Consider the following 125312-nt stretch of genomic DNA (forward strand, 5'->3'; position numbering starts at 1 on the left):
ATAGAGAGTAATGGAGCTTCCAGCACCGACCTCCACCCGCACTCCACATAGGGGGATGTTACACTGCACTGTTATGTGTTATGATCTGATGACCTTGGAGCCGCATGCATCTTTCTCTGGAGTAGGTGGTAACTGTACTGACTGCAAATCCTGAACTAACACCGCAACTAGAAGTAGCTGTGGGGTGTGCCTAACAAACCCTAGACACCTCAACACAGCCGGAGGACTAAATACCCCTATAGATGGAAATAGGAAATCTATCTTGCCTCAGAGCAGAACCCCAAAGGATAGGCAGCCCCCCACGAATATTGACTGTGAGTAGGAGAGGAAAGACACACGTAGGCAGAAAACAGGATTTAGCAAAAGAGGCCACTCTAGCTAGATAGGAAAGGATAGGACAGAATACTAAGCGGTCAGTATTAAAATCCTTCCAAAAATATCCACAGCAGATAATACAAAAAATTCCAACATCTAACTAAAGACGTGGAACGTCTATCTGCAACTCCTGAGAATCCAACTAGACTGAGAAAATACTGACACAATCTAAGCTGGACAAGAAAAAACAAATGAATAGCACTGAAATATCAAGCACACAGAATGTGTGCCACAGAAACAAAACCAGACACTTATCTTTGCTGATTTGACAGCAAGGCAGGAGGAACCAGACAGAGATCCAACACCTCCCAAAAACCAGGGACAACTGGCCAGGACTAATGAATCCTGCACACCTAAATACCCTAGTCAGAGCTGTAATCAGCAGATACACCTGACCAGGACTGCAACCCAGGGACAACTGCATTACCACCTACAACCACCGGAGGGAGCCCAAAAGCAGAATTCACAACAGTACCCCTTCCCCCTTGAGGAGAGGTCACCGAACCCTCACCAGAGCCCTCAGGCCGATCAGGACGAGCCAGATGAAAGGCACGAACCAAATCAGCAGCATGGACATCAGAGGCAAAAACCCAAGAATTATCCTCCTGGCCATAACCCTTCCATTTGACAAGGTACTGAAGCCTCCGCCTCGAAAAACGTGGATCCAAAATCTTCTCAACCACATAATCCAACTTCCCATCAACCAACACAGGGGCCGGAGGATCAACAAAGGGAACAACGGGCACCACATATTTCCGCAATGAAGATCTATGGAAGACATTATGGAGAGCAAAAGAGGCCGGAAGCGCCAATTGAAAAGACACCGGATTAATAATCCCAGAAATCCTATAAGGACCAATAAACCGAGGCTTAAACTTAGGAGAAGAAACCTTCATAGGAACACGACGGGAAGACAACCTGACCAGATCCCCAACCCGAAGCCGGGAACCAACACACTGACAACGGTTAGCAAAACGTTGAGCCTCCTCCTGAGACAACACCAAATTGTCCACCACATGAGCCCAAATCTGCTGCAACCTGTCAACCACAGAATCCACACCAGGACAGTCAGAAGGCTCAACCTGCCCAGAAGAAAAACGAGGATGAAAACCAAAATTACAAAAGAAAGGCGAAACCAAAGTAGCCGAACTAGCCCGATTATTAAGGGCAAACTCGGCCAATGGCAAGAAGGCCACCCAATCATCCTGATCAGCAGACACAAAGCATCTCAAATAAGTCTCCAAAGTCTGATTAGTTTGCTCGGTCTGACCATTTGTCTGAGGATGATACGCAGAATAAAAAGACAAATCAATGCCCATCCTAGCACAAAAGGCCCGCCAAAACCTAGAAACAAACTGGGAACCTGTTAAGTAGGCAATCCAGTGACACAGTGTGCCAGCAATCAGAGCACATACAGTGATCTGACAATACCCAAAAACAATAGAACGAGCTCTGAGACGTGGAATCTCTGTAGACCGCAATACCTGAACCTATCCTAAACACAACTAAAGGCAGCTGTGGATTGCGCCTGACACTACCTATGCAACTCGGCACAGCCTGAGAAACTGACTAGCCTGAAGATAGAAATACAAGCCTGACTTGCCTCAGAGAAATACCCCAAAGGAAAAGGCAGCACCCCACATATAATGACTGTTAGCAAGATGAAAAGACAAAACGTAGGGATGAAATAGATTCAGCAAAGTGAGGCCCGATATTCTAGATAGAGCGAGGATAGCAAAGAGAACTTTGCAGTCTACAAAAAACCCTAAAGCAAAAAACCACGCAAAGGGGGCAAAAAGACCCACCGTGCCGAACTAACGGCACGGCGGTACACCCTTTGCGTCTCAGAGCTTCCAGCAAAACGAATAGACAAGCTGGACAGAAAAAATAGCAACAAAAGCAAAGAAGCACTTATCTAAGCAGAGCAGCAGGCCACAGGAAAGATCCAGAAGCTCAGATCCAACACTGGAACATTGACAAGGAGCAAGGAAGACAGCATCAGGTGGAGTTAAATAACAAAGCAGCCAACGAGCTCACCAGAACACCTGAGGGAGGAAGCTCAGAAGCCGCAGTACCACTTGTGACCACAGGAGTGAATTCAGCCACAGAATTCACAACAGGAACCTCTGTCGGACACAATATTCTCCGGAATACCATGCAAACGAACCACATGCTGAAAGAACAACGGAACTAAATCTGAAGACGAAGGCAATTTAGGTAAAGGCACCAAATGAACCATCTTAGAGAACTGTTCACAAACAACCCAGATAACCGACATCCTCTGGGAAACCGGAAGATCAGAAATAAAATCCATAGAAATATGCGTCCAGGGCCTCTCAGGGAACGGCAATGGCAAAAGCAACCCACTAGCACGGGAACAACAAGGCTTGGCCCGTGCACAAGTCCCACAGGACTGCACAAAAGAACGCACATCACGTGACAAAGAAGGCCACCAAAAGGACCTACCAACCAAGTTTCTGGTACCAAAAATACCAGGATGACCAGCCAACACAGAACAGTGAACCTCAGAAATCACTCTACTAGTCCATCTGTCAGGAACAAACAGTTTCCCCACTGGACACCGGTCAGGTCTGTCAGCTTGAAATTCCTGAAGAACCAGTCGTAAATCAGGGGAAATGGCAGAAAGGACCACCCCTTCTTTCAGAATGCCGACCGGTTCAAGGACCTCAGGAGAGTCAGGCAAAAAACTCCTAGAGAGGGCATCAGCCTTAATATTCTTAGAACCCGGAAGATACGAGACCACGAAATCAAAACGGGAAAAAAACAAGGACCATCGAGCATGTGTAGGATTCAACCGTTTGGCAGACTCGAGGTAAATCAGATTCTTATGATCGGTCAAGACCACAATACGGTGCTTAGCTCCCTCAAGCCAATGTCGCCACTCCTCAAACGCCCACTTCATAGCCAACAACTCCCGATTGCCGACATCATAATTGCGTTCAGCAGGCAAAAACTTACGGGAAAAGAAGGCACACGGTTTCATCAAGGAACCAACAGGATCCCTCTGAGACAAAACGGCCCCTGCCCCAATCTTAGAAGCATCAATCTCAACCTGAAACGGAAGAGAAACATCCGGTTGGCGCAACACCGGAGCAGAAGTAAATCGGCGTTTAAGCTCCTGAAAGGCAGAGACAGCCGCAGAGGACCAATTCGCCACATCAGCGCCTTTCTTCGTCAAATCGGTCAAAGGTTTTACCACGCTGGAAAAGTTAGCAATGAAACGCGATAAAAATTTGCAAAACACAAAAATTTCCGAAGGCTCTTCACGGATGTGGGCTGATTCCAATCATGAATGGCCTGAACCTTAACCGGATCCATCTCCATAGATGAGGGAGAAAAAATGAAGCCCAAAAAAGAAACCTTCTGCACCCCAAAGAGACACTTAGACCCCTTCACAAACAAAGCATTGTCACGAAGGATCTGAAATACCATCCTGACCTGTTCCACATGAGACTCCCAATCATCGGAAAATATCAAAATATCGTCCAAATATACAATCAAGAATTTATCAATATAAGTCCGGAAGATATCATGCATGAAGGACTGAAAAACAGATGGAGCATTAGTGAGCCCGAATGGCATCACAAGGTATTCAAAATGGCCTTCGGGCGTATTAAACGCAGTTTTCCATTCATCACCCTGCTTAATACGAACAAGATTATATGCCCCCAGAAAGTCAATCTTCGTAAACCAACTAGCCCCCTTAATCCTAGCAAACAAATCGGAAAGCAAAGGTAAAGGATATTGAAACTTGACCGTGATCTTATTCAAGAGGCAATAATCAATACAGGGTCTCAAGGAGCCATCTGTTATGTTTGCTAATGAAAGGTGTTATGAAGGCAATCCAGAGACACAGTGTGCCTAGCGATCCGAGCGCACACAGTGATCTGACAAATACCCAAAAACAAAAGAACGAGCTCTGAGACGTGGAAACTCTGTAGACTGCAACCTGATCCTATCCTAAGCACAACTAAAAGCGGCTGTGGATTGCGCCTAGCAACTACCTATGCAACTCGGCACAGCCTAAGAAACTAGCTAGCCTGAAGATAGAAAAATAGGCCTGACTTGCCCCCAGAGAAATACCCCAAAGGAAAAGGCAGCCCCCCACATATAATGACTGTGAGTAAGATGAAAAGACAAAACGTAGGGATGAAATAGATTCAGCAAAGTGGGGCCCGATAATCTTAGACAGAGCGAGGATAGTAAAGCGAACTTTGCAGTCTACAAAAAACCCTAAAGCAAAAACCACGCAAAGGGGGCAAAAAAGACCCACCGTGCCGAACTAACGGCACGGCGGTACACCCTTTGCTTCTCAGAGCTACCAGCAAAACAAAAGACAAGCTGGACAGAAAAAAAGCAACAAAATAGCAAAAAAGCACTTAGCTATACAGAGCAGTAGGTCACAGGAACAATCAGGAGAAGCTCAGATCCAACACTGGAACATTGACAAGGAGCAGGGATAGCAGCAACAGGCGGAGTTAAGTAACGAAGCAGTTAACGAGCTCACCAGAACACCTGAGGAAGGAAGCTCAGAAGCTGCAGTACCACTTGTGACCACAGGAGTGAATTCAGCCACAGAATTCACAACAGTACCCCCCCCTTGAGGAGGGGTCACCGAACCCTCACCAGAGCCCCCAGGCCGACCAGGATGAGCCACATGAAAGGCACGAACAAGATCGGAAGCATGAACATCAGAGGCAAAAACCCAGGAATTATCTTCCTGAGCATAACCCTTCCATTTAACCAGATACTGGAGTTTCCGTCTAGAAACACGAGAATCCAAAATCTTCTCCACAATATACTCCAATTCCCCCTCCACCAAAACCGGGGCAGGAGGCTCAACAGATGGAACCATAGGTGCCACGTATCTCCGCAACAACGACCTATGGAATACATTATGTATGGAAAAGGAGTCTGGGAGGGTCAAACGAAAAGACACAGGATTGAGAACCTCAGAAATCCTATACGGACCAATAAAACGAGGTTTAAATTTAGGAGAGGAAACCTTCATAGGAATATGACGAGAAGATAACCAAACCAGATCCCCAACACGAAGTCGGGGACCCACACGGCGTCTGCGATTAGCGAAAAGTTGAGCCTTTTCCTGGGACAAGGTCAAATTGTCCACTACCTGAGTCCAGATCTGCTGCAACCTGTCCACCACAGAATCCACACCAGGACAGTCCGAAGACTCAACCTGTCCTGAAGAGAAATGAGGATGGAACCCAGAATTGCAAAAAAATGGAGAAACCAAGGTAGCCGAGCTGGCCCGATTATTAAGGGCGAACTCAGCCAACGGCAAAAAGGACACCCAATCATCCTGGTCAGCAGAAACAAAACATCTCAGATATGTTTCCAAGGTCTGATTGGTTCGTTCGGTCTGGCCATTAGTCTGAGGATGGAAAGCCGAGGAAAAGGATAGGTCAATGCCCATCCTACCACAAAAGGCTCGCCAAAACCTTGAAACAAACTGGGAACCTCTGTCAGAAACAATATTCTCAGGAATGCCATGCAACCGAACCACATGCTGAAAGAACAAAGGTACCAAATCAGAGGAGGAAGGCAATTTAGCCAAGGGCACCAGATGGACCATTTTAGAAAAGCGATCACAGACCACCCAAATGACTGACATCTTTTGAGAAACGGGAAGGTCAGAAATGAAATCCATCGAAATATGTGTCCAAGGCCTCTTTGGGACCGGCAAGGGCAAAAGCAACCCACTGGCACGAGAACAGCAGGGCTTAGCCCTAGCACAAATCCCACAGGACTGCACAAAAGTACGTACATCCCGTGACAGAGATGGCCACCAGAAGGATCTAGCCACTAACTCTCTGGTACCAAAGATTCCAGGATGACCAGCCAACACCGAACAATGAAGTTCAGAGATAAGTTTATTAGTCCACCTATCAGGGACGAACAGTTTCTCCGCTGGACAACGATCAGGTTTATTCGCCTGAAATTTTTGCAGCACCCGCCGCAAATCAGGGGAGATGGCAGACACAATGACTCCTTCCTTGAGGATACCCGCTGGCTCAGATAAACCCGGAGAGTCGGGCACAAAACTCCTAGACAGAGCATCCGCCTTCACATTTTTAGAGCCCGGAAGGTACGAAATCACAAAGTCGAAGCGGGCAAAAAATAACGACCAACGGGCCTGTCTAGGATTCAAGCGCTTGGCAGACTCGAGATAAGTCAAGTTCTTATGATCAGTCAATACCACCACGCGGTGCTTGGCTCCTTCAAGCCAATGGCGCCATTCCTCGAATGCCCACTTCATGGCCAGCAACTCTCGGTTGCCCACATCATAATTACGCTCAGCGGGCGAAAACTTCCTGGAAAAGAAAGCACATGGTTTCATCACTGAGCAATCAGAACCTCTCTGTGACAAAACCGCCCCTGCTCCAATCTCAGAAGCATCAACCTCGACCTGGAACGGAAGAGAAACATCTGGCTGACACAACACAGGGGCAGAACAAAAACGACGCTTCAACTCCTGAAAAGCTTCCACAGCAGCAGAAGACCAATTAACCAAATCAGCACCCTTCTTGGTCAAATCGGTCAATGGTTTGGCAATGCTAGAAAAATTACAGATGAAGCGACGATAAAAATTAGCAAAGCCCAGGAACTTTTGCAGACTTTTCAGAGATGTCGGCTGAATCCAATCCTGGATGGCTTGGACCTTAACTGGATCCATCTCGATAGTAGAAGGGGTAAAGATGAACCCCAAAAATGAAACTTTCTGCACACCGAAGAGACACTTTGATCCCTTCACAAACAAAGAATTAGCACGCAGGACCTGAAAAACCATTCTGACCTGCTTCACATGAGACTCCCAATCATCTGAGAAGATCAAAATGTCATCCAAGTAAACAATCAGGAATTTATCCAGATACTCACGAAAGATGTCATGCATAAAAGACTGAAACACAGATGGAGCATTGGCAAGTCCGAACGGCATCACTAGATACTCAAAATGACCCTCGGGCGTATTGAATGCAGTTTTCCATTCATCTCCTTGCCTGATTCTCACCAGATTATACGCACCACGAAGATCTATCTTAGTGAACCAACTAGCCCCCTTAATCCGAGCAAACAAGTCAGATAACAATGGCAAGGGATACTGAAGTTTAACAGTGATTTTATTAAGAAGGCGGTAATCAATACACGGTCTCAGCGAACCATCCTTTTTGGCTACAAAGAAGAACCCTGCTCCCAGTGGTGATGATGATGGGCGAATATGTCCCTTCTCCAGGGATTCCTTCACATAACTGCGCATAGCGGCGTGTTCGGGCACGGATAAATTAAATAATCGACCTTTAGGGAATTTACTACCAGGAATCAAATTGATAGCACAATCACAATCCCTATGCGGAGGTAGGGCATCGGACTTGGGCTCTTCAAATACATCCTGATAATCAGACAAGAACTCTGGGACCTCAGAAGGGGTGGATGACGAAATCGACAAAAATGGAACATCACCATGTACCCCCTGACAACCCCAGCTGGATACCGACATGGAATTCCAATCCAATACTGGATTATGGGTTTGTAGCCATGGCAACCCCAACACGACCACATCATGCAGATTATGTAGCACCAGAAAGCGAATAACTTCCTGATGTGCAGGAGCCATGCACATGGTCAGCTGGGCCCAGTACTGAGGTTTATTCTTGGCCAAAGGTGTAGCATCAATTCCTCTCAATGGAATAGGACACCGCAAAGGCTCCAAGAAAAACCCACAACGTTTAGCATAATCCAAATCCATCAGATTCAGGGCAGCGCCTGAATCCACAAACGCCATGACAGAAAACGACGACAAAGAGCATATCAGGGTAATGGACAGAAGGAATTTGGACTGTACAGTACCAATGACGGCAGACCTAGCGGACCGCTTAGTGCGCTTAGGACAATCAGAAATAGCATGAGTGGAATCACCACAGTAGAAACACAGCCCATTCAGACGTCTGTATTCCTGCCGTTCAACTCTGGTCATAGTCCTATCGCACTGCATAGGCTCAGGTTTAACCTCAGGCAATACCGCCAAATGGTGCACAGATTTACGCTCGCGCAAGCGTCGACCGATTTGAATGGCCAAAGACAAAGACTCATTCAAACCAGCAGGCATAGGAAATCCCACCATGACATCCTTAAGAGCCTCAGAGAGACCCTTTCTGAACAAAGCTGCCAGCGCAGATTCATTCCACTGAGTGAGTACTGACCATTTCCTAAATTTCTGACAATATACTTCTATATCATCCTGACCCTGGCACAAAGCCAGCAAATTTTTCTCAGCCTGATCCACTGAATTAGGCTCATCGTACAGTAATCCGAGCGCCAGGAAAAACGCATCGACATTACTCAATGCAGGGTCTCCTGGCGCAAGAGAAAATGCCCAATCTTGAGGGTCGCCGCGCAAAAAAGAAATAATAATCAAAACCTGTTGAATAGGATTACCAGAAGAATGAGGTTTCAAGGCCAGAAATAGCTTACAATTATTTTTGAAACTCAGAAACTTAGTTCTATCTCCAAAAAACAAATCAGGAATAGGAATTCTTGGTTCTAACATAGATTTCCGATCAATAGCATCTTGAATCTTTTGTACATTTATAACGAGATTATCCATTGAAGAGCACAGACCCTGAATATCCATGTACACACCTGTGTCCAGAATCACCCAAATGTCTAGGGGAAAAAAAAAAATGAACACAGAGCAGAAAAAAAAAAAAATGATGTCAGAACTTTTTCTTTCCCTCTATTGAGAATCATTAGTTTGGCTCCTTGTACTGTTATGTTTGCTAATGAAAGGTGTTATGAAGGCAATCCAGAGACACAGTGTGCCTAGCGATCCGAGCGCACACAGTGATCTGACAAATACCCAAAAACAAAAGAACGAGCTCTGAGACGTGGAAACTCTGTAGACTGCAACCTAATCCTAATCTAAGCACAACTAAAAGCGGCTGTGGATTGCGCCTAGCAACTACCTATGCAACTCGGCACAGCCTAAGAAACTAGCTAGCCTGAAGATAGAAAAATAGGCCTGACTTGCCCCCAGAGAAATACCCCAAAGGAAAAGGCAGCCCCCCACATATAATGACTGTGAGTAAGATGAAAAGACAAAACGTAGGGATGAAATAGATTCAGCAAAGTGGGGCCCGATAATCTTAGACAGAGCGAGGATAGTAAAGCGAACTTTGCAGTCTACAAAAAACCCTAAAGCAAAAACCACGCAAAGGGGGCAAAAAAGACCCACCGTGCCGAACTAACGGCACGGCGGTACACCCTTTGCTTCTCAGAGCTACCAGCAAAACAAAAGACAAGCTGGACAGAAAAAAAGCAACAAAATAGCAAAAAGCACTTAGCTATACAGAGCAGTAGGTCACAGGAACAATCAGGAGAAGCTCAGATCCAACACTGGAACATTGACAAGGAGCAGGGATAGCAGCATCAGGCGGAGTTAAGTAACGAAGCAGTTAACGAGCTCACCAGAACACCTGAGGAAGGAAGCTCAGAAGCTGCAGTACCACTTGTGACCACAGGAGTGAATTCAGCCACAGAATTCACAACAGCCATCCTTCTTAGCAACAAAAAAAAATCCCGCTCCCAATGGTGAAGAAGATGGCCGAATATGCCCTTTCTCCAAAGACTCCATAACATAACTCCGCATGGCGGTATGTTCAGGCACAGACAGGTTGAAAATTAGACCCTTAGGAAACTTACAGCCTGGAATCAAATCAATCGCACAATCATAGTCCCTGTGCGGTGGAAGGGAACTGGACTTGGGCTCATCGAATACATCCTGAAAATCAGACAAAAACTCTGGAATTTCAGAAGAGGAAGAAGAGGAGATTGACATCAAAGGAACATCATTATGATCCCCCTGACAACCCCAACTAGTCACAGACATGGACTTCCAATCCAACACAGGATTATGTACCTGCAACCACGAAAACCCAGCACGATAGCATCATGCAAATTATGCAACACCAGAAATCGACAATCTTCCTGATGGGCTGGCGCCATCTGTGTCCAAAACTGGGGCTTATTTTTAGCCAAAGGTGTAGCATCAATGCCCCTTAAAGGAATAGGGTTCTGCAAAGGCTGCAACGGAAAACCACAACGCCTGCAAACTCAAAGTCCATTAAGTTCAAGGCGGCGCCTGAATCCACAAACGCCATGACAGAAAATGATGACAATGAGCAGATCAAGGACACAGATAACAGAAATTTAGGTTGTACAGTACTGATGGTAAATGAACTAGCGATCCTCTTTGTCCGCTTAGGGCAGACTGAAATTACATGAGAAGCGTCGCCACAATAATAACACAACCTATTCTGACGTCTGAATCCTTGTCGTTCCGTTCTAGACAGAATCCTATCACACTGCATTGGCTCAGGAATCTGCACTGAGGACAACGCCACAGCGAGCACAGTTCTGCGCTCCCGCAAGCGCCGGTCAATCTGAATGGCCAGAGACATAGAATCACTCAGACCGAAAGGCGTGGGAAACCCCACCATAACATCTTTAACGGATTCAGAAAGACCCTTTCTGAAAATTGCCGCAAAAGCATCATCATTCCATTTAGTCAACACAGACCATTTTCTAAATTTCTGACAATACAATTCTGCCGCCTCTTGACCCTGAGACAGGGCCAACAAGGTCTTCTCCGCTTGATCCACAGAATTCGGTTCATCATATAATAATCCTAAAGCCTGAAAAAAGGAGTCTACATTAAGAAAGGCCGGATTCCCAGATTCCAGGGAAAATGCCCAATCCTGTGGATCGCCACGCAACAGGGAGATGACGATTTTCACCTGCTGAATGGAATCACCAGAGGATCGAGGTCTCAGAGCAAAAAACAGTTTACAGTTGTTTTTAAAACTCAAAAATTTGGACCTGTCACCAAAGAACAAATCAGGAGTAGGAATCTTTGGCTCTAAAACAGGAGTCTGAACAATATAATCAGAAATACCCTGTACCCTAGCAGCAAGCTGGTCTACACGAGAAGCTAATTCCTGAACATCCATGCTAGCACAAGACTCCTCAGCCACCCAGAGAAAAAGAGGGAAGAGAAGATAAAGCAGACTGCAAAAAAAAATGGCTCAACACCTTACTTCCCTTCTTCTGAGATGCATTTAACTTATTATTGGCCAGTTGTACTGTTTTGATCCGGTGACCTTGGAGCCGCATGAATCTTTCTCTGGAGTAGGTGGTAACTGTACTGACCACAAATCTTGAACTAACACGCAACTAGAAGTAGCCGTGGGGTGTGCCTATCAAACCCTAAAAACCTCGACACAGCCGGAGGACTAAATACCCCTATAGATGGAAATAGGAAATCTATCTTGCCTCAGAGCAGAACCCCAAAGGATAGGCAGCCCCCCACGAATATTGACTGTGAGTAGGAGAGGAAAGACACACGGAGGCAGAAAACAGGATTTAGCAAAAGAGGCCACTCTAGCTAGATAGGAAAGGATAGGACAGAATACTAAGCGGTCAGTGTTGTGATAGGCAATTCAGTAACACAATGTACATAGCGATCAGAGCACATACAGTGATCTGACAATAACCCAAAATAATAGAACGAGCTCTGAGACGTGGGAACTCTGCAGACCGCAATCCCTAATCCTCTCCAAACAACACTAGAGGCAGCCGTGGATTGCGCCTAACTCTGCCTATGCAACTCGGCACGGCCTGAGAAACTAACTAGCCTGAAGATAGAAAATAAGCCTACCTTGCCTCAGAGAAATACCCCAAAGGAAAAGGCAGCCCCCCACATATAATGACTGTGAGTAAGATGAAAAGACAAACGTAGGGATGAAATAGATTCAGCAAAGTGAGGCCCGACTTTCTTAACAGAGCGAGGATACGAAAGATAACTTTGCGGTCTACACAAAACCCTAAAGAAAACCACGCAAAGGGGGCAAAAAGACCCTCCGTACCGAACTAACGGCACGGAGGTACACCCTTTGCGTCTCAGAGCTTCCAGCAAAACAATTAGACAAGCTGGACAGAAAAAATAGCAAACAAATAGCAAAGAAGCACTTAGCTATGCAGAGCTGCAGGCCACAGGAATGATCCAGGGAAAAACAAGTCCAACACTGGAACATTGACAGGAAGCCAGGATCAAAGCATCAGGTGGAGTTAAGTAGAGAAGCACCCAACGACCTCACCAGATCACCTGAGGGAGGAAACTCAGAAGCCGCAGTACCATTTTCCTCCACAAACGGAAGCTCCCAGAGAGAATCAGCCGAAGTACCACTTGTGACCACAGGAGGGAGCTCTGCCACAGAATTCACAACAGTACCCCCCCCTTGAGGAGGGGTCACCGAACCCTCACCAGAGCCCCCAGGCCGACCAGGATGAGCCACATGAAAGGCACGAACAAGATCGGGAGCATGGACATCAGAGGCAAAAACCCAGGAATTATCTTCCTGAGCACAACCCTTCCATTTAACCAGATACTGGAGTTTCCGTCTTGAAACACGAGAATCCAAAATCTTCTCCACAATATACTCCAACTCCCCCTCCACCAAAACCGGGGCAGGAGGGTCAACAGATGGAACCATAGGTGCCACGTATCTCCACAACAATGACCTATGGAATACGTTATGTATGGAAAAAGAATCTGGAAGGGTCATATGAAAAGACACAGGATTAAGAACCTCAGAAATCCTATACGGACCAATGAAACGAGGTTTAAACTTAGGAGAGGACACCTTCATAGGAATATGACGAGAAGATAACCAAACCAGATCCCCAACACGAAGTCGGGGACCCACACGGCGTCTGCGATTAGCGAAACGTTGAGCCTTCTCCTGGGACAAGGTCAAATTGTCCACTACATGAGTCCAAATCTGCTGCAACCTGTCCACCACAGTATCCACACCAGGACAGTCCGAAGACTCAACCTGTCCTGAAGAGAAACGAGGATGGAACCCAGAATTGCAGAAAAATGGCGAAACCAAGGTAGCCGAGCTGGCCCGATTATTAAGGGCGAACTCAGCCAAAGGCAAAAAGGACACCAAGTCATCCTGATCGGCAGAAACAAAGCATCTCAGATATGTTTCCAAGGTCTGATTGGTTCGTTCGGTCTGGCCATTAGTCTGAGGATGGAAAGCCGAGGAAAAAGACAAGTCAATGCCCATCCTACCACAAAAGGCTCGCCAAAACCTCGAAACAAACTGGGAACCTCTGTCAGAAACGATATTCTCTGGAATGCCATGTAAACGAACCACATGCTGGAAGAACAATGGCACCAAATCAGAGGAGGAAGGCAATTTAGACAAGGGTACCAGATGGACCATCTTAGAAAAGCGATCACAGACCACCCAAATGACTGACATCTTTTGAGAAACGGGAAGATCTGAAATAAAATCCATAGAGATATGTGTCCAAGGCCTCTTCAGGACCGGCAAGGGCAAAAGCAACCCACTGGCACGAGAACAGCAGGGCTTATCCCGAGCACAAATCCCACAGGACTGCACAAAAGTACGCACATCCGGCGACAGAGATGGCCACCAAAAGGATCTAGCCACTAACTCTCTAGTACCAAAGATTCCAGGATGACCAGCCAACACCGAACAATGAACCTCAGAGATAACTTTATTCGTCCACCTATCAGGGACAAACAGTTTCTCCGCAGGACAACGATCAGGTTTATTAGCCTGAAATTTTTGCAGCACCCGCCGCAAATCAGAGGAGATGGCAGACACAATTACTCCTTCCTTGAGGATACCCGCCGGCTCAGACAAACCCGGAGAGTCGGGCACAAAACTCCTAGACAGAGCATCCGCCTTCACATTTTTAGAGCCCGGAAGGTACGAAATCACAAAGTCAAAACGGGCAAAAAACAGCGACCAACGAGCCTGTCTAGGATTCAACCGCTTAGCAGACTCGAGATAAGTCAAGTTCTTATGATCAGTCAATACCACCACGCGATGCTTAGCTCCTTCAAGCCAATGACGCCACTCCTCGAATGCCCACTTCATGGCCAGCAACTCTCGGTTGCCCACATCATAATTTCGTTCAGCAGGCGAAAACTTCCTGGAAAAAAAAGCGCATGGTTTCATCACTGAGTAATCAGAACCTCTCTGCGACAAAACAGCCCCTGCTCCAATCTCAGAAGCATCAACCTCGACCTGGAACGGAAGAGAAACATCTGGTTGACACAACACAGGGGCAGAAGAAAAACGACGCTTCAACTCCTGAAAAGCCTCCACAGCAGCAGAAGACCAATTGACCACATCAGCACCCTTCTTGGTCAAATCGGTCAATGGTTTGGCAATACTAGAAAAATTGCAGATGAAGCGACGATAAAAATTAGCAAAGCCCAGGAACTTTTGCAGACTTTTCAGAGATGTCGGCTGAGTCCAATCATGGATGGCTTGGACCTTAACAGGATCCATCTCGATAGCAGAAGGGGAAAAGATGAACCCCAAAAATGAAACCTTCTGCACACCAAAGAGACACTTTGATCCCTTCACAAACAAAGAATTAGCACGCAGGACCTGAAAAACCGTTCTAACCTGCTTCACATGAGACTCCCAATCATCCGAGAAGATCAAAATGTCATCCAAGTACACAATCAGGAATTTATCCAGGTACTCTCGGAAGATGTCATGCATAAAGGACTGAAACACTGATGGAGCATTGGCAAGTCCGAATGGCATCACTAGATACTCAAAATGACCCTCGGGCGTATTAAATGCAGTTTTCCATTCATCGCCTCGCCTGATTCGCACCAGATTATACGCACCACGAAGATCTATCTTGGTGAACCAACTAGCCCCCTTAATCCGAGCAAACAAATCAGATAACAATGGCAAGGGGTACTGAAATTTAACCGTGATCTTATTAAGAAGGCGGTAATCTATACAAGGTCTCAGCGAACCATCCTTCTTGGCTACAAAAAAGAACCCTGCTCCTAATGGCGACGATGACGGGCGAATATGCCCCTTCTCCAGGGATTCCTTCACATAACTGCGCATAGCGGTGTGATCAGGCACGGATAAATTAAACAGTCGACCTTTAGGGAATTTACTACCAGGAATCAAATTGATAGCACAATCACAATCCCTATGCGGAGGTAGGGTATCGGACTTGGGCTCATCAAATACATCCCGGTAATCAGACAAGAACTCTGGAACCTCAGAAGGGGTGGATGACGAAATTGACAGAAATGGAACATCACCATGTACCCCCTGACAACCCCAGCTGGACACCGACATGGATTTCCAATCCAATACTGGATTATGGGCTTGTAGCCATGGCAACCCCAACACGACCACATCATGCAGATTATGCAACACCAGAAAGCGAATAACCTCCTGATGTGCAGGAGCCATGCACATGGTCAGCTGGGCCCAGTATTGAGGCTTATTCTTGGCCAAAGGCGTAGCATCAATTCCTCTCAATGGAATAGGACACTGCAAGGACTCCAAGAAAAACCCACAATGCTTAGCATATTGCAAGTCCATCAAATTCAGGGCAGCGCCTGAATCCACAAACGCCATGACAGAATACGATGACAAAGAGCAGATCAAGGTAACGGACAGAAGAAATTTTGACTGTACTGTACCAATGGTGGCAGACCTAGCGAAGCGCTTAGTGCGCTTAGGACAATCAGAGATAGCATGAGTGGAATCACCACAGTAGAAACACAGCCCATTCAGACGTCTGTGTTCTTGCCGTTCAACTCTGGTCAAAGTCCTATCGCACTGCATAGGCTCAGGTTTAAGCTCAGGTAATACCGCCAAATGGTGCACAGATTTACGCTCACGCAAGCGTCGACCGATCTGAATGGCCAAAGACATAGACTCATTCAAACCAGCAAGCATAGGAAATCCCACCATGACATCCTTAAGGGCTTCAGAGAGACCCTTTCTGAATATTGCTGCCAGCGCAGATTCATTCCATTGAGTGAGCACAGACCACTTTCTAAATTTCTGACAATATACCTCTATCTCATCCTGAGCCTGACAAAGAGCCAGCAAATTTTTTTCTGCCTGATCCACTGAATTAGGCTCATCGTACAGCAATCCAAGCGCCAGGAAAAACGCATCGATATTACTTAATGCAGGATCTCCTGACGCAAGAGAAAATGCCCAGTCCTGAGGGTCGCCACGCAAAAAAGAAATGACGATCCTAACCTGTTGAACTGGGTCACCAGAGGAGCGAGGTTTCAAAGCCAGAAATAGTTTACAATCATTTTTGAAACTCAGAAATTTAGTTCTATCTCCAAAAAACAAATCTGGAATAGGAATTCTCGGTTCTAACAAAGAATTCTGAACCACAACATCTTGAATATTTTGAACTCTTGCCATGAGCTGATCCACACATGAAGACAGACCTTTAATGTCCATTGCTACACCTGTGTCCTGAACCACCCAAATGTCTAGGGGAAAAAAAAGGCAAAACACAGTGCAACGAAAAAAAAATGGTCTCAGAACTTCTTTTTTCCCTCTATTGAGAATCATTAGCACTTTGGGCTTCCTGTACTGTTGTGATAGGCAATTCAGTATCACAATGGACATAGCGGTCAGAGCACATACAGTGATCTGACAATAACCCAAAATAATAGAACGAGCTCTGAGACGTGGGAACTCTGCAGACCGCAATCCCTAATCCTCTCCAAACAACACTAGAGGCAGCCGTGGATTGCGCCTAACTCTGCCTATGCAACTCGGCACAGCCTGAGAAACTAACTAGCCTGAAGATAGAAAATAAGCCTACCTTGCCTCAGAGAAATACCCCAAAGGAAAAGGCAGCCCCCCACATATAATGACTGTGAGTAAGATGAAAAGACAAACGTAGGGATGAAATAGATTCAGCAAAGTGAGGCCCGACTTTCTTAACAGAGCGAGGATAGGAAAGATAACTTTGCGGTCTACACAAAACCCTAAAGAAAACCACGCAAAGGGGGCAAAAAGACCCTCCGTACCGAACTAACGGCACGGAGGTACACCCTTTGCGTCTCAGAGCTTCCAGGAAAACAATTAGACAAGCTGGACAGAAAAAATAGCAAACAAATAGCAAAGAAGCACTTAGCTATGCAGAGCAGCAGGCCATAGGAATGATCCAGGGAAAAACAAGTCCAACGCTGGAACATTGACAGGAAGCCAGGATCAAAGCATCAGGTGGAGTTAAGTAGAGAAGCACCCAACGACCTCACCAGATCACCTGAGGGAGGAAACTCAGAAGCCGCAGTACCACTTTCCTCCACAAACGGAAGCTCCCAGAGAGAATCAGCCGAAGTACCACTTGTGACCACAGGAGGGAGGTCTGCCACAGAATTCACAACAGGTCAGTATTAAAATCCTTCCAAAAATATCCACAGCAGATAATACAAAAAATTCCAACATCTAACTACAGACGTGGATCGTCTATCTGCAACTCCTGAGAATCCAACTAGACTGAGAAAATACTGACACAATCTAAGCTGGACAAGAAAAAACAAATGAATAGCACTGAAATATCAAGCCTGTGTGCCACAGAAAAAAAACCAGACACTTATCTTTGCTGATTTGGCAGCAAGGCAGGAGGAACCAGACAGAGATCCAACACCTCCCAAAAACCAGGGACAACTGGCAAGGACTAATGAATCCTGCACACCTAAATACCCTAGTCAGAGCTGTAATCAGCAGATACACCTGACCAGGACTGCAACCCAGGGACAACTGCATTACCACCTATAACCACCGGAGGGAGCCCAAAAGCAGAATTCACAACAGTACCCCCCCTCCTTGAGGAGAGGTCACCGAACCCTCACCAGAGCCCTCAGGCCGATCAGGACGAGCCAGATGAAAGGCGCGAACCAAATCAGCAGCATGGACATCAGAGGCAAAAACCCAAGAATTATCCTCCTGGCCATAACCCTTCCATTTGACAAGGTACTGAAGCCTCCGCTGTTGTGAATTCTGTGGCAGAGCTCCCTCCTGTGGTCACAAGTGGTACTTCGGCTGATTCTCTCTGTGAGCTTCCGTTGGTGGAGGAAAGTGGTACTGCGGCTTCTGAGTTTCCTTCCTCAGGTGATGTGGTGAAGTCGTTAGGTGCTGCTCTATTTAACTCCACCTAGTGCTTTGATCCTGGCCTCCAGTCAATGTTCTAGTATTGGACCTGTTTCCTCCTGGATCGTTCCTGTGGCCTGCTGCTCTGCAAAGCTAAGTTCCGCTTTGCTATTTTGTTTGCTGTTTTTTTCTGTCCAGCTTGTCTATTTGTTTTTTCCTGCTTGCTGGAAGCTCTGGGACGCAGAGAGTGTACCTCCGTGTCGTTAGTTCGGTACGGAGGGTCTTTTTGCCCCCTTTGCGTGGTTTTTGTAGGGTTTTGTGTTGACCGCAAAGTTACCTTTCCTATCCTCGCTCTGTTCAGAAAGTCGGGCCTCACTTTGCTAAATCTATTTCATCTCTACGTTTGTCTTTTCATCTTAACTCACAGTCATTATATGTGGGGGCTGCCTTTTCCTTTGGGATATTTCTCTGAGGCAAGGTAGGCTTATTTTCTATCTTCAGGCTAGCTAGTTTCTCAGGCTGTGCCGAGTTGCATAGGGAGCGTTAGGCGCAATCCACGGCTGCCTCTAGTGTGGTTGGAGAGGATTAGGGATTGCGGTCAGCAGAGTTCCCACATCTCAGAGCTCGTTCAATGTTTTTGGGTTATTGTCAGGTCACTGTATGTGCTCTGACCTCTATGTCCATTGTGGTACTGAATTACTTTATCATAACACTCCGCCTCGAAAAACCTGGATCCAAAATCTTCTCAACCACATACTCCAACTCCCCATCAACCAACACAGGTGCCGGAGGATCAACAGAGGGAACAACGGGCACCACATATTTCCGCAATGAAGATCTATGGAAGACATTATGGAGAGCAAAAGAGGCCGGAAGCGCCAATCGAAAAGACACCGGATTAATAATCCCAGAAATCCTATAAGGACCAATAAACCGAGGCTTAAACTTAGGAGAAGAAACTTTCATAGGAACATGACGGGAAGACAACCAGACCAGATCCCCAACCCGAAGCCGGGAACCAACACACTGACGACAGTTAGCAAAACGTTGAGCCTCCTCCTGAGACAACACCAAATTGTCCACCACATGAGCCCAAATCTGCTGCAACCTGTCAACCACAGAATCCACACCAGGACAGTCAGAAGGCTCAACCTGCCCAGAAGAAAAACGAGGATGAAAACCAAAATTACAAAAGAAAGGCGAAACCAAAGTAGCCGAACTAGCCCGATTATTAAGGGCAAACTCGGCCAATGGCAAGAAGGCCACCCAATCATCCTGATCAGCAGACACAAAGCATCTCAAATAAGTCTCCAAAGTCTGATTAGTTCGCTCGGTCTGACCATTTGTCTGAGGATGATACGCAGAAGAAAAAGACAAATCAATGCCCATCCTAGCACAAAAGGCCCGCCAAAACCTAGAAACAAACTGGGAACCTCTGTCGGACACAATATTCTCCGGAATACCATGCAAACGAACCACATGCTGAAAAAACAACGGAACTAAATCTGAAGACGAAGGCAATTTAGGTAAAGGCACCAAATGAACCATCTTAGAGAACTGATCACAAACAACCCAGATAACCGACATCCTCTGGGAAACCGGAAGATCAGAAATAAAATCCATAGAAATATGCGTCCAGGGCCTCTCAGGGACCGGCAATGGCAAAAGCAACCCACTAGCACGGGAACAACAAGGCTTGGCCCGCGCACAAGTCCCACAGGACTGCACAAAAGAATGCACATCACGTGACAAAGAAGGCCACCAGAAGGACCTACCAACCAAGTTTCTGGTACCAAAAATACCAGGATGACCAGCCAACACAGAACAGTGAACCTCAGAAATCACTCTACTAGTCCATCTGTCAGGAACAAACAGTTTCCCCACTGGACAGCAGTCAGGTCTGTCAGCTTGAAATTCCTGAAGAACCCGTCGTAAATCAAGGGAAATGGCAGAAAGGACCACCCCTTCTTTCAGAATGCCTACCGGTTCAAGGACCTCAGGAGAGTCAGGCAAAAAACTCCTAGAGAGGGCATCAGCCTTAATATTCTTAGAACCTGGAAGATACGAGACCACGAAATCAAAACGGGAAAAAAATAAGGACCATCGAGCCTGTCTAGGATTCAGCCGTTTGGTATACTCGAGGTAAATCAGATTCTTATGATCGGTCAAGACCACAATACGGTGCTTAGCTCCCTCAAGCCAATGTCGCCACTCCTCAAACGCCCACTTCATAGCCAACAACTCCCGATTGCCGACATCATAATTGCGTTCAGCAGGCAAAAACTTACGGGAAAAGAAGGCACACGGTTTCATCAAGGAACCAACAGGATCCCTCTGAGACAAAACGGCCCCTGCCCCAATCTCAGAAGCATCAATCTCAACCTGAAACGGAAGAGAAACATCCGGTTGGCGCAACACCGGAGCAGAAGTAAATCGGCGTTTAAGCTCCTGAAAGGCAGAGACAGCCGCAGAGGACCAATTCGCCACATCAGCGCCTTTCTTCGTCAAATCGGTCAAAGGTTTAACCACGCTGGAAAAGTTAGCAATGAAGCGCGATAAAAATTTGCAAAACACAAAAATTTCTGAAGGCTCTTCACGGATGTGGGCTGAATCCAATCATGAATGGCCTGAACCTTAACCGGATCCATCTCCATAGATGAGGGAGAAAAAATGAAGCCCAAAAAAGAAACCTTCTGCACCCCAAAGAGACACTTAGACCCCTTCACAAACAAAGCATTGTCACGAAGGATCTGAAATACCATCCTGACCTGTTCCACATGAGACTCCCAATCATCGGAAAATATCAAAATATCGTCCAAATATACAATCAAGAATTTATCAATATAAGTCCGGAAGATATCATGCATGAAGGACTGAAAAACAGATGGAGCATTAGTGAGCCCGAATGGCATCACAAGGTATTCAAAATGGCCTTCGGGCGTATTAAACGCAGTTTTCCATTCATCACCCTGCTTAATACGAACAAGATTATATGCCCCCCGAAGGTCAATCTTCGTAAACCAACTAGCCCCCTTAATCCTAGCAAACAAATCGGAAAGCAAAGGTAAAGGATATTGAAACTTGACCGTGATCTTATTCAAGAGGCGATAATCAATACAGGGTCTCAAGGAGCCATCCTTCTTAGCAACAAAAAAAAATCCCGCTCCCAATGGTGAAGAAGATGGCCGAATATGCCCTTTCTCCAAAGACTCCTTAACATAACTCCGCATGGCGGTATGTTCAGGCACAGACAGGTTGAAAATTCGACCCTTAGGAAACTTACAGCCTGGAATCAAATCAATCGCACAATCACAGTCCCTGTGCGGTGGAAGGGAACTGGACTTGGGCTCATCGAATACATCCTGAAAATCAGACAAAAACTCTGGAATTTCAGAAGAGGAAGAAGAGGAGATTGACATCAAAGGAACATCATTATGAACCCACTGACAACCCCAACTAGTCACAGACATGGACTTCCAATCAAACACAGGATTATGTACCTGCAACCACGAAAACCCAGCACGATAGCATCATGCAAATTATGCAACACCAGAAATCGACAATCTTCCTGATGGGCTGGCGCCATCTGTGTCCAAAACTGGGGCTTATTTTTAGCCAAAGGTGTAGCATCAATGCCCCTTAAAGGAATAGGGTTCTGCAAAGGCTGCAAGGGAAAACCACAACGCCTGCAAACTCAAAGTCCATTAAGTTCAAGGCGGCGCCTGAATCCACAAACGCCATGACAGAAAATGATGACAATGAGCAGATCAAGGACACAGATAACAGAAATTTAGGTTGTACAGTACTGATGGTAAATGAACTAGCGATCCTCTTTGTCCGCTTAGGGCAGACTGAAATTACATGAGAAGCGTCGCCACAATAATAACACAACCTATTCTGACGTCTGAATCCTTGTCGTTCCGTTCTAGACAGAATCCTATCACACTGCATTGGCTCAGGAATCTGCTCTGAGGACAACGCCACAGCGTGCACAGTTCTGCGCTCCCGCAAGCGCCGGTCAATCTGAATGGCCAGAGACATAGAATCACTCAGACCGAAAGGCGTGGGAAACCCCACCATAACATCTTTAACGGATTCAGAAAGACCCTTTCTGAAAATTGCCGCCAAAGCATCATCATTCCATTTAGTCAACACAGACCATTTTCTAAATTTCTGACAATACAATTCTGCCGCCTCTTGACCCTGAGACAGGGCCAACAAGGTCTTCTCCGCTTGATCCACAGAATTTGGTTCATCATATAATAATCCTAAAGCCTGAAAAAAGGAGTCTACATTAAGAAAGGCCGGATTCCCAGATTCCAGGGAAAATGCCCAATCCTGTGGATCGCCACGCAACAGGGAGATGACGATTTTCACCTGCTGAATGGAATCACCAGAGGATCGAGGTCTCAGAGCAAAAAACAGTTTACAGTTGTTTTTAAAACTCAAAAATTTGGACCTGTCACCAAAGAACAAATCAGGAGTAGGAATCTTTGGCTCTAAAACAGGAGTCTGAACAATATAATCAGAAATACCCTGTACCCTAGCAGCAAGCTGGTCTACACGAGAAGCTAATTCCTGTACATCCATGCTAGCACAAGACTCCTCAGCCACCCAGAGAAAAAGAGGGAAGAGAAGATAAAGCAGACTGCAAAAAAAAAAAAATGGCTCAACACCTTACTTCCCTTCTTCTGAGATGCATTTAACTTATTATTAGCCAGTTGTACTGTTATGATCCAGTGACCTTGGAGCCGCATGAATCTTTCTCTGGAGTAGGTGGTAACTGTACTGACCACAAATCCTGAACTAACACGCAACTAGAAGTAGCCGTGGGGTGTGCCTATCAAACCCTAGACACCTCGACACAGCCGGAGGACTAAATACCCCTATAGATGGAAATAGGAAATCTACCTTGCCTCAGAGCAGAACCCCAAAGGATAGGCAGCCCCCCACGAATATTGACTGTGAGTAGGAGAGGAAAGACACACGTAGGCAGAAAACAGGATTTAGCAAAAGAGGCCACTCTAGCTAGATAGGAAAGGATAGGACAGAATACTAAGCGGTCAGTATTAAAATCCTTCCAAAAATATCCACAGCAGATAATACAAAAAATTCCAACATCTAACTAAAGACGTGGAACGTCTATCTGCAACTCCTGAGAATCCAACTAGACTAAGAAAATACTGACACAATCTAAGCTGGACAAGAAAAAACAAATGAATAGCACTGAAATATCAAGCATACAGAATGTGTGCCACAGAAACAAAACCAGACACTTATCTTTGCTGATTTGGCAGCAAGGCAGGAGGAACCAGACAGAGATCCAACACCTCCCAAAAACCATGGACAACTGGCAAGGACTAATGAATCCTGCACACCTAAATACCCCAGTCAGAACTGCAATCAGCAGATACACCTGACCAGGACTGCAACCCAGGGACAACTGCATTACCACCTACAACCACCGGAGGGACCCCAAAAGCAGAATTCACAACAGTTATGTCAATAAACGATTGGTCCTCATTAGTGATGATGGAGTATACTCTCTACTCAAGATTTCCCGAGCACATTCGGGTGTCCTCCAAGTATTTTTTAGTGCTCGGAGATTTACTTTTCATCGCCGCAGCTGAATGATTTACATCTGTTAGCCATCCTGAGTACATGTGGGGATTCCCTAGCATCCAGGCAACCCCCACATGTACTAATGCTGGCTAATAGCTGTAAATCAAGCAGCTGAATCAACAAAAACTAAATCTCCGAACACTAACAAATACTCGGAGACCACCCGAGCGTGCTTGGGAAATCTCAAATAATGAGTATATTCTGGCGGGGGTTGCTGGGGGTAAGGCTCCGGGGGCGGACGGTATTCCAGCCGAGGTGTACAAGGTACTGAAAGAAACATTGTTGGCCAAATTGTCGGAGGTGTATAATAGTTCACTGGAAAGAGGGGAGCTACCTTCATCAATGAGAGAGGCTATTGTGGTCGTTATACCTAAGGCCGATAAGGACCCACAACTACCAGAATCCTATAGACCAATCTCACTTTTGACGGCCGACATCAAGATTCTGGCAAAAGCTCTGGCAAATAGGTTATCCAGGGTGATTGACAGACTGGTTCACCCGGATCAGTCAGGCTTTATGCCCAACAAATCAACGGCACTCAATCTGAGAAGGTTATTTTTAAATTTGCAAATCCCTTCTGACAATGTCGGAAGACGGGTTGTGGTATCCTTAGACGCCCATAAGGCTTTTGATTGCGTGGAGTGGAGCTATTTGTGGTCAGTACTGGAACGAATGGGGCTTGGACCTAAATTTATTTCATGGGTGCGGCTGTTGTACTCTTCTCCGGTAGCCAAAATTAGAGTGAATAACGCTCTCTCTGAGACCTTTTCATTGTCTAGAGGTACTAGACAGGGCTGCCCTTTGTCCCCGCTGCTCTTTGCGTTGGCGGTGGAACCCCTTGCTGCGAAGATCTGAGGTTCCCGGGAGGTGAGGGGTTTTATGTACGGGGAGGCAGAGGAAAAAGTAGCGTTGTACGCTGATGATATTCTGCTATTCTTGGAGGATTCTGAGGAGACCCTGGTTAAGACGGAAGCCATTATTGAGGAATTTGGGAGTTACTTGGGCCTAAGGATCAATTGGGACAAATCGAATATGATGTTGATAGATGGGGATAGCGGGGACGGTGGTGGGGAGGTTTCTTCTACAAGGTTGAAGCTAGTTGATAAATTTAAATACCTGGGGATTCAGATCGCTCTCCCTTTGACTAGCTTTGAGGAACTAAATTTGGCACCTCTTCTGCGTAGGATACGTACTAAGGTCCAGGCGTGGAGGAAGTTACATTTATCAGTAATCGGCAGGATAAACTTGATAAAGATGATTGTGATGCCGCAACTACTTTATGTGCTGCACAACTCCCCTATATGGATATCGCAGAATAGGTTTCGGAGGATTAGATCTTTGTTTGGGGAGCTGATTTGGGGTGGAAAGAGCCCTAGATTTAAACAGGAAACTCTACAGAGACCAAAGACGGAGGGAGGGGTGGCATTGCCTAATCCGTGGTTGTATTTTTTGGCTTCACAGTGCCAGCATTTCAAGGGATGGGGAGATGTGTTAGGTGGGACGCGGGCACCTTGCAGCCTGAGATCACTGATTGGGACGAAGGTGTTGAGTGAGGGTCTGGAGGGGGGACATTTCCGAGAGAAGGGCTCTAAATTTTGTACTATTAGGCTCATCCATAAGGTTTGGGACAAAGTTAAGGGGATTAGGGGTGTGCACGCACTCACTAGATTCTCACCCATTTGGAATAACTGTGTCCTACAGGAGTTTAGACAGATGGAGGGATTTCATAATTGGAGGGAGGCAGGCATCTCTCGGATGGGCCAGATTCTACATCAGGGCAGAATTAGAGACTTTGAGGCATTGCAGGAGGAGTTTTTACTACCGGACTCTGAGTTGTTTCAATACCGCCGTCTTTCACATGCGCATCGGGCACAGTGTAGGAGAGGACCCGTTGAAATCCAGGTGGACCTAATGCTAGATTTTATCCTTGTAGGGGGTGGCACGAAGGGGGTGATTTCGGGAATATACGAATTCCTTTTGTTCTCTTTCTTGGAGGAACACCCTATTAGAGCAAGGGCGAAATGGGAGGCGGACCTGGGGGCAATTGATAATGATCATTGGGAATCAGTACTGGACTATGTGCCCAAAATATCGATGAGCGAGCCTGGGAGGCTGTCACAATTATTTGTTATTCATAGGGCATATAGAACTCCGGATATGTTATTCAAAGCCGGATTGAGATCTAGTTCAGAATGCCCCAGATGCTCGCAGTCCGATGCGGGCATCCTTCATATGTTATGGCAGTGCCCCAGGTTGCCCTCCTTCAGGGTGGTGGTGCTGAATAAAGTGGGACTGGCATATGGTTGCACTGTGCCGCGTGATCCCCTGGTATGTGTTTTGGGCTATGTTGAGGAGATCATAACTGATAAGATGTATAAAGTGGTTATTGCCAGACTGTTATTTATCGTGCGAATGTTGATTGCCAAATTCTGGATTAGAGAAGAGCCACCAACAAGGAGAGACTTTATGAAGCAAGTGGACCATATTATCGCTTTGGAGAGGAGTATCTACGTTAGGAGGAACAAGGCGGACCTCTTTGACAGGTTGTGGAACCCGTGGCTTGAATCAATGTGATTTAAAAGACCTTTTGCTCCATTGGGAGGTTTATTGACAAATCATCTTCCTTTTCTTGTACTTTTATATATGACAAAGTAGGGGGGTCGACTCTTGACAGGTCACTAGAGGGGGGGGGGAAGGGGGGGGGGAGTTTGGTTTGGGACTAAATATGTTTTCCTTTTTAAAAAAAAAAAAGTATTGTACACTGGTATATTGCTGATAACAAAGTATTCCTTTTATTGTTTTTTTTTTTTAACCATAAAATTTTTATTTTATTAAACATTTTAGAACAAAACAGGGTCTTACAAGCATTTAGTTTCTGTATAGAATGCATGAACAGTAAACGATATAAACAATATAGACGATATAAGGCCATCAATGACCTTAATTCTACAAAGACGTAAATGACAAAGACAAGACAATAAGGGGTAGAGGGAAGGGAGGAAAGAGAGAGGGGAAAAAAAAAAAGGGAAAAACCTCAGTTAAATCGATTAATCAAATCCGAACTCAGTTGCACTACAGGTCGGATCCCGCTGCATAATAATCCCACGGGGACCATATAGCCTGGAAGCGCACCACTGAGTCATTTAGTAAGGCTGTAAGGTGTTCCATCCTTCTGACATCCATGATCCGTCCAAGGAGGATCTGAAGCGAAGGGGGACTCGGCTGTCTCCAAAGACGCGCAATCAGGCATCTGGCCGCTGTAAGGATATGTTGCAATAATCTATTGGAAAGTTTGCCCATACCGGGCGCCCCGTGACCCAGGAGAAGCACTAGCGGGTTTAGTTCTATGTCTGCATGCAATACCTTATCTATGAGGGACTTAACCTGACCCCAAAAGGGAACAATTTTTGGGCATGACCAAAATATGTGGACAAGAGACCCAGTGCTTCCCCCACATCTCCAACAGGAGGGAGGGATAGAGGGATTCAGTCCATGCAGAAACTCTGGAGTGTGATACCAGTGCATTAGTATCTTATAGATATTTTCTCTATAGAGAGTACACACTGATGATTTTGCGGCATTCCTCCAAATGACAGACCACTCTCGGGGAGAAATACGCCGCTCCAAGGCGGCCTCCGACTTGCGCATATATAGAAAAGATTCACCAGACCCATCTTGTGGATCCGATAAAATGTTGTAAATTTCTGAAATCAGACCCCTGGTGTTCACACCTCTCCTGCAAATTTTCTCGAAATCCGTGGGGACAGAAGCTCCCGCTTTACCATATAGGGAGTTAGCAAAATCTCTAATTTGTAGGTATTGAAAGAATTCCCTGTTGGAAATCGAGAATGTTGCTTAAGATAATCAAAGGAGTGAATCTCCATGGTCTCCCCGTCTATAATGTCCGCAAATCTAAATAGGCCTGCTTTAAGCCAAGGGTGAACCATAGGAGATTCTAAACTGCCTGGGAGCTGTGGATGATAGATGAAGGACACCAGGGGGGAGCAAGGTGACATGAGGGCGAATCTCCGTGTGCAGGTGTTCCAAATGTCACGAGTGGACTGCATGGGGCCTAGAAGGGGTGGAAAGGACTTACATTGTGCTGGCGACCATAAAAGAGAGTTAGGGTGTATTGGGGCAAGCCATAATTTCTCTATTTCATTCCACCTGCTGTAGGCCCATAGGGACGTCCAGCAGGGGATTCTCCTCAGGTGTGTAGCCCAGTAGTATTTAAGAATATTTGGCACAGAAAGCCCTCCCCTGGTCTTATGGCGCTTTTGTTGCCATATGAACCTAATAATAGCCGCCTGAAGGGACTTCAGTTCCGAGACCGGAACTCCAACTGGGAGGGTCTCAAAGGCGTAGATCAATCTGGGTAAAAGACTCATTTTTACCGCCGCTATCCGACCCATCCACGAGAGAGGAAGTGATTGCCATTTAGTTAGGCGGGCTTTTGATTCTTTAAAGAGGGAGGGGAAATTTAGTTTGTAGAGGGTCTCGTATGAGGACGTAATATTCACCCCCAAATATTTCACAGCATCCTGTTTCCACCTGAATTTAAAATTCAGGCGTAGATGGTCCCATACCTCAGGGGGGATGTTCAGCGGCATAGCCTCCGTTTTGCTGGAATTGATTTTATATCCAGATAGGTCCCCGTATCTCCTCAAAGCCCTCATGAGGTTCGGAAGGGACACGTGGAGATTAGTAAGCGTCAATAGAACATCATCCGCAAATAGTGCGATCTTAAAAGATTTACTCCCAACCATCACCCCAGAGATATTGGGGTCCCGTCGTATGGACGCTGCCAGGGTCTCTATGCAAAGGGCAAACAGAAGAGGCGACAAAGGGCACCCCTGCCTGGTGCCATTCGATATAGTGAATGGTTTAGATGTACAGAGAGGAAGTTTTATGGCCGCTGTAGGGTGGTTATATAGGGATCTCAGCGCGGACAAAAATCCCCCAGAAATGCCAAAGACCCGCATCGTACTAAAAAGGAATGGCCAGGAGAGGCGATCGAAAGCCTTCTCGGCGTCGAGGCTCAGTACTAATGTTTGCAATTTCTTTCGGTTCGAGATGTCCACCAAGTCGACAACCCTCCTAGTGTTATCACCCCCATGACGGCATGGAATAAAGCCCACTTGGTCTTTATGAATAATCGAGGGTAGCCATTTATTAAGTCTGGAGGCCAGCAGCTTGGTGAACACCTTCAAATCCGAATTCAAAAGGGCTATTGGCCTATAGTTGGCACAGTCCAAGGGGTCCCTAGGCGGCTTTGGAAGGAGGATGAGGTGGGAATGTAGCATTGTGGATAGGATTGGGTCGCCTTGCAAGAAGGAGTTAAATACCGAAGTCATGTGAGGAAGAAGTGTTTTGGCGAATGTCTTATAGTAAAAATACGTCAGACCATCAGGGCCAGGTGATTTTCCCATGGGTAGGGACTCCAAAACCTCCTCTACCTCTTCGGGGGATACTGCGCTATTTAAAGATTCAATCGCCTCACTAGGTAATGAGGGGAGATCTAAGGTAGCAAGATAGTCTCCAATAGCCCCTGAACCCTGGGAACCATCAGCCGATGGGGGACCGAGATTGTACAGTTTTTTGTAGAAATTATAAAAAATGTCAGCTATGGCATCAGGGTGATAGTGCGTCACCCCTGCAGCGTCCCGTAAGGCCTGAGGACATGAAGCCGCGGAGCGTTCCGTCAGCTGGTGTGCCAGGAGGGTATGTGCCTTATTGCCCCTTTCATAGAATTTCTGTCTAGAGAAAGTTAGCAGCTTCTCCGCCCCCGCCACCGCCAGATCTTTTAATTTTTCCCTTAGTCTGACCACCGCTTTCAAAGCGGCCAGAGAGGGAGATTCAGCGAGTTTCCTCTCATGAAGCTTTAATTGAGAAGTCAAATGTGCCCTCTGGACCCCTGCGGATCTCTTGGCCCTGGCGCCCTCCCTAATACAATGGCCCCTCATCACCGCCTTATGTGCTTCCCACAGAACTCCCAGGGAGGAGACCGAGCCCGTATTGAGCTGGAAGAATTCCTCCAGTTGCTTATGCAGTGAGGCCCTAACTTCCGGGTCCTTGAGTAGAGATTCATTTAAGCGCCAGTGGCCAAATCTAGGTCGTGAGTGGGTTCCCTCAAGTTCCATGATCACAGGAGCATGATCTGACCAAGTAATGGATCCCAGTTCCACCCCCCCCAGCCTCTTAAGAATAGCAGAGTTTACAAAGAAGTAATCGATCCTGGTATGGATCCGGTGTGGGTGCGAAAAGAAGGTGAAGGCCCTCTCTCCAGGGTGTGCCACCCTCCATGCGTCAAAGAGAGCCTCAGATCTTATAATCCTCCGGAAGCCCAAAGACAGCTTCTTTACAGAGTCAGAGGGCGGCAACCCCCCGAGAGAGAGCCTGTCAAATGTTTCAGAGAATGGAAGATTGAAATCCCCACCCACTATCGTTGCCGCGCGGGGAAGCCCCCCCACTAGTGAGAATACCCCCCTCAAAAAGCGAATCTGTCCCTCATTCGGGGCATAAATGTTAGCGAGAATATGAGGAGAGCCCCCCACCTGTGCCTCTAGGATCACGTAATGTCCCTTAGGGTCAGAGTGATTTCCAGTGACTTGTATGGGGCAGTTTTTTGCAATCAGGATTGCAACCCCCCCTTTTTTAGAATTCGCGCTTGCTAGGTATTGTTGGGGAAATAAGTGGGCGGCAAACTTAAATGAGCCTGTAGAGTCAAAGTGGGTCTCTTGGATAAAGGCCACATCTGCCCTAGTGGAGCGCAGCTCCTGTAACAGCAATTTCCTCTTGCGGGGAGAATTAAGACCCCGCACGTTAATAGATACAATACGTGTCATCTTAGTTGTATTGAGTGGAATGTAGTGCAGGTGTCGGGACCGTTACCTTTGAAGGTGTAGGTTAACATAGAGGTTATCTCAGCGCCGCTGGTCCACCAGATCAAGGCTGTCAAGGATCGAACCGAGGGTGAAAACGAAATTTGGATAGTTGGGTAGGATAAAAACAGCAGGGAAAAGGGAAGACATAGACACTCAGTTAGTAAATTACATATCCAAAAAGTGAAAAAACATAGAAAAACAATTGAGAACAATACCCGGAGTTTAATCCAGAGAGGGATCCCCTGAGGAAACCCACTCTTGGCTCGGAGGGCCAGAGTTGTAGAAATAGTAGGTCTCAATATCAATCCCAGGGAAGCCCTAGGATAGGTGGAAGTCTCCGAATCCGAGAGAGCCAGCCCATCACCAGCCAGCCGCCCCTCCAACGTGAAGAAAGGGGCAACTGAGAAGCAACCGAAGTGGCCCTGGTGGAGCCCCCGCCACCCGCCTTCCCGGGTGACCTGCTTCAATTGTTTCAGTAAATGATGCGGCTCCAGACACACAGGGGTAGCACTGTATCCATCCCTCGGCGGGGTTTGGATGTCCCATTTCCAGCGTCGCAGGCCAAAAAGCAGAGGGGCCAATCAGAAAGGGGGACTTAGGGAAAAAGAGAGTATGCGGCCCGTTCTAAACAAGCCTAAACTAAGAGTCAAGTCAACGGGCACGGGGGGAAGACGGGGCGCAGCCACCCCTCCCCCCACCTCCCCCACGCGCCCCGCGCCTTCCTCTCCCCATCTTGGTCCACACCGGCGGAGGGGGAGCCCCAGGGACATGCAGGACCCATGGCGGAATGTCAACCGCTGGGATCTCTAGGGTTGTACAGAAGGATGTCACATCAGCAGGGGTGCGCAGAGACGCAGACTTTCCATCCTTCCTGGCTGTCAGGGCAAATGGGAACCCCCATCTATATTTAATTTGGTGTTCCTGGAGTAGTAACAACAGGGGCCTGAGGTGTCTCCGCTTCTGCAGGGTAATACGGGAGAGATCTGGAAAGAGCTGAACCTCTGTTCCCCGAAATGAGGGGATCTGGTTCCGGGTCCTGGCTTTGGACATGATCAATTCTTTAGTAGTAAAGTCGTGAACACAGCATATAATATCTCAGGGTTGAGTAGACAGGTTCTTAGGCTGTAGCGCCCTATGTGCTCTGTCCAACTTACCGTATTTTCCGCTTTGTAAGACGCACTTTTATTTCCCCCAAATTGGGGGAGAAATGGGGGTGCGTCTTACAATCGGAATAGTGAATAAAATAGGGGAAAAGTAGTAAATATTTCTTACTGAGGGGCTGGCGGTGGCTGTGGAGCAGACTGGTTGTAAGCTGCGGTGGGGCAATGGAGCAGGCCTGGAGCTGGGGGTGGCGGCGCGGTCATCTCCGGTGTTTTTCGCTGCCATCCCCCGTGTTCGGCTGTGCGCGGGCGGCATAATGCTGGCCGGCGCCATTGCACTTCCGGAATTGGAATCCGGAGTTTCCGGTTTCTTGAATCCTGTGCCTGTGTCTACTACACAGGACTTCAAGAAAATGGCAGCCGAATCAGCGCATGCGCAGATAAAGCTCGCTGTTACTGAGCTCCGATCTGCGCCTGCGCTGAAGTAAACCAGCTAATACAGGTAGCTGGCAGCAGGGAAAATTCTGGGCTCCGCTGCACACAGAGCCCTAAAGCAGAGGAGGGAGAGAAGCATGATTCTCCTCCTCCTTTGCAGGGAGAGATATTGATTGGTGGAGGGAACTGTTGCTGAGCTGTCTCCACCAATCAGATATCTTATCCCTGCACAATGTATAGTGTAACACTTGTTATTTACACTAGTCCGAGATCCGTGGGAGAGGTGAGCAGTGCACACATTGAAGTTTATAAAGCATAACCCCCATCATCCTTCAGAATATACTGTACCAATGGGTGTATTTTGATGGATGATGGGGGTTGCAGCCATATGTAGCGTAACAGATCCCCACAACAGTGCATCATCAGCAGATCCCCCCCAATAATTGTGTACCCCCATAACAGTGTGTCATCCACAGATTCCCATAACAGTGTCACCACAGATCCCCCATAACAGTGCGTCATCTGCAGATCCCCATAACAGTGTGTCACCACAGATCCCCATAACAGTGCGTCATCCACAGATCCCCATAACAGTGTGTCATCCGCAGATCCCCATAACAGTGCGTAACCAAAGATCCCCATAACAGTGTCACCACACATCCCCATAACAGTGTGTCATCCGCAGATCCCCATAACAGTGTGTCATCCGCAGATCCCCATAACAGTGTCACCACAGATCCCCCATAACAGTGTGTCATCTGCAGATCCCCATAACAGTGTCACCACAGATCCCCCATAACAGTGTCATCCGCAGATCCCCATAACAGTGTCACCACAGATCCCCCATAAGTGTGTCATCCGCAGATCCCCATAACAGTGTGTCACCACAGATCCCCCATAACAGTGCGTCACCACAGATCCCCCATAAAAGTACGTCACCACAGATCCCCATAACAGTGCGTCATCCGCAGATTCCTCCAATAATTGTGTACCCTGCATATCCCCCATACCAGTGCGTCACCACAGATCCCCATAACAGTGCATCATCCACATATTCCCCCCAATAAGTGTGTACCCTGCATATCCCCCATACCAGTGCGTCACCACAGATCCCCATAACAGTGCATCATCCGCAGATTCCCCCCAATAAGTGTGTACCCTGCAGATCCCATAACAGTGCATCACCACAGATCCCCCATACCAGTGCGTCACCACAGATCCCCATAACAGTGAGTCATCCGCAGATCTCTCAATAAGTGTGTACCCTGCGGATTCCCCATACCAGTGCGTCACCACAGATCCCCCATAATAGTGTGTCGTCCGCAGATCCCCCATAACAGTGCATCACCACAGATCCCCCATAACAATGTTTTTCATTCATCATAGGTGTAGAAAAAGACATGGGCTACACATCTAAAATCATAAGTTGATCTAGGCAAAATGAAACTGAACATGAAGTTCTTAGTTTAACAATCTGATTAGACTATATGAAGCCGCTAGCACATGACGGCAAACCTTAGTGAGCAAAAATTTGCGGAACCCCTCTTACAGTCTCCAGCCTTGCAGCATGAGTACTGTGAGGCACCAGGTACCCACCCTGCTGGTTCATTGTCACTGTGGTGGTGGTTGGCACATTACTCCGCACATTTAAAGGGAACCTGTCACCCCGAAAATCGCGGGTGAGGTAAGCCCACCGGCATCGGGGGCTTATCTACAGCATTCTGGAATGCTGTAGAAGAGCCCCCGATGTATCCTAAAAGATGAGAAAAAGACGTTAGATTATACTCACCCAGGGGCGTTCCCGCTGTTTGTCCGGGTCCGGCGCCTCCCATCTTCATCAGATGACGTCCTCTTCTGGTCTTCATGTTGCGGCTCCAGCGCAGGCGTACTTTGTCTGCCCTGTTGAGGGCAGAGCAAAGTACTGCAGTGCACAGGCGCCGGGCCTCTCTGACCTTTCCTGGTGCCTGCGCACTGCAGTACTTTGCTCTGCCCTGAACAGGGTGGAGCAAAGTACGCCTGCGCTGGAGCCGCAGCATGAAGACCAGAAGAGGACGTCATCTGATGAAGATGGGAGGACCCGGACCAACAGCGGGAACGCCCCTGGGTGAGTATAATCTAACGTCTTTTTCTCATCTTTTAGGATACATCGGGGGCTTTTCTACAGCATTCCAGAATGCTGTAGATACGGTAAGCCCCCGATGCCGGTGGGCTTACCTCACCAGCGATTTTCGGGGTGACAGGTTCCCTTTAAGACTACAGTACGGTATTTAACGTTATTGGCACACTGAGATTTGCCGTGGCTTGGCACAAGGCTTTACAAGTCTGATCATAATGTTAAAGTAAAAACTTCTTGTTCAGTTGAATACAGTACATTTTTGCCTAACACCACTAGATCAACTTGTGATTTTTGGATGTGCAGCCCATGTATTTTCTACAGCAATAGTACCGTATTCATTCATGCTCTCAATTGCAATGCCCCCATTACTATGAAGGACAGAGCTGACAGTTGTTTCACTACTGTATTTTGTTGCAGAACAATACCGTACAGTTAGCTGCTGCATATTGCGCATTTTTCAAGAATGTCAAAGCAGAAAAGGCATGCATATAAAATTCCCTTTAAACTGGAGGTGATAAAATACGCTGAAGAGCATGGGAACAGAGCAGCAGAGAGACATTTTGGACCGCCTCCAACTGAAAAAATGATAAGAGAGTGGAGGAAACAGGAGGATGAGCTGCAGAAAGCGGGAAAAAGCAGATCTGGTCTTCGTAGGCGTGGTGCAAAGTGGCCAGAGTTAGATGTGGACGTAAAAGAGTGGATCATAGGCCACAGAAATAATGGCCTTTCGGTCTCAACGAAAATGATCATATTCGAAGCCAAGCGGATTGCTGCTGAGAAAGGCATCAATGACTTCACTGGATCACCATCATGGTGCTTCAGATTTATGAAGAGATGTGGCCTTGCTATGCGCACAAAAACAAGAATTGCGCAAAAAATGCCACAAGAATATGAAGCTAAGATACTGTCTTTCCACAAGTTTGTAATTGACAGCAGAAAGAAAAATGGATATGAATTAGGCCAGATTGGGAATATGGATGAAGTCCCTCTAACCTTTGACGTGCCATCCAACAGAACTGTTGAGGCAAAGGGTTCAAAAACCGTAACGGTAAAAACTGCAGGACATGAAAAAAACCACTACACAGTTGTGTTGTCCTGCTGTGCCGATGGCACGAAACTGCCACCAATGTTAATTTTTAAAAGAAAGAACATGCCCAAAGAAGCTATCCCACGAGGAGTTGTTGTGCACGTTCACGAGAAAGGATGGATGGACGAGAATGGAATGAGATTGTGTGTTGATAAAGTGTGGTCCAAACGTCCTGGAGGACTTCTGAAAAAAACAGCCCTGTTAGTGCTAGACCAGTTCAGGGCACATATTAGTGAAAACACAAAAAAAGTGTTCAAAGAAGTCAAGACCCATCTTGCGGTAATTCCAGGGGGGCTTACCAGCCAGCTGCAACCTCTCGATGTTTCTATAAACAAGCCATTTAAAGTCTACATGCGAGAAGAGTGGAATAAATGGATGGCTGCTGGCAATCATGACCTGACACCAACTGGACGCATGAAGAGGCCCACTATCACTCAAGTTTGTGAGTGGGTGAAGACATCATGGCAGTCAGTAAAGGACGAAACAATTATACGTTCATTCAAAAAATGTGGGATTAGTAATGCCTTGGATGGCACTGAAGATGGTATGCTATATGAGGACAGTGAAGAAAGTGACACTAATGACTGTGTGGACCTGAGCTTCCTAAACTCTGACAGCAGTGATGAGGAATTTCTGGGATTCACTGACTAGAACATTGTGATGCCTGAGGATTAAAGTTTCTCCTCACTTGTTAGCCAGAACATGGCTTTTGTCGTTACTTACGGTACATGGGACTGTTCTTACATGTTACCCACAATGCTGCTGTTGACTGCTGTTGAGTCTACTATGTTAAAATATTTTGTTATTTAATTAAAGGTTTTTGCACACTATTTGGCTCAAAATATTTTTTTCCTTATTTTCCTCCTCTAAAACCTAGGTGCGTCTTATAATCAGGTGCGTCTTATAAAGCGAAAAATACGGTAGTTATATTGGTTGAAGGTGCACCCAGAATGTTATTAAAGATGTCCTGCAGGATCAGATCAGGAGATTCAGAGTCCTCTACCTCAGGCACTCCTCTCACACGAATGTTGCATCTGCGTCCTCTATTGTCCAAATCCTCTAAGTGGGACTGCATTTCCTCCATCACTTTTTGTTGTGAGGACACTAGCTGGTGAATTTCTGTCATGTGTTTTCTTGTGGAGTCATGTTCCTCTTCCAGGGCTTCTATCCTCCCATTTAAGTGTTGTAAATCTTGTCTTACATTGGCTATTTCTGCCCTGCATATGTCTTTGACCTCACTGATAAGGATCTTAAAGTCCTCTTTAGATGGTAGGGATGCCAGAATAGACTGCCAGTCTTGGGAGGGAGGGGGAGGCCCCCTGAAGCTGCCAACAGGCTGTGAGTTAGGAGGATAGTTAACTGAAGAATGTGGATGATGAGAGGAGTAGTGTCCCTGATGGGGTTGGATATAGGCAGTGTCCTGTGTAATATTCCGTCCATGGGCCTCCTGATGTGAAGAGGAGCTGTTTGTTTGTGTGAGCTGATAAGACGGGTGTAGGAAGGGGGGCCCCACATCCCCCCTCCCCCTCCCCTCATGGCTGCTGTCAGCAGCGGTGCTGGTCTGGTCTCCATGAAGTTCAGCTCCTTCTGTGCACGGCTCTTCCCCCGATGTAGAGGGGGAGATCTCCTCCTCCTCCCCGCAGCCATCTGCCTCCTGAATGCTGTCCTGATGCAGAGTGTCACGCCGGGAAACCCCCTCCTCACCGACCTGCCTCTGTAAAGATGGTGCCTGAGTATCTCCCTGGACCTGTTCAAGGCCCAGGAAGGTGACCAGAGCTGTCCGCTGCGCTGGCTGGTCCACCGCTGGTTGCTGTGTGTTTCTAGGTTTCCTGGGCCCCATGCTGACTGTGGAACCCGGTGATGCAGGGTGATATTATGCTATTTATAGCTGGAAGATGGCAGGAGCTCCCTCACCACACGTCTGCTCAGCTCGGCATCCGGACACGCCCCCCCTTTTATTGTTTATGTGCAATATTTATGGTTTAATAAAAAATATCTGATTTAAAAAAAAAAAATAATGAGTATATTCGCTCATCACTAGCCTCATCAAATACGGAGACACAAAACTAATATGTAAATCTAAAGTGCATCATCTGGAAGGGTCTTATCCCACATAGACCGGTGACCACAGTGACAACATGAAGAGAATATCTGCACATAAAGAACATAACAGACACTGATAATGGAGGATAAAATCAGGAGCTTCTAGTGTGAGAGACACAAGGACATTGTACCCAGCACATGTGAGTAACGACATCCTGCACCACAATAGAGTCTCCCTACTTACAGAATACAGTGCTAGAAATGGAGACAGTAAGGCGAGATGCAAATATAGAAGACATAGAAGCAGCTGCCGAGCTCTCTGAAAATGGTGGAGGCCCAGAAAGCAGGAGAAGGATATAAGAAGATAACAAAGCGTTTTCAAGTTGCCCTTTCCTCAGTTCAAAATGTAATTAAGAAATAGCAGTTACCAGGAACAGTAGAGGTCAAGATAAGGACTAGAAGACCAAGAAATATATTTCTAATATTAATGCGCCAGTAAAGGGGAATCTCCACATACCTTCACTTGCAGAGCTGCACACCAGATATATGGCTGCCGTGTGGGCACAGGACCTCTGATGAGGTCACAGGAGGGGAGGAGTCAAGGGTCACATGATCAGGGGCCTCTTGTACGCATTACTCTAATGTGCTGGTTAAGCCTCTTTCACGCTTCCGTCGGTCGTCCTGAGTCAGAGTGCGGTGAACCGACGTATCGATGGACGTTGTAAAAATAGTGGAAAACGAGAGAGAGACTGACTTTACCCCGGGTTCGAATATGCTTCCAGGCATGCTCAGATGTAAAAACTGCGTCCGTCACTGGATTCTGGCGTTTCACAGTGTGCGCAGGATCCAGTGTCCATAGGCTCCCATTCTGTGGAACGACGTATGTCGCAGGAGGGGTCGAGGCACGTTTTTCCACTGCAGACAAAAAAACGTTTCATGGAACGTTTTTTTCAAAAGACGGGCCGTCAAATTCCACAGGATCCAGTGCACGACGGATGAAATGTGTGGCCATACGTCGCGATACGTCACTAATACAAGTCTATGGGAAAATGCAGGATCCTACAAAATTTTTTGCAGGATCCTGAATTTCGACGTATTTTGATGGGAGCTGAAAGACGGAAGTGTGAAAGAGGCCTTATAATGTTACTGAATGAGCTGAAGTTTATGTGTGGGGTCAGGAGGGGTTTACAGTGTGGATGTAGCTGAGCCGTGTGTGTATGAGGTGTACGGAGTAGAGCCGTGTGTGTATGAGGTGTACGGAGCAGAGCCGTGTGTGTATGGGGTATATGGAGCGAAGCTGCTTGTGTATGGTGTGGAGCTGCGTCTGTACGGGGTGTACAGTGCTGAGCCGTGCGTGTACAGTATGTACGAAGCAGAGTTGTTTGTGTACGGACAGAAGCCATGTTTGTACGGAGCGCCGCCGTGTGTGTACGACATGTACTGAGCAGAGCTGTGTGTGTACGACGTGTGCGGAGCTGAGCTATGTGTGTACGAAGCAGAGCTTTGTTCCATCATGTTTTGATTCATTTAATAAGTGGATTTTTTCTATAAAATAATGATTGGATTCATCTGAATATTACATGTAGTGTTCTCCAATATTTCCTCTCTATTAATCCTATCGGTGTATTATCGTCTTGTGTCTTTTTTCTTCTTCCTTATATTATTCTGTGTTCCGCAGCTGCAGGGGAGAATGGCGAAAGTAATGACTATCATGAAGGAGAATCTTCTCCAGGCACAGGGAAGGCTGAGGCAGTTTCAGCCCAGGAACCCCATGCTAGTGCTTATCCGTACGGTGGAGAGCAAGTTGCTAGCTAAGAGGCAAGGCCCATGCGAGGTTGTGGAAAAACTGGGTGAAGTTAATTGCAAGGTCCACAGTGAAGGAAGCCGCACCAAGTCTATCATGTGGACTTGCTAAAACCTTGGCGAGACTGAGAATCGCTGGACGCCCCTTGCTTCAAGAGTGGCCGCAACCGCTTTCCAAGAAGCAAGTGAGGGCTTTTCTTGGAATTGTGGAGTACTATCTGCTATTCATTTCGAGTTTCGGTATAACAGCCGCGCCATTGATAGATCTTCTTAAAGGCAGCTGTTAGAAAAAAATAACACTTTCTTACTTTTTTAAGTAAGAGCACGGTAAGGATAGAAAGGAAAGCAATATTGAATTGTGAGGATAAAACAAATCTTGTTTAATGTTCATTCAAAAAATTGATTACAAAAAATAAAGAAAAGTTCATAGCGCACAAAAATAAGTATTAGGTTCTAGAAGAGAAAACAATCATTCATTGGTTCTTACATATGGGGTCTTGAGGCATGATGTGGTCTGGGTTGGAGATTCTGTTAAGAGATCTGTCTGAACAGGAATTAGGTCGGTTTATGTACTATTTTGACCCATTGACTTACATTGGTTTCTATTTTTCCTGTCTCATAACCACCTTTGGTGATTTGCTGCTATATTCGTAGTCTCTACCATATTAGAAGAACACTAGTAACTTATGGAATATGCTTATTAGTTATTTGTACATTACCTCTTTTTGAAATACTTAAAGGGAACAGGTCACCCGCCCCAGGGTTTTTATTAACTAAAAGAGCCACCTTGTGCAGCACTAACGCTGTATTCTATCAAGGTGGCTCTTTTAGTTGGGGGTTGTATATCTAAGAAGAGGCAATTGTGTGGACTGAGACAAATATTATTTTGCTGACACCTGGGGTATGAGGATATAAATTCCCGGTTTCCTATAAGGGAATGGAGAAACAGTCCAGTATAGGATTTCTGGGGTTTAATGAAGCAATACCGGGAGTAATAAACCATTGTTCCATATGTGGATGGATTTCTTGAGTGCGTTCCTTTAATATAAGCTCCCCTTTCCAAGCATAGCGTGATATTTATCCTGGATTATAGTTCTGTTATCATTGGGGGAGAATTGTCTATCCAATATAGTGCCAACAACTTTCTGGCTAGAATAATATTCTTGAGCTATTGCCATATGGGAGTCTGGGTCTACGTCCTCTCCCAGGAGTCCTAGGATACAGATTTTAGGTTCCAACTGAAGTTGGATCCCAAATACAGATAGTACAAGAGCGATCCCCCCTTCCAGTAGTCGCCAATATTCTCACATCCCCACATCATATGCATCAGGTGGGCGTCATTGTGACCACATCTAGTGCATGTGTCATCCGTTCATGCTCCAATATTAAATAAAATACTTGGGGATCTATATTCCCTATGCATGAGGAATTTGGGACATTCTTTGTGATTCCGACATATAAAGTTTAGGTGTCAAATACAGCATTTTCCCCCATTGCTCCTCAGATAAGGGACCCACATCCTCCTCCCATTTTGTCTTAACTATCAAACATAGGTCCAGTAACTGCCTATAAATAAGGAATATTAGACCTTTTGTATCCACGGCTGTAGAAATGGTATCTATTGTGAGATATCTATAAATCAGTATGGCGTTTATTCTAGATAGTGTACCATACACATGACTTATTTACAGATACTGATAAAACACCCTATACGGAAGGTTTAAATCGGCCTTTATTTGTTCAAAGCTCTTGAATAATCCATTCCTCAAGATTTGTGATACACCTGAGAGACACCTGTAAAAAAAAGGCTCGAGTTACCTGCCATGCGGGTAGTGTCCTACCAACAAGGGGGACAGAGAGAAAGTGAGGACCTTGTGTGAGGCCCAAGGCAGTAAGGGACTAGAACACGGAGCAGAGAGGAAGGCGTCCAACCCCACCTGACTAGGGGGATTCCTGAATCGCTTCCAAGCCGGCCGGACCATACCAGTACCAGTGATCCGTTACCCTGGACTGTAGCTGCCTTACACCAGTAAAGAGGTAAAGAGACTGCACCTTGTGTCCTCTAGTTCTTTCTACACCATCTACCATATGTCCCTACTATACCGGGAACCCTGAGGACCCCAGCTTCACCTGTGGGAAGCCATACCATCCCTGCTGCAGTGCCATCACTCCCCAGAGGACCCCTTTAGGCAGCGTCGGTCAACTCTGACCGAATACCACAGGTGGCGTCACAAACATTTCTTATTCTATAAACCCCTTTAAAGTCCTTTCCTTTAATTTGGACATCCAGGGTCACGGACCGGGTCGCTGCCACCGTGACCACCCCTTTAACGACGACCGGACCCGGTACCGAGTAAACCCTAGGCCCTGGGGGCGCTTCAGAACCATGGAATATATAGTGAGTAATGTAATACAGCCTGATATTACAGTAATATAATGTGAACTCAACTTATATGTCTTTCTAAGATCTCGTATGAACTGAGACATTCTATATAGTGGGTGAGAGGGGATATAAAACTCTATAAAGCTATATTTAATTCTATTCTTAAAGAAACAACCAAACATCTGCAAACTGTCTCTCTCATCACATAAGACAAGTTTCATTTCAGGAGTTCATATGATTGACAGGTTCCTTTCCCATCTGTGTTTATCACATCAAGTTTCTGATCCACTGAAAGTCTTCTGCAACGTGCTGGAGCGCTTTGTGGCAATGGTGGAGCAGGTGGCCAGTCAGATATATGGATTCTGGGAATGTCCAGGGCATCATAGAATGGGCTCATTTACATTGAAAAATCGTGTGACAGATGTCTATTGGACTCTCAGAATCTGAGCCATGATTGTCTAGTGTACGGTACATCCTATCGATCTCTAGCTCCTTATCAATAGAATCACCAAGGATATTATTAAATAATGTGACCAGTGGTTGCATAATCGCTTATATATTGATGCTTTCAGGTATAACCCTTTATCCAGATGTTATTATGATTTTCTTTGTCATCAACCATATTCTTCAGACGGTTTATTTGCTAGCTGTGAAGATCCAGTGTTTGTTTATGAGCATTTTTATGGTCCAAAACTTGTACATCATCCTCTAATCTCTGTACTTTGTCAGTAAGCTGTGACAGGTGTGGCATAGCGACTGGTCATGTGATTAATGGGCGGTATGTATCGCAGAGGTGGGTGGCCCTGTGATGGAAGCCTGGGTATGTGTTGTGAATTCTGTGGCAGAGCTCCCTCCTGTGGTCACAAGTGGTACTTCGGCTGATTCTCTCTGGGAGCTTCCGTTTGTGGAGGAAACTGGTACTGCTGCTTCTGAGTTTCCTTCCTCAGGTGTCTGGTGAGGTCGTTAGGTGCTTCTCTACTTAACCCCACCTAATGCTTTGATTCATGCTTCCTGTCAATGTTCCAGTGTTGGACTTGTTTTTTCCCTGGATCATTCCTGTGGCCTGCTGCTCTGCATAGCTAAGTTTTGCTTATGTTATTTTGTTGCTATATTTCTGTCCAGCTTGCTTTATTGGTTTTTCTCGCCTGCTGGAAGCCCTGAGACGCAGAGGGACCACCTCCGTACCGTTAGTCAGTGCGGAGGGTCTTTTGTCCCCTCTGCGTGGTTATTTGTAGGTTTTTGTGCTGACCGCAAAGTTATCTTCCCTATCCTCGTTCTATTCAGCTAGTCGGGCCTCACTTTGCTAAATCTGTTTCATCTCTATGTTTGTGTTTTCATCTTACTCACAGTCATTATATGTGGGGGGCTGCCTTTTCCTTTGGGGAATTTCTCTGAGGCAAGGTAGGCTTGTTTTTCTATCTTCAGGGCTAGCTAGTTTCTCAGGCTGTGACGAGGCGCCTAGGTTCTGGTCAGGAGCGCTCCACGGCTACCTTTAGTGTGGTTTGATAGGATTAGGGATTGCGGTCTGCAGAGTTCCCACATCTCAGAGCTCGTTCTATTATTTTGGGTTATTGTCAGATCACTGTATGTGCTCTGACCTCCATGTCCATAGTGATACTGAATTGCCTCGCATAACAGTACAGGAAGCCAAAGTACTAATGATTCTCAATAGAGGGAAAAAAAGAAGTTCTGAGACCATTTTTTTTCTTGGCTTTGTGTTTTGTCTTTTTTTTTTTCCCCTAGACATTTGGGTGGTTCAGTACACAGGTGTAGCGATGGACATTAGAAGTCTGTCTTCATTTGTGGATCAGCTCTCGGCAAGAGTACAAAAGATTCAAGACACTATTGATCAGAAATCTATGTTAGAACCAAGAATTCCTATTCCTGATTTGTTTTTTGGAGATAGAACTAAGTTTCTGAGTTTCAAAAATAATTGTAAGTTATTTCTGGCCTTGAAACCTCGTTCCTCTGGTGATCCAGTTCAACAGGTTTTGATTATTATTTCTTTTTTGCGCGGCGACCCTCAGGACTGGGCATTTTCTCTTGCGCCAGGAGATCCTGCATTAAGTAATATCAATGCGTTTTTCCTGGCGCTCGGATTGCTGTACGATGAGCCTAATTCAGTGGATCAGGCAGAAAAGAATTTGCTGGCTCTTTGTCAGGGTCAGGATGAGATAGAGGTATATTGCCAGAAATTTAGAAAATGGTCAGTGCTCACTCAATGAAATGAATCTGCGCTGGCAGCTATGTTCAGAAAGGGTCTCTCTAAAGCCCTTAAGGATGTCATGGTGGGATTTCCTATGCCTGCTGGTTTGAATGAGTCTATGTCTTTGGCTATTCAGATCGGTCGACGCTTGCGTGAGCGTAAATCTGTGCACCATTTGGCGGTATTACCTGAGCTTAAACCTGAGCCTATGCAGTGCGATAGGACTTTGACCAGAGTTGAACGGCAAGAACACAGACGTCTGAATGGGCTGTGTTTCTACTGTGGTGATTCCACTCATGCTTTCTCTGATTGTCCTAAGCGCACTAAGCGGTTCGCTAGGTCTGCCACCATTGGTACGGTACAGTCAAAATTTCTTCTGTCCGTTACCTTGATCTGCTCTTTGTCATCATATTCTGTCATGGCGTTTGTGGATTCAGGCGCTGCTCTGAATTTGATGGACTTGGAATATGCTAAGCGTTGTGGGTTTTTCTTGGAGCCCTTGCAGTGTCCTATTCCATTGAGAGGTATTGATGCTACGCCTTTGGCCAAGAATAAGCCTCAATACTGGACCCAGCTGACCATGTGCATGGCTCCTGCACATCAGGAGGATATTCGCTTTCTGGTGTTGCATAATCTGCATGATGTGGTCGTGTTGGGGTTGCCATGGCTACAAGCCCATAATCCAGTATTGGATTGGAAATCCATGTCGGTGTCCAGCTGGGGTTGTCAGGGGGTACATGGTGATGTCCCATTTTTGTCAATTTCGTCATCCACCCCTTCTGAGGTTCGAGTTCTTGTCTGATTACCGGGATGTATTTGATGAGCCCAAGTCCGATGCCCTACCTCCGCATAGGGATTGTGATTGTGCTATCAATTTGATTCCTGGTGGTAAATTCCCAAAAGGTCGACTGTTTAATTTATCCGTGCCTGAGCACACCGCTATGCGCAGTTATGTGAAGGAATCCCTGGAGAAGGGGCATATTCGCCCATCATCGTCGCCATTAGGAGCAGGGTTCTTTTTTGTAGCCAAAAAGGATGGTTCGCTGAGACCTTGTATAGATTATCGCCTTCTTAATAAGATCACTGTTAAATTTCAGTACCCCTTGCCTTTGTTATCTGATTTGTTTGCTCGGATTAAGGGGGCTAGTTGGTTCACCAAGATTGATCTTCGTGGTGCGTATAATCTGGTGCGAATCAGGCGAGGCGATGAATGGAAAACTGCATTTAATACGCCCGAGGGTCATTTTGAGTATCTAGTGATGCCATTCGGACTTGCCAATGCTCCATCAGTGTTTCAGTCCTTTATGCATGACATCTTCCGAGAGTACCTGGATAAATTCCTGATTGTGTACTTGGATGACATTTTGATCTTCTCGGATGATTGGGAGTCTCATGTGAAACAGGTCAGAACGGTTTTTCAGGTCCTGCGCGCTAATTCTTTGTTTGTGAAGGGATCAAAGTGTCTCTTTGGTGTGCAGAAGGTTTCATTTTTGGGGTTCATCTTTTCCCCTTCTACTATCGAGATGGATCCAGTTAAGGTCCAAGCCATCCATGAGTGGACTCAGCCGACATCTCTGAAAAGTCTGCAAAAGTTCCTGGGCTTTGCTAATTTTTATCGTCGCTTCATCTGCAATTTTTCTAGTATTGCCAAACCATTGACCGACTTGACCAAGAAGGGTGCTGATTTGGTCAATTGGTCTTCTGCTGCTGTGGAAGCTTTTCAAGAGTTGAAGCGTCGTTTTTCTTCTGCCCCTGTGTTGTGTCAACCTGATGTTTCTCTTCCGTTCCAGGTCGAGGTTGATGCTTCTGAGATTGGAGCAGGGGCTGTTTTGTCGCAGAGAGGTTCTGATTGTTCAGTGATGAAACCATGCGCTTTTTTTTTCCAGGAAGTTTTCGCCTGCTGAGCGGAATTATGATGTGGGCAACCGATAGTTGCTGGCCATGAAGTGGGCATTCGAGGAGTGGCGTCATTGGCTTGAAGGAGCTAAGCATCGCGTGGTGGTATTGACTGATCATAAGAACCTGACTTATCTCGAGTCTGCTAAGCGTTTGAATCCTAGACAGGCTCGTTGGTCGCTGTTTTTCGCCCGTTTTGACTTTGTGATTTCGTACCTTCCGGGCTCTAAAAATGTGAAGGCGGATGCTCTGTCTAGGAGTTTTGTGCCCGACACTCCGGGTTTATCTGAGCCGGCGGGTATCCTCAAGGAAGGAGTAATTGTGTCTGCCATCTCCCCTGATTTGCGGCGGGTGCTGCAAAAATTTCAGGCTAATAAACCTGATCGTTGTCCAGCGGAGAAACTGTTTGTCCCGGATAGGTGGACAAATAAAGTGATCTCTGAGGTTCATTGTTCGGTGTTGGCTGGTCATCCTGGAATCTTTGGTACCAGAGAGTTAGTTGCTAGATCCTTTTGGTGGCCATCTCTGTCGCGGGATGTGCGTTCTTTTGTGCAGTCCTGTGGGATTTGTGCTCGGGCTAAGCCCTGCTGTTCTCGTGCCAGTGGGTTGCTTTTGCCCTTGCCGGTCCCGAAGAGACCTTGGACACATATCTCTATGGATTTTATTTCAGATCTTCCCGTCTCTCAAAAGATGTCAGTCATTTGGGTGGTCTGTGATCGCTTTTCTAAGATGGTCCATCTGGTACCCTTGTCCAAGTTGCCTTCCTCCTCTGATTTGGTGCCATTGTTCTTCCAGCATGTGGTTTGTTTGCATGGCATTCCAGAGAATATCGTTTCTGACAGAGGTTCCCAGTTTGTTTCGAGGTTTTGGTGAGCCTTTTGTGGCAGGATGGGCATTGACTTGTCTTTTTCCTCGGCTTTTCATCCTCAGACTAATGGCCAGACCGAACGAACCAATCAGACCTTGGAAACCTATCTGAGATGCTTTGTTTCTGCCGATCAGGATGACTGGGTGTCCTTTTTGCCTTTGGCTGAGTTCGCCCTTAATAATCGGGCCAGCTCGGCTACCTTGGTTTCTCCATTTTTCTGCAATTCTGGGTTACATCCTCGTTTCTCTTCAGGACAGGTTGAGTCTTCGGACTGTCCTGGTGTGGATACTGTGGTGGACAGGTTGCAGCAGATTTGGACTCATGTAGTGGACAATTTGACCTTGTCCCAGGAGAAGGCTCAACGTTTCGCTAATCGCAGACGCCGTGTGGGTCCCCGACTTCGTGTTGGGGATCTGGTTTGGTTATCTTCTCGTCATATTCCTATGAAGGTTTCCTCTCCGAAGTTTAAACCTCGTTTCATTGGTCCTTATAGGATTTCTGAGGTTATTAATCCTGTGTCTTTTCGTCTGACCCTCCCAGATTCTTTTTTCATACATAACGTCTTCCATAGGTCATTGTTGCGGAGATACGTGGCACCTATGGTTCCATCTGTTGACCCTCCTGCCCCGGTTTTGGTGGAGGGGGAATTGGAGTATATTGTGGAGAAGATTTTGGATTCTCGTGTTTCAAGACGGAAACTCCAGTATCTGGTTAAATGGAAGGGTTATGCTCAGGAGGATAATTCCTGGGTTTTTGCCTCTGATGTCCATGCTCCCGATCTTGTTCGTGCCTTTCATGTGGCTCATCCTGGTCGGCCTGGGGGCTCTGGTGAGGGTTCGGTGACCCCTCCTCAAGGGGGGGGTACAGTTGTGAATTCTGTGGCAGAGCTCCCTCCTGTGGTCACAAGTGGTACTTCGGCTGATTCTCTCTGGGAGCTTCCGTTTGTGGAGGAAACTGGTACTGCTGCTTCTGAGTTTCCTTCCTCAGGTGTCTGGTGAGGTCGTTAGGTGCTTCTCTACTTAACCCCACCTAATGCTTTGATTCATGCTTCCTGTCAATGTTCCAGTGTTGGACTTGTTTTTTACCTGGATCATTCCTGTGGCCTGCTGCTCTGCATAGCTAAGTTTTGCTTATGTTATTTTGTTGCTATATTTCTGTCCAGCTTGCTTTATTGGTTTTTCTCGCCTGCTGGAAGCTCTGAGACGCAGAGGGACCACCTCCGTACCGTTAGTCGGTGCGGAGGGTCTTTTGTCCCCTCTGCGTGGTTATTTGTAGGTTTTTGTGCTGACCGCAAAGTTATCTTCCCTATCCTCGTTCTATTCAGCTAGTCGGGCCTCACTTTGCTAAATCTGTTTCATCTCTATGTTTGTGTTTTCATCTTACTCACAGTCATTATATGTGGGGGGCTGCCTTTTCCTTTGGGGAATTTCTCTGAGGCAAGGTAGGCTTGTTTTTCTATCTTCAGGGCTAGCTAGTTTCTCAGGCTGTGACGAGGCGCCTAGGTTCTGGTCAGGAGCGCTCCACGGCTACCTTTAGTGTGGTTTGATAGGATTAGGGATTGCGGTCTGCAGAGTTCCCACGTCTCAGAGCTCGTTCTATTATTTTGGGTTATTGTCAGATCACTGTATGTGCTCTGACCTCCATGTCCATAGTGATACTGAATTGCCTCGCATAACAGGTATTTTTTGCTCAAGCAGATCTACTGCTGAGGGATTTGTTTACATTGGGAAGGCTTCTAGGTGATTGGACAGATGGGTGGGTTCAGTCACCTACAAACCCACCCTAAGAGGCGTGTTTGATTACCTAAGATTGTTTTTTGTTGAAGGACCTGTGGTGATGTCACACTCACCTGACTGGCCATGTGACAGGTATCTGGGTGTGGTTACACTTATGTAAAGAGGTGTGTGTAGCCCATGTAGTGAGAGTGTTTGGAACTCTGTCAGGGCGGACAAACTTCCATGTGTCCTGAACAACACACAGAGACCATCTTTAGGCTGGAGAGCTTACGTGCTGGACATGGCACAGCCTGAATGCTTACAGGTCTGAGAGAGAGCGGAGCTCTACTATGGACACTGAGGACTTTTTCGTCTGATGTAAGACTGTTTACCCTTGTGTTGCTGACTTAAATGGTTTATGGAGTGAATAAACCTACATGAACGCTGAAGAGAATGTGCCTCCGGTTTCCTCCTATGCATCCGAGCGAGTACAACCCCTACACAGGCTAGAAGTGAGGGAACGTATTTAAGTTTTGTATGTGGTCTCCGGCCTTTGTATATATTGCTCTATGTTTTGTTTAATAGGGATAGATGCAATATGGTATACAAATCGATTATGGCATTCCCCATATCAGAAACCCCTGTGGCTTGGAAGGAGAGAAAGTAAATTTCCCTGTGAAGCAAACATTGCTTAGTATGTGGGCTTCGGTGAGAACACAAGGAGATTTGTTGCGCTATTTTCTTGTCAAACCGATATTAAGAAAGGAGAAATTGCTGGACTTACAGGCTTGAGCTGTCTTGCATTGTGAGGGTTAAGAGTGCTTCTCTTTCCAAGCAGAGGTAGTAATGGCACCGAAGTGGGACGATGAGCCCTTCGATAAGAAATGCAGGAATGCGAATCGCGACACCAATGGATCAGCACCGGCATGGAAGGAAAGTATGAGTGTTTTTATTGTAAAGAGACCAAACATAAGAAATGAGAAGGTACAACTTTCTGTTAAAAAAAACAACATTCTGAAGATGAAAAAGGCTTCTCCCCTGTGTGACTTCTCTGAAGTTTATAAAGAGTTAGTTTCCATGTAAAATATTTCCCGCATTAAGAACATGAACAAATATTTCCTCTGTAACTTTGCCTACAATTGAACTGAATGTTTTGGAAAAGGGTCTTTCATTTTGCCCCACAATTTTACCTGACTGGTTTGAACTTGAGACCGATTTATTTGCTTTCTTTAGGAGGTGTTGCTTAACATCTTTTTTTGCAGATAAAAAACAAGATGCAATGAGTCCGGTTGATGTTGGGAATATTGATGCTTTTTCTCTACAGGGCGTTGGTCTATATAGTAAAAGTGAGTTCCAGCCACCTACTAAAACCCATGTAGTTGAGGCATTTATCCAGTTGGTTGAAAAAGAATTTGAGACACTAAGAAGGGCACACAGAAATCGTGGTCAACATAACCTTACCATAGATGAGAAGAGAGTTCTAGACAATCTGTCTGATAACACATCCATTACAATCAAGGCCGCCGATAAAGGTGGGGCGGTGGTTGTGATGGATACTGTAAAATATAAAGCAGAGATAGTACGCCAATTGGCCGACACTGATGTCTACTGTAAATTGACAGGGGACCCTACGCTGCGTTTCCAGAGAGAATTACAGCTTATAGTCAATGAGGCCTTGACTGATGGCCTGATTGACTCTAAGCTGTCTGAATATTTGATTACTAATTGTCCTGTTAGGCCTGGTGGCACTACATTGATAATGTGTTTGTAGTTTGGGAGGGGCAACTTAGTGAACTCTTGGATTTTCACCATGAGTTAAATAACATTTTTCCAGAACTCAGCTTCACAATTACACATTTTCAGGAACAGGTACAATTCCTAGATACACTGGTGTACAAGGTTGGGTCCTCTTTGAAAACTGATTTATATGTGAAGAGCACAGATAGGAACAGCTTATTACAATTTAATAGCCATCATCCGAGGAATATGGTTGAGTCGTTACCTTGGAGCCAGATGCTTAGAGTGAGAAAAATAGTCACTGACTATTGACTCCAGATTAGATGAGATGTGCCATAAATTTTTGAAAATGGAATTAGAAAACATGTGGAGAGGGTGAAGGCGACATCGAGAGCTGTTGTAAGGGAAAAGAAAATCAGGGTTAGAGATAAGCGGATCCCCTTTGTGTCCACCTTTAGTACAGCCAGTGGGCATGTGAAGAATATGATTTTGAAACATTGGCATATCTTACATCAGGGTTTACCTGACATTGAAGAATTTACCCTGCCACCGATTTTGTCCTACAAAAGAGGACATAATTTACATGATAAATTAGTCAAATCTGGCATTGGTCCTATGGTGGTTAGTTTACAGAGGACTTTGGGTCCCCCGAAATTTGGAAACTTTCCCTGTTTAGGATGTGCGTGTTGTGGGAATATGATAAAGGGAGATTTTTTCAATCATCCTCGCACAGGCCAGAGGTTTTCCATCAGGGAGAGGTACACTTGTACCTCAAGTTTTGTTATTTATCTTATTGTCTGTCCTTGTGGACTTACATATGTGGGGGAGACCACCATGGAAATAAAGGCACGCATCAGCAAACACAAAAGTACCATTAGAACTAAGATGGTGGATTTACCGATACCTAAACATTTCATTGAGAGTGGACACACAGTCAGTCAGCTACGGTTTAGGATGATTGATGGCGTGCCTCCTCTTCGTAGGGGTGGTGACAGGGTTAAATTATTAAAAAAGAAAGAACTTAGATGGATATCGAAGTTAGGCTCTCGCCAGCCCGGAGGGTTAAATGTTGATTACAATCTTCTGTTATGTGTATCTTGATCTATCTTTATATGGTTCGTGCGGCTCACATTCGTATAGATATGTTTTTAAGTGGTGATTGGTTATATGTTTTGTTTTTTCCCCTGTGATGACCTCTATGGGTTATGTGAACTGGTATATAATGAATTGGCTTATATTGCCTGATATGCTTTTTTGTCCCCTGTCCCTTGGAGTTGATGGGTTTTCTATTAAATTTGGGGTATTCCCACTTATGGGTATTGATTACATAGCCATGGATATGGCGGTATATTAGATAAAACGGTTTATTTATATATTTAAACCTTTCTCCATGTAGTTATTTCCCATCAAGATGGGTTTGAGCTATTTTTAGTCTTTAACATGGGATTGGTTGTTATCTGTGGGAGCCGCTTTTATTATGTATAGTTGGGGGACCTTAGTGTCTGTATATACCTTTCCGTAAGCCCTTATGTTTGTGGACATGCGCGCTTTGCGTTTGGGAGCTGTGCTGGTGGATCTGTTGTACACGGGCTCTGGTCTGCCTGGATGTGGGGTGGCGTCTAGCAGCCGGTGGGCGTGTCTTTCGGCTTTCCATGGCGGCGCTGCATGTTTTTTCATGTGATGCGTCGCTGTAGAGCCGGCGGACATGCGCACTAGGTTTGGGACTCTTTCCCTATGCGGTGTGCCAGGTGAGCCTTTGATGTCACGGATGGCCGGTCATGTAACTAACTTGGGGGCGGTTCGACAGATGTAGGTATGGAGCCTAGATTGGCTCTATTATATGGGGCAGGTAATGTATTGGCGCCGGTGGGCATGCCTTTCGGCTGTCCGTGGCGGCGCTGCATGTTTCCTCATGTTATGCGTTGCTATGGAGCCGGCGGGCATGCATACTAGGTTTGGGACTCTCGCCTTAAGCGGTGAGCCTCTGATGTCACGGATAGCAGGTAATATGATCAGCCTGGGAGGCGGTTCAAGTTAAGCAGGTAAAGAGCCTGGATTAGCACACACAAAATTTCAGCTCACCCTTCTTGAGTAATCTCCATAGGATTTAATCAGTCCGAGCACGGAAAGTGGACTAAGAACACCTAGTGTTCGAAACGCGTTCAGCTGTATCATGGTCGTCCTTCCGTTCATTGCATTTTGCTGATTTTTGACATGCAGTGTTTCCTCTCTTTTTTAAAATAATTTGGAATAAAAACTTTTGATTTTATACATTTTCCTGAGCTGGATTCCTTTTTCATTCTCATAGAGCCTGGATTGGCTTCACTGCATGGGGCTGGTTATGTATCAGTACCCCAGATTGGACCTTCATCACAGGCATGGATTGGTGGTTTATGAGAGACGTGATACAAGCTCAGTGATAGGCAGCTCGCGTATATAATGGCCCCCATGAGCTTTTTGATAGGCTTAGATGTGACAGGCAATGTTGTTTGTTTACGTTCCAACTTCTTACATGTGTTTACTACTATGATCACGAACAGTATTGTCCACAACGGGGGATTTTAGTAACATTGTAACATGTTTTTAATTATATATGTTTCACTGTGTACACATTTTTCTATTGTTATTATGATCACCAGATGTTATGAATGTAAATTTTGTGGGCGGACCTGTCAGGTGGTAGTTATCCACTTCCTATTTAAGGCCATCATGTTGACTATTATGTATGCTTGATAAAGACCCCCTGAGGTTGAAACGTTGCACCTATGGCACAATAGTGTTTATTGTCTTCACCTGGATTGAATGCTGTCCTTCACTTCAAAACTTTACAGGCTTGAGCTGTCTTGCATTGTGAGGGTTAAGAGTGCTTCTCTTTCCAAGCAGAGGTAGTAATGGCACCGAAGTGGGACGATGAGCCCTTCGATAAGCAATGCGGGAATGCGAATCGCGACACCAATGGATCAGCACCGGCATGGAAGGAAAGTATGAGTGTTTTTATTGTAAAGAGACCAAACACAAGAAATGAGAAGGTACAATTTTCGGTTAAAAAAAACAACATTCTGGGGGCGCATGCGCGGGACTTGGCCAGGTCGGACATGACTGGCTGAGCTCCGCAACCCAACAAGCCAAGCTAACCCCTTTAAGCACCGGGATCGCGACGAAAATTATAGCCGCAGCGAGGACTCACCACCGGGCACTGCTGGAGCGACTATGCCGAAGAAAGGGGGCGCAGGACAGTCGGCAAGCCGCACCATAGAAGAGCTCCTACTGAGCGGCAGCGTGGGCAAGATGGCCGCCGCAGCAGCTCCTTCTCCAGCCCCCCTCACAGCGGTAAGCAGCAACGCTGACAGAGAGGAGCCCAGCACAGCAGGGGAGACAGTGGTTCCCACGGCAGCACTAATTAAAACATTGCAGGAGACATTCCGCTCAGAGCTTAAATCAGCTATGAGTAGTGTTACCTCACAGATCCAAGAGATTATGCAGCGCACCTCCAATTTGGATAAGATGGAGGCGGCAGTGGGGGCTCTGGAGGAGGATCAGGAGATTATCAAGGTCCACACAGAACGTATTCTGGAAATGGAGCTAAAATGTGAGGACTTTGAGAACAGATCCCGTAGAGGAAATATACGTATCAGAGGCCTCCCAGAGTCAGTGATAGCTCTTAAAGATACGGCTGCAGCGCTGTTTAAAGCACTACTCCCAGAAGTAGATCCCTCATTACTGCACATTACTAGGATCCATAGAGCCTTGGGCAGACCGAGAACATCAGATCTCCCTAGGGATGTTGTGCTTAAAATGCACTATGAGGAGTCGAGAGACCTAATTCTGTCAGCAGCAAGAGACATGCTGTCCCTACCTGGACTACCAAATCCAGTGCGTCTTTTTGCTGATATACAGTGGGGCAAAAAAGTATTTAGTCAGTCAGCAATAGTGCAAGTTCCACCACTTAAAAAGATGAGAGGCGTCTGTAATTTACATCATAGGTAGACCTCAATTATGGGAGACAAACTGAGAAAAAAAAATCCAGAAAATCACATTGTCTGTTTTTTTAACATTTTATTTGCATATTATGGTGGAAAATAAGTATTTGGTCAGAAACAAACAATCAAGATTTCTGGCTCTCACAGACCTGTAACTTCTTCTTTAAGAGTCTCCTCTTTCCTCCACTCATTACCTGTAGTAATGGCACCTGTTTAAACTTGTTATCAGTATAAAAAGACACCTGTGCACACCCTCAAACAGTCTGACTCCAAACTCCACTATGGTGAAGACCAAAGAGCTGTCAAAGGACACTAGAAACAAAATTGTAGCCCTGCACCAGGCTGGGAAGACTGAATCTGCAATAGCCAACCAGCTTGGAGTGAAGAAATCAACAGTGGGAGCAATAATTAGAAAATTAAAGACATACAAGACCACTGATAATCTCCCTCGATCTGGGGCTCCACGCAAAATCCCACCCCGTGCGGTCAGAATGATCACAAGAACGGTGAGAAAAAATCCCAGAACCACGTGGGGGGACCTAGTGAATGAACTGCAGAGAGCTGGGACCAATGTAACAAGGCCTACCATAAGTAACACACTACGCCACCATGGACTCAGATCCTGCAGTGCCAGACGTGTCCCACTGCTTAAGCCAGTACATGTCCGGGCCCGTCTGAAGTTTGCTAGAGAGCATTTGGATGATCCAGAGGAGTTTTGGGAGAATGTCCTATGGTCTGATGAAACCAAACTGGAACTGTTTGGTAGAAACACAACTTGTCGTGTTTGGAGGAAAAAGAATACTGAGTTGCATCCATCAAACACCATACCTACTGTAAAGCATGGTGGTGGAAACATCATGCTTTGGGGCTGTTTCTCTGCAAAGGGGCCAGGACGACTGATCTGGGTACATGAAAGAATGAATGGGGCCATGTATCGTGAGATTTTGAGTGCAAACCTCCTTCCATCAGCAAGGGCATTGAAGATGAAACGTGGCTGGGTCTTTCAACATGACAATGATCCAAAGCACACCGCCAGGGCAATGAAGGAGTGGCTTCGTAAGAAGCATTTCAAGGTCCTGGAGTGGCCTAGCCAGTCTCCAGATCTCAACCCTATAGAAAACCTTTGGAGGGAGTTGAAAGTCCGTGTTGCCAAGCGAAAAGCCAAAAACATCACTGCTCTAGAGGAGATCTGCATGGAGGAATGGGCCAACATACCAACAACAGTGTGTGGCAACCTTGTGAAGACTTACAGAAAACGTTTGACCTCTGTCATTGCCAACAAAGGATATATTACAAAGTATTGAGATGAAATTTTGTTTCTGACCAAATACTTATTTTCCACCATAATATGCAAATAAAATGTTAAAAAAACAGACAATGTGATTTTCTGGATTTTTTTTTCTCAATTTGTCTCCCATAGTTGAGGTCTACCTATGATGTAAATTACAGACGCCTCTCATCTTTTTAAGTGGTGGAACTTGCACTATTGCTGACTGACTAAATACTTTTTTGCCCCACTGTATCACCCTCCACACTTGCGAGGAGAAGGTCACTGAAACCAGTTACAGCAGCCCTACAGGCAGTAAATATCAAATACCGATGGGGGTTCCCGTTTGCGTTAATATTTGCTCATGGAGGAGAATCGTTTATCAGTCGGTCTTTAGAGGAAGGCATAAAAGCACTTGAAAGAGCGGGAATACCAATATTGGAAGCCTTACCTCCTCAAGCAAGACGAAAATCGAGACCACAAAGAGAATGGACACAGACCCCCAGAACCAGGAGCCAGAATGCTAGGGTCACTTGATTTTCTCCTGAGACCACATGGTGAACTCTGATGAGAACAGAGCAATTGTGATATATCTCCGATGCCTTAGCTCCATAACAGGCCCCCTTGGGCAGTTGATAACTGAGCCAAGCTGTTGTGGCTGAAAGTGAAAGTTAAAACTTTTGTTGATTGCCCCAATAAGTTGCAACTCATGTTTAAAATATAACTCATCCCTTTTTTCATTTTAATTTGCAAGGGTTAGGCTGTTGGGCCAAAGTACATGCTGCCTGACTAGGTTGACTTCTGGGAACACCTTTTATATGGGTCCCCGGAATAAGGCCTCAAAAGGGTATTTTACCCAAACGTTAATTCATTATTTGTCTAATGTCTTTGTTTCCCCTTGTGTTGTCTTCTCCCTTTCGTTTCTCTACAGAAGTGAACAAATTCCACTGTTATATCTCACACTGTTGCAACTCCTTGGTGGGTCAATGAGAACGGACAATAGCCATTGGTGGATCGTCAGCGGTAACAAATATTGCATTTATGTGTAGGGTATTGTCACATAATGTTCATGGGTTTAATTCGCCTCTGAAGCGTAAAAAGGCATTTCTAGACTACCACAAACACAAACCAGATGTTATATGTCTACAGGAAACCCACTTCTCTAAAAACTCTAGCCCTAAATACTTTGACTCCAGTTATTCCCGATTCTATTTGGCGGCATGGGAGCGTAAGACTAGGGGCGTAGCCATACTATTCAAAAATAGTTTACCATTCCAGGTTGAGAACACTCAATAGGCAGATTTATCATCATACATGGTAACTTACAGGGACAGAATATCTGCATAATAAACAGCTACATGCCCACTGCCACCCAGACGTTAGTGTTTAAATCAATACTATCTAAAATATCGGCGCTCTCCTATCAGCATTTGATTTGGTGTGGCGACTTCAATTTTACTGTGAACCCCACTCTTGACTGCACTGCAGCAAAGAGATCAGATATATCCAAGAGGGACAGACGAAAAATAATTAAGTTAATGGGCGATTATGGACTAGTCGATGTATGGAGAGAGACTAATGGTCCCATAAAAGGATATACCTTTTTATCCACGGTACATAAAACCTACTCAAGGATAGACTTGCACATAACAACAGCAAACACCTTGCCTGGGGTTCTGTTCTCTCGCCATATCCCATCCTCCTGGTCGGATCACGACGCGGTACTCTCAGAGTTTAAGTTTAATGTAAGCGCATCTAAACTTTTCAGGTGGCGGTTAAATAGCTCTCTACTGACAGACCCAGAAATAGTGGCAACTATAAATAATGACCTTAAACTATACTTTCAAACGAACGTTAGTGAAGAGTCATCCCCGGGTAACATATGGATGGCACATAAGAAATTTATCACAGGAACCATCATTAAACTGGCATCAACCAGGAAAAAAAACAGATCGGAATTACAAACCAAACTAGAAAATAAACTATTTAACTTAGAACAAGCCAACCAACAATCTTCCTCACGGTACCTAATCAAACAGATACGGGACGTTAAACACCAATTAAATACTGTCCTCACACATAAAACAGAACGTGCCCTAACGTGGACAAAGGCCTCCTTTTACAGGCTGGCAAACAAGCCTAGCAAATTATTAGCAAGGCAACTGCGCCAAAAAGAGTTATTGAACACCATCCACTCAATTAAAAAAGTAACGACCATGTCACAGCCCACCCTGAAGAAATTTACAAAGAATTCCATAGCTTTTACCAAAATCTATATTCTCCACCTAAGTCCCATCCCTCGCATTTACTTCAAAATTTTTTACAACATCTATCGCTCCCTAAACTTAATGAATCATCCTCCAAAATAATGCAAGCTGAAATAACAAACGAAGATGTAGAATTAATAATCCAAAAGCTGAAAACTGATAAAGCCCCTGGACCCGATGGTCTTTCAGCGCCATATTATAAAAAGTTTAAAAAATTCTCACGCCACACATTACAAAAATCTGCAATGCACTTTTAAATGGCAACCAAATGCCCCCCGAATTTTATATTGCCCACGTTGCAGTAATTCCCAAACCCAAAAAAGATCATCAGTTAACGAAAAATTACCGGCCTATCTCACTACTTAATGTAGATTTAAAAATATTCACATCCATTATTACAGAAAGAATCAACAGAGTGCTCCCCTCCCTGGTACATAGGGATCAAGTGGGATTCATACCGCGGAGACAAGGACCGGACAATATAAGACGCAATCTAGATATAATAAACTCAGCAAACAATTCACAAAGACCTACTATGCTCTTAGCCTTAGACATTGAGAAGGCATTCGACTCAGTGTCATGGCCATATCTCTTCAAAGTACTATCCTTATTTGGACTACCCCACAAACTAATCAACTGCTTAACACTATTATATGATAATCCAACAGCATACCTCAAACTCCCATCATTGCAACCCACCCTGATTAACATAAAGAGAGGTACTAGACAGGGATGCCCACTTTCGCCAGCGCTGTTTGCCTTGGCAATGGAGCCACTAGCTGAAGCCATAAGGACAAATCCTGACATCTTAGGACCCCCCGATCTAGGGGAGCAATATAAAGTAAGTCTGTTTGCTGACGACCTGCTCCTGACCCTCTCTAACCCACATACCACTCTACCAAATTTATTCTCGCTATTACATGACTTTGAGTTAGTATCAGGACTTAAAATAAATATAGACAAGTCGGAGGCCCTCTTCTTGAATACGCCTGAAAAAGATCAAGCACACCTAGTGTCACATTTTGGTTTTGAAAAAAAAGAGCACTACCTAACTTATCTAGGGATTAACCTTACGTCTAACCGATCTAATTTATATAAATGGAACTATACCCCCCTTATAAAAAATTTTCAACGAGATCTGACTAAATGGTCGTCGCTGACACTTTCATGGCTAGGTAGAATAAACGCCATAAAAATGGTCTCTCTCCCTAGGTTTTTATATCTTTTCCGCTCCCTTCCCATTCCGGTCCCCCTGAGAGTAATACGAGAAATACACACAATGGTCTCCAAATTTATATGGTTAGGGAAAAAAGCTAGAATAAAACAACAAACTATGTTTATACACCGGAAAAAAGGAGGATTCTCCTTACCTAATTTTATAAACTATTATAAAGCGGCCCAAATTGCCCAACTAACCAGAATATGCACAACTGTAGACAAACCTAGATGGGTCCAACTGGAGTCATTTTTGTTAAAACCTTATTCCCTGATAGGCCTGCTGTGGACGGAGGCTAAACTCCCTAAGCACGTCGCTGACATCTCACCTTTCACGGCCCAGTCACTGCTCCTCTGGAGGAAAGAGAGGTTTAAGATCGAGCTGCAGACTAGAAATACACCATTAAACTCGCTATTTGGTAACCCAATATTTCCCCCGGGTCTCAATTCACAATCCTTCTCATGGTGGATCCTGAGAGGAATAACCACAATAAAACATCTCTGCTCCCCGTTTAACATAATCCAATCTAAACAGGAGTTTATTCAAAAATACGAACCGCCAGTCCGAGAGGCTTTTCGTATTAATCAAGTCTTTGATTTGGCTAGAAAGAGTGCAACGAGTGGGAGGCCTTTTCGAGTAACTGGGTTCGAGCAGAAGTGCTTAACCGACCCACTGGGAGGAGTGGTCATTTCTTATTTATACTCATCTTTTACCAATACAAAGGAGGAAAAGAAACATAGATTTATGCAACAATGGGAGGAGGACCTGGGGTTTAATATCTCACTGGAAGAATGGCAAAAATGTTGTAGTGCCTTATCGAGAGGGTCCCACCAGGTATCCCTGGTTGAGACTTCCCTTAAAGTCTTACATAGAACATACTTGGTCCCTACGAGACTGCATACCATATATCCTCAGGTATCTGATAAATGTTTTAGAGGCTGTGATGCACCAGGAGATATGGGTCATATATGGTGGTCCTGCCCAGCGGTGACCGATCTGTGGGGGGAGGTAAAGCTTCTGGTGGAAAGGATGCATGGAAAAGAGATACCAATGAGCCCAATGACCTTCCTGCTGGGCTTAAAACCGAAGGGACTGCTCAAAAACCTATATAAACTGGTGGTCCTGCTGGGAATGGCGACCAAAATCCACATTGCGTCAAAATGGAAGTCTCCTTTGCTCTCGATTTCACAAGTTAAAGATAGGATGAACACCATTATGATTTACGAGCGTATTCAAGCGACAAGGACAGATAACTGGAACTCCTTTTTCCAAATTTGGTCGCCGTGGCTGGAACTATACCCGGATGATCAAGTGAGGAGGGCTCTCACCCTTTCTCCATGACGAGTTACCTCTTTTCGGACTCTGTGACGGTATGGGGACACTAGCGGGGCCGGTGTTCGGTGTTGGGGCCGGACCAATGTGTGTTGTCTCATTTTCAATATTGTAAAATTGTGGAACAGTTTTATATCACTCATGATTCTGTACCTAATCCCCCTTGTTTCTGTCTTGTCTTAAATGTATCAACATCTATAACTCCCTCACATAAAATTAAGGTGCTGTTGATATTTTTGTATTTACTGTAAATCCTGAACTCCCATGTTGGGAGAACTTTGTGTTACTTTTCAAATAAAAAATTTATTGAAACAAAAAAAAAAAACAACATTCTGAAGATGAAAAAGGCTTCTCCCCTCTGTGACTTATCTGAAGTTTATTAAGAGTTAATTTCCATGTAAAATATTTCCCGCGTTAAGAACATGAAAAAAGCTTCTTCCCCGTGTGACTGCTCTGATGGCTAAGAAGAGATGATTTCTTCTCAAAACATTTTCCACATTTTGAACATGAAAAAGGTTTCTCCTCCGTGTGAATTCTATGGTGGCTATCAAGATATACTTTCTTGTTAAAACATTTCCCAAATTCTGAACAGGAAAATGGCTTCTCCCCTGTGTGAGTTTTCTGATGTGTGATAAGATTTGGTTTATTGTTAAAACATTTCCCACATTCTGAACAGGAAAATGGCTTCTCCCCTGTGTGAGTTTTCTGATGTGTGATAAGATTTGATTTATTGTTTAAACATTTCCCACATTCTGAACAGGAAAATGGCTTCTCCCCTGTGTGAGTTCTCTGATGTCTAACAAGAGTTGATTTCGCTGCAAAATATTTCCCACATTCTGAACAGGAAAATGGCTTCTCCCCTGTGTGAGTTCTCTGATGTCTAACAAGAGTTGATTTCTCTGTAAAATATTTCCCACATTCTGAACAGGAAAATGGCTTCTCCCCTGTGTGAGTTTTCTGATGTGTGATAAGATTTGATTTATGGTTAAAACATTTCCCACATTCTGAACAAGGAAATGGCTTCTCATTTGTGTGACTTCTCTGGTGTGTAACAAGATGTGATTTCTGGGTAAAACATTTCCCACATTCTGAACAGGAAAATGGCTTCTTCCCTGTGTGAGTTTTCTGATGTTTGATAAGACTTGATGGCTCGGTAAAACATTTTCCACATTCTGAACAGCAAAAAGGCTTCTCCCCTGTGTGAGTTCTCTGATGTCTGATAAAAATTGATTTATGGTTAAAACATTTTCCACATTCTGAACAGGAAAATGGCTTCTCCCCTGTGTGAGTTTTCTGATGTGTGATAAGATTTGATTTATGGTTAAAACATTTCCCACATTCTGAACAAGGAAATGGATTCTCATTTGTGTGACTTCTCTGGTGTGTAACAAGATTTGATTTCTGGGTAAAACATTTCCCACATTCTGAACAGGAAAATGGCTTCTCCCCTGTGTGAGTTCTCTGGTGTGCAACAAGAGTTGATTTCTTTGTAAAACATTTTCCACATTCTGAGCATGAAATTGTCTTCTCACTTGTGTGACATCTCTGGTGTGTAACAAGATGTGATTTATGGCTAAAATATTTCCCACACTTGGAACAAGAAAATCTATTCTCCACTGTGTGAATGTTTTGATATTTAAGAAAAGACTTTTTGAGGGGAAAATTATTTACATATTCTGAATGTGAAAATGGCTTTGTTGCTTTATCAGTTTGTTTTTTAATGCTTATTTTGTGACTTAGATTTTCCTCAGAGGTCGGTAATGAATCAGAAGACAGGATCTGTTTCAAAGGATCAGATGGTAGATCTTTGCTGCGAAAGGATGATGGTATATCTGGAGTAATGGCATTCACTTCAATTGTATCCTGTGGGATCTCAAGATCATCTGATTTAAAAATTGAAGATGTCAGCTGTCCCTCTGATCTCCTGGTACAGTCATCTGCCAAGAATAAAACCAATTATTATTTTTGAATAAAATCCTTGAAACTTATATTAAAATAATAAATAAAATATTTTTTTAACATTTCTTCTTAAACTATCTGTAAACATGTAAGTTATGTTAAAAAAGTTTAATTATTCACGAAGACAATGACATTTCACAGTCTGATAGAAAACCTCATAGCATGAACCAGTAGAGCGTGGTGTTCGACTGTTTGTTCATTCTGCCTCCCAAAAGTAGGTGAAAATAACAACAATAAATACTTCTACTCATCTCACAAAAAACAAGCCCTACTCTGGTCCATCATCTCCCAGAGGAAAAACAGAAGTTTCCACATTATTAGTGGCTCAAAGGCTCTTGAAAAGCAACATGATTTCCATAAACCAATTCAGCAATATCTGCTCTCCCAAAGTCAAATCTTTCCCTCACTTCTGAGCCTTGCCGTGTGCCCCAACCACATTCAACATCCATGTATTTGGCAATACAATATTGAGAAGAACCCACTTCATTTACGGTGTGTCTCCTTTAGCACAATCTGGGCACTATGTGTAGGGTAATAAAATGGCAAATGTGCCATTTTCACTCTCCAACATCCACTTGGTGCTAATTTCCAGAAAGTGGCTGTGAAGTGTAAAAATAGTCACTACTCCTAAAGATTAATTCCCTTGGGGCTATAATTTCCAAAGCTGAGCCACTTTATTGGGTTCTCTACTGCTATGGTTTTCTATTTTGTCATATTAGGACTTCTGAAAATGATGTGTCACATTTTTTACTGGATCGGCTCCTGCAATGTCTGTTTCTGCCACCAGGTGCCACCTTATTCATTCTGCACGCAGCGCTGGTGATGCAGGAGATGGCACAGGCTCTGTCCTTCCAATAAGATTAGGTTGCCTGGGACCTGTAGTACAATCCAGTCTAGCAGTATGGGATTGCATGGTGTCCAACTGCAGTAATCTGCTTCCTATTCTCTTCATACAGGTATATAGCTCATTCAACTACTGCAAAGATCCTGCATGTCTCCAGTCATTTCTATTCTATGTCAGAAAGCATATCTAATGGTATATAGTTTCTTCTTACTCTGCATTTCCCTTAATGCTGTAAGGTCATGTAACTTTGTCAAAGAGGTTTATGATCCATGTAGGCCTGCAAAGTTGTTTATTTGTCTCTTCATTTATTGTCTCCTGCTGTCTTAACTTGGTTGATTGTTTGCTAACAAGGTAAAATAGTGATAGATCTAAGAGCAAGCGTCCTCTATATTCAGACACAGCTTGGGGATGCATTTATGTAGGGATGGCATTTATCTACATTTATTCAAAGTACATTTTTCAAAGTATCTTGCAGTTATACATGGCAGTTAGAAAGGGCAAGAGACAGGTAAGACATTTAAACAAACCTGTTCCCAGTACACTTGGAATGCAACAAATACCATATGCATTTGTATCATTTATATTCTGGTTGTTGCATTCACACACACCCACCAACCGTGCATGCATTAACTCTTTACACTTCATCCACATCGGCCCCTCAGTCCTCTCCTCTACTATGTATAGCATTCACGCTCTTTTCACATTGCTAAACTGCACAGATCCATTCAGTCCCACCATTCAACAGAAGAGACGCTTTCACAAGTCTCTTAACCATCTGCTCACTCTTTCTATCCTCCTCCTAGTCGCAGGAGATCTCTCCCAACCCTGGCCCCTCATGTTATAGTAAGTCACACACCTCTACTGCTACATTCAGAAACCCCTCAAATCTCATTAACATTCCCTGTGTGTCTTAGGTCTCTTAATTGTGCCCTTTGGAATTCTCGCTCAGTGTGTAAAACTCTCCTTCTTCCATGACTTCTTCCTTTCTGATTCTCTTAACCTTCTGGCTCTTACCGAGACCTGGATCCAGCAGTCAGACACCACCGCTGCTGCTGCTGCCCTTTCATATGGTGGACTACACTTTTCTCATACCCCAAGATCGGACAACAGAGCAAGTAGAGGCGTTGGTCTGCTCCTATCACCCAAATGTACCTTTCAGGTTATCCCTCAAGTACCCTCACCTATCTTCCCTTCTTTTGAGGTCCATGTTTTCAGACTATATACATCCCCTCTCCATGTGAGTAGCGGTTGTGTATCATTCTCTGGGTCCCTCCCATCAGTTCCTGGATCACTTTGGCACCTGGCTTCCATATTTTCTCTCCTGTGACATCCCAACCCTCATCATAGGAAACTTTAACATCCCCATTACTTTTCCCCTCTCCCCATCTGCTACTCACCTTTTACCTCTAACCTCCTAGTTTGGCCTTTCGCAGCTTACTAACTCTCCTACACATGAAGACGGAAACTCCCTTGACTTGTTCTTCTCCCGGCTTTGCTCAGTGTATGATTTTCCAAACTCCCCTCTCCCACTCTCGGACCACAACTTTCTTTCATTCTCGGTTAAGAACTGCTATCCTTCTCAGGTCACCCCCACTTTCCACACTTATAGAAATATACAGGCCATTAACAGCCAAAATCTTATGAAGAACTTGCAGTCATCATTGGCCCCTATCTCCTTCCCCCATGTCCTGACTCTGAACTGAAGCATTATAATGAAACACTGCAAAGTGCCCTGGATGAAACCGCACCTCCTATACATAGAACAACTCAGCACAGATGGCAACAACCTTGGCACGCGCTGCAAAAACGTTTCCTACAGCGGTGCTCCAGGTGCCCCGAACATCTGTGGAGAAAATCCAATCTATCCATTATAAGTTTATGCTTAAAACATACAACACTGCCCTTCACCTCTCCAAACAAACCTATTTCAACACCCTCATCACCTCCCTGTCCAATAACCCTAAACGTCTCCTTGACTCTTTTCACTTCCTACTCAACCCAAGAGTGCAGGCCCCAACCACAGATCTCTGCGCTGACGATCTGGCCAATTAATTCAAAGAAAAAAAATTGACCCTGTCTGACTGGAAATTTTCTCCCAATCCCCTCATACCATGCACTGTCCTCCCTCCCCCACTGCATCTAGCTCACTCTCTGATTTTGAACCAGTCACAGAAGACGTGATCAGGCTCCTTGCATCTGCTCGCCCTATTACTTGCACCAGTAACCCTATTACATCAAATTTCCTCCAGTCCCTTTCCGCAGCTGTCACCACTCACCTAACAAAAATATTCAACTTCTCGCTCTCTCTTTTGGTATCTTTCCCTCCTCATTTAACCCCTTCACCCCCGGAGCTTTTTCCGCTTTTTCATTTTCGTTTTTTGCTCCCCTCCTTCCCAGAGCCATAACTTTTTTATTTTTCAGTCAATATGGCCATGTGAGGGCTTATTTTTTGTGGGACGAGATGTACTTTTGAATGATACCATTAGTTTTACCATGCCATGTAACAGAAAACGGGAAAAAAATTCCAAGTGTGATGAAATTGCAAAAAAAGTGCAATCTCATACTTGTTTTTTGTTTGGCTTTTTTGCTAGGTTCACCAAATGCTAAAACTAATCTGCCATTATGATTCTCCAGGTCATTACGAGTTCATAGACACCTAACATGTCTAGGTTATTTTTTATTTAAGTGGTGAAAAAAAATTCCAAAGTTTGCTTAAAAAAAAAAAAAATTGCGCGATTTTCCGATACCCGTAGCGTCTCCAATTTTCGTGATCTGGGGTCAGGTTAAAGCTTATTTTTTGCGTGCCAAGCTGGCGTTTTTAATGATACCATTTTGGTGTAGATACGTTCTTTTGATTGCCCGTTATTGCATTTTAATGCAATGTCGCGGCGACAAAAAAAACGTAATTTTGGCATTTTGATTTTTCTCGCTACGCCATTTAGCGGTCAGGTTAATCCTTTGTTTTTATTGATAGATCGGGCGATTCTGAACGTGGCGATACCAAATATGTGTATGTTTGATTTTTTTTAAAATTGTTTTATTTTGATTGGGGCGAAAGGGGGGTGATTTGAACTTTTATATTCTTTTTATTTTTTTTATATTTTTAATCACTTTTTTTTTTTTAATTTTGGCATGCTTCAATAGCCTCCATAGGAGGCTAGAAGCATGCATAACTCCATTGGCTCTGCTACATAGAGGTGAAGTACAGATCACCTCTATGTAGCAGAAATGCAGGGTTGCTTTGAACGCCAACCACAGGGTGGCGCTCAAAGCAATTGGCCATCAACAACCAGGGGATCTGCCAGCTGACGTAGTATTCCGTCAGCTGGCAGAAAGGGGTTAAGCATGCCATCATACATCCATTACTTAAAAAACCATCCCTGGACCAAAACTGTGCTGCTAACTATAGACCTGTCTCTAATCTTCCCTTCATCTCTAAACTCCTCAAATGCCTGGTCCACTCCCGCCTTATCCGCTATATCTCAGATAACTCTCTTTTTGACTCTCTTCAATCCAGTTCCCGCTCTTTACACTCTACTGAACCTGCCCTCACTAAAGTATCTAATGATTTACTAACAGCTAAATCTAATAGTCCCTACTCCATGCTAATTCTCCTGGATCTCTCTGTAGCATTCCACATGGTGGATAATCAGCTCCACCTCACTATGCTCTGCTCCATTGGCCTCTAGGACATCGTTCTCTCCTGGTTCTCCTATCTTTCTGACTCATCCTTCACTGTATCTTTTGCTGGTTCCTCCTCCTCTCATCTTCCCCATACGGTTGGGGTTCATCAAAGATCAGTCCTAGGCCCCCTCATTTGAATACTGCCCCTATTGGACAAACAATCAGTAGAATTGGTTTCCAGTACCATCTGTATGCTGATGACTCCTAGATTTACACCTCCTCTCCTGACATCACGCCTGCCTTTTTAGAAAACACTAGTGATTGTTTTACCGCTGTCTCCAACATAATGTCCTCCCTCTATCTGAAACTGAACCTGTAAAAAATTGAACTCCTTGTGTTTCCTCCCTCCACTAACCTACCTTTGCCTGACACTGCCATCTCCGTATGTGGTTCTACCATTACTCCCAAGCAATATGCCCACTGCCTTGAGGTCATACTTGATTCCAAGCTTTCATTCACCCCCCACATCTGATCACTGGCTCGCGCTTGTTTTCTGCACCTCAAAAACATTTCTAGAATTCGACCTTTTCTTACTTTCAATGCTGCAAAACTCTTAAGCTATGTGCACACGTCTAGGATTTCTTGCAGAAAATTCCTGAGAAAAACCTGAAATTTTCTGCAAGAAATCTGCATGCATTTTTTGCGCGTTTTTGCCGCGGTTTTGATGCGTTTTTTTCCGGACATTTCCCAATGCATTTTATCGTGGGAAATCCGCAAAAAAAACCTGCAAAATTAATGAACCTGCTGCGTTTTTTACCGGGATGCGTTTTTTTTCGCAGAAAAAAACGCATCATGTGCACAAAACATTCAGAATTCATTCAAAATGATGGGATGCATATTGTATGCAGTTTTTTTGCGGTTTTATAGCGTTTTTATCGCGAAAAAAAATGCGAAAAATCAGTAACGTGTGCACACAGCCTTACTATTTCTCTTATTCATTCTCATCTGGACTATGGTCTCTACTAATCGGTCTTCCTCTTACCAAACTCTCCCCTCTCCAATCTGTCTTGAAGGAAGCAGCCAGGATCATATTCCTCACCAACCCTTAAGGTACCGTCACACTAGACGATATCGCTAGCGATCCGTGACGTTGCAGCGTCCTCGCTAGCGATATCGTCCAGTGTGACAGGCAGCAGCGATCAGGCACCTGCTGTGCTGTCGCTGGTCGGGGAAGAAAGTTCAGAACTTTATTTCGTCGCTGGACTCCCCGTAGACATCGCTGAATCGGCGTGTGTGACACCGATTCAGCGATGTCTTCACTGGTAACCAGGGTAAACATCGGGTAACTAAGCGCAGGGCCGCGCTTAGTAACCCGATGTTTACCCTGGTTACCATCCTAAAAGTAAAAAAAAACAAACACTACATACTTACCTACAGCCGTCTGTCCTCCAGCGCTGTGCTCTGCTCTCCTCCTGTACTGGCTGTGAGCGTCGGTCAGCCGGAAAGCAGAGCGGTGACGTCACCGCTCTGCTTTCCGGCCGCTGTGCTCACACAGACAGTACAGGAGGAGTGCAGAGTACAGCGCCGGGGACAGACGGCTGTAGGTAAGTATGTAGTGTTTGTTTTTTTTTACTTTTAGGATGGTAACCAGGGTAAACATCGGGTTACTAAGCGCGGCCCTGCGCTTAGTTACCCGATGTTTACCCTGGTTACCGGCATCGTTGGTCGCTGGAGAGCTGTCTGTGTGACAGCTCTCCAGCGACCAAACAGCGACGCTGCAGCGATCCGGATCGTTGTCGGTATCGCTGCAGCGTCGCTAAGTGTGACGGTACCTTAACATCGATGCCACTGCCTTGTGCCAGTCATTACACTGGTTACCCATCCTCTCCAGAATTCAGTATAAACTTATCACTCTCCCCCACAAAGCACTCCATGGCTCAGCACCACCCTACATCTCCTCCCTCGTCTCAGTCTACCACTCTACCCGTGCCCTCTATTCTGCTAATCATCTGAGATTAACATCCTCAATAATCAGAACCTCCCACCCTCGTCTCCAAGACTTTTCACTTGTTTTGCCAATTTTTTGGAAAGTGCTACCCAGGTTTATTCGATTAATCCCCAATACCCACAGTTTTAAACGTGCCTTACAAATGAATCTCTTCAGACTGGCCTACTGCCTCAACACAATAATCTAACTATCCCCTGTGTTGCCCTTTCAAAATTTTTACCATATCCAGGTTCTTCGTATCATGTTCTCATACTCTTTATTTATTTAATAGCCCTCTGCGTCTGTACTGTTACATACTTAGACTGATAACCGGTTCATGCAGCTTTACATGAACAAAATGTTAAGTGCTGTGGAATATCTTGGGGCTATAGAAATAAAATTATTATTATTCCTGCTTCAGCCAATTGGAAAACCCCACACCCTACTAAAAATCAAAGCGTATTGCCGGAAGCTGCCAGTTACAGCCTTTTTTCTCCTCTGTTTCAGTCATCTGTGCTCAGCTCCCGGCTTCTGTATTTGTTTCCTGTTGTGATCCCGGCCTGTTTACTGACTACTCTTGTATCTTCTAATTTTGTATTTTCTCTGCCCTCCTGGTTGTGACTTAGCTATCTGACCATGCGTCTTGCCATGTCACACCACAGAACAGCAAGTAAATTTAGATCTCGGGCAATATTTTCCATTAAATAAGTTTCTTTAAAAAGTATTAGACATTCAAGGAGGACTTTTTATAATATTGAAAATAAAATTTAGATCTCGGGCATCGCAAAGTCGACCTTTTTTTAAAGACTACTACGAAGTTACAGGCTCACATAACTGAGGCAGGCCAATTCCAGAACGACTCATATAATATAAAAAACTAAATAAACAGACATAGAACAAAAAAAACATGTTATATCCTTAACAACAATGTATGCATGAGGAACAAGCTCCAATACTAAACAGGACTTGCACTCATTTATGGTGGACCATTGGAGCTACTATGAGTGCTGACCAGAAGAGTAGAGAAAGTATTAGTGCTCCCCCATTTCAGGAGAGATTGTGCAGTAATCTGAATTCCTTAGGATTATAAACATAATGAAATTTATGACGTGGAGTCAATCCATGAAACCAGGGCTCGAGTCAACACATCTCCTGCAGGTGAGAATAAATGTATATTACAGACATCAGCTATGCACAGCTTAGAGATATATCATGGCACAGGTGTAATGTTTTTATGTAGTTTCTCATGACCAATTCGGAAGTTAGCCCATTTTAAATTGAAAAGTCAGGATAAAGGGAAACTCTGTTGTTATTGTACAGAAAGTCACACTTGGCCTCACTGCACATTTAATGTTGCCGATCACAAAAGTGAAGTTTGGCCAGAAAGACTGGACCTGGTCTTGTAGGGGCCATATGAGCACATTCAGCAGCACAGGAGGGAGAGAAGGTAGATTCATCTAATAAGATCTCGGGGTTCTAGGAAGCCAACAGCATCATTACCATACACTTTCTCTCAGAGGCCATTTTAATATTTTTCTTCAAGTGATTTTCTAACTTGTCAGCACGTTCTACGGTCATTTGGCTTTATAGTTTACAGATCTGTGCAGATAACGGTCAGCGTCTTCTAATCCCAGGGGGTAGGTGGAGCCTCCAGGTTGTAACTTCTATAGAAAAGGGCTTTCAATGACCAATGTCATTTGAACCGCTTTGGGTGGAGGAACATATTGTGGTCTAGAGGCAAAATGGTGATCACACGATTGTGATACGGCCGGACAACACCACCGATAAAGCAGCCACAGCCGGTGACTGAGAAGAATCTGTGACTTCTCTATATTTAGTGGTTACTACTCACCTGGCCAGTTAGAAGTAGTAATCTCCTCTTTACACCGCTCATCATCTCTCATATAGGTCTCTGTAGTATTAATATTGATCAGATCTTCACCCTAAAATAAATATTGTAAAAGTCACAGACAGATTGAGAATTCACAGCTATCATCATCTCTAATCCTGCCATCTCCATTGTTCTCATTACACAAGTAAAAAAAAAATATATATAATATTGGTGGATAAAACAAGACTAAGCAAATAATATTGGTCGATAAAACAAGACTAAGCACAAGACCTTCACAACTATCTACACAACATATGGGAGATCTCATGACACCTTCTCTCCATCTACCTGATGATCCTGAGGAACATTGGGATCTTCTTGGTTACAGTCCTGTAGAAGAATAGGACGGGGACATCTCTCTGGTGTTGTCATCTTACTGGACAGATCTAGAGGAAACACATACAGGGACTGACTTCATTCTTTACATACAGATAATTATAGGCCGTATGTGTTTAGTCCTGTCTATTACCTGGTGATGTGAGGGGCTGGGGAACCTCCATCATGATGTCCTTGTACAGATCTTTGTGTCCTTCTAAATACTCCCACTCCTCCATGGATAAATAGACAGCGACATCCTGACTCCTTACAGGAACCTGACACATGCAATGATACCGTCATCCCCTGATCCCTTCATAGCGTTACTGTATAATGTCCCAGCATTCCCAGCAGTGTCACCTCTCCAGTCAGCAGCTCAATCATCTTGTAGGTGAGTTCTAGGATCTTCTGGTCATTGATGTCTTTGTGTATTATGGAGTGAGGTGGAAACCCCGTGATTGGGCTCAGGGGTCTTCCCCATCCCTCAGACACAGGGTCCTGACAGCGCTCACTAGAGGTCTTCTTCACTACTGTGTAATTCTGGTTATGGAGAGACACATTAATAAACCTCACTACAGACATTTCCAGAGTCCTCACCTCTCCAGTTCTGTCCATCTGTTATTCCCATAGATAAGAATGATGTAATGTGATGTCATCAGAATCTCTCACCTCTCCAGTAAGACGGAAGAGGATCTCTAGGGTGAGATGTAATATCCTCTCCGCCATCTTTTCTCTATCCATTTCCATCCTTGATGAGTAAATCAGGAAAATTCTCTTATTCAGAAGATCTTCACTGAGAGGATCCGCTATTGTAGAGACCTGAATGAGAAGATGAGCCGATGTAACATCATACAAGTCCTGTGTAATAATACAATTACTGGAGATAATAAGGGGAAACATATGAGGAGATTTATTATTTTACAGTATTTAGTTTTCTTCTTTACATCTACTAATAAACCCTATATATTTTAGGCTACAGACAACAAGCAGTTTCTTCCTCGGAGTCAGCAGCTGAATACGTTCCTCATAGACTCATCTTCCATAACACTAATTCTCGTCTCATTTACCGACACTGGAATCGGCATTAGCAATACTGCAGGAGATATTCATTACACGTGACAGGAGAAATAACTACTTCATGATGAGGACAACATCTTCATCTTCTACTACGGCTCTAGAAACATATTTGTCCAGAGTCAGTCACTGACTCCATCACCACGGCCATCTATATGAAGGTTTCCCGTCTTCTCCGCACTGTAATCTTCTATCACGTTAGATCTCAGGTCTGATTCACACACAGAAGTTTGAGGCTTTTAGAAAAGATGGTTTGTAAGAACCAAGACAAGAGTTATTTGATGATAATGTCTCAATGTACAGTGGGTTTTTATCTGGATTTTTTTTTTTAGCATTTTCCTGTACGTTTCCATATATTACATGAAAAACACCAAAAAAAAACAATACTGTGTGAATATTACGCTGTGTAGGAGCCAATAAAGGAGCCACATACTATAAGAGTAATACATGTTTTTTTGGTTTCCATCTTTCGTAGTTGCGTCGTTTGTATCTATCAGCGGAAAAGGAAAAAAAACCAAAACATTGTGATTCTTAAGGTACCGTCACACTGAACGATATCGCTAGCGATCCGTGACGTTGCAGCGTCCTGGCTAGCGATATCGTTCAGTTTGACACGCAGCAGCGATCAGGATCCTGCTGTGATGTCGTTGGTCGCTGCAGAAAGTCCAGCACTTTATTTCGTCGCTGGACTCCCTGCAGACATCGCTGAATCGGCGTGTGTGACGCCGATCCAGCGATGTCTTCACTGGTAACCAGGGTAAACATCGGGTTACTAAGCGCAGGGCCGCGCTTAGTAACCCGATGTTTACCCTGGTTACCAGCGTTAACGTAAAAATAAAAAAAAACACTACATACTTACCTTCCGTTTTTTTAGAACACCTCATGAATACGCATATCACAGTAGTAATAATATAGATTTTAAATATTTAAATACCGTAACTGTGATTGCTTCTGGACATAATAAGGAATGTCGCAATATAGAACACAACAAAGAAAACACATACGACAAAAGACTTCCAAAAGTACAATGTATAAGCAAAATATAAATTTTATTATTAAAATCCAATACAGGTACCACACGGAGGAGGGGAACAGAACACCCACTCGCACGTGTTCAGAAAAAGACGCCCACAGTAACGCAATTATGAATAAACATACCCTGCCATGAATAATGGCATCCTTCTATTGCGCACTCAACCCAATAGGTCTAAAGCATAGTATACCCCATACACGGTATGATAGCCACATAAGTTGGAGCAGCCATATTAGCTGATAGTTACCTATGCAGTTAGTAAATACTGCGGGCGTCCTCCCCGACGCGCGTTTCGTAGCCTTTCTCAAGGGGTTACCTTCCGTGTCTGTCCCCGGCGCTGTGCTTCTCTGCACTGGCTGTGAGCGCCGGCCAGCCGGAAAGCACAGCGGTGACTCATTACATGAGTGTGTAGGTCAGCGTTTGCAAAGAGCATAATTTAAAGAGCCACATTTTCCTTGTGCAGTATTAGTGCTGTACAAGATGGCTCTTTCAGCAACAAACGCCTGGGAGGGGGAGGGGGTTAAAGGTTCCCTTTCAACTTGCTCCAGTGCCGGCTTCGGCCTACACTCTGCTCCTACTGCAGACACTGGGCTCTAACACCGCCAGTTGGTGCCTGGAAGTGCTAGCTGCACAGAGAAAAACACCCACCAATGTGTCAGTGGGTTTCAGCAAAGCCAGCTGTTCCCCTGCTGTGTAGCCGGCAACGTGTCCAGCACAAGCCACGCTGGCACAATAACAGACATTTTCCTGCCTCCAGTGCAGGCTTCGACCTACACTCTGCTCCTCTTTGATTCCCTGGGTTTCAACACTGTCAGTTGTCACCTGGAAGTGTTGTCTACACAGAAAAAACACTCGCTCATTTGTCAGTGGGGTTCCGCAATGCCAGCTGTTCCCCTGCTGTGTAGTCGGCAACGTGTCCAGCACAAGCCACGCTGGCACAACAGAACAAAAGCTGCCACCAGTGCAGGCTTCGGCCTACACTCTGCTCCTCTCCTCCTCCTGCTGACCTTGGGCTCTAACACCACCAGTTGTTGCCCGGAAGTGCTAGCTGCACAGAGCAAAACACCCGCCAATGTGTCAGTGGGGTTCAGCAACGCCAGCTGTTCCCCTGCTGTGTAGCCGGCAACGTGTCCTGCAAACGCCACGCAGACACCTGAACTGAAATAAAGGGACCCTGCCCCCCCCCCAGGCGTTTGTATGTATAACAGCCACCTTGTACAGCAGTAATGCTGCATTTGTACAAGGTGGCTCAAATTTTTTTCTCCTTGCACACGTCGAACTCAACACGTAAAAAATGTGTCCCCTGAGACCATTACTGCGTCCCCGAGGTGTGACTTTCCTTTCTAATGATACGCAGCAACCCCCTTGGTAGCGCTGCCCATCTTCTGACATCATTGGTTGGCTGGCTGCGCCTGTGCGTCCACCCAGCCCGACACAACGCCCCTCGTTGTCTTATTTATTTTGACTGCGAGGGTGTGATTGATGGGCAGGAGCAGTGCATATCTTCGCCTGTCTTCACTCATCTCCTTCCGCCTTCTTCAGTCTGTGCGGCTTCATGGCCGTGGCATGCGATAAGGGATCAGCTGACGCCGCACAGTCTGAAGCGGGTGTAAGGACATGAGTGAGAGGCGAACATATTTACTGCGCAAGGCCATGAATCCCAGCCCCGCAGTGTGAATTTAGGAAAAGACACTGCGGGTCTGGGATTCATGGGCATCGCTAACCGCACCGGCCGACATGAAATGAGGTCAGAAGATGGGCAGCGCTAAAAGCGCGTGGCCAAGGGATAACACAGGAGCGCAGACTCCTGTACAGCAAATAACGACGCTCAGGAGGCTGCGCCCAGCACCAAGGTGGGATTTTTTTACAGCTGTGCTGCGTCTCATTAAGAAGGCAAGTCACGCCTCCAAGACAGTTTGACTGTATAAGGGGCTAAATTGGATACGTGTTTCATTCAGCGTGTGCAAGGAGCAAAATTCATAGAGCAACCTTTTACTTGTGCAGCATTACTGCAGCACAAGGTGTGGCTCTTCTAGTTTGTAACACCTGAGGGGGGGTTAAAGGTTACCTTTGAAATTGGTTCAATTAGGCTTCGGCCTACACTCTGCTCCTCCTGCAGACTCTGGGCTCTACCACCGCCAGTTGGTGCCCGGAAGTGCTGGCTGCACAGAGCAAAACACCCGCCATTGTGTCAGTGGGGTTCAGCAACGCCAGCTGTTCCCCTGCTGTGTAGCCGGCAACGTGTCCTGCAAACGCAACGCAGACACAAAGCTGCCTCCAGTGCAGGCTTCGGCCTACAGTCTGCTCCCCTGCTGACCCTTTGCTCCAACACCGCTAGTTGGGGCTCTAGGAAGACAATCTTGAATAGGTCCACATCCTGGTTCCAGTACCGTCAGCTGGTTCTCGGCAGTGTCTTTGTCATGGGTACTCCCTCCTGCCCAGCCTGGTTCCAGCACCGTCAGCTGGTCCTCGTTCGTGCCATTGGCTCTTGCACACTTGGCCAATGCATCCGGGTTCCAGTACCATCAGCTGGTTCTCGGCAGTGTCTTTGTCACGGGTACTCCCTCCTGCCCAGCCTGGTTCCAGCACCGTCAGCTGGTTCCGGGTAGTGTCAAGGTCACTTATACGCCTATACGTTGTCCCGTCGTGTTGCGGTCGGGTTAGCCAACTCCATCGTGCCTCCAGTTTAGGAGCTTCCTATGTGGGCTGTGGGAATTGGCAATCAAGGCTGGTTCTGTAGTGCTAGTAGGCCAAGCTCCCCCTGTAGGACTGTTGGTGTTCGGTAACTGCGGCAGCCTCGCGGCCTAGCTGTTCTCTCTTCTCCTGTGGACCTTCTGGTCCACATCCTGCTTCCAGCACCGTCAGCTGGATCCGGGCAGAGCCTTTGGCTTAGGTGCCTCCTTCTGTTTATCCGAGTTCCGCCAACGCCAGGCGGTCCTTGGTAGTGCTTTTTAGCGCGGGTACCTCCTGCTTAGTAACCGGGTTTCAGCACCGTCAGCTGGTCCTCGGTCGTGCCATTGGCTCTTGCACACTTGGCCAACGCATCCGGGTTCCAGTACCGTCAGCTGGTTCTCGGCAGTGTCTTTGTCACGGGTACTTCCTCCTGCCCAGCCTGGTTCCAGCACCGTCAGCTGGTTCCGGGAACTGTCAAGGTCACTTACACGCCTATACGTTGTCCCGTCGTGTTGCGGTCGGGTTAGCCAACTCCACGGTGCCTCCAGTTTAGGAGCTTCCTATGTGGGCTGCGGGAATTGGCAATCAAGGCTGGTTCTGTAGTGCTAGTAGGCCAAGCTCCCCCTGTAGGACTGTTGGTGTTCGGTAACTGCGGCAGCCTCGCGGCCTAGCTGTTCTCTCTTCTCCTGTGGACCTTCTGGTCCACATCCTGGTTCCAGCACCGTCAGCTGGATCCGGGCAGAGCCTTTGGCTTAGGTGCCTCCTTCTGTTTATCCGAGTTCCGCCAACGCCAGGCGGTCCTTGGTAGTGCTTTTTAGCGCGGGTACCTCCTGCTTAGTAACCGGGTTCCAGCACCGTCAGCTGGTCCTCGGTCGTGCCATTGGCTCTTGCACACTTGGCCAATGCATCCGGGTTCCAGTTCCATCAGCTGGTTCTCGGCATTTTCTCAGCCTTCTTGTACCTTCTGCTACATTTCCAAGTTCAAGACCCTAAAGACGACGACCCGGAAGACCACCCCTAAGATGACGACGACACCAGAGACGACAACCACTGAGATGACGACGACCCTGGAGACGACGACATGGAAGACCGAGAAGCAGAAGAACAAGAGGCTGCAGAACAAAGAGCAGAAGAACATTAAGCATAACACTTAATATCAGAGCAAAATAAATTATCTAAATTATATGCAGAAGAAGACTAAGCAGTGTATGGGGGTGAGTCCATTCCTCCTCGTGGTGCCCCTGGATAAAGCCTGATGCTGCAGGCCAAACTGAACGCGGACAAATGTTACTCTTTTGTGACAGGCAGAACGGAAGGTGTAATCTTCAAACTTTTATAGATAACAACTACGGGAATGCCTGTCACAAATAAGAATATGATGAAGAAGTAAAATATGAAGAAGAATAATAGTTGAATAAAAAGAATATGAAGAATTTAACAAAAAAAAAATAGGTAGAAGATGAAGAAGAAGATGAATAAGGTGAAGAAGAAGTTGATGTCAAAGATGCTGATGATGATGAAGAAGAATGTGTGGGAAAAGTAAATAAAAAAGGTGATGGGCGTGGAAGTAGTGAAACATCAATATCTGCCAAAATAAAAAATTCTTAACATAGTCAATATCTTTGTAACTCCGAACGTCTTTAAAAAAATTAAAATTCCTGCTATTCTATTTGATTTGGCTAAACCTATATGCCTTTAATGTCTCCGCCACCTCCCCCAATACATCCTACAATATTCTTAGTTGTTTTCCTTCATGTAGAATGAACCTACAAGGAAAGAAAGGGTTTATTTTAATTCCGATATTTTCATCCCATTGACTTGCATTGGGATCGGGTATCGGTATCGGCGATATCCGATATTTTTTGAATATCGGCCGATCCAATCCGATAACGATACTTTCCGATATCGGAAGATATCACTCAACACTAGTCCTGAGTGCTGGCGCCAGTGTCAGGTATTAAGATGCGAGACTCGTGCGAGTTTCTCATGTGTGATACAGGCCTTAAATAAAGACACGCACACGAAATCTGCGTTAGGCCGGTGTCACACTTGCGAGTAACTCACACGAGTCTCTCGCCTCAATACCCGGCACTGCCGCCGGCACTTGGACCGCTGCGTTCAGCTGCCTAGAAAGAATAGGATAAGGGGATGGCAGTACAAAATGTAGCAGAAAAATAATGCAATATCGTAGAATAATCCGAGGACCACTAGTAGTCAATGACAAAAATTATTTTATTGAATAGATATTGCGACCAGTCATATACTGCACCAACGTTTCGGCCAGTGATGCCTTTGTCAAGGTGATTATCTACAAAATAATATGACATAATGAAAACAAGCCAAAATATTCACTAATATAGAGATCAAAAAATAAACTGGTCTATCATCCACCAGAAACACATTTTAGATAATGAAAAAATGCAATTGTGTATCAATAAATATACATACATACACAAACTTATAAGTGTGTGTATATCTGACCGCAGACATATGTAACTGGCATCCAGACATAGCAGAGCCTGTAGATGATCGCCAGAGATAACTCTCCAGCGATCACCTAAATTCTAGCACTCACGGTCGGCTGACCGTTAGAACCAGCCTAGTGTGACCGGAGATAACCCCCCCGGTCACGTGCACGGCAGTTCTCGCGGTAAGCTAAGTTATCGCAAGAACTTACCGTAGCTTACCGCGAGAAGTGCAGTGGACGCGGGACTTCCGGCGGTGTGACAGGTAAGGCGGCATGTAAATTAGGAGACATGCGTAGTAAGCTGCCTTTATGCAGTTACTACGCATGTGATTAATCATTAGATGCGATTTTACCGCATCTAACGAATATCTATGGGAAATTTATGGTGCGGCGACAGAGCGTCGCCACATTGTAAACAGACATGCTGCGTTCTGAAAAGACGCGCCGCATGTCCGTTTACGCGGGTCTGCCGCATGCGTGTTTTAACGCATAGTGGAGACAGGATTTCAGGAAATCCCCTCAACTATGCTGTAACATCTGGACGCTGCGTTTTTGATGCTGCGGCTCTACGCAGCGTCAAACACGCAGCGTTTCCAGAACGTGGAAATACACCCTTATAAGGAGACAACACAACCCCCCCCAAATATAACATTTTTATAACAAACCCACAATTTGTTACTCTTTAGGGTAAATCCCTATCTCACCATTGGATTAGAGCTAGTGATGGGCGAGCACTAAAATGCTCGGATGCTCGTTGCTCAGGTTGGGCTAATTGGAATGCTCAGGTGCTCAACCTGAGCAACGAGCCCAATGCAAGTCTATGGGAAACCTGAGCATTTTTGCCGCAAACCCCCCGGGGTCTTTTTAGGGTCTAAAAATGCTGGAAATCAATGGGAACACTGCTCAAATGACATGGGATCATCATGGGGATGACCCCTGGAAGCATTACTGACTCCTACTTCACTGGTGTGAACAATGTCAGAGTGTTGTGCCAATTTTACAGGTGCACACTAAAACATACAAAAACGTAACCAAAATGGATTTTCCTGGGAAATATGTTAAGGAACATCCTTTCCAGGGTAATGACTTGTATGTAAGGCAAAATAAATAGTCCCCACAAAAAATATACCTCCACCACTTGGGCTATGTTCACACGTAGCGTTTTTGATGCATTTTTCAACTTTAGCATTGCTTTCATCCAACACAAATGCATTCACTGGGAAATGTCATTTTAATATTTTACAACCTTATCTGGCCGTGTGGTGTGTGACACATCATCTGACACATCCTGTTTCATTTATGAAGGAAGGAGTCAGTCACAAAGCCGATTTTTATAGGGCCATCAGGCGGCCATTACTATTCTTAAAGGTCGTCCTCACTATTCTTAGAGAGCCATCAGCCAGCTATGCTTTGTTGTTCCCATTATTAAACAGTGGGTTTCCTATCCTGTTATTGTCTATGCAGTGAGTGGCAGGGGTGCCAAAAATGAGGACACACCACAATACCCTTTTGACGAGACGTACAGGAGGGCCTCATGAAAAAATGTTCCCATTATAAGAAAGTGGGTCTCCCATAGTGTTTGCCTATGCATTGAATGCAAGGCCTGCTTTGCCCCAAAGTTACACGCACCCCTATCACCCTTTGAACTGAAGTCCTGGATGGCCACATGAAACCAAAGTTCCCATTATTATATATTTGGTACTGCCACACTGTTAGCCCTTGCGTTGAAACCAAGCTTTACCTTGCCACAAAGTCAGACGCACCCCAATAACCCTTTGAACCGACGTAGTGGATGGCCACATGAAACCAAAGTTCCCATTATTAGAAATTTTGTACTGCCACGCTGTTTGCCTATGCATTGAATGCAAGGCCCGCCTTGCCACAATGTTACCCGCATCCCAATAACCCTTTGAACCGACGTAGTGGATGGCCACATGAAACCAAAGTTCCCATTATTAGAAATTTTGTACTGCCACGCTGTTTGCCTATGCATTGAATGCAAGGCCCGCCTTGCCACAATGTTACCTGCATCCCAATAACCCTTTGAACTGACGTAGTGGATGGCCACATGAAACCAAAGTTCCCATTATTATTTATTTGGCACTGCCATACTGTTTGCCAATGCATCGAATGCAAGGCCTGCCCTGCCCCAAGGTTACACGCACCCCAATAACCCTTTGAAGTGACATAGTGGATGGCCACATGAAACCAAACTTCCCATTATTAGGAAGTTGGTACTTCCATTCTGTTTGACTATGCAGTGAATTGCAGTGTTAAGCCTCAAGAACCTCCGTCGGAAAATTGCAGTGGTTTTGGATGAAGAAACTGCAGTGGAGAATTGCAGTGTTGAGGATAAAGAGCCAGCAGTGGAGAATTGCAGTGGTGAGCCTGAAGAACCCGGAGTGGAGAATTGCAATGGTGAGGCCAAAGAACACCTGGCAGTGGAGAATTGCAGTGTTGAGGATGAAGAACCTGCAGTGGAGAAATTCAATGTTGAAGCTGGAAAACCTGCAGTGCAGAATCTCAGTGTTGAGGATGAAGACCCAAAAGTTGAGAATTGCATTATTGAAGCAGCTGACCAACGCTACAGTTCCCACTATTATGAACTGGGTCTCCCATACTGTTTGGCTATACAGTGAATGCAAGGCCTGCCCCAAATTTGCACGCACCCCTATCCCCCTTGGAAGAAACGTGGAGGAGGGCCTCATTGAAAAAAAAAAAAATTCTCATTACAAAGGAGCGGGTCGCCTATACTTGTAATAACCATATACTAAGGGTACCGTCACACAGTGGCATTTTGATCGCTACGACGGCACGATTCGTGACGTTCCAGCGATATAGTTACGATCTCGCAGTGTCTGACACGCTCCTGCGATCAGGGACCCCGCTGAGAATCGTACGTCATAGCAGATCGTTTGAAACTTTCTTTCGTCGTCTAGTGTTCCGCTGTGGCGGCATGATCGCATGGTGTAACAAAGGTGTGCACGATATTGTATACGATGTGCGCATAGTAACCAACGGCTTCTACATCGCACATACGTCATGAAATTATCGCTCCAGCGTCGTACACTGCAAAGTGTGACAGCAGTCTACGACGCTGGAGCGATATTGTTACGATGCTGGAGCGTCACGGATCATGCCGTCGTAGCGATCAAAATGCCACTGTGTGATGGTACCCTAAGTGTATGGGCTGACAAACATTTCACTCTGGGGGGGGTACACATCAACATAATGTGTAAACTTTTTTTTACTGACATCAAAAACACCCTTTAACACAACAACGTGGTTGTTGCATCACGGACCACGTTCACCCTGGTGATCTAGTGGTGCTGGATGATGAGGATGAGGAGAAGGCGGAGGACGATGACAACAGCAAATAGGCAAAATCAGGAAGCGCATACCCATGTCTGGGTGTGAAGAGGTGCATGGTAATAGAGTTTCCAAAAAAAGACACTGGATTACAGTTTATGTTTCGCTGCTCTCACTCGGAGGTGTACAGAAGTCTGGCCCAATCCAGCCCTTGTTCATTTTTATAAGTGTCAGCCTGTAGGCATTTTCAGTTGAAAGGTAGATGTGCTTATCAGTTATAATTCCACCAGCAGCACTAAACACCTGCTCTGACAAAAAGCTAGCGGCAGGGCAGGCTAGGACCTCCAAGGTGTAGAGAGACAGTTCATGCCACGTATCCAGCTTGGATACCCAAGAACTATAATGCACAGAGGAATCACAGAGGACATTGGTTCGGTCAGCAAGACACTCCCTCATCATCTTCCAAAACTTTGCACTCCTTGTGAGAGTACTCTGTGCCTCAGGGCCTGTGTGATGGAAGGGTCTGAGAAAACTCTCCCAGAACTTTGCCAGAGTTCCCCCTGCCTCTCCTGGATTGGAGTTGTGTCTCTCTCGCCTGTACTCTTTGGTTGTCTAACGAACTGTGACCTCTGCTGCCAGCGTTTTCAGATGGGAACTTTTTTAATAATTCCGCAACAAGGTCATTCTGGTACTGCACCATTTTAGTAGACCTGTCTGCCTCTGGAATAAGAGATAGAAAATTCTCCTTGTAGCGTGGGTATGACACCCAAAATTTTGAGAATGCGAGGGTCACGGGAAAGGCAGCGTAACAAACTCAGCCATGTGTGCCAGACTACTAACAGGCAAGACTTCTGTGTCCTCACCAAGAAGACGAATGACAATGCGCTCCTCTTCCTCTCAGTCCTCAGGCCATCCACGCTGAACAGACAGAATGACAGTTGTGCTTGTAGTACCGTCTAGAGCGCATGAAAGTAGCACCTGTTATATCTCCTCCTCCTCATTGTCACCCAATCCACGTTGGGATGAGATGAGGCTGGGCAGTGTGTAATTACCCTGTATCGTTCCTTGCTCCATCTCATCAATCTACTCCTGCAATGCATCCTCTTTGATTGTGAGCAGAGAGCGTTTCAGAACACAGGGAAGTGGGCTGGTGATGTTTATAATGGCATCATCGTCGCTCACCATCTTGGTGCAACCCTCAAATGACACAATTTTTAGCCCACAGATAAGTGAGGCGTGTAATGGAGATACCACACTTTAAAATATATGGCCTGTATTTTGTTTTACAAGAGTAAAATAGTGTCTATAACTAGGCTAAGACACAGCAAAAGATACAGTGATACAGTGGGTACGGAAAGTATTCGGACCCCTTTACATTTTTCACTCTTTGTTCATTGCAGCCATTTGGCAAATTCAAAAAAGTTCATTTTTTCTCATTAATGTACACTCTGCACCCAATCTTGACTGAAAAACAAAATGTAGAAATGTTTGCAAATTTATTAAAAAAGAAAAACTGATATATCATATGGTCATAAGTATTTTGCTCAGTATTGAGTAGAAGCACCCTTTTGAGATAGTACAAACCATGATTCTTCTTGGGAATGATGCAAAAAGTTTTTCATACCTGGATTTTGGTATCCTCTGCCATTCTTCCTTGCAGATCCTCTCCAGTTCCGTCAGGTTGAATGGTGAATGTTGGTGGACAGCCATTTTCAGGTCTCTCCAGAGATGCTCAATTGGGTTTAGGTCAGGGCTGTGGCTGGGCCAGTCAAGAATAGTCACATAGTTGTTCTGAAGCCACCCCTTTATTATTTTAGCTGTGTGCTTAGGGTCATTGTCTTGCTGGAAGGTGAACCTTCAGCCAAGTCGGAGTTCCAGAGCACTCTAGAAGAGGTTTTCATCCATTATATCTGTACTTGCCAGCATTCATGTTTCCTTCAATGGCAACCAGTCCTTCTGTCCCTGCAGCTGAAAAACACCCCCATAGCATGATGCTACCATCACCATGTTTCACTGTTGTGATTGTATTATGCAGGTGATGAGCAGTGCCTGGTTTTCTCCACACATACTGCTTAGAATTATCACCAAAAAGGTCCATCTCCGTCTCATCAGACCAGAGTATCTTATTTATCATAATCTGGGAGTCCTTCCTGTGTTTTAGCAAACTCTATGCGGGCATTCATATGTTTTGCACTGAGGAGAGGCTGTCGTCGCGCCACTCTGCCATGAAGGCCCGACTGGTGCAGTGATAGTTGACTTTGTGGAACTTTCTCCTATCTACAACTGCATCTCTAGAATTCAGCCACAGTAATCTAGGGGTTCTTCTTTACCTCTCTCACCAGGACTCTTCTTCCACAATTACTCAGTTTGGCTGGACGGCCAGGTCTATGAAGACTTCTGGTGGTTCCAAACTTCTTCCATTTAAGGATTATGGAGGCCACTGTGCTCTTCAGAACCTTGAGTACAGCGGAAATTCTTTTGTAACCTTTGCCAGGTCTGTGTCTTGCCACAATTCTGTCTCTGAGCTGCTTGGCCAGTTCCTTTGACCTCATGATTCTCATTTGGTCTGTCATGCACTGTGAGCTGCGAGTATGACGCGAGTCATGGCAGTAAATATGTATACTACTTACTGTAAGTAAAGGGAAGTCAAACAATCCGAGGTCAAGTCCAGGAAATGGCGCAGTACTACAAAGGGAAGTCAGAGTCGAAGTCCAACGCACGAGCCGAGCTTAGAAAAGCCGGAGAGACAAACACAGTTACCGGGAGCAGGCACAAGCAAAGTCAGGTCACAAGCAAAGGGTTAGAGTCCGGGAAGCAAATCAAATCAGGCAGGTTCAGGCACAGAGTGCAGAGGGATCAATGTTCCACAGGCAACAGCAAGTGTACGATGGACACTGGGGGGGGGAGGAACTAGCATGCTTAAATAGAATCCTGATTAAGGAAAATGAACACAGGTGATTGCAGCACAGACCCAGCACAGACTGACAGCCCCAGCACAAAGTATAAAAAAGACAGAAAGAGTGGAAACCGTGACAGTACCCCCCCTCTTCAAGGGGGGGCCACCAGACCCCCAGGTTTCCCAGGAAACCTCAGATGAAAGGCCTGGACCAACCGATCAGCCCATACAGAATGAACTGGAACCCAGGATCGTTCCTCAGGTCAATACCCCTTCCAAAGTACCAGATATTGAAGGGAATTCCGGACCATTCGGGAATCAACGATCCTCTGTTCCTCATATTCCAAGCCTCAGTCAATAGAAACTGGATAAGGCGGGGCAAAGATGACTGAACAGGGGGAATAAATTCCTTCAACAATTACTTGTGGAACACATTAGAAATACTGAAAGACCGAGGGAGCTTTAACTGGAACGCATCTGGATTGACCACCTCCAAAATTTCATATAGACCAATGAATCTAGGACCCAACTTTAGCGAGGGCACCCTCAACTTAATATTCTTAGAGGAAAGCCATACCTTATCTCCCACTCTCAAGGCGACTCCTGACGAGCGCCTCCCATTGGCCTACCACTTCTGCCGATGCTGAGCCACCCCAATGTTCTTTTTAACCCTCCTCCAAACATCCCCCAGCTCTTGAATGGTGACATTCACCCAAGGACACCGAGAACTTATCCTGGAGAACTCACCAAAATGAGGATGAAACCTGTAATTACAGAAAAACGGCGAGGTCCCCATGGACTGATTAACCCGATTGTTAAAGGCAAACTCAGCCAGCGGAAGAAACGATGACCATTGACCAATTCTCCTGTTGATGAGCGACAAAACATTTTAAAATTTGCCCCAAAGACTGATTTGGCCTCTCTGTCTGACTGTTACTCCCAGGATGATAAGCATAAGGAAAAGGACAAATGAATCCCCAGTTTACTGCAGAAAGCCCTCCAAAATCTAGAGACAAATTGTACACCCCTATCAGATACAATATTTTGAGGAATTGCATGCAATCGTACCACATGAATAATAAAGAGTGTGGAGAGAGTGTCACCATTGGGTAATCCAGATAATGGGACGAAGTGAGCTTGTTTACTGAAGTGATCAACTACCACCCAAGTAGCAGTCATCCCCCCAGACCTTGGTAAATCTGAAATGAAATCCATGGACAAATGAGTCCATGGCCTTTCTGGAATTGGCAAAGGTGCCAATTCCCTGGCCGGCAATGCTGTACCTCAGCGCGTGCACAAGTTTCACAAGCAGACACAAAATCTCTAATATCCTTATACATGGCGGACCATCAAAAGTGTCTAGCAACTGCTTTCTGGGTGGCAGTGACCCTAGGATGACCACTCAACAGAATCATGGAATTCTTGCAAATGGCGTAATCTGAGATGCACAGGGACAAACAGCTTGCCTTCAGGGATATTGGAATGAGCCAAGTACTGAGCAGTACGAATCTCAGCTTCCAGCTCAGAGGAAACCATGGCCACAACACCACCCTGAGAAAGAATGGAGGAAGGAGGTTCTGGAAGAGTCACAGAATCAAGACTATGAGACAGGGCATCCGCCTTCACGTTCTTAGACCCTAGTCTGAAAGTAATAGAAAAATTGTATTGTGAAAAAAAACAAAGACTCAATATAAGCAAGATTTTTGTGATCCGTCACCACAGTGACTGGATGAACAGCTCCCTCCAAAAATGCCTCCACTCTTCAAAGGCCAATTTGACCAGAAGCAACTCCCGATTACCCACATCATAGTTTCTCGCAGAAGGAGAACATTTTTTAGGGAAGAAGGCACATGGTTGCAGGTTAGTTAAAGTCTCAAAGTCCTGAGACAACACAGCACCCACCCGACCTCAGAAGCATCTATCTCCACAATAAAAGGCCTCTGGAGGTCTGGTTGCACCAAAACAGGAGCAGACATAAAACATTTCTTTACATTTTCAAAAGCCCCAACTGCTTCCGACGACCAAACCTTTAGCTCTGCCCCTTTATGAGAGGTCCATAAGAGGCTTGATGATCTGAGAAAATCCTCTAATAAATTTTCTCTAAGGCTGGTTTCACATTTGCGTAGGGCAGAGCTGCGGAGGGCTGCACAGTTCCTCTGCTAAGCCCTGCCCACTGCCGCACCTCTTCCATTCAGCTCCGCCTACGTCAACATGCATCCTGCATACCTATTTTCAACATTGGGTACGCAGGCCATGCGAATGTATGTGGATGCCGCGTTTCCCGAGCACGCTCGGGTGTCCTCCGAGTATTTGTCAGTGCTCGGAGATTAAGTTTTCATCTCCGCAGCTGAATGATTTACAGCTACTAGCATAAGTACTTGTGGGGGTTGCCTGGTTGCTAGGGAATCCCCACATGTAATCAAGCTGGCTAACAGATGTAAATCATTCAGCTGCGGCAATGAAAACTAAATCTCCAAGCACTAACAAATACTCGGAGACCACCCGAGCATGCTCGGAAAATCTTAAGTAACGAGTATACTCGCTCATCACTATGTTCTATCAACGGCCACAATTTCAATAGGGCTTTCTAGCTTAACTGTCCCTAATCCTAACTTCAGAACCAGAAATTAATTCATAACTATGAAATTAGCAACAGATCCGCAGTAATAAGGGCAAATGTGAACAGACTCTGATCTTGAAAAAGAAGTTCTGCATTCAACACCTTATCAGAGGAGTAAAAGGGTACCTGTAATTCTGAGTGACATCCTCGACAATCACCCAGACTTGGGCTTTTCCCGATGGCTTGGTTGCTGCAGGTCGTGCCAAGCAATCCTTTAAGAAATGTCCAGCTTGGCCACAATAGAGACAAAGTCCAAGTTCCCGCCGGTCTCTCCTCTCCTTAATCCTAGAGTTTGCAGCACCAACCTCCATAGGTTCCACCTCAGGTGCCCAAGCCGGGCCAGTTGGACAAAATGGAGCCTCTTTTTGCAGCTCGTGTCTTTCCCGCATCCTCTGATCCATGCGGATAGCCTGAGTCATGGCCGCCACCAAACAACCAGGTGGAGCATGTAGAGCCTGACCGTCTTTAAGAGACACCGAAAGACCCCTGAGGAATTGGAATCTGAGAGCTGCGTCATTCCACAGAACCTCAGAAGACCACTGACGAAACCCAGTACAATAGTCTTCAGCTGTGCGGTTCCCCTGTGTCAGGTTCATAATCCTTGTCTCTGCCACCTTGACCCTGTCAGGTTCATCATAGATCTGTCCTAAAGCATCAAAAAAGACGTTCAGGAGCAAGAGAGGGTAGGGAAAATGCCCAGGTCTGGGGACCACCCAGCAAAAGAGACATTATAATTCCCACCCGCTGTGATTCATTCCCTGCTGACCGGGGGCGCAAGACAAACAATAATTTGCAACTCTAAAAACTCTGAACTGGGATTCTGAGGGGCAGTAAGAGTACCAGAATTGAGCATGAGAGGAAGCCAGTATGTTCTGTTCCAAGGCTAAATCCTGGACAGAGTCAGATTTGCTACCGGATTACACAAAGTATTTTTCAGACTATAAGATGATCCGGACCATAAGACGCACCTAGGTTTTAGAGAAGGAAATTATGAAAAAAAAATTGAAGCAAAAAAATGGTCAATTCTGTACTGCAATATCCCCTATCCTTGTATATACGGTCCCCTCATCCCCATTCTGATACACATGGCCCATCATCCCTATCCTGGTATTCATGGCACCCTCATCCCTATCCTAGTATGCATGGCTCCCTCATCTCTATCCTGGTGTGCATGACCCCATCCTTATCCTGTAATGATTGGCCCCATCACAGTCCTGGTTCGATTGGTCTTATCCCTTTTCTGGTATAATTGGCCCCATGCCATTCCTGGAATGCATGGTCCCATCAGGAAAGATTTAAAAAAAAAACAACAACAAAAAAAAACCATTGCATTCACCTACACGGCGCTCACCAGAACCGTTCATCGCAGAGAGCGGTGAGTATCCATTCTTCTTCAGTAGCGTGCATTGTCCTGCTGCTGCCGGTGGTCACGTGTGCCGATAGTTAACTTAATACGTGACCGGCGGCCGCAGGAGAAAGGCTCCAGTTGACACTGCGCGCTACTGAAGAGAAATGGAAACTCACCGCTCTCTGCAATGAACGGTCCCAGTGAGTATTCTGGCAGCTGTGCTCTGCTTGTGAACAGCGCATGACGTCCCTGCCATGCGCTGCTTACAAGCATTAAGCAGCTGCTGGCACCAGAGCAGGACACTGTGAGGGAGCGCCGTGTAGGTGAGTGTAATGTTTTTTGTTTGTTTTTTAATCTTTCCTGATGGGGCCATGGATACCAGGAACGGGATGGGGCCAATTATAAAAGTAAAAGGATGGGACCAATCATACCAGGAACAGGATGGGGCCATTTATAGCAGGATGTTAGAAAAGTGAATATCCATTGCTCTCCACAGCCATGGGCGTGGAATGCAGTGCATATTCATTTCTCTTTAGCAGCGGGCACAGAAGCTAGCTGGAGCAGCCGGCTCAAGCCTCCTTTGACCCGATGCTCCGCCGAAACCGCTCCCCCACCTCCCCACCACAGCCAGAGCCCATACATCCAGACTATAGGAGGCACCCCCAATTTTCCTCCACATTTTGGGTGGGAAAAAAGTGCGTCTTATAGTCCGAAAAATACGGTATGTAACGGATCCATAGGTGGAAAACTCAAAAAATTTTAACGGTCAACCGTATTGTGACGTGAGTCACGGCAGTAATTATGTATACTACTTACTGTAGGTAAAGGGAGGTCAAACAATCCGAGGTCAAGTCCAGAAAATTGCGCAGTACGACAAAGGGAAGTCAGAGACGAAGTCCAATACACGAGCTGAGGTCAGAAAAGCCAGAGAGACAAAAAACAGTTACAGGGAAGAGGCACAAGCAAAGTCAGGTCACAAGCAAAAGGTAAGAGTCCGGGAAGCGAATCAAGTCAAGCAGGGTCAGGCACAGAGGGATAAATGTTCCAAAGGCAACAGCAAGTGTATGATTGACACTGAGGGGGGGAACTAGCGTGTCTAAATAGAACCCTGATTAAGGAAAATGAACACAGGTGATTGCAGCACAGACCCAAAAAGACAGAAACAGAGAGGAAATCGGGACAGTGAGATCTTATATAGACAGGTGTGTGCCTTTCCAAATCAAGTCCTATCAGTTTAATTAAACACAGCTGGACTCCAATGAAGGAGTAGAACCATCTCAAGGAGGATCACAAGGAAATGGACATCATGTGACTTAAATATGAGTGTCTGAGCAAAGGGTCTGAATACTTATGACCATGTGATATTTCGGTTTTTCTTTTTTAAGAAATTGGCTAAAATTAATACATTTCTGTTTTATTTACATCAAGAAGGGGTGGAAAATGTACATTAATGAGAAAAAAAATGAAGAGGCTAATCTCAGGTGCTGCCGTGGCCGGCGAGTAGAGCCCTAGAAAAGCCTTACCACGCCGGGCAGCCGAGGTCGGGTGGCTCGCCTCTCCTCCTCCACGTGGCTGCTCCCCTCTCCATGGCTCATGTGACTCAGGACCTTCTTCTCGTCCCTCTCGCGCCTCTTTGTGAGGTAAAGCGGGGTGGTGACGTGGCCGGGGTCCTCCCGAAGCTCCCCGGCGTCCTCGTCCCGTAGTGCTGCCGAAGTTAAAGAGTCCATGCGTGCCAGAAGTGACGTCGACGGCGCACTTCTGGTTCGCGTCCTGAGGTGTCCACGCTGGAACGCTCGCGCTCCTTTGCGATCCAGGGGCTCCGGTGCCTTAGCTGCTACAGGGGTCGTTCTTGGGATCCTCCTTGTGGACCAAGGAGAGGAGGGCACACAATTGACCCTGGACCACGATGTCTTCATATCCTGGTCAGGAGCCTCCAGGCTGTGTGACTGTGAACTGTGTGACAGTTCTGACCATGGACTGCGACAAACCTACAGCTGTGTCTGCATAGCCCAGCGTTCACCCTCCTACTGTGAGTAGCGGGGCTGGTCCTTCACTGCCTAGGCATTGAGAGCTATGGGTCATTTAGTATGCCTTCTCTCTCTTTTAGGTAGAAGAGGTCTCTGCCCCAAAGAGCAAACCCAGCCGCAAGTGTGGTGTTTGATTCCAGGCTTCCTTCTGCTTACAAGAAGACGTTATGCCAACCTTGCACGAATGACATATTACGTGCTGAGCAGCCCTCCTTCCTGGACAGTATTAAAACGCTCATTAAGCAGGAGGTGCAAACCTTCATGGAAGCCCTTTCCCAGTCCCCAGTGCTGCACCCTTCTCTCCCTAAAAAGAGGAAAATGGCACCGGCTGAAACCGACTCAGACTCGGGTGAAATTCATACCTCAGGGTTAGAGGATATTTGGGAAAATGAGGGCTCCACATCCACCCCTAAACCCGATAGTAAAATATACCATTTCTCTTCTGAGGATATGGAAGAGCTTGTTTCCATAGTGAGAAACATCATGGGGGTTGAGGAAGTGGAGGTGAAGCACTCAGTCCAAGATGAGATGTTTGGGGGGCTGAAACCCAGAGGTAAAAAAGGGTTTCCTATTCATGAAAATGTCCAAAATCTTATTTCCCAGGAGTGGGCCCCCCCCAGGGAGGGGACTTAGCGTACCCTTGGAATTAAGAAATCGCTTTCCCCTTGAAAGTAACAATTCTAATTGGGAAATCCTTAAAGGTACCGTCACATTTAGCGACGCTGCAGCGATATAGACAACGATGTCGATCGCTGCAGCGTTGCTGTTTAGTCACTGGAGAGCTGTCACACAGATAGCTCTCCAGCGACCAACGATGCCGAAGTCTCCGGGTAACCAGGGTAAACATCGGGTTACTAAGCGCAGGGCCGCGCTTAGTAACCCAATGTTTACCCTGGTTACCATTGAAAAAGTAAAAAAAAAAAAAACACTACATACTTACATTCCTGTCGCATCCCCCAGTGTCAGCTTCCCTGCACTGTGTAAGCGCTGGCCGGAAAGCATAGCGGTGACGTCACTGCTGTGCTGTGCTTTACGGCCGGCCGGCGCTGACACTGGGGGACGCAAGGAAGCTGACGCTGAGGGACGTGACAGGAATGTAAGTATGTCGTGTTTTTTTTTTACTTTTACAATGGTAACCAGGGTAAACATCGGGTTACTAAGCGCGGCTCTGCGCTTAGTAACCCGATATTTACCCTGGTTACCAGTGAACACATCGCTGGATCGGCGTCACACATGCCGATTCAGCGATGTCAGTGGGAGATCAGCGACCAAAATAAAGTCCTGATCATTCCCCAGCGACCAACGATCTCCCAGCAGGGGCCTGATCGTTGGTCGCTGTCACGCATAACGATTTCGTTAACGATATTGTTGCTACATCACAAAAAGCAACTATATCGTTAACGAAATCGTTATGCGTGAAGGTACCTTAAGGTAGACGTCCAGGTCTCTAAAGTAACCAAGTAGACGTCTCTCCCTTTCGAGGATTCTTCCCAATTAGAAGATCCTATGGATCGGAAGATAGAAAGCCACCTAAAAATGTCCTGGGAAGCCTCTACTAATTTGCTCAAAACAAATGTAGCTTCTACATGCGTCACCAGAGCCCTATTTCTCTGGCTTTGCAAGTTGGAAGAACACCTCTCTCAGGGGACCCCAGAGAGGAGATCCTGGACTCCCTACCCCTTCTCCAAAAGGCGACGGGCTTTTTAGCTGATGCCTCAGGAGAATCTGTTCGGGTGGCAGCAAGGTCCTTAGTCCTCGCTAATTCAGCTAGGAGAGCCCTTTGGCTGAAATCGTAGGGGGGTGACATCACCTCTAAAACTAAACTTTGTGCCATCCGCTTTCAAGGACACCATATGTTTGGGCCAGTCTTGGATGATATCCTTGAAAAAGCTTTGGATAAGGAAATAAAATAAATAGCTTCCCAAACAGAAAATTACTAGGAAGTGTTTTTTTTTGTCCCCCTCGTGAACATTCCTCCCAGAAGGAGTTCTGGGGAAAAGGTAAGTCTGGACGGTGGAGCTACCCAAAGGGGGGTAGAGGCAAGAACATTCTTGTTGCTCCACAACAGCAGACCCCGGACAAACAGTGACTCTCTGGTGAGGGGGGGGTCGACTCTTGCATTTTCTCGCCCAATGGCAGTGCATATCCACAAACCAGTGGATGCTCCACACCATACAATTTGGGCTGAAGTTGGAATTCGAGAGTACCCCCCCAGTGTCTGAGAATTACCCCGTTACAGACTCCAGATTTCCAGAATTCCTTACTCCATCAAGTACAGGATCACTTGCGAAAAAAAGTAATCTCACATGTACCCCAGCAAGAGATAGGCAGAGGCCATTATTCTCACCTATTCCTCATAAGGAAGCCCTCCGGAAAATGCAGGGTTATCATAAATTTAAAAACCCCTGAATCAGTTTATCAAATACCGGAGGTTCAAGATGGAGTCGATCAAAATGGCAATCCCTCTTATTGGACAAGACTGGGTGATGGCTACGATAGACCTGAGGGACGCTTACTACCATGTTCCGATCCATGATGGGGGATCACCCATTTCCATTTCAATGCGCTCCTGTTCGGCATATCCTCAGCACTGAGGGTGGTCTGAAAGGTTATGAGCGAAGCAGTCATCTTCAGGGAATATGTGTTGTTCCATATTTAGACGACTTCCTCATCGTCGCTCCATCGATATCTCGGCTGAATCGGGATGAGTCAAAAACCCTGGAGATCCTCGAATCCCTAGGCTGGATCCTGAATTTTCAGAAGCCAGACCTACACCCTTCCCCAAGGAAGAAATTCCTGGGGATTCTCTTAGATTCAGAAAAGAAGACATCCTTCCTTCCAGAGGATCGTCAGCGTGACCTTCGTCAGAAAATCTACAGATTCAGAACAGCAAAGGTCACCAACCTTAAGAGAGTCCATGTCCATTCTGGGGTCCCTAACCGTGTATTCTGGCAGTGTCCTGGGCTCAGGCACATACACGAACCCTCAATCCCACGTCATTCTACTCTCACGGAAGTATCGGAACGTTCTGTCCAGGAAAATTCCACTTCCCGGACACGTGAAGTCGGCGCGCTCATGGTGGCTGAATTGCCGAAACCTGCAGCGGGCAGTGAATTGGGATCAGCTCCCCCTGAAAGTACTTTGTACAGATGCCAGTCAAAAAGATTGGGGAGCCATGGTGGAGGAAGCATATTTCAAAGGACTGTGGTCCCCGGACATAAGATCCAGATCGTCAAACCTGAAAGAACTGAAGGCAGTGGAGGAAGCACTAAAAGCTGCTTCATCTCTCAACCAAAACCATCATATTCGTATCTACTCCGACAAAGCAACTGCGGTGGTCTACCTCTGTCACCAAGGTGGCATGAAATATGCCAGCTTAAAATGAATCGCGGCAAGGATATTTCTCTGGGCAGAGAAACACCTATTGTCCATCTCAGCAGTGCATCTGAAGGGTTTGGACAATATCCAGGCGGACTTCCTCAGCAGGAAGGACGTCCATCCTGAAGAATGGTGCCTGAACCAAGCGGTCTTCCTATCCCTGACCTCGAGATGGGGGAACCCAGAGGTCAAATTATTTGCAAATGCTCAAAATGCAAAATCAAAAACATTTTTCTCCCTCAGTCCTGCATACGGTGCTTGGGGGATAGATGCTTTCGCCCATCCATGGATTTTCAACCTGGCTTAAGCCTTCCTACCAATCCCTATGCTGGCGAAGACGCTGCAGAAGATCCAGTTGGACCAGGTCACGACAATCTTAATTGCTCCAATGTGGTCAGGGCAAAGATGGTACAGCGCTTTGATGGATATGGCCCAGGAAGGTCCCTTATTTCTGCCCCAAAAGACCAACCTCCTTTATCAGGGTTCCTTACTTTACCCAAACCTCAACAGATTGAACCTTGCGGCTTTGTTACGGAGGCCAGCATCCTAAAAGCCAGAGGTCTCTTGGTCTCTTGGACAAAAAAGCAGAAAACCAGTAATCAATGCCATCTGTGGCAAAGTATGGAAGTTCTCTTCCTGGTGTCTTCGCAACGTCCCTGATCCCTTCCATCCCAACATTGCTCAGGTCCTAGACTTCTTCCAGAAGGGATTAGAGCTAGGGCTTACCCCAAGCACACTGAGGGTTCAGGTTTCTGCTCTTAGTTCCTTTTTTTACCAGGACCTGGCCGGGCACCGCTTGATCAAATGGTTTATGACCTCTGCAAGCAGAATACATCCTAGACTCCCTATCCATGTTCCCCCCTGGGATCTAAATTTAGTGCTCAACAGTCTAAGGTTCACATTGCGTTAAGTGCAGTCTGTTCAACGCATGTGTTAAACAGACTGCACAACAAAAGTGCCTTTTAAAGATCGCGTTATGCGATCGCTCGGTGACGGACCCTGAAACGCTGCAGACCGCGTCCGAGGGTCCGTCACAAAATAACAGCACATCGCTAATGCATGCCAATTATGACATACGCTAGCCATGCGCTACATAATGTCAGTCAATGAGTGCGCTAACTCATCCATTACATAGCATTAGTGCCACTATGTAACGGATGCCGTCAGTGCATTGCCATCAACGCAATGTGAACCCTGCCTAACTTAAGGTCACATTTAAACCCTGGTCTTCAATATCTTTAAAAATCCTAACACTTAAGACTGTTTTCCTTGTGGCAATTACCATGGCTAGATGCATAGTAGAATTGCAAGCCCTGTCTGTAGAAGAGCCCTACCTATCTCTGAACTCTTTTGCGTTTGGATCTCTCTTTTATGCCCAAAGTGGTCTCAGATTTTTATAGGAGTCAGGATATTGTGTTGCCCTCATTTTGCCCAAAACCTTCCAATGCGAAGGAAGAAAATTTCCACACTCTGGATGTTCGCAGGGTGGTCCTCCATTACCTTGAACAGTCCAAGGTTTGGATGATTGAACAGAATCTTTTTATTAAGTTTTCAGGCCAAACTAAAGGAAAGAAAGCATCAAAAAGCACAATTGAAAACAGGATCAAACAGGCCATCTTTCTAGCATATTCGGTAAAAGATCTCTCTCCTCCTGCTTCGCTAAAGGCTCACTCCACTCGATCAGTCTCTACATCATGGGCAGCATGAGGGAACGCTTCATCTGAGTAGATATGCAGAGCCGCCACCAGGTCTTCTGTACATACTTTCACCAGACACTACAGACTAAATTTTGACAGGGATCTAACATTCTTCAGACGAGTTCTGCAAGCTGTGGTCCCTCCCTAAAGAAATCAGTGTTGGTATGACTCCAAGGTGACTGTCATGGAAGATGACTGGAGAAAATAGAATTTGTCTTATCGGAAATTCAGTGTCTAGGAACCTTCCACAACAGCACTAATTTCCTTCCCTATCTGATACTCCTTTAGGATGATTCCTGCATTTTGGGGGTAACTATACATACTAGTGTGTCCAGAAAAAACACTGGAGATAGCAGGAAGGGGAGGGTTATTTAACCTCTTTGTGTTTCCTGTCCCCCATAAGGGCGGGGAGACATCCTCCAAGGTGACTGTTGTGGAAGATTCCTAGAAACCGAATTACCGATAAGATTAATTCTATTTTTTTTTTTTTACAGCAAAATAGTGTCACTAACTAGGGTAGTGCACAGCAAAAACAATTGAATAGAAGCCTCTAACACCACAATTTGTAGCCATCAGATAGATGAGGCGTGTGACGTGTGACGGAGACACCATGCATTCAAATATCTGGCCTGTATTTTTTTTTTGTCAGCCAGTAAAATTGTGTCAATAAGTAGGCTAAGACACAACAAAATCAATTCCATGGAGGCCTGAAATGGCACAATTTTGAGCACAATGATATGTGATCCGTGTGGCGGACAAAGCCCAGTGTAAAATATCTGTCCTGCAGCTAAATATTTTGGCCAGCAAAATGGTGTCACAAAATTGTATAAGACACTCCAAAAAATGTTTACAGTACTACAAAAATATGTTAACAGTCTTAACAAGGAATTTAGCAAAAAAATCCGTATAACACCTTTTATATACACAACCTCCAAATACATAAGTGGGGGAAGTGTTATGTCTGCTAATGAAAGGTGTAATGAAGGCAATCCAGAGACACAGTGTGCCTAGCAATCAGAGCGCACACAGTGATCTGACAAATACCCAAAAACAAAGAACGAGCTCTGAGACGTGGAAACTCTGTAGACTGCACACCTACCTATCCTAAACACAACTAAAAGCGGCTGTGGATTGCGCCTAGCAACTACCTATGCAACTCGGCACAGCCTAAGAAACTAGCTAGCCTGAAGATAGAAAAATAGGCCTGACTTGCCCCCAGAGAAATACCCCAAAGGAAAAGGCAGCCCCCCACATATAATGACTGTGAGTAAGATGAAAAGACAAAACGTAGGGATGAAATAGATTCAGCAAAGTGGGGCCCGATAATCTTAGACAGAGCGAGGATAGTAAAGCAAACTTTGCAGTCTACAAAAAACCCTAAAGCAAAAACCACGCAAAGGGGGCAAAAAAGACCCACCGTGCCGAACTAACGGCACGGCGGTACACCCTTTGCTTCTCAGAGCTACCAGCAAAACAAAAGACAAGCTGGACAGAAAAAAAGCAACAAAATAGCAAAAAGCACTTAGCTATACAGAGCAGCAGGTCACAGGAACAAGCAGTAGAAGCTCAGATCCAACACTGGAACATTGACAAGGAGCAGGGATAGCAGCATCAGGCGGAGTTAAGTAACGAAGCAGTTAACGAGCTCACCAGAACACCTGAGGGAAGAAGCTCAGAAGCTGCAGTACCACTTGTGACCACAGGAGTGAATTCAGCCACAGAATTCACAACAGGGAAGATGACAAATGTTGGTCACCTCTGCTGTAAACTGAGTACCCTGGTCCGAGATAATCTCCCGGGGAAATCCAACCCGTGAGAAAACCTGGAGCAGGGCGGCCGCCACCGTCTCTGCCAGTATGTTAGGTAACGCAACCGCCTCTGGATACCGTGTGGCATAATCTACCACTGTCAATACCGGTTTTTACATACCGGTAATATGATTTTATGGAGCCACGACAGCACCCCTACGAGAGAGGGGATCCGCCCACCTTCCGGACAGGAACCTACAGAATTTAAAGGGGCGGTCCCCCTCATCACTCCAGTTTGTGTTTCAGAGTATAAGGGACACCGCCATTGAGTTAGTACATAAACATATATACTTAAACATTACTAAATACCATCACCTTCTAAAGAGTGATTTTTTAACAAGCACACTTTCCCCAAAGGGTGCAGAAACCAGTGAATAACTACGGGGGGGGGGGAAATGTGCGGGTGCTGTCGTGGCTCCGTAAAATCCTATTACCGGTACGTAAAAACCGGTTTTCCTATCGCCACGACAGCACCCCTACGAGAGATTTTCAAAGATCCATCACCTGGGAGGGACTACAGCACTAAGTACTGTACGGCCAAAAACTAAATTGGCCTCTGAAGATAAATCAAGGCGATAATGTCTATAAAAGGTGGAAGGAGATGACCAAGTTGCCGCCTTACATATTACGTCTATGGAGACGTCCGCTCTTTCCGCCCAGGATGAGGCCATGGCTCGAGTGGAGTGGGCCCTGATGCCATCTGGTGGTGTCTGGCCTTTAGCAGTATAAGCAAGATATATGGCATCTCTTATCCATCTGGCGATAGACGCTTTAGTTACACTCGCCCCTTTCCTTGGATTCTGAAAGGAAACAAACAGAGCCCTACTCTGCCTCCATGGTTCTGTTTTGTGTAAGTACTCTAATAGAACTCTTCTGACATCTAACATGTGATATTTCTGCTCCTCAGCTGAATTCGGATTGTCACAGAGAGATGGTAAAATTATTTCCTGACTTCTATGAAATTTGCAAGCCACTTTTGGTAGGTATGCTGGATCAGGTTTTAACACTACCCTGTCCTGAAAGACCATTAAATAAGGAGGATCTTTCGACAAAGCTTGTAAGTCACTCACTCTCCTAGCAGAGGTCAGGGCTACTAGGAAGGCTGTTTTTAAAGTAAAATTTTTTATGGAGACAGAATCTATTGGCTCAAAGGGGGGTTCTGTTAAGGCTACGTTCACATTAGCGTTTCGCGCCGCTGCGTCGGCGACGCAACGCACGACGCACGCAAAAACGCGCACAAACGCTGCGTTTTGCGACGCGTGCGTCGTTTTTTGACGAAAATCGGACGCAAGAAAAATGCAACTTGTTGCATTTTCTTGCGTCCGACGCTAGCGTCAAAAACAACGCACGTGTCGGAAAACGCAACGCGAAAAACGCATGCGTCCCCCATGTTAAACATAGGGACGCATGACGCGTGCGTCGCCGCTGCGTCGCCCGACGCTATAGCGACGCACACTAGCGGAACACTAGTGTGAACGTAGCCTAAGGCGTCTAAAACCAAATTTAAATCCCATGGTGGTAATCTAGAAATATACACTGGGTTACTACGTTCAGAGGCCCTAATAAATCGGGAAACCCATCTATTTCCCACCACATCGCTGTTATACAACGCTCCCAAAGCTGATACTTGGACTCTAAGGGTATTTACCGCCAAGCCCAATTCTCGGCCTTTCTGTAAAAACTCCAGAATAGCCGGAATAGGAACCTTGCCTGAAAAGGGATGTTGGTAGAATGCAAGGAACTTTTTCCAAGTTTTAGTATAGATTTTAGTGGTAACTTCTTTCCGGCTATTTAAAAGCGTAGATATGAGAGCCTCTGAAAACCCTCTTCTCCTCAATAACTCCCTCTCAAATTCAACGCCGTCAGATGCAGGGATTCCACATTGGGGTAAAGGAATGGACCCTGAGAAAGAAGCTCCGGGTTGGTCGGCAGTACCCAGGGGTCGGACACAGACATTGTCCTGAGTAACGAGAACCATGCCCTCCTGGGCCAAAAGGGGGCAATCAGGATAACTCTCGCCCTCTCCTCCCTGATCTTCCTGAGGACTATAGGGATCAGACACATTGGGGGAAACGCATAAGCCAGAGGGAAATCCCAGTGTATTTGAAGGGAGTCTATTATACAGGGCTTGTCCGCCACCTGAAGAGAAGCGAACTTCCTGGTATGTCTGTTCTTTCTCGTTGCAAACAGTTTGATAACGGGCAACCCCCATAGGTCTACTATTTGTTTGAACACCCGTCGATTCAGAACCCATTCTCCCTGACGTAAAGAATGACGGCTGAGGTAATCTGCCTCTGTGTTGAGCTCTCCCCGAATGTGAACGGCTGATAGAGAGCGAAAGTGGGCTTTGGCTATTTCGAGTATGTCTGTGGCGGTGTTCATTAGGGATCTTGACCTTGTACCCCCTTGATGGTTGAGATACGCCACTACTGTTGTGTTGTCTGTCTGGATTCTTACATGTGAATCCTGCAGAGATGGAAGCAACCTGAGTAAGGCCTTCTTTACTGCCGTGAGCTCCTTCCAGTTTGAGGACTCTTGAGCCTCTAAGAGAGACCATTGCCCTTGAGTCCAGACATCTCCTATGTGAGCTCCCCAACCTATAGGACTGGCATCGGTTGTGACAGTGTTGTCTGGTACTATACTCCAGCGTACTCCTTTTCCTAAATGTCTTCTGTTCAACCACCATCTCAGACTGTGTAGAGTGGCGGTGGACAGCCTGAGTCTTCCACCTAATTGCCCTTGAAGACTCCTTTCTGTATCCAAGACTTGGGCCTGCAACACTCGAGTGTGGAATTGAGCCCACTGGACGGCTGGTATGCAGGACGTCAGGGATCCCAGAAGGGACATAGCGTCTCAAAGTCAGATCTGGCTTTTTTGTTACCGTACTGACTTTGTGCACAATCCTCTGCTTTTTCTCTTCCGGAAGGAAACACTGTTGCACTTCCGAATCCAGCAGAATACCTAGGAAAGTCTGAGTTGTTGATGGTTCGAGTCTTGACTTTTCCATATTGACTATCCAACCCAAGTCCTGTAAGGAAGATATTACATGATTTAGGTGAGTACTACACTGGCAAAAAGAATTTCCCACTACCAGGAAGTCATCCAAGTAGGGTATAATTAACGTATCCTGTTCTCTGACATAGGCCATTACTTCTGCCATGACTTTAGTAAACACCCTCGGTGCCATAGATAGACCAAAGGGCATTGCAGCAAACTGAAAGTGTCTGACCTGGTCGTTTAAGCGCACCGCCATTCTGAGGAATTGTTGATGATCCTGGTGAATGGGCAGATGGTAATACGCATCTTTTAAATCCAGGACTGTCATATAACATCTGGGAAAGAGAAGTTTAGTTGCCGTTTTAATAGATTCCATCTTAAAGGCATGATACTCTAGATGTTTGTTCAATCTCCGTAGGTTTATGATGGTTCGAAAGGATCCATCTGGCTTGGAGATTAAAAATAAAGGGGAATAGAACCCTTTCCCCTGCTGATGTTTTGGAACCTCCACTATGACTTTCTTCCGTCTTAACATTTGGACCTCTTTTTCAAGGGCCTTTTGTTGGTCTAAGGAATCAGGGGCAGTCAAGATATAAAATTCAGAAGGTCTTTCCCGGAACTCTAATTTTAACCCTGAATTAATTATACCCAGAACCCAATTGCTCGAAGTTATTTTGGCCACTGAGCATAGAAGTAATTTAATCTGCCCCCTACTGGAAGATCATTATTAACGATAATTCCTTCTTCTTCTTGAGGAAGATGTTGAAGCATTAAAGTCCGAACCTTTCTTTTTCGGGTCTGATGGTTCCCAGTCTCGGTTTTGGTAGGGTCTTCTGTATTGGAAGCGTCTCCTGAAGGTATTCCTAAAGGTAGGATTGAAAGCTTTAGGAAAACCTTTCTTCCTATCCTCAGCCTTAGCCAGGATATCATCCAATACCGGGCCAAACAGGTACTCACCCCTACACGGTATTGTACACAGCTTTCGCCTGGGCATCCCCTTTCCAGGTCTTAAGCCATAAGGCACAGCGAGCAGCATTTGAGAGACCTGCTGATCTTGCCGCCAATTTTAATGAATCCTCTGATGCGTCTGCTAAATACGCCACCCCTTCACGTATTTGCGAAAGGGAATTCAGCATCTTGTCTCTGGGCACCTTGGACTTCAGCTGTTCTTCCAGTTGGGATATCCACACCATGACGGATCTAGCTGTACATGTGCTAGAGATAGCAGGTTTGAACGCCCCGGCAGTTGACTCCCATGTTTTTCTCAAAAACATGTCCGCCTTCCTATCTGACGGGTCTTTCAAAAGGCCCACGTCCTCCAGCGGCAAAGTACCGGCTTTAGATGTTGACGCCACCGCTGCATCCACTTTCGTGACTTTCATCCACTCCGCCAGCTCATTGTCATCAAAGGGATACCTTCTTTTGGCTGATGACGGAAGGAAATCTTTGTCTTGCTTATCCCATTCTCTCTTTATAAGAGTCTTGACCGTATCCACCACCGAAAAAGCCTTACGACTCCTCTGGCACAAGCCCGCAAACATTATGTCCTGTGCGGACCTTGGTTCTTTGCTCTCTGCAACACCCATGGTAGCTCGGACTCCTTTAACCCTCCGTCACATACAACTGATCTGACAGGCGCTTCTCTTTTACTTTCAATTCTCCTTCCTCACCAGATTGTGAGGAAACCCCCTCCCTCCAGGTAGTCTCCTGTCTCTTGAAGGTCTGTGAAACCTGATATCACAGTTGGATTTCAGAGCTTCAGGGGAGAGGATATAGCTGCACAGATCTCTCAGGCTCATTGTATGTGAATACGTCACATTCAGTAAGGTTGGTATTTTATGTTTTTATTCATCACAATAGTTTATTTAGCTTGTTTTATGAATGTATAGCACAAAATGTGAGGATATTTCATAGAAATAAGGGAGATTTTATAAAAGAAAGTGTGCTGCTCAGGCATATACAGTAGTTCCCTAACATATTCCTTCTCTTGCTTCAGATTATCTGCTGAAATGGAGAGGAAAATGTACAATTTATCCAAACAACTTGATGTTGAGGAAGTAACAAACATGCTGTTAGATGATAGAGACCTCACACTGAATGAGGATTTAGGAGAGGAAAGTGAGATTGATTCTCATGATGAGGTGGAAGAATGTGTCCTGGATTCTGAAACAGAGCAAGATGGTGACAGTGGTGAGGATGAAGAAGTTGGATCATATTATATTGGAAAAGATAAAAATACTAAATGGAACAAGAAGCCATTCCAGAAAAAACGTAGGGAACCTTTAAACATTATTACTCACCTTCCTGCAGTAATAGGAACTGCACGTAATGCAAAAACTGCAGTTGAATGCTGGAACAGTATATTTACAGATGACATTCTGGACTCTATTGTCACATATACCAACCAATATATAGACATTATAAAGGACAAGTACATCTGCAACAGAACCATCAAGCCCACAGATGAAATAGAACTGCGTGCTTTTTTTTGATTACTGTACCTTGCAGGAGCTTATAGGGCAAATAGACAAAGTTTGGAGGAACTTTGGGGTAAAGATGGGGATGGAGTTGAAAAATTTAGCCTTGTTATGTCCATAAACAGATTCAAGATTCTAATTCGTTGCCTTCGGTTTGACGACAGAACTACCCGAACCGAACGCAAAACACATGACCGACTTGCTCCAATTCGTGATATATTTCAAAGATTTGTTGTAAACTGTAAACAAAGTTATTACCCTGGAGAGAATCTCACTATTGACGAAATGCTCCCTGGTTTTCGTGGTAGATGTGCCTTTCGTCAATATATTCCATCAAAGCCAAACAAATATGGAATAAAAATTTATGCCCTTGTTGATGCCAGTAAGACCTACACTTACAACCTGGAAGTTTATGCAGGAAAACAACCAGAAGGTCCTTACTGTGTGAGCAACAAACCCATTGATGTTGTAAAAAGACTGGCTGAACCCTTATTTGGATCGGGTCGCAATATTACAGCTGACAATTGGTTTACAAGTTGTGATCTGATTGATTATCTGAAAATTCAGAAGCTGTCATATGTGGGAACTGTAAGAAAAAACAAAAGGGAATTGCCGCCACAGTTTGTAAGTGTGAAAGAGAGACAACAGTACAGCAGTATGTTTGCATTCCATAATGGAAAGGCTTTAGTTTCCTATGTACCACATGCCAAAAAAATCGTACTTCTATCAACACTTCATGATGATGCTGCCATCGATCCTGGGACTGGGGCAGAAAAAAACCCGGAGATAATTACATTTTACAATGCCACCAAAGGGGGTGTGGATACAGCAGATCAGATGTGCTCCACTTTCAACATCAGCATAAACATCAAACGCTGGCCAATGGTCATATTTTTTGCTATGTTGAATTTGGGTGGTATAAATTCACAAGTAATTTATCTTGAAAACAAGCTTGAACCACTCCGTAGACGATTGTATCTGAAAAAATTGGCCCATGAACTAGTACTTGGAGAGCTACGCAGGAGAAGCGTGAAAACAATCGGTATCCCCTCTCGCCTTCAAGTTCAGCTCAAAAGGTTCCGCCCAGAAGATGATGGTGAAAAGTCACCATCTGCACCACCTCACAAAAGGAGATGCACCACCTGCCAAACGGAAAGCGGAACCAGAAGGCTTTCAAATTATGAATGTCTCAAATGTCATAAAGCAATTTGCCTGACATGCAAAAATGGTGTGTAATTCTTGCTATTTGCTCTGCAAGTGTGACTTTTCTGGGGAAACCTCAGCATCTACTTCTGATTGAATATGTTTTTAATAGTACTTAAGGTACCTTAAAATTAAGTTTGTGTTCAAAAATTTTCTTTGTACATTTTTTTGAGAGAGTCGAACTGGGGACTATTTGGCGGGAGTTTTGAAAAGTTTGTATTTCATAGTTATTAGTTTTATGTTAAGTAAATGTTTTTTTTGCAACTGATTATGTGTAGTCTCTTTAATTACATCCCTATGAAGATCACTGATCACTTTTAGAGCACTGAAATTGCAAACATTAGATATTATAGGTATTTTTCCAGCAGGCGCCTGACAGGCACATTGTATGTGAACTCGTTAGTCCGAATATTGTATGTGACGGAGGGTTAACTAACATGTCCATGTTGTCTACCGAGAAACAAGGCCTTCCCTCTTCATCTGAGGAGGATGGGGATGAAGATCTGGAACATTCCCCTTCTTGCAGGGACAGACTAGATCCTGGCGATATCTCCCTGCCCGACCTTTCCTGGCGGCTGCCTCTAAGGGAATAGCTTATTTCCTCCCTGATGACCGCTCTAAGGTCTGATGACCGAAGGGGAGCTTCCTCTTCTAAGGTCTGAGATATGCAAGCCTGACACAGCCTTTTGGTGTAACTGTCAGGCATTGGAGTCATGCATAGAGCACATTGCTTGTGCTTAGATTTAGTGGTCTTTTTCCCCTAAAACAAAGCACAAATAACAGACCATATCAGCACCAGGTGTCTGATTTAACACTCACCATAAGGCTGATTCCGTGAATACCGGTTCTGGAGGAGTAGGATCCAAATGTGACGCTGAGGCGCTTGCACGCTGCTGCCCCCATACCACGCTGCTGCTGCTTCTCCCCTGCGCTGTTCCGTTCCCTCTTCATGAGGGTGCTCGGCGTCCCCTACTGAGGACATGGTTGCGCGCCTCCTACCATCAGCGTCGCTCTTTTACAGCGCTGCAGCGCTCCTCCCCCGGCTTACCCCGGAAGCGTATCAACTACTTCCGGGTTCACCAGCGCCAGTGTGGACGCTGCACACCGCGCTTCACCGCGGACCAGGACGGCACTGCCCGACTCCTGGGACGCGATCCTTATGGCCAGACGAGGGGGGGGGGGGTCTGCAAGCAGGACACCCCCGACGCTGCTTCCGAGCCCCCGATTCCGCCGTTCCTAGAAGATACCGCGCGGAGGCATGGAGGCCCGGGTAAGACTGCTGCTGCAGGCTCCCGCCGTCCGGACAGGAACCCAAACTGGAGTGATGAGGGGGACCGCCCCTTTAAATTCTGTAGGTTCCTGTCCGGAAGGTGGGCGGATCCCCTCTCTCGTAGGGGTGATGTCGTGGCGATAGGAAAATATACCTTTTCCCTGATGGACTGGGTTTGGCTAACGGCCCTATCAGATCGACCGCTACTCGGCTAAATGGTTCCTCCACAATGGGGAGGGGGAGTAATTTGGCCCTGCATCAATCTCCCCTCTTGCCAATGCGCTGGCAACTGTCACAGGTCTGGCAGGACTGACGAACATCATAGGTTACCCCCGGCCAAAAGAAGTTTTGTGTCAGACGATGCCTGGTGCGACTGACGCCGAAGTGCCCGGCCAAGGGTATGTCATGAGAGATTCGCAGTAACTCCTGCCTATACTTCTTGGGAACTACCAGCTGTCGTTTTATAGTGGGGTTTGTCCCTGTGTGGTGCTGCTCTGTGATCCGGTAGAGGAGTCCCTGCTTCCATACAAACTGTTCCCCTTCCAGTACCCCTCTCCCCTCCTGTGCCTTCCCTCGATATCCCTCCAATGAAGGATTCTCAAGTAACTTCCTCTTAAATTCATCTGGGGTGGCTCAAGAAATGTGTCTGGCTATAGGAATACGTGTAGGGCTGGGATGTCTTACCTGGGCCTCCTCTGAGTGTGAGTCCGCCTCCGCAGCTCGAGCTTGTCTCCGGGTGGTCACAGGATATGTCTCAGCCAGTGGGGCAACCGAGAAGGCAGACAACATGGGCCCTAAGTCATTTCCAAGCAAGACGTCTGCAGGCAAATCCTCCATCAAGCTGACCTCAACAAGGCCATCCCTGACTCCCCAGTTCATGTGAATCCTGGCAGTGGGCAGTCGATGTATAGCTCCCCCTGCAACACGGACTGCCACTATCCGGTCCATCTTCTCTTGGTCCCGGACGAGATGAGGCTTCACAAGGGTCAAAGTTGCCCTGGAATCTCTTAGTCCCTGCATACCTTTCCCATTAACCGACACGACCTGTCGATGCTGTTGTCGATTATCTGCCCGGGCTGCCTGCACGGGGTCTACTTCATGCAGCACTTCCTCCATCTCTTCCACCCCTTGGTTAGTCGTAGCCCCCCAATGCCAGGTCAGCTTCGCCTTGGTAGCAGTGTACAGCAGCCCGGCTAAAGGTAGCTGTTCCCGCCTTTGGCCACTGGGTATGCTGAGTCCGGTTGGGACATTGTCTTTGCAGGTGGCCCAGCTGACGGCAGGTGTGGCATTGCGCCCCAGGGGGACTGTGGTAGGCCGGGTTTCTAGCTGGTCCCCCTACAATCTTCGGTGGTTTGGGGCCCTCCAGGTCCATTGGCGGACCCCTAGTGACCATCTTTGATCCGGACAACTGAGGCCTCCTGGCATCATGATGTTCATCGGCCAGATGAGCGACTTCCTCAAGAGTCGTTGGCCGCCTGTCCCGAAGCCATTCCTGTGTCTCGGGGGTTAGTCCATTAAAGAATCGTTCTAACAAGAAGAGCTGGAGGACGTCCTCCTTAGTGGTTGCTTGGCTCCCTTGTACCCACTGTAGCAGTGACCGCCGTAATTTACAGGCCCATTCAGCATGGGTATCGGTTACGCGTTTTATAAGTCCGCGGAACTTTTGGCGGTATGACTCTGGTGTCAGCGCATACCGGGCCAAGATCACTTCTTTGATCCACTCATAGTCCATACAGTCCTCATCAGGTACCTTGCGATAGGTGTCCGCTGCCCAGCCTGTCAGCTTGCTGGCCAGAATCTGAACCCGTTCCTCCAGCTTCACTTGATGAAGGGCACACTGCCGCTCAAAGTCCTGCAGAAAGCCATCAATATCTTCCTCTGCCTCCCCCAACTGTCGGAAGGCATTATACTGGATCTTTTTGTGGCTTACTGTTGAAGGTACCTGGTCGAAGGCCAGAGCTGCCCCTGATCGCTGACTCTCCTCTCTCTGCTCTGCCATCTCCATCTTGGCTAGCTCTATCCTGGTCCGCTCGGCCGTCTTTTCCTTCAGATCAGTACGCACATCAGCCATCACCTCTCGTATGATCTCTACTGCAGGGTTTGGGCCATAGAACACCAGTATGTTCTTTACCTCCCTCTGGAATTCAGTCTCCTCCACGTTCACATTGGGGGGCGCTGCACTGACGCGTTCCATGATGGCTGCTATCAAATCCGCTTTTGTTTTGTTGCTGGCGATCAACCCTCGGGCTTCCACCAGATCTTCTAATGTAGTCCTCTTTAACTTCTGGTAGTTGTTTTCCATTCATTCCTTTCCTCCTGTAGAAGGGGTATCATATCCCGCTGTCTGCCATCAGTGTAACGGGGTCTACCAATCTGGGGTACCTCTTTCAGTACCACCCCGTGTTTCCGGAGGTCTACTCTGCTTTGGCTGGAGTCTGAATGAAGGACGCTGGCTGGAATTGCTTGGTTACATGGGCGCATATAAAAGATCACTGCTTCGCCACGTATTTCCAGTCTGATAACACTTTACTCACAGGACACAGAATATATCACACAGACACAGAGGGTAGGCCAATAGAAAAGCGGCAGGCCAGAAATACATTACAATAGCCGAAGGTGGCCGGAGCCTGCCGATATTTACTGTGGGAATTACAAAGGTGGGGGGAGGGGGGGCGGACAAAAGAGGAATATCGTGTCCTCTGCCCAGGGGCGCTGCCTGTTGGTTGATGCATTAGGGACATGCATATCACATGGAACCTATTATACATACATATAACTGCACAACATATTCTGGGTGCTGAGTGGTTCCGTAACACGTAACAGCAAGGTCTCTTATAGACCTGATGACGCTGTGCGGCCAGCCAATCACTGTAATGCCACAACCAACATGGCTACGGCATTACAGTGCGTGGCAGACAATCCCTGCATGCTGATTGGCTCTCAAAAGAGCGCCAAACATGCAGGGTGGGAACCCGAGCTCCAGCCGAATAATCACGGAAATGCTCGCTGCTCGCCAAGTAACACGAGTGCAGCGATGCTCGGGCGAGTACAGAGTATGCTCGATCATCACTAATTAGAGCTGATACTATGAAGCTAAAGTGAATAAACAGACTTTCTGTCACCTCCATAAAGGGGCACTTTTCCGTGTTTGTCAGAACTGTCCGAGGATTATTAGATGATAGTTTCCCCCCAATTAGAAGGGACACCTGTAGATATTGGGGTCTTTACCTGCTAAAGTTCTAGTGTGGACCCTCCACCTGCAGAGCCGCACTCCACATAGAGAATAATGGAGCCTCCAGCACCGACCTCCACCCGCAGAGCCGCACTCCACAGCGAAAATAATGGAGCCTCCAGCACCGACCTCCACTCGCAGAGCCGCACTCCACATAGGGAATAATGGAGCCCCCAGCACCGACCTCCACCCACAGAGCAGCACTCCACATAGAGAATAATGGAGCCCCCAGCACCGACCTCCACCCGCAGAGCCGCACTCCACATAGAGAATAATGGAGCCTCCAGCACCGACCTCCACCCACAGAGCCGCACTCCACAGAGAGAATAATGGAGCCTCCAGCACCGACCTCCACCCGCAGAGCCGAACTCCACAGAGAGAACAATGGAGCCTCCAGCACTGACCTCCACCCGCGGAGCCGCACTCCACATAGGGAATAATGGAGCCTCCAGCACCGACCTCCACCCGCAGAGCCACCCTCCACAGAGAATAATGGCGCCTCCAGCACCGACCTCCACCCGCAGAGCCGCACTCCACAGAGAGAACAATGGAGCCTCCAGCACCGACCTCCACCCGCAGAGCCGCACTCCACATAGAGAATAATGGAGCCTCCAGCACCGACCTCCACCCGCAGAGCCACCGTTCACAGAGAATAATGGAGCCTCCAGCACCGACCTCCATATAGAGAATAATGGAGCCTCCAGCACCGACCTCCATATAGAGAATAATGGAGCCTCCAGCACCGACCTCCACCCGCAGAGCAGTATGCCACATAGAGAATAATGGGGACTCAGCACTGACCTCCACCCGCAGAGCTGCACTCCACATAGAGAATAATGGAGCCTCCAGCACCGACCTCTACCCGCAGAGCCGCACTCCTCATAGAGAATAATGGAGCCTCCAGCACCGACCTCCACCCGCAGAGCCGCACTCCACATAGAGAATAATGGAGCCTCCAGCACCGACCTCCACCCGCAGAGCCGCACTCTACATAGAGAATAATGGAGCCTCCACCCGCAGAGCCGCACTCTACATAGAGAATAATGGAGCCTCCAGCACTGACCTCCACCCGAAGAGCCGCACTCCACATAGAGAATAATGGAGCCCCCAGCACCGACCTCCACCCGCACTCCACATAGAGAATAATGGGACCTCCAGCACCGACCTCCACCCGCAGAGCCGCACTCCACTTAGAGAATAATGGAGCCTCCAGCACCGACCTCCACCCGCAGAGCCGCACTCTACATAGAGAATAATGGAGCCTCCACCCGCAGAGCCGCACTCTACATAGAGAATAATGGAGCCTCCAGCACTGACCTCCACCCAAGGCGCCGCACTCCACATAGAGAATAATGGAGCCTCCAGCACCGACCTCCACCCGCAGAGCCGCACTCCACATAGAGAATAATGGAGCCTCCAGCACCGACCTCCACCCGCAGAGCCGCACTCCACATAGAGAATAATGGAGCCTCCAGCACCGACCTCCACCCGCAGAGCCGCACTCCACATAGAGAATAATGGAGCCTCCAGCACCGACCTCCACCCGCAGAGCCGCACTCCACATATATGGATGTTCTGTGCACACAGGACCTGTGATGAGGATACAGTAGGGGAGGAGTCAGGGTCACATGATCAGGGGCCTCAGTGTATGCAGGACTCTGCTGTGCTGGTTGTCATGGTGCTGGATGAGGGGTACATTTATGTGTGAGGTCAGGAGGGGTTTACAGTGTGGATGTAGCAGAGCCGTGTGTGTGCGAGGTGTACGGAGTGGAGCCGCACGTATACAGAGCGGAGCCATACATGGTGTACGATGTGTGGGATGATGGCGGTACTGTGGAAACATTATACAGTATGTAGGGATATGGTGGTATAATGAGGTGATCTGTGTATGTTACCAGGTATGTTATGGGGGGTTTACTACACTATACACTATGTGTGGGGGATGTAACACTGCACTGTTATGTCAATAAACGATTGGTCCTCATTAGTGATGAGCGAGTATACTCGTTACTCTAGATTTCCCAGGCACGCTCGGGGTCCTCCGAGTATTTTTTAGTGCTCGGAGATTTAGTTTTCATTGCCGCAGCTGAATGATTTACATCTGTTAGCCATCCTGAGTACATGTGGGGATTCCCTAGCATCCAGGCAACCCCCACATGTACTAATGCTGGCTAATAGCTGTAAATCAAGCAGCTGAATCAACAAAAACTAAATCTCCGAACACTAACAAATACTCGGAGACCACCCGAGCGTGCTTGGGAAATCTCGAGTAATGAGTATACTCGCTCATCACTAGCCTCATCAAATAGGGAGACACAAAACTAATATGTAAATCTAAAGTGCATCATCTGGAAGGGTCTTATCCCACATAGACCGGTGACCACAGTGACAACATGAAGAGAATATCTGCACATAAAGAACATAACAGACACTGATAATGGAGGATAAAATCAGGAGCTTTTAGTGGGAGAGACACAAGGACATTGTACCCAGCGCATGTGAGTAACGACATCCTGCACCACAATAGAGTCTCCCTACTTACAGAATACAGTGCTAGAAATGGAGACAGTAAGGCGAGATGCAAATACAGAAGACATAGAAGCAGCTGCCGAGCTCTGAAAATGGTGGAGGCCCAGGAAGCAGGAGAAGGATATAAGAAGATAACAAAGCGTTTTCAAGTTGCCCTTTCCTCAGTTCGAAATGTAACTAAGAAATAGCAGTTACCAGGAACAGTAGAGGTCAAGATAAGGTCTGGAAGACCAAGAAATATATTTCTAATATTAATGCGCCAGTAATGGGGAATCTCCACATACCTTCACTTGCAGAGCTGCACACCAGATATATGGCTGCTGTGTGGGCACAGGACCTGTGATGAGGTCACAGGAGGGGAGGAGTCAGGGGTCACATGATCAGGGGCCTCGGTGTACGCATTACTCTACTGTGCTGGTTAGGCCTCTTTCACGCTTCCGTCGGTCGTCCTGAGTCAGAGTGCGGTGAACCGACGTATCGATGGACGTTGTAAAAATAGTGGAAAACGAGAGAGAGACTGACTTTTCCCCGGTTTCGAATATGCTTCCAGGCGTGCTCAGATGTAAAAACTGCGTCCGTCACTAGATTCTGGCGTTTCACAGTGTGCGCAGGATCCAGTGTCCATAGGCTCCCATTCTGTGGAACGACGTATGCCGCAGGAGGCGTCGGGGCACGTTTTTCCACTGCAGACAAAAAACGTTTCATGGAATGTTTTTTTCAAAAGACGGGCCGTCAAATTCCACAGGATCCAGTGCACGACGGATGAAATGTGTGGCCATACGTCGCGATACGTCGCTAATACAAGTCTATGGGAAAATGCAGGATCCTACAAAAATTTTTGCAGGATCCTGAATTTCGACGTATTTTGATGGGAGCTGAAAGACGGAAGTGTGAAAGAGGCCTTATAATGTTACTGAATGAGCTGAAGTTTATGTGTGGGGTCAGGAGGGGTTTACAGTGTGGATGTAGCTGAGCCGTGTGTGTATGAGGTGTACGGAGTAGAGCCGTGTGTGTATGAGGTGTACGGAGCAGAGCCGTGTGTGTATGGGGTATATGGAGCGAAGCTGCTTGTGTATGGTGTGGAGCTGCGTCTGTACGGGGTGTACAGTGCTGAGCCGTGCGTGTACAGTATGTACGAAGCAGAGTTGTTTGTGTACGGACAGAAGCCATGTTTGTATGGAGCGCAGCCGTGTGTGTACGACATGTACTGAGCAGAGCTGTGTGTGTACGACGTGTGCGGAGCTGAGCTATGTGTGTACGAAGCAGAGCTTTGTTCCATCATGTTTTGATTCATTTAATAAGTGGATTTTTTCTATAAAATAATGATTGGATTCATCTGAATATTACATGCATTGTTCTCCAATATTTCCTCTCTATTAATCCTATCGGTGTATTATCGTCTTGTGTCTTTTTTCTTCTTCCTAATATTATTCTGTTCCGCAGCTGCAGGGGAGAATGGCGAAAGTAATGACTATCATGAAGGAGAATCTTCTCCAGGCACAGGGAAGGCTGAGGCAGTTTCAGCCCAGGAACCCCATGCTAGTGCTTATCCGTACGGTGGAGAGAAAGTTGCTAGCTAAGAGGCAAGGCCCATGCGAGGTTGTGGAAAACTGGGTGAAGTTAATTGCAAGGTCCACAGTGAAGGAAGTCGCACCAAGTCTATCATGTGGACTTGCTAAAACCTTGGCGAGACTGAGAATCGCTGGACACCCCTTGCTTCAAGAGTGGCCGCAACCGCTTTACAAGAAGCAAGTGAGGGCTTTTCTTGGATTTGTGGAGCACTATCTGCTATTCATTTCGAGTTTCAGTATAACAGCCGCGCCATTGATAGATCTTCTTAAAGGCAGCTGTTAGAAAAAAATAACACTTTCTTACTTTTTTAAGTAAGAGCACGGTGAGGATAGAAAGGAAAGCAATATTGAATTGTGAGGATAAAACAAATCTTGTTTAATGTTCATTCAAAAAATTGATTACAAAAAATAAAGAAAAGTTCATAGCGCACAAAAATAAGTATTAGGTTCTAGAAGAGAAAACAATCATTCATTGGTTCTTACATATGGGGTCCTGAGGCATAATGTGGTCTGGGTTGGAGATTCTGTTAAGAGATCTGTCTGAACAGGAATTAGGTCGGTTTATGTACTATTTTGACCCATTGACTTACATTGGTTTCTATTTTTCCTGTCTCATAACCACCTTTGGTGATTTGCTGCTATATTCGTAGTCTCTACCATATTAGAAGAACACTAGTAACTTATGGAATATGCTTATTAGTTATTTGTACATTACCTCTTTTTGAAATACTTAAAGGGAACAGGTCACCCGCCCCAGGGTTTTTATTAACTAAAAGAGCCACCTTGTGCAGCACTAACGCTGTATTCTATCAAGGTGGCTCTTTTAGTTGGGGGTTATATATCTAAGAAGAGGCAATTGTGTGGACTGAGACAAATATTATTTTGCTGACACCTGGGGTATGAGGATATAAATTCCCGGTTTCCTATAAGGGAATGGAGAAACAGTCCAGTATAGGATTTCTGGGGTTTAATGAAGCAATACCGGGAGTAATAAACCATTGTTCCATATGTGGATGGATTTCTTGAGTGCGTTCCTTTAATATAAGCTCCCCTTTCCAAGCATAGCGTGATATTTATCCTGGATTATAGTTCTGTTATCATTGGGGGAGAATTGTCTATCCAATATAGTGCCAACAACTTTCTGGCTAGAATAATATTCTTGAGCTATTGCCATATGGGAGTCTGGGTCTACGTCCTCTCCCAGGAGTCCTAGGATACAAATTTTAGGTTCCAACTGAAGCTGGATCCCAAATACAGATAGTACAAGAGCGATCCCCCCTTCCAGTAGTCGCCAATATTCTCACATCCCCACATCATATGCATCAGGTGGGCGTCATTGTGACCACATCTAGTGCATGTGTCATCCGTTCATGCTCCAATATTAAATAAAATACTTGGGGATCTATATTCCCTATGCATGAGGAATTTGGGACATTCTTTGTGATTCCGACATATAAAGTTTAGGTGTCAAATACAGCATTTTCCCCCATTGCTCCTCAGATAAGGGACCCACATCCTCCTCCCATTTTGTCTTAACTATCAAACATAGGTCCAGTAACTGCCTATAAATAAGGAATATTAGACCTTTTGTATCCACGGCTGTAGAAATGGTATCTATTGTGAGATATCTATAAATCAGTATGGCGTTTATTCTAGATAGTGTACCATACACATGAGTTATTTACAGATACTGATAAAACACCCTATACGGAAGGTTTAAATCGGCCTTTATTTGTTCAAAGCTCTTGAATAATCCATTCCTCAAGATTTGTGATACACCTGAGAGACACCTGTAAAAAAAGGCTCGAGTTATCTGCCATGCGGGTCGTGTCCTACCAACAAGGGGGACAGAGAGAAAGTGAGGACCTTGTGTGAGGCCCAAGGCAGTAAGGGACTAGAACACGGAGCAGAGAGGAAGGCGTCCAACCCCACCTGACTAGGGGGATTCCTGAATCGCTTCCAAGCCGGCCGGACCATACCAGTACCAGTGATCCGTTACCCTGGACTGTAGCTGCCTTACACCAGTAAAGAGGTAAAGAGACTGCACCTTGTGTCCTCTAGTTCTTTCTACACCATCTACCATATGTCCCTACTACACCGGGAACCCTGAGGACCCCAGCTTCACCTGTGGGAAGCCATACCATCCTTGCTGCAGTGCCATCACTCCCCAGAGGACCCCTTTAGGCAGCGTCGGTCAAAGACATACTGATAGGAATTCTAGATTGTGAGCCCAATCGGGGACAGTGATGATAATGTGTGCAAACTGTAAAGCGCTGCGGAATATGTTAGCGCTATATAAAAAATAAAGATTATTAACTCTGACCGAATACCACAGGTGGCGTCACAAACATTTCTTATTCTATAAACCCCTTTAAAGTCCTTTCCTTTAATTTGGACATCCAGGGTCACGGACCGGGTCGCTGCCACCGTGACCACCCCTTTAACGACGACCGGACCCGGTACCGAGTAAACCCTAGGCCCTGGGGGCGCTTCAGAACCATGGAATATATAGTGAGTAATGTAATACAGCCTGATATTACAGTAATATAATGTGAACTCAACTTATATGTCTTTCTAAGATCTCATATGAACTGAGACATTCTATATAGTGGGTGAGAGGGGATATAAAACTCTATAAAGCTATATTTAATTCTATTCTTAAAGAAACAACCAAACATCTGCAAACTGTCTCTCTCATCACATAAGACAAGTTTCATTTCAGGAGTTCATATGTTTGACAGGTTCCTTTCCCATCTGTGTTTATCACATCAAGTTCCTGATCCACTGAAAGTCTTCTGCAACGTGCTGGACGCTTTGTGGCAACGGTGGAGCAGGTGGCCAGTCAGATATATGGATTCTGGGAATGTCCAGGGCATCAAAGAATGGGCTCATTTACATTGAAAAATCGTGTGACAGATATCTATTGGACTCTCAGAATCTGAGCCATGATTGTCTAGTGTACGGTACATCCTATCGATCTCTAGCTCCTTATCAATAGAATCAACAAGGATATTATTAAATAATGTGACCAGTGGTTGCATAATCGCTTATATATTGATGCTTTCAGGTATAACCCTTTATCCAGATGTTATTATGATTTTCTTTGTCATCAACCATATTCTTCAGACGGTTTATTTGCTAGCTGTGAAGATCCAGTGTTTGTTTATGAGCATTTTTATGGTCCAAAACTTGTACATCATCCTCTAATCTCTGTACTTTCTCAGTAAGCTGTGACAGGTGTGGCATAGCGACTGGTCATGTGATTAATGGGCGGTATGTATCGCAGAGGTGGGTGGCCCTGTGATGGAAGCCTGGGTATGTGTTGTGAATTCTGTGGCAGAGCTCCCTCCTGTGGTCACAAGTGGTACTTCGGCTGATTCTCTCTGGGAGCTTCCGTTTGTGGAGGAAACTGGTACTGCTGCTTCTGAGTTTCCTTCCTCAGGTGATCTGGTGAGGTCGTTAGGTGCTTCTCTACTTAACCCCACCTAATGCTTTGATTCATGCTTCCTGTCAATGTTCCAGTGTTGGACTTGTTTTTTCCCTGGATCATTCCTGTGGCCTGCTGCTCTGCATAGCTAAGTTTTGCTTATGTTATTTTGTTGCTATATTTCTGTCCAGCTTGCTTTATTGGTTTTTCTCGCCTGCTGGAAGCCCTGAGACGCAGAGGGACCACCTCCGTACCGTTAGTCGGTGCGGAGGGTCTTTTGTCCCCTCTGCGTGGTTATTTGTAGGTTTTTGTGCTGACCGCAAAGCTATCTTCCCTATCCTCGTTCTATTCAGCTAGTCGGGCCTCACTTTGCTAAATCTGTTTCATCTCTATGTTTGTGTTTTCATCTTACTCACAGTCATTATATGTGGGGGGCTGCCTTTTCCTTTGGGGAATTTCTCTGAGGCAAGGTAGGCTTGTTTTTCTATCTTCAGGGCTAGCTAGTTTCTCAGGCTGTAACGAGGCGCCTAGGTTCTGGTCAGGAGCGCTCCACGGCTACCTTTAGTGTGGTTTGATAGGATTAGGAATTGCGGTCTGCAGAGTTCCCACGTCTCAGAGCTCGTTCTATTATTTTGGGTTATTGTCAGATCATTGTATGTGCTCTGACCTCCATGTCCATAGTGATACTGAATTGCCTCGCATAACAGTACAGGAAGCCAAAGTACTAATGATTCTCAATAGAGGGAAAAAAGAAGTTCTGAGACCATTTTTTTTTCTTGGCTTTGTGTTTTGTCTTTTTTTTTTTCCCCTAGACATTTGGGTGGTTCAGTACACAGGTGTAGCGATGGACATTAGAAGTCTGTCTTCATTTGTGGATCAGCTCTCGGCAAGAGTACAAAAGATTCAAGACACTATTGATCAGAAATCTATGTTAGAACCAAGAATTCCTATTCCTGATTTGTTTTTTGGAGATAGAACTAAGTTTCTGAGTTTCAAAAATAATTGTAAGTTATTTCTGGCCTTGAAACCTCGTTCCTCTGGTGATCCAGTTCAACAGGTTTTGATTATTATTTCTTTTTTGCGCGGCGACCCTCAGGACTGGGCATTTTCTCTTGCGCCAGGAGATCCTGCATTAAGTAATATCAATGCGTTTTTCCTGGCGCTCGGATTGCTGTACGATGAGCCTAATTCAGTGGATCAGGCAGAAAATAATTTGCTGGCTCTTTGTCAGGGTCAGGATGAGATAGAGGTATATTGCCAGAAATTTAGAAAATTGTCAGTGCTCACTCAATGGAATGAATCTGCGCTGGCAGGTATGTTCAGAAAGGGTCTCTCTAAAGCCCTTAAGGATGTCATGGTGGGATTTCCTATGCCTGCTGGTTTGAATGAGTCTATGGGTACCATCACACTATAACATTTCGATCGCTACGACGGTACGATTCGTGACGTTCCAGCGATATCGTTACGATATCGCTGTGTCTGACACGCAGCAGCGATCAGGGATCCTGCTGAGAATCGTACGTCGTAGCAGATCGTTTAGAACTTTCTTTCATCGCTGGATCTCCCGCTGTCATCGCTAGATCGGTGTGTGTGACACCGATCTAGCGATCTAGCGATGCGATCTAGCGATGCGTTCGCTTGTAACCAGGGTAAACATCGGGTAACTAAGCGCAGGACCGCGCTTAGTTACCCGATGTTTACCCTGGTTACAAGCGTTAAACTAAAAAAAAACAAACAGCACATACTTACATTCTGGTGTCCGTCAGGTCCCTTGCAGTCTGCTTCCAGCACTGTGACTGCCGGCCGTAAAGTGAAAGCAGAGCAGAGCGGCTGTGCTTTCACTTTCACTTTATGGCCGGCAGTCAGTGAGTACGGGAAGCAGAGACTGCAAGGGACCTGACGGACACCAGAATGTAAGTATGTGCTGTTTGTTTTTTTTTAGTTTAACGCTTGTAACCAGGGTAAACATCGGGTAACTAAGCGCGGTCCTGCGCTTAGTTACCCGATGTTTACCCTGGTTACCCAGGGACCTCGGCATCTTGGTCGCTGGAGAGCGGTCTGTGTGACAGCTCCCCAGCGACCACACTACGATTTACCTACGATCACGGCCAGGTCATATCGCTGGTCGTGATCGTAGGTAAATCGTATAGTGTGACGGTACCCTATGTCTTTGGCTATTCAGATCGGTCGACGCTTGCGTGAGCGTAAATCTGTGCACCATTTGGCGGTATTACCTGAGCTTAAACCTGAGCCTATGCAGTGCGATAGGACTTTGACCAGAGTTGAACGGCAAGAACACAGACGTCTGAATGGGCTGTGTTTCTACTGTGGTGATTCCACTCATGCTATCTCTGATTGTCCTAAGCGCACTAAGCGGTTCGCTAGGTCTGCCACCATTGGTACGGTACAGTCAAAATTTCTTCTGTCCGTTACCTTGATCTGCTCTTTGTCATCATATTCTGTCATGGCGTTTGTGGATTCAGGCGCTGCTCTGAATTTGATGGACTTGGAATATGCTAAGCGTTGTGGGTTTTTCTTGGAGCCCTTGCAGTGTCCTATTCCAATGAGAGGTATTGATGCTACGCCTTTGGCCAAGAATAAGCCTCAATACTGGACCCAGCTGACCATGTGCATGGCTCCTGCACATCAGGAGGATATTCGCTTTCTGGTGTTGCATAATCTGCATGATGTGGTCGTGTTGGGGTTGCCATGGCTACAAGCCCATAATCCAGTATTGGATTGGAAATCCATGTCGGTGTCCAGCTGGGGTTGTCAGGGGGTACATGGTGATGTCCCATTTTTGTCAATTTCGTCATCCACCCCTTCTGAGGTTCGAGTTCTTGTCTGATTACCGGGATGTATTTGATGAGCCCAAGTCCGATGCCCTACCTCCGCATAGGGATTGTGATTGTGCTATCAATTTGATTCCTGGTGGTAAATTCCCAAAAGGTCGACTGTTTAATTTATCCGTGCCTGAGCACACCGCTATGCGCAGTTATGTGAAGGAATCCCTGGAGAAGGGGCATATTCGCCCATCATCGTCGCCATTAGGAGCAGGGTTCTTTTTTGTAGCCAAAAAGGATGGTTCGCTGAGACCTTGTATAGATTATCGCCTTCTTAATAAGATCACTGTTAAATTTCAGTACCCCTTGCCTTTGTTATCTGATTTGTTTGCTCGGATTAAGGGGGCTAGTTGGTTCACCAAGATTGATCTTCGTGGTGCGTATAATCTGGTGCGAATCAGGTGAGGCGATGAATGGAAAACTGCATTTAATACGCCCGAGGGTCATTTTGAGTATCTAGTGATGCCATTCGGACTTGCCAATGCTCCATCAGTGTTTCAGTCCTTTATGCATGACATCTTCCGAGAGTACCTGGATAAATTCCTGATTGTGTACTTGGATGACATTTTGATCTTCTCGGATGATTGGGAGTCTCATGTGAAACAGGTCAGAACGGTTTTTCAGGTCCTGCGTGCTAATTCTTTGTTTGTGAAGGGATCAAAGTGTCTCTTTGGTGTGCAGAAGGTTTCATTTTTGGGGTTCATCTTTTCCCCTTCTACTATCGAGATGGATCCTGTTAAGGTCCAAGCCATCCATGATTGGACTCAGCCGACATCTCTGAAAAGTCTGCAAAAGTTCCTGGGCTTTGCTAATTTTTATCGTCGCTTCATCTGCAATTTTTCTAGTATTGCCAAACCATTGACCGATTTGACCAAGAAGGGTGCTGATTTGGTCAATTGGTCTTCTGCTGCTGTGGAAGCTTTTCAAGAGTTGAAGCGTCGTTTTTCTTCTGCCCCTGTGTTGTGTCAACCTGATGTTTCTCTTCCGTTCCAGGTCGAGGTTGATGCTACTGAGATTGGAGCAGGGGCTGTTTTGTCGCAGAGAGGTTCTGATTGTTCAGTGATGAAACCATGCGCTTTTTTTTTCCAGGAAGTTTTCGCCTGCTGAGCGGAATTATGATGTGGGCAACCGAGAGTTGCTGGCCATGAAGTGGGCATTCGAGGAGTGGCGTCATTGGCTTGAAGGAGCTAAGCATCGCGTGGTGGTATTGACTGATCATAAGAACCTGACTTATCTCGAGTCTGCTAAGCGTTTGAATCATAGACAGGCTCGTTGGTCGCTGTTTTTCGCCTGTTTTGACTTTGTGATTTCGTACCTTCCGGGCTCTAAAAATGTGAAGGCGGATGCTCTGTCTAGGAGTTTTGTGCCCGACTCTCCGGGTTTATCTGAGCCGGCGGGTATCCTCAAGGAAGGAGTAATTGTGTCTGCCATCTCCCCTGATTTGCGGCGGGTGCTGCAAAAATTTCAGGCTAATAAACCTGATCGTTGTCCAGCGGAGAAACTGTTTGTCCCGGATAGGTGGACAAATAAAGTGATCTCTGAGGTTCATTGTTCGGTGTTGTCTGGTCATCCTGGAATCTTTGGTACCAGAGAGTTAGTGGCTAGATCCTTTTGGTGGCCATCTCTGTCGCGGGATGTGCGTTCTTTTGTGCAGTCCTGTGGGATTTGTGCTCGGGCTAAGCCCTGCTGTTCTCGTGCCAGTGGGTTGCTTTTGCCCTTGCCGGTCCCGAAGAGACCTTGGACACATATCTCTATGGATTTTATTTCAGATCTTCCCGTCTCTCAAAAGATGTCAGTCATTTGGGTGATCTGTGATCGCTTTTCTAAGATGGTCCATCTGGTACCCTTGTCCAAGTTGCCTTCCTCCTCTGATTTGGTGCCATTGTTCTTCCAGCATGTGGTTCGTTTGCATGGCATTCCAGAGAATATCGTTTCTGACAGAGGTTCCCAGTTTGTTTCGAGGTTTTGGCGAGCCTTTTGTGGCAGGATGGGCATTGACTTGTCTTTTTCCTCGGCTTTTCATCCTCAGACTAATGGCCAGACCGAACGAACCAATCAGACCTTGGAAACCTATCTGAGATGCTTTGTTTCTGCCGATCAGGATGACTGGGTGTCCTTTTTGCCTTTGGCTGAGTTCGCCCTTAATAATCGGGCCAGCTCGGCTACCTTGGTTTCGCCATTTTTCTGCAATTCTGGGTTACATCCTCGTTTCTCTTCAGGACAGGTTGAGTCTTCGGACTGTCCTGGTGTGGATACTGTGGTGGACAGGTTGCAGCAGATTTGGACTCATGTAGTGGACAATTTGACCTTGTCCCAGGAGAAGGCTCAACGTTTCGCTAATCGCAGACGCCGTGTGGGTCCCCGACTTCGTGTTGGGGATCTGGTTTGGTTATCTTCTCGTCATATTCCTATGAAGGTTTCCTCTCCGAAGTTTAAACCTCGTTTCATTGGTCCTTATAGGATTTCTGAGGTTATTAATCCTGTGTCTTTTCGTCTGACCCTCCCAGATTCTTTTTTCATACATAACGTCTTCCATAGGTCATTGTTGCGGAGATACGTGGCACCTATGGTTCCATCTGTTGACCCTCCTGCCCCGGTTTTGGTGGAGGGGGAATTGGAGTATATTGTGGAGAAGATTTTGGATTCTCGTGTTTCAAGACGGAAACTCCAGTATCTGGTTAAATGGAAGGGTTATGCTCAGGAGGATAATTCCTGGGTTTTTGCCTCTGATGTCCATGCTCCCGATCTTGTTCGTGCCTTTCATGTGGCTCATCCTGGTCGGCCTGGGGGCACTGGTGAGGGTTCGGTGACCCCTCCTCAAGGGGGGGGGATACTGTTGTGAATTCTGTGGCAGAGCTCCCTCCTGTGGTCACAAGTGGTACTTCGGCTGATTCTCTCTGGGAGCTTCCGTTTGTGGAGGAAACTGGTACTGCTGCTTCTGAGTTTCCTTCCTCAGGTGATCTGGTGAGGTCGTTAGGTGCTTCTCTACTTAACCCCACCTAATGCTTTGATTCATGCTTCCTGTCAATGTTCCAGTGTTGGACTTGTTTTTTCCCTGGATCATTCCTGTGGCCTGCTGCTCTGCATAGCTAAGTTTTGCTTATGTTATTTTGTTGCTATATTTCTGTCCAGCTTGCTTTATTGGTTTTTCTCGCCTGCTGGAAGCTCTGAGACGCAGAGGGACCACCTCCGTACCGTTAGTCGGTGCGGAGGGTCTTTTGTCCCCTCTGCGTGGTTATTTGTAGGTTTTTGTGCTGACCGCAAAGTTATCTTCCCTATCCTCGTTCTATTCAGCTAGTCGGGCCTCACTTTGCTAAATCTGTTTCATCTCTATGTTTGTGTTTTCATCTTACTCACAGTCATTATATGTGGAGGGCTGCCTTTTCCTTTGGGGAATTTCTCTGAGGCAAGGTAGGCTTGTTTTTCTATCTTCAGGGCTAGCTAGTTTCTCAGGCTGTGACGAGGCGCCTAGGTTCTGGTCAGGAGCGCTCCACGGCTACCTATAGTGTGGTTTGATAGGATTAGGGATTGCGGTCTGCAGAGTTCCCACGTCTCAGAGCTCGTTCTATTATTTTGGGTTATTGTCAGATCCCTGTATGTGCTCTGACCTCCATGTCCATAGTGATACTGAATTGCCTCGCATAACAGGTATGTTTTGCTCAAGCAGATCTACTGCTGAGGGATTTGTTTACATTGGGAAGGCTTCTAGGTGATTGGACAGATGGGTGGGTTCAGTCACCTACAAACCCACCCTAAGAGGCGTGTTTGATTACCTAAGATGGTTTTGTGTTGAAGGACCTGTGGTGATGTCACACTCACCTGACTGGCCATGTTACAGGTATCTGGGTGTGGTTACACTTATGTAAAGAGGTGTGTGTAGCCCATGTAGTGAGAGTGTTTGGAACTCTGTCAGGGCGGACAAACTTCCATGTGTCCTGAACAACACACAGAGACCATCTTTAGGCTGGAGAGCTTACGTGCTGGACATGGCACAGCCTGAATGCTTACAGGTCTGAGAGAGAGCGGAGCTCTACTATGGACACTGAGGACTTTTTCGTCTGATGTAAGACTGTTTACCCTTGTGTTGCTAACTTAAATGGTTTATGGAGTGAATAAACCTACATGAACGCTGAAGAGAATGTGCCTCCGGTTTCCTCCTATGCATCCGAGCGAGTACAACCCCTACACAGGCTAGAAGTGAGGGAACGTATTTAAGTTTTGTATGTGGTCTCCGGCCTTTGTATATATTGCTCTATGTTTTGTTTAATAGGGATAGATGCAATATGGTATACAAATCGATTATGGCATTCCCCATATCAGAAACCCCTGTGGCTTGGAAGGAGAGAAAGTAAATTTCCCTGTGAAGCAAACATTGCTTAGTATGTGGGCTTCGGTGAGAACACAAGGAGATTTGTTGCGCTATTTTCTTGTCAAACCGATATTAAGAAAGGAGAAATTGCTGGACTTACAGGCTTGAGCTGTCTTGCATTGTGAGGGTTAAGAGTGCTTCTCTTTCCAAGCAGAGGTAGTAACGGCACCGAAGTGGGACGATGAGCCGTTCGATAAGAAATGCGGGAATGCGAATCGCGACACCAATGGATCAGCACCGGCATGGAAAGAAAGTATGAGTGTTTTTATTGTAAAGAGACCAAACATAAGAAATGAGAAGGTACAACTTTCTGTTAAAAAAAACAACATTCTGAAGATGAAAAAGGCTTCTCCCCTGTGTGACTTCTCTGAAGTTTATAAAGAGTTAGTTTCCATGTAAAATATTTCCCTCATTAAGAACATGAACAAATATTTCCTCTGTAACTTTGCCTACAATTGAACTGAATGTTTTGGAAAAGGGTCTTTCATTTTGCCCCACAATTTTACCTGACTGGTTTGAACTTGAGACCGATTTATTTGCTTTCTTTAGGAGGTGTTGCTTAACATCTTTTTTTGCAGATAAAAAACAAGATGCAATGAGTCCGATTGATGTTGGGAATATTGATGTTTTTTCTCTACAGGGCGTTGGTCTATATAGTAAAAGTGAGTTCCAGCCACCTACTAAAACCCATGTAGTTGAGGCATTTATCCAGTTGGTTGAAAAAGAATTTGAGACACTAAGAAGGGCACACAGAAATCGTGGTCAACATAACCTTACCATAGATGAGAAGAGAGTTCTAGACAATCTGTCTGATAACACATTCATTACAATCAAGGCCGCCGATAAAGGTGGGGCGGTGGTTGTGATGGATACTGTAAAATATAATGCAGAGATAGTACGCCAATTGGCCGACACTGATGTCTACTGTAAATTGACAGGGGACCCTATGCTGCGTTTCCAGAGAGAATTACAGCTTATAGTCAATGAGGCCTTGACTGATGGCCTGATTGACTCTAAGCTGTCTGAATATTTGATTACTAATTGTCCTGTTAGGCCTGGTGGCACTACATTGATAATGTGTTTGTAGTTTGGGAGGGGCAACTTAGTGAACTCTTGGATTTTCACCATGAGTTAAATAACATTTTTTCAGAACTCAGCTTCACAATTACACATTTTCAGGAACAGGTACAATTCCTAGATACACTGGTGTACAAGGTTGGGTCCTCTTTGAAAACTGATTTATATGTGAAGAGCACAGATAGGAACAGCTTATTACAATTTAATAGCCATCATCCGAGGAGTATGGTTGAGTCGTTACCTTGGAGCCAGATGCTTAGAGTGAGAAAAATAGTCACTGACTATTGACTCCAGATTAGATGAGATGTGCCATAAATTTTTGAAAATGGAATTAGAAAACATGTGGAGAGGGTGAAGGCGACATCGAGAGCTGTTGTAAGGGAAAAGAAAATCAGGGTTAGAGATAAGCGGATCCCCTTTGTGTCCACCTTTAGTACAGCCAGTGGGCATGTGAAGAATATGATTTTGAAACATTGGCATATCTTACATCAGGGTTTACCTGACATTGAAGAATTTACCCTGCCACCGATTTTGTCCTACAAAAGAGGACATAATTTACATGATAAATTAGTCAAATCTGGCATTGGTCCTACGGTGGTTAGTTTACAGAGGACTTTGGGTCCCCCGAAATTTGGAAATTTTCCCTGTTTAGGATGTGCGTGTTGTGGGAATATGATAAAGGGAGATTTTTTCAATCATCCTCGCACAGGCCAGAGGTTTTCCATCAGGGAGAGGTACACTTGTACCTCAAGTTTTGTTATTTATCTTATTGTCTGTCCTTGTGGACTTACATATGTGGGGGAGACCACCATGGAAATAAAGGCACGCATCAGCAAACACAAAAGTACCATTAGAACTAAGATGGTGGATTTACCGATACCTAAACATTTCATTGAGAGTGGACACACAGTCAGTCAGCTACGGTTTAGGATGATTGATGGCGTGCCTCCTCTTCGTAGGGGTGGTGACAGGGTTAAATTATTAAAAAAGAAAGAACTTAGATGGATAT

General features: G+C 45.9%; 1 protein-coding gene across 1 annotated transcript; it reads right to left on the reverse strand.

The window, feature by feature from the left end:
- Positions 1-59348: 59348 nt before the first annotated feature.
- On the reverse strand, positions 59349-111360 carry LOC138663215 (oocyte zinc finger protein XlCOF7.1-like). The gene is made up of 8 exons (XM_069749377.1): positions 111301-111360; positions 89215-89307; positions 71648-71797; positions 71339-71518; positions 71133-71256; positions 70952-71049; positions 70625-70715; positions 59349-62295 (listed from the first exon to the last, which is right to left on the reverse strand). Exons 3-8 carry the CDS (start codon positions 71723-71725, stop codon positions 60773-60775), a joined length of 2094 nt encoding a protein of 697 aa, XP_069605478.1. The 5' UTR covers positions 71726-71797; positions 89215-89307; positions 111301-111360; the 3' UTR covers positions 59349-60772.
- Between the last annotated feature and the right edge of the window lie 13952 nt (positions 111361-125312).

This window comes from Ranitomeya imitator, chromosome 2 (genome assembly GCF_032444005.1).
Source record: "Ranitomeya imitator isolate aRanImi1 chromosome 2, aRanImi1.pri, whole genome shotgun sequence".
Taxonomy (NCBI): domain Eukaryota; kingdom Metazoa; phylum Chordata; class Amphibia; order Anura; family Dendrobatidae; genus Ranitomeya; species Ranitomeya imitator.

Excerpts from the sequence above, each read along its gene's own strand:
- LOC138663215 (XM_069749377.1), bottom strand. The coding sequence starts at position 71,725 with ATGGAAATGGATAGAGAAAAGATGGCGGAGAGGATATTACATCTCACC. Across the intron at positions 71,519-71,647 it reads TCTTCCGTCTTACTGGAGAG|AATTACACAGTAGTGAAGAA; the intron begins GTGAGAGATTCT and ends CTCCATAACCAG. Across the intron at positions 71,050-71,132 it reads CCAGCCCCTCACATCACCAG|ATCTGTCCAGTAAGATGACA; the intron begins GTAATAGACAGG and ends TGTTTCCTCTAG.